This window comes from Phoxinus phoxinus (genome assembly GCF_949152265.1).
Source record: "Phoxinus phoxinus genome assembly, chromosome: 24".
Lineage (NCBI taxonomy): Eukaryota > Metazoa > Chordata > Actinopteri > Cypriniformes > Leuciscidae > Phoxinus > Phoxinus phoxinus.
Genome location: NC_136899.1, coordinates 15,560,406 through 15,704,584, shown reverse-complemented (window position 1 = coordinate 15,704,584; position 144,179 = coordinate 15,560,406). Strand labels below are relative to the sequence as shown.

General features: G+C 37.9%; 4 protein-coding genes across 11 annotated transcripts; 1 reads left to right on the top strand and 3 right to left on the bottom strand.

Annotated features, from left to right (window-relative positions):
* Positions 1-69,599: 69,599 nt before the first annotated feature.
* On the bottom strand, positions 69,600-72,457 carry myca (MYC proto-oncogene, bHLH transcription factor a). Its single transcript, XM_079601340.1, has 3 exons — positions 72,025-72,457; positions 71,046-71,671; positions 69,600-70,625 (listed from the first exon to the last, which is right to left on the bottom strand). The coding sequence occupies exons 2-3, from the start codon at positions 71,662-71,664 to the stop codon at positions 70,033-70,035; spliced, it is 1,212 nt and encodes a 403-aa protein (XP_079457466.1). The 5' UTR covers positions 71,665-71,671; positions 72,025-72,457; the 3' UTR covers positions 69,600-70,032.
* A 5,167-nt stretch (positions 72,458-77,624) lies between these two features.
* Positions 77,625-121,416, top strand: ankha (ANKH inorganic pyrophosphate transport regulator a). Of its 7 annotated transcripts, none has more exons than XM_079600903.1 (14): positions 77,625-77,770; positions 81,632-81,666; positions 93,996-94,212; positions 94,371-94,489; positions 105,731-105,814; positions 107,081-107,251; positions 107,338-107,472; positions 107,552-107,644; positions 108,419-108,511; positions 116,928-117,057; positions 117,160-117,283; positions 118,879-118,978; positions 120,287-120,424; positions 120,563-121,392. In XM_079600903.1, exons 3-13 carry the CDS (start codon positions 94,041-94,043, stop codon positions 120,416-120,418), a joined length of 1,353 nt encoding a protein of 450 aa, XP_079457029.1. In that variant the 5' UTR covers positions 77,625-77,770; positions 81,632-81,666; positions 93,996-94,040; the 3' UTR covers positions 120,419-120,424; positions 120,563-121,392. The 7 variants fall into 7 exon arrangements, with proteins under 7 accessions (XP_079457029.1, XP_079457028.1, XP_079457025.1 ...); XM_079600902.1 differs by having other exon boundaries at positions 77,712-77,770; positions 120,287-120,445; XM_079600899.1 differs by lacking the exons at positions 77,625-77,770; positions 81,632-81,666 and adding an exon at positions 82,477-82,935 and having other exon boundaries at positions 120,287-120,445.
* Positions 121,385-133,151, bottom strand: LOC306992237 (uncharacterized protein). 2 transcript variants are annotated; one of them, XM_079600896.1, is made up of 11 exons: positions 132,873-133,151; positions 130,742-131,158; positions 129,098-130,165; positions 128,310-128,486; positions 126,936-127,232; positions 126,364-126,449; positions 126,032-126,138; positions 125,602-125,745; positions 124,696-124,827; positions 122,689-122,958; positions 121,385-122,589 (listed from the first exon to the last, which is right to left on the bottom strand). In XM_079600896.1, exons 2-11 carry the CDS (start codon positions 130,888-130,890, stop codon positions 122,374-122,376), a joined length of 2,646 nt encoding a protein of 881 aa, XP_079457022.1. In that variant the 5' UTR covers positions 130,891-131,158; positions 132,873-133,151; the 3' UTR covers positions 121,385-122,373. The 2 variants fall into 2 exon arrangements, with proteins under 2 accessions (XP_079457022.1, XP_079457021.1); XM_079600895.1 differs by having other exon boundaries at positions 121,385-122,585; positions 122,685-122,958; positions 132,873-133,022.
* A 596-nt stretch (positions 133,152-133,747) lies between these two features.
* Positions 133,748-137,125, bottom strand: otulina (OTU deubiquitinase with linear linkage specificity a). The gene is made up of 3 exons (XM_079600904.1): positions 136,836-137,125; positions 136,488-136,609; positions 133,748-135,121 (listed from the first exon to the last, which is right to left on the bottom strand). Exons 1-3 carry the CDS (start codon positions 136,944-136,946, stop codon positions 134,710-134,712), a joined length of 645 nt encoding a protein of 214 aa, XP_079457030.1. The 5' UTR covers positions 136,947-137,125; the 3' UTR covers positions 133,748-134,709.
* Positions 137,126-144,179: the final 7,054 nt, after the last annotated feature.

The following is a 144,179-nucleotide window of genomic DNA, read 5'->3' as shown; positions in this document are numbered from 1 at the left end:
GGAGCTCTCGGCATCTCGAAAACGCCACGCTGATATTGAGCATCATTTTAGTTCTCCTTTTTGGTCCCAAAGTCTGCTTGCCATAGTCCATAATGTTTGATCGAAATAGGAACAGCGCGCCGCTAATCGTTACGCACTACGCAGTTTTCCACGTCTGTCGCCATGGTGACGTCATGGCTTTGGCATTATTAGCGGAAACCGAGGATAGCGCGGATATTGCGTTATTGACAGGCAACATTTTTTTTCCAGGACGGGCCATTATTTAAAATTTGAATTTCTCTGAAATAAAAAAATCTTTGGAGACTTTTGGGATATTGTAAATACACAACTGCAGGAAATATATCACACTGTGCAAGTGATTTCTGGATATTTTATTACAAAATTCTTACATATTGTACCTTTAACATGAACTAACAATATTTCTATAGCATTTACTCACATTTTTTAAATCAAAAGATGTATTAACATTAGTTAATCCACTGTCAATTAACATGAACAAAAAATAAGGTATTTGTATATGTATTAAAGTAACTACTAGGTTACTTTTCTTTTTTTTTGCTCTCGGGGTCCCCCTACAGTTGGGAAACAGTATTGTCCTCTACTACTGTCGTAAACTCTGTCATACATGCACGTGCATTTGTTGACAACCATGATAGCCCTGAACACTGTAGGAGGAGTTCACATGCAGGTGTTCTGCTTGCGTCGCGTGTGAAATATCTTCATCCAGGTACAGTGGCATATATTTCAGCATGTCATATGAATATAATTTCATGGGTTTTATTTTTTTTCAAACGACAAATGATCGCGATGCTCACGTTTACAAGCCAGCGTCATTATAGTAGCCTAGTCTATTGGTTACCGTTTTACTGAATCTATATGATACTTCAATGCAATGTTTGAGTGGTAGATATAATAACCATATATCGTCAATATTATAATATCAAGCTACCATAGATGAATCTGCAAATTTTACAAATCGATTTGCATTATAGCTTGAGGCAAGACAAATAAACAAATATCACAGACATGTTGGGTATCCTAAAATATTATTTTGTACATCTTATATATTTACTTGCAAGAATGTAGCCCCTACCAAACACGCCCTTTAGACATTTGAACTTTCATTTGATATTTGAAAGTCTGCATCGGTCGAGCATAGGGTTGCCACCTTTGATTTGTGAAAAACCGGGACACAGATTATTATTATTTTTTGTGGTCTGAGTCTGAGTTGTAGGTTGTAAATAGTATTTTCTTTGACACTGGTGGCTCATCCGACTTTGTTGTGTTATCCTCATAGACAGTGGTTATCCTCCTCGTCCGTCTCTCTCCCCATTTCACACAATAGATGTAAATAGACAGTTTTTAAAAAGCTAGCTAGCAACTAAACTCACACTGTATCATCTTGGATGTGTGTTGATGCGCGCGCGCGACCGACAGCACAGGCAGTTGCTAGGCGATAAGTTGAGCTTCCAATCAAATAAAAGTAAACGCCTGGCATTGGCCAATCCACTGTTTTACCCGTTTTTACCATGGTTTTTACCCGTTTACGGACACAGGATTGGATGTACTGTACACAACTATGAAGAAAACACAGTAACAGTAGACGGAAATGGTTTAATTTGAAACCAGGAAATTCTACTTTAGAAGTACATTTTCACAAAAAAACGGGACAATTCGTGTCCCGGGAAATAATATACATTTTCCGGGACTGTCGCTCAAAAAAGAGAACAATCCCTGGAGAACCGGGACGGGTGGCATCGGGCACCCCTCCTCCTCCTTCAGCTCACGCCAGCGAGGAAACGCTGGCCCAATAGTGATCCTCGTTCTGCCTTTAATGCGATCACTTTCTCGTTCCCTCTTTTTGCTTTCCTCCGACAAAACCTTTGCTTTCTTGCTTTTCTGTCTGCTTCAGCTATGACTATAACATTTGGCAAACAAACGCGCAAGTTTGGCTCGCACGTCCGATTTTAAGGAAGTGGGGGTGGTGGTGGAAGTGACTTATATGCCGTAAAGCAGTCGAATTTTGTAGTTCTCTTTGTTCGCCGGTTACTACATAGACATAAAGGCTAGATGGCTTACCGGCGCTGAGAGCCAATGGGACCCGACGACGTCACACGGCGGCCATCTTAGGACAGCACCGCTCGTCCAGTTATAACATTAAAGTCTATTGTGCATGTAGTGCTGAAATAACTATATTTTGCTCAATTTTCAACCGATTTTCAAACGGCTTGGTGTGTCATAAACGTCAGGGATGCCATGAAACACACAGCTACGCTGCAATGTTAAGCGTTTCTCAAAACGTGAAGCTACAATTTAAACATCGGCATCAGCACAAATCATAGCCACGTTAATAAGGTTTGTAATAAACCAAACCGTTTGTAAATCCGTCAAGAATTCAGCAAGTTACGAGCATTTGTCACTCACCTTCCGTCCACAGCAGCAGGGAGCAGCAGTGCAGTCTCCTGACCTAAGATGGCCGCCAAGTTGACGACACAGCTGACTCCGCCTTGAGCCATCTAGCCTTTATACATGTCTATGGGTTACCACCCGAAACCCAAAGTTTAAAAGTACGATTAAAAACGCTACAGACCCCGTCAGGCTATGGCAGACGTGTCATTCAACCTATTGTAAGTCGATGTACCATCACAAGAGACTTGGAAATATATTATTAAGGTTGAAAACTAACCTAGTGCTGCTTTAACAATATATATTATAAACAATATATTCATAAATATATTCATAAAATATAATACAATTCTCAAAGTTATTTAATGTTAACCCATGCATTATATAAAGTAAACAAATAAGATTTTGTTACAAAGTTAGCTTCTGTCATGACCAAGTAAATCCAGCTACCAATAATTTACAAATAATATGTTCAAAGATAACAAAGGAACTGTTTACATGAATTTATAGAACCAAAAGTTATAACCAGAAGTAACCAGACACAAAACCAGAAGTTCATCCATCTTAAACAGTAGTTCCCCTGATAAAAGGGCGATTTAAACAGTGTTACAGATCAAATAACACATTTTCACGTGCACACACACACACAAAATATATATATACCGGTAAGTGGTTTCACAAACTTTTGAGCAGCACATTTCTGCTTTCAAACCCTCTGTCTTATATGTAGTATTTAATTACAATGAGATTTTTTTTTCACTCTATTCTGTTTGTGAAGTTAACAGGACTCAAATGAACTCATTGACTTCCAACAACAAATCACATTCAAAGACAGAGATACTAGCAGTTGAGAAGAATTTAAGGCTTTTTTTTATGGTCTGGGTTTTTCAGTCTTCTGTGAGGAAAGAATAGGAGGCAGAAGTGCGAACGTCACAGAGCCTCAGAGCTACGTGACTCTGAACCCACAGGTATTCCACAGCACCATAGAGCAGCTCGTGGGCAGCCAGCCCAACACACACAAGCACATACTTCTGGCTTTCCAGACCTCTGTGTTTGTGTGCTCTTTTACCAGTTTGGAAGTGTTTATAGTGATGAATATAAAAAAAGAGTTGCATTAAAAGGACTCCGTCATATTGCTTTTAAGAAGGATAAACATTTAAAAAAAGTAACTCAGTGAAACACTTAAATCACTCTTAAAGGGACATTACACCCAAGAAAGAAAAAAAAATCCTTAAAGGGATAGTTCACCCAAAAATGAAAATTAGCCCATGATTTACTCACCCTCAAACCATAGGTGTATATGACATTCCTCTTTCAGACGAATACAATCGGAGTTATATAACAAAATGTCCTGGGCCGGGTTTCCCGATAACGATGTATCTTAGCTCTTAAGAGCGCTTTCTACGTGTAAGGTTACGAACGATCGCGGCAATTCCACACGCGTTTCCCAAAAATCCACTTAACATGAAGGCGTTCTACGTGCTACTTAAGAGTCGCTGTCCATTTGCGAAGTGCTGAAATATAACCGTATATGGATTCTTATTCTGAACGTTTAACCGAATAATCGTCATCTGTTGTGGATTAGCAATCAAGACATGTCTATATAAAGCACCTACAGGCGGAGGCACTGACAAAATGGCTGAACAAAAAGAAAGAAAAACAAAGATACCTTTCAAAAAGATTCAAGAGTGCCCTTACTTTACATGGAGGAAGATGAAGAGGAGGAGGACGACGAAGATGGCATGGGACCACATAATGGCCAACCGAGAAATGGCCAATACATGGCTGATTTTTGTGCACGTCATTGACCAGCCTCAGCGACAGATTTTTTTTTATTCATCCCTATTTTGCCCAGTCTTTGAAGAATATTTTCCACATTATTTATTTTATAATTTTTTTTGTTAATTAATTTAATTTAGGTGTGTATTTCAATTTTTTTCTTCCCTTTTTTATTATTTCATTTATAAATTCATTTAAACAAAAAACGAGTACACTAAAGTACAATCAAAACCTTATATTATTCTCACGTTGAAGTGTAATCTGTTAAATCTAGATAAAAGTGTAATCTGCCGGTTGTCCTGCAGGTGACCTCATATATCTGTCTTCTTACGATGCACTTGGGGATTCTCGATTACTCCAGAGCACTCGTAGTTCTACGAAGATTTTCAAGTGCTACTTAAGTTACGATGCTTTTGGGAAACTGGCCATAATATTAAGATCAATCGTACGATCGGTTTTACGAACTTCTTACACAACTGTGTCGTGTAAACTGCCCCTAAGGTATCACGTTACTTTTTTTTTTGTTTTTTGTATTGCCAACACACATAATTGAATTAGTTGGCCCAATTTCACAAACCATCCATTCAGTGCTAGAAACAAAGACGCTTCTCAAAACCCATTTGACCCGTTTTCACACACGTTCCAATCTTTTCAATATTTTTTGCAAAACTTTACACAAAAATGTCCTCATTTTGCACAGGTTTAACCATGCCGTCATTCAGAAAACACAAACACATAATATAATTAACTCAAGTGTCATACTGTGAACTCAAATTGCACACATTTATCCATGTGTAAACATTAAGTAGCAATACTGATGACACACCAGTCAGAATCTCAGGATAATATAAATTGGGATTTTCATTATTTTTTCATTATTCATTATTAATTATGTGGTTTGGAAAATTAATGGGAGACAAAGAGAAAGAGGAATAGGAGAATAAAGGAAAACTGAAAGGCATGGGGTAAAAGGACATTTATTCCTGGTGAAATACAAATCACTTTAGTTGACCATGTTCTTGTGCATGGAATGACCATGAGAGAAGTTGGTCTACAGGGTTTTTATACTTCTTGCACATACAGTATAATTTCAGTACACAGTAGCAACTTTAGATAAGAGAACTTTCACTATTCTATGTACAGTAAATACTGTATGTTGAAAACCCTCAAACTCGTGATTGTCAAACTGCTTTGTAGCCAAGTGCTTCTTACATTTTGCATTTTTGCAGAACCGAGAGACGACTGCGTCCTAAAAAAAGTCCTAAAGTCTTTTGTCAGAAGACTAAGAAACTGCTCTACAAGGCAAATATGGTCATCACCAGTTCTGTAATGCAATTTGGCCAAGGGTGCTGCTGAAATTATATATTTTTTTTCTGTTCTGTAATTGAGTATACTGTATTGTATTGCATACCACGTTCATATTCAACTCTTTTGTATTTCAACTTTTCCTTTCTAGTGCTTTTCCTCTATGGTACGATCTCTTTACAGTAGCCTATAGTGTAATGAAAATAAACTTTTCTTAAAGCTTATTGTTGAATTTCACGGTATCTTGCACCCTTCTATGTATGTTGCTCTGTAATAGCGCCCTTTTTATGTTGATGGCTAAATGGCTAAACCGCTATTGATGATGCATTTGAGAAATAAACATGTCTTGACAAAGATGATAGGATGCCGTAACATCTTGACGCTTTTGTCGTTTGAAAGAGAACTAACAGATAATTAGGATAATGACAATATTATCAACATCTTCAATTCAAAACCCAGCTGACTCAGGGTGTATTCACACCAGGAAAGTCCGATAGTTCACTTACTTTGGTCCGGACCAAATATTTTGTTTTGTTTTTTTGTTTGGTACGGTTCGCTTTCACACTGCTCTTTTTGCAAGTGAACCAAAATGTGTAAACAAAACCACACGTGTGCTAAGGTCGTCCATTCATTGGACAAGGATTCTCAAGTAGGGAAATCAGGAAGTGCAACAAAAAAAAGGCTCGGAGATATAAAAAATATAAAAATAAATAAAAAATAAATTTGGAGATATTTCGTAGGCTACTGCAATATTTGTTCTTTTACTGTCTCGTTATTTCGAAATAATATGTGTGCGTGCATCTGTAAATCCGGTGACGCGTGTATTGATTTTTATTAATAAACAAGTGTTTTCTCTAAAAGTGTTGACTCGGCTGCAAAGATGAAGTTGACGATCGCCATCTCCGTGTGAACGCGCTTAGAGAGAAATGCACATAAATAGGCTAAGCCTAATAATGGATTACATAATCAGATAGTAGCCTTTTTCTTTTTTCGTTTTGAATTATTTCGTTTAAAGACATTTCAAGCTTTGTGTATTTGATGTATTTGTCATGTCTGTGTGAGGCATACACTGAGATTCGTTAAGTTAGGATGTGCTCTAGTTTACGTGCAAGTGAGCGCGCGGGCGCCTCCCTCCGTTATATTTGTTTCGTCGGCCTATTCATTAAATACAGGCAATTGGTTGATGAAAAATGTATTAAAATTAAGATACAATTTATACAAAACGAAATTCACTTTAAAGAAAGGCTTTCTATAACAATTTCAACTTCAACGGTCAAAATCATGTCTGACCCGCTCCATGTCTCATATTGCGCATCCTATCTCGGTCGCGCTGTTCACTTTTCATAAATCAACATAAATGAAAAAAAAAAATAACATTATAATATTTTAACAAATATGAAACGCGCTTTTTTAAATGGCTACAACAGTAGCCTATAGTAGGCCTACATATCCTACTCTCTATTTGTACACATTTCTGCACATTCATTTAATTCTGAATTTTGCACACACAAGTTGAAAGGCATTTGTTCAAATCAAGTTCACGGATAATTGTGCGTGCATTTATTAGCCTAATCATTATGATACTAAAATCCTAACAAATAGGCTATGCTATGTACAAAAAATCAGATGAGTTCTCTCGAAAAATCTCTCGTTCACGTTCAAAGTGATTCGTTCAGCGTTCGGGGAAAATATGAACGCGTTCAGTGAACACGTTCATGCACAACACTGCCAATGATGCACACACGACGCGCAGAATGACGCGCAACAGTATCGTGTGGCCAGACAGCGCGCCGGAATGGAATTCTCTTTCGCACTTGAATGAACAATATTGGGTCGATATTGATATTGGGCCGATATTGGGTCGGTTCATGTTCACATCGTAAACGAACCGTACCAGAGTTCGTTTGGAACCGTACCGAGACCACCTCTTCAGCTGGGTCTCGGTTCGATTGTTTGGTCCGCACCAGAGTTCGATTGCTGTATTCACACCTGCCCAAAAGGTCCGCACCAAGGGGGGAAACGAACTAGAGTTCGATTCAATCGAACCAAACAAGGCAGGTGTGAATACACCCTCAGACTTGTTTAGAACAGACATCAGCCACACAAGTTAAGCTATGGGTAGGTTTTTAATCTGGCATGGTTATGCAATATTTGCATGTAATATTTGTGAACAAAGGATTTTTTTCACATTTAAATAAGCCACATTAAGACAATAAAATAGATGGTCCTCACTGGAGAACACGAAATCCAACTCCTCCCACCTTACATATACCTAAACCTACCCATCTCCACCCCCTGATCCCTAAACCCACCCCTAAACCTACCAATCTCCACCCCTTAGATCCAGATCCAACTCCTCCCACCTTACATATACCTAAACCTACCCATCTCCACCCCCTGATCCCTAAACCCACCCCTAAACCTACCAATCTCCACCCCTTAGATCTGGATCCAACTCCGCCCCCTGGATCTCGTGTACTGCAGTGAGGTGCTACTGCAGTAAAAGGTCCAACATATGAGGAATACTTTTAGCTGTGTTGCTATGAGTAAGCAGTTTAGGCAACACCAACGCTATCTCACGACCAATTCGTACGAATTTGTACGAGTAATTAAAAGGTGGCTAGTTCGTATGAATTCATACGACCTCACTTGTACGAATTTGTACGATTTGTCTAAACCCACGTGATGGGGAGGTTTAGGGGCGGGGTCAGGGGTAGGTCATTCGTACGAATTCATACGAATTTGGCAGCTCGTAAAATATGAGTGAGGTCATATGAATTGGTACGAATTAGCCACCTCGAAAAATCCGTACAAATTGCCGTGAGATCGGGTTGGCAACACTTTTTACATGCACACCTTTTGTTTCAATCGTAATGAATTAATTCCGATCGATCCGAACGTAGTGTTTACATGGACGCTAAATAAAGTGAATGGGTTGATGTGCGCACAAGCTTCAAATCAGAATAGATTTTTTGACAGGCTCACACTGCACGTAGTGTTTATCCAGAGTTTCCCGCTGTTTGTACATACTATTCTCCTGCATCGCTTCTTTTCTTTGTTTTATAGAGTAGCCTTAATATTTATCTATTTGGGGTCCTGATTATGAGACGATGAGCACATGACCCATTATGCCGCGCTGCATACAGTAAAAATACAGTCCCTCCCCGCATTATACGTCATTACGCCATTTCTACGTCCAGCGCCGCCTCTCCCACCACGCGCATCACGCGCTGTGCGTAGGGCACCAAGAGCTGAGGGGGCCCCAAAAAATAGCCTAATGAAAAATCAATAATTATAATGCCGATATTATTTCAGTATAGAAATACAGACATCCCAAGGTCCGGGAGTCTCCCGCATTTAGATAGCGGCTCACGGATGCCTGCGAATTAGTTAAAATCTCCCGGAATCTAGAGCGAGCGCGGCAGCGAGACAGAGACTGCTCACGGCAGAGAGGAAGCAAGAGCGCGTGCCTCATGAAGCGCATGTAATATCATCCTTCTCCCCATGCAGTTGAATGCATGAAGTTGTGAGTCGTGAAAATGTAATTTGGTCAATGCGGTTGTCACTCTCGTAATAATGGAACTGTGTGTGAACACTGAGCATAACTGTAGTAAGGACTCAAATACAGAACTGACAAGCGTATTCTGTTTCTGTGTAAAAGTGGCCTTACTCATCCTCATTACAAACCCAGCCTATATAACATCTATACATTTATAAATATCAAGTGCCACTCTGTTTGGTAAGAAATTATACTACTTATTTTCTCAGGACCAACTTTATTTTCAGTGACTTTTAACCAGCTGGTCTGAAGGTAATTTGCAGAGAATGTTTACTAAAATTAGACCTCATGTGTCCTTTAAAGTTTTGCTCAAAGTGTGCTTGTGAATTCTGTCTTTAAAATAAATGTATATATATATATTACTTGTTTGATATTGTATAGGCTATGTAATGCAGTGACCTTCATACATTTTATGTGTGCATGGCTTAATGTTGTAAAGCAGATCCATTTCCATGATCATAACATCGTAATATACATAATACACTGTATTGCTAAATCTACCCAATTTTTAATATCAATAGAAAAAAATATCGGGGTAACCTGGCTTCTCTTGAGACTCCCTTGCTTCTCGGGCATACTAATGATGCTAAACCGTCCCCCTCGTGACGTGATTGGTTGCAAAGTAGTTTGTGACGTCATACACCAGCAATTTCAAACCACCTTTTTGACACTGTCAGTGCAGTTTTAAAGAGAAAATACTCATCAATGGTGTTGACTTATGAATTTGCACATGTTTTGTCTTAAAGTATATTAAAAACACCATATAGACATATAAACAAAATTTTTCATTACAGGGGGACTTTAAGGAAACGAATGAGGTTTTATCAGCAATGTATTCAAATCATTTGCCAGAAGTTTCACTTGAGTGTTTGGGATTTCCCTAAAACATGTATCACATTTCTGTGGTAGTTTCTAACTTTCAACTTCTTAAAAATGATTACAACTCAGTGGGTATCAAAACTATCTAATCAGCTGATCTCACAGGAACACCTTTGAGTTCCTGCCTCTCTGTGGCGCAAGTTTAGCTAATTAACTCCTGTGTTGTTTATGTAAATTAAACCAGCTTGAAGCATCCTTTGATGACCACTTACGCCTGTTTAACTAGTAGGGTAAATCCCCCAAAGATCAGCTCAAACCACAGGTGGTTTCTTCTCAAAGAGTCTCTTGAGAAACTGCCCTGCAAATATTAATTATCATTTTATTTAGATTTTTTGAGTTGATAGCACAGCAAATAACAGCAGGGAGAGTATGCGGCCTGTTCCTTTCCTTGTGTTATCATCCAAAACTCACTCTCATTCACACTTTCTCTCTCTTCCTCACCTCCAAGTGAGCCACATGGGCGTCTGGCTCAGCCAAAAAAAACTGAGGGACAACAGACACGAGAAAACACACCCCCAGGCCCTGCTTACAAAATCATCTCATAGACACGCACACACAAACCGAAGAGCTTCACAGCTTTTCTATTACTCAAAAAGTCTTTGAGATACGCCTTGCAGCTTGAAGCGACGCAAACAAGTTTGCCAAGTGACAAACCTCCCGCTGTGAGACTCGCAAGTACCGCACAGTCTCTCACTCACACCTGCACACCTTTATTCAGCATGACTATTTTCAGCTTTACCTATATGTAACACCATTGTTGCAGTGACTCTTGCATGGGCAAGACCCGCGTTCTTATAAAAAAAAAGCGTACATTTATTGCACAACTCAAATTATGTCACTTGCACAATGTAAAGCAGTGATGTAAAACGAGTCTGAAGTTCTGGCAAAGCTCCAGTGAACTCTATCTCTACATCTTATCTCAGTTCTGATTACTGATCACATACGCTCATGACACAGGCAACCGTGAGCCTCAGCTGACAGCACTGCTGATGTCCTGATGTGTGCACAGTGCTTTCAAAGTCTGTTTTATTGAGGACACTCTGATGTAGACACACAAACGGCAGCGCTATTTTAGGTGAGGCTGTGGTTCGGTCTTTATACCTATAGAGCGCCGGATTCTTAGAAACTGACACAGTTACTCTCACTACACGTGCAAACGTCGTTGCTGAGAGGCACCATGGCTGGTTGTAACCGCTGTTTTGAGACAGTCTGTTGGGTTTACTATAATGAGATAAAAGGTCTGTTGGGTTTATCTTGCTGAGAGAAATGTCTGCAGACAGGTTTAGCACATGGAAGCTGATAGCTTTTTTTGGGTCTAAAGTGAACTTCCTTTACTTTGAGATGTGCTGTACTGACATCTGACATCTGAAAATATAACCACAAGTATTTCTCGACATTTTTGTGAGGCTTCTTCATAACTTTGTATATGAATAGCATTTAAAAAAAAAAAAATGCTGTCTACGTGGAATCAGTCAAACCTCATACTAATATTGTTCAGTGCTGTTTTATTGAGGCACTTGACAAACATACTGCAGTGCGGAGTTTCATAGGGAATTTTTTGAGTCATATTATTTAATTATTTGTGTAGTATCCCTTAACTCATTCATGTAAAACAGTCAAATAGAAAGAAACCATTTAACATATCCTCAAAGATGATTTATCAACAATTACAAACCTTACCAAATAGTTATTGCAATCACAAATTATGCTCATACTTCAGAGTTTGAGAAGAACCATCAGAAAATGTCCCTTAAATTACATTCTCAAAACTCACAATACTCATAAACAAAAACCAAGATGCTTTGTGGGTTGGTTAATGTAGTCAGTTACGCCATTTCCATTTTTAACTCTTAAGTCAGTGGAAATGCAGGCACCATTTCAGTAGAAAGATGGACTCGTTTGGCTTGAACAATTGAGCAATAACGTAGCAACCACGCAGAACATCCTAGCAACCACTTTGCAGAAATCAAGTTTATTAGAATCAATTTTTTTTTTTTTTTTGTAAATTTAAATTGATTTCCATTGAGGTAATACTATTAATTAGCATGTTAAATGTACTTATAAATTAATAATAAAAGTGGCAAGTGCAGTAATAACATGATAAGAACATGGTTACAAGCAAACCATTGAAATGCTTGCCAATTTAAGTTATTCATCAGGTACGAAACTGATCCGGAATGTGAAAATAATCTGTATTATAGGTAAAAAAAAATTATAAAAAAAAGTTTATAAAAGATTCAACACTCTTTATCTGTGTCCAGTTGCCATTTCATCTGAATCAGAAGAGAATGGATGGCTGCTAAAGATTAACACTTGTCATTCAGTGAGAATCCTGGCACTCCTTCCTTTTCCTAAACTAACATTAACACTTTCGCACACTGTTTTTCTGTTTATAATCTCTCCTCCCCTCACACTGTTCTGTCGATTATACCACATAAATGATACCATCTGTGTAAACAGACAGGTTTGTTAGCCCCTCCTGTTGTCTTTAATTATGAAGCACACTTCTAGTCCTAATGAGATAGGCTGAACGGTGGGAAAAACAACGAAAAAGAGAGAAAGTGAGAAAGAAGAGCGTAGAAACCACTACGCCAGGATGTGGGCTGTTTTTCTTTCCTCCCTTTTCATGTGCTTTCTTTTATTGGGCTTGTAAGCTTTCTCTTGTCATCTTGTTCGCTCACTCTTTTTTTCTCCTTTCTATATATGATTAGCCACAGTCTTATCGGTTAGTATTTATGCTGACAGACAAATTTCTTTTGATAGCAGATAAACAGGGGAATCTAGGTGTCTTTGATATGCAAACTGGGACTAAACCTGCTACGCAGAACCCGAGAAAATAGAAAGTCCACACAAAAGTTCCTATCTGCCCACCCATTGTGCTGTAATCTAAAACAAAGTAATGTAAAGCAACATGTTGACAGCGGTTTTCCACCGCTGGTGAAGTGTGGACGTAATGTCAACCTCAAATCAAAACACCATCACCTAAACATACTGTAGAATGTCAACAGATTGTTCAAAACCGCTGAAAATTGTCCTCTGTACCAAATTCACCCTATATATGTGCTTGTTTCTGAAGTTAAAATGCTAGCCATAGGGTTTTTACTTGTCCAGAGGAAGGTAGTTAGAGATAAAAGGTGTTCCCTAACAAGAACAAGTGTGACATTTTCTGTGGTTTGAGCCCACGTGCCAAAAGAGATGTTGAAGTTGTGAACAACAAACACGTCTAACGTTTGACAATGGAGAAGTGAGGGGGATTTTACTGTAAGTAAATGTTTTATCTCTTCCTCTGTATCTCTGCCCACCTTTGTGCCTGGTTAACTGCCTGTTAAATCCAATTTCTAGCCTTTGCTTTGGTTTTCATTTGGAAATTAATCAGAAAAATTGATTATTAGAAGACAAAATAGAACATTTGTCTTTATTTACTAACATTCCACCACATGCTGTTACTTTGTCTGTGACAAAGGAGAATTTTAACTGATATTCAACTGGTTATTGTGACAATAACTCACTATACAATACCAAAACGGTGGCACATACAGTATGAATTGTGCAATTTGGTTTATAATGGTAATGATGCTTGGTCACGGGAAATGCAACTAGTCAAGGACAATAAGCTAAGACAGAGGGTGTGATTTTCTTACAATAATGATTTAAAGTTCATCACACTTTAGATTATAGTGTTTCCTTGTGTTTCTTTTTTCTTTAAAAAGTATTTTTTATTAATGTTCCATATTAAAGATTTAATTAAAGTTTTTAATAAATAAATAAAAATCCCATTACTTGCAAACATGTACACAGATATAATAATACAGGTTACACTGTTATATAGTGTAGTGTCTCATTGAGCTACTAAGTTAACAATGATGAATTTGAAAGGCATCATTATTGATACAGCCAGATGTTTCCAACACCTGTGTTATTAATCTGTGTAATTCAAGTGAAGCATTTAGCTGGCGGTTCTGAGAAGGAAGGAGAGGAAAAGGTGAGCGAAGGTGCATAGAGAGGTAACAGTGCGTGATTCCTGCTGGAGTTCTCACATACGGGTGGATCTGCAGGAACACGAGGAGCAGGTATCTGCCTGTTCAGCTGGCATGGAGATGGGATTCGGGAATCTTGAAACTCTGAGTTTGCCAAGCGGCCTGGCTGGCTCCACGCACAACTTTTTTAGCAGCTGCCGGCTCTATGAGTTGGCGGTCAACCAGTGCAAGACACGGTCAGTGAGGTCAACAACTTCACCTCAGGGTAGCTTTGAGGAGCTGCCGGGACAGAGCCTGTTTCTAACAGCTGTAGGTGAACTATGAAGGCAAAATTCTGTCCAAAAGTTTTTTTTTTTTTTTTTTTTAAGAACAGGAATGTCACATCAAATGAGTCACATTAATGATACACAAAGTAGAGGAGAACACACACACACACACACACACACACACACACACACACACACACACACACACACACACACACACACACACACACACACACACACACACTTTAGATCTGTGTAGCAAGGCATTAGCCTTTCAGATAACAAGATTAAATGAGTGATATCCTGCCCTGCAACAGTAATTGACGATTAGCTGATAACGATATATTAAGGCTTAATGGGCTGGTGCTATTTATACACCATCATTGACGATTAGACAAGTGATTCTGCACTGAAAACTCAAAGACATGTGCTGACATCTCAACATGCTGACTTACCATGTACTTCACTAAGAAACCTTATTGTAAAGTGCTACCATAAATATATATTTATATATTTTATCATGTGCAAAAATAAAACATAGTTCACTCCTTATGCACATTATCACATCCTCAAAAATTCAAAAAAGGATTATATATCTTTAGCGTTATTCCCGCTCATTTGCAGGGTCCGCTGTACACATGTTTTGGGACAGGCTTTATGCCGGATGCCCTTCCTGACACATTCTCACTCACACACTCTACGACAGTTTGGCATATCTAATCCACCTAACCTGCATGTCTTTGAACTGTGGGGGAAAGAGCACCCGGAGGAAAACCACGCTGACACGGGAAGAACATGCAATTGCAAACTCCACACTGAAAGTCTTGGCTCAGCTGGGGATCGAACCAGAACCTTGTTTGCTGTGAAGCGACACTGAGCCACCATGCCACCCACACACACACACATACATACATATATCAATCATCTCTGCCTCTTTACAAGTTACAACTTTAAAAAAAAAAAAAAAAAAAAAAAAAAACATGAATGAATGTCAGTGTTCATGTTGAAAGATGCAGTGCAACTTGCTGAAACTAGCATGTCAATTGAGTCAATACAAAACTTCAAAACTTGTATTGTCCCTTGTAACAAAAATATTTTATCTAAACCCCATTAATATGCAGATCCTGATGTAAATAATAGTGAAAAACTATTTTTTATTGTTGTTGCTACCCCTTAGCAGATTTTGACTGAAATTTTTGCAAATATATTTAAGTTATATATATATATATATATATATGTTGCATATATTTTGACAACCTGATGAATGTCGTAATTATATCATTTTGAACAAATCTTGTCAAAAACTATTTTGATTTGTTGGAATAAAATAAAAAAAGTGGAATCTTCAATATCTCCAAAAACATGTTTTTATGACAGCCGCCATATAATGATTACATCTCGACAACGATTTGTAAACACCATAATTGTATAATTAGACAGAGACTTCCCTTTTTCATTCATTCAGTTCAATAGTTGTGTGTCAAAACGACTCAAAATAATGGAGCAGGTCACATGAATTTCATCAGATCGAATTCTGGGGCATTCTTTCTTTTCTCAGCCCTGAGCACAAATTGTCTTAACATCCACTTTTTTCTACTTTATGTCATCTATCATTTTCTGCACTCCCATTGGATGCTTTATGTGTTGTTTAGTTTCAAATCTGTTCACGATGAGGTAGGTGGCCTCAACTAGTGGCCTCAACTTGCTGCCACATCTTGGTTAAGGATTAGTCAAACCGATACTATTGAAATGTGATGTTGAGGTTTATTTGAGTCGTTACAGCGCCCCAGGAACGTGAACTGTGACACCCACGTCCATTCAAAATGAGAGTGTTGAATGAAACAGAGATGTCCATATATAGCTTCCAGTCCCTGCATGATAAGAGACCTGCATGTACAAAAGTGACTTTATTAAAAGGTTTGATTGGTAAATCTGACATTGAGCTACTCTGCAGGCATTTTTTAAATACATTTTTTAGCTGTATTCTTCTGTACAAGAGATTTGTGAATGATTGTTTCACAAAACATTTGCTAAAAAGGAACTGATCTTTTTGCTGCTAAAATGGGCGTTGAAGGTGACAAATGAGTTGAAGATGAATGTAAGCCAGACTCTCCAAAGATACACATCCAAAGCTTTAGTATGGTTATGAGTGTGCACCAAAATGTGCATGTTCCTGTGCATGAAATCTAGTGGACCCCACTGTGCCACTGTAAACCCTAACGCTCAAAATAATTAATTGGTTTGAGTAGGGCAAACATAAATTAAATAAATTAGTTAAATCAAATGAACTTTTATGAGTTTTTAGAGCTTTCTTTTGCTTTTGAGTTCACAAAACTGACCAATTTTAAGTAAGCTGAATTGTTTTATTGTTTTGAGTTTTATGAGCTTGTTTCTTTTAATTTAGAAACTTACATTTAATTGAAACTGGGCTGGGATTTCCATTTCCCCTGTATGCTTTGCCATGGCACTTAAAAGGAAAAGGAAATGCTCAAATTAACTGGTATATAATGATTTTTGTGCAAGATTATTGTTATATAGGGCCCTATTTTAACGATCTGAAACGCAAGTATCAAACTCGAAACGCAAGTAACTTTGTGGGCGGATCCCGGGCGCTGTTGCTATTATACCGGCGGGATAAATGACTCTTGCGCCCGACGCAAATCTAAAATGGGTTGGTCTGAAGTAGCTTCATTATTCATAGGTGTGGTTTGGGCGTAACGTGAAATAAACCAATCAGAGCGTCTTCTCACATTCCGTTTAAGAGCAGGCGCGCTTGTTCCACGGCGAATTGCAATTATAACGGCGGATTTGCCAGCGCACGCCAGGAGCGGTTTACAGCCGAGGAGATCGGCGTTCTCGTCAGGGCCGTAAAAGACAGAGAAGTGACAATGTATGGGGATGGGAGAAACCCACCCAAATAAGCTTCGGTTAAACAGGCGTATAATAATTTTGGGTAAATGTAAGCTAGATTTATGCCTATTTTTTCACATCTTCATGGACACAACAATGATTTCCCTCGTGTGTTAATATTTTTCACACGCTACATAATGGCCAAGTATGCGCCCTTAAAATAGCATATGACTATCGCGCAATGCGATCTTTAGACTAGGTTTTTCCTGGTCAGTGGCGGAATTGTTTTTTTAAACTCCAAAATAGCACCAGGGAACCAACCCGATCTCACCAAATGTGTCTATATAGCACGCAGTGTGTTTATCGTGTAATATATACGCGAAAATGAGTTTTTACGTGCATAGTATACGCATGGATAGCACATGGTTGGGTTTAGGGTGGGGTAGGGTGCGTGTGTATTATACGCTTGGGTAGGATTAGTGGTGTGGGGTGCGTGTGTATATCACGAAATTAAGTGCGTATCATATGCACGCGCAAAACTGCGTATCATATACACGTAAAAACTCATTTTCGCGTATAAATTGCACGATAAACACACTGCGTGCTATAGAGACGCATTTGGGTGAGAACAGGCTGAGGGAACGTTTGCGCCGGAACACGCCTCCTCTTTTCGCTAAAACGCTAAAGTCCGCTGTGCGCGGGTACAAAATAGTAATGATACATGCAGTGTTTAATTCTTTGCTGTGCTAATTTAGAAGAGTGTCTGTTATGTTTGGGGGGGGGGGGGGGTACCTCAAATATTTTGTTTCACGTATACAGTGTGCCATTGCTAGGCATTAGAATTACAGAATATTAAGATAATGTAATAAAGATTTCAAGACTAAAAGGAAAAAAGTTTCACTTATACTTATACAAAATTCCCCATATCTTTCAGTTTAAGAGCTACAAGAAGAGGTGTGATTTGATTCAGAGACCACTATGAGAATGATTCATCAAGTTTTGTTCCCAGCATTAAATCAATTCTATTAAAGTCCTTGTATTCATCTTCTATTCTTGGTTTTCATTTCTTAAGAAATGTTTTGATGGGGGGTTTTTTATTCATCATATTGTGGTTCACCCTCTAAATATGATTTTTAAATAACTGTTGTGAACTGTGATAAATGAAGCTCAATATGTAAACATGTATCTGCAGATCTACTGTTTACCCAAGAGCAACATTCAATTCATAAACAAATTATCTGCTGATGGATCAAGGACAGGCTGTACTTCATTATGAAGTGTCTGAAGGCTTCACACGATTCATAACCATTCAAAGCCGTGTGGTTTCCCTTCATCATGGACTTAATGCTTTTTGTGTAAGAAATATAAGATGTCTGTATCAACATGTCTGTTAAAAGTCGGAACTTTAATCTAATATAGCCTAATATTAGAAGATATTTCATTAATTTCTTCTAGATGATGGACACCTCCCAAAACAATTATGTTTTTTCTTTCTTTTCTTTTATTGTTATAATTTTTGTAAAAAAAATAAAATAAAAACTGGAGGGAAGTTTTTCACCACTGGCAATAACGTACAAACGGTTTCATTAACCAATCCTCTTTTCAAACACAGGATCAAAACAGTGGATGATATCCGGCTGCTGTATATCAACAGGCTTGTTTAAGACATTGAGAAATACCTGAGTAAACATCAAGTGATCCTGATCTACATCAGAGGATTGTTTTTATGATAAGTCTCCCACGGTCCATCATTACTGTGAGCTTGTCGCTCTCATTGTGTTTGTAGTTTACCGAGGGACAGATTGTAAACTCATTGCCTTTTGCTTGTCATGTAGTTATACATTACTGCAGGTCACACTCCCTCACAAGAACACTGACCTTGACACAGTCATCAAACACACCGCCATAGGCCTCTAATCTGAGAAGAAAAAACAACAATGGAAGAAATGTGGCACAAGTGAAAAATACAAGTTAGAGACACTAGAGATATCATTGTAAAAATGCTTTTAAATATTATTATTAATTTATTTTTTTACAGTGGTAAAACTTTTCAGTGTGGTTTATCTTTAACATCTTTCAGTTTTTTTGAAGAATTTTGAAGAACGTTTATATTATTCTAGTATTAAGCCTATACAATTGATCAGTACTCCTTTTTGGAGTGTGGCAGCTATTTAAATGTATAGAAATATAAATACTGTATATCCACTATATTTTTTACAAATACTTCTGTTATTGTGTTAGAGAACGTAGTTTTACGAGTTTCTCAGGTGAGAATGTAGTTATTTAGACCTCAAATATAGTTTTTGACTCATATATAAACATATAGCGCCTATTTTGCATTTGTTTTGATGCCTTCGTGGATGTGAGCTCCAGACAGTCGTTCAGCGCTCATTTACCACTTATTTTATACGTTTTATAATTGTAACTTGAGATTTGAATCCGTGGCTGATGACACTCCATTGTTGTTTCTTATTTATTGACACACTTGTGCCGTCATATGTATAGAATCAAAACAGGTGTTGTCTCAAGCACATGTTAGAAATATGGTCAAAAGAATGGTCCAAAAAGTTAAGAGAATACAGGAACAGGATGCAAAAAGATAGAGAAGGAACTAAATGTTCCTAGAGACACTGTTGGCAGCATAGTTTGTAAGTTCAAAGTTAAAGTGGTTACAGTACATCGTTGGGGCAGAAAAAAGAAGCTATCAATGGTTGCAACCATATTTCAGGTTCAGAAAAACATTCGAGTGTCTGCAAAAGACCTGCAGCAACACTTGGTAGCAACAGGCACTGAGGTTTCAGCTTGCAAAGTAAGGCACGTTCTAAACACATGCACATGCTCTAAGACGTACACCATACTGACACAAAAGCACAAGAAAAGTCGGTTCCAATTTGCTCAAAATCAAATAAATAAGCCACAGAAGATTTGTGATTTTGTTCTGTGGAGCGATGAAACAAAACTGACTTATGGATCAACGGTATGTCTGGAGGAAGAAGAATGAAGCATATGCTGAAAAGAATACTCTGCCTAAAGTTAAGCATGGTGGTGCTCTGGGGCTGCTTTGCATGGCACTGGAAACCTGCAGCTCACAACAGCAAACGTTTGTTCTAAGTACTAAGTAAGCTTGCCATGAAGAGGCTGAATCATTTTGAGATGTCCTTAAAAGTGCCACTTTCAGTTGAATTTGGGAACATTTGCAAACAGCTGAAAGTCTGTATATTTTGCCAATAAACGTGATTTGCAATGGGGGTTGAATAATTTCGATTACAACTGTATATACAGCCCCATTTCCAGAAAAATTGGAACATTTTGTAAAATGCAATTAAATCAAGAATCTGTGACTTGTTAATACTCTTTAACCCTCATGTGGTCTTCGGGTCATTTTGACCCGGGAAGAACACATGTGTTATAGGGTTTTGAACACCACATGAGGGTTAACCTACTAACTGACAATATTTTCACTGATGACTGTATTTTGTAAATATAGACTTTTTTTTTTTTTTACCACAGTGACATTAGCGTCGATTTCGGTGGGGACGCGTACCAACCAGATTTCGTCATGAGTCATTTTGTACCCACCACTTTATTTGTTGTTGAAAACTTAATTTAGTCGTTCTGCTGCTGCGCTGGCTACACGCTTCTCTGTTCATAACACTGCAACAACTGTGGGATACGTTAGGGTTATGTAACATTGGGATACATTCTAGGTTGGGGGTGGTTGGGCACGCGACATGAGAACCGCGGGGAGTCAACCCACAGCCGCACCGCCTCCGCTGCCCTGGTGAAAATGTGAAGCAGAAATGCTTAATGTCAGATAATGTCCATAATAATTGGACTTTGGGTTAGATTTTTTTACTGTTTTCACTGGTTATGAGGAGTAATATGAGAGAGAAATTTGGTAAGGTACATTAAACCACGTCATGTCATATTGTCAACATGGTACTTATGAAGCAGAATAGTGGGTCATATGTCTAATGCTTTTTGAAAACTTAGGCTTTCTTCTTCATAAAACGAGTCGGACATCATCACATTTTTGTATACACTTTTTTTTATTTACATTAGTAAGCTACAGGACATCGTCTTTCAAAACATGACCTGGGCGAAAGACAAAAAAAAAAAAAATATGCGTCATTGTACCCAGCACTTCTGAAAATGCACTTCCGAATGCGTCTCTGTCCCCAGCACATTTCAAACCATACTCATGCACAGTGACACATCACCTTTCCTTTTAATTACACTTTTTAATCTTTTGGGAATTGAAGATACTTGTTGCAGTTTTGCAAGTGGAAATTTTGCCCAATTTCTCACCTGATACAAAACAGCAGCTCAACAGTCTGTGGTCGTCTCTGTTGGATTCAACTTTTCATGATGGGCCATACATTTTCAATAAGAGACATATCTGAACTGCATGCAGACCTGTCAAGCACATCCACTCTATGGTGTAGTGTTTCTACAAAACCACTCTTTTGTAGCATGTGTAGAATGAGGCCTGGCATTGTCTTGCTTCCCAAGATGTCATCTTGATGGCAGTATATATATCTGTACAATCCCAATATACACCTCCACTTCAATGGTTCCTTCACACATTTGAAAGTCAGAGATTCAAGATTCAAGTTTGTTGCAGCAGCAGACTGTTACGAGACAATGGTTTTTTAAAAAGAAATTCCAAGCCCATGTGGCTATTTTTAACACAGTAGCATCTTGGTTCCTCTTACAATGAGGCTTGAAGGTCAGTCACGCACAGTCAACAAAGTGTTCTTGCCTTCAACAGCCTGAGATTTCTCTGGATTCCCTGAATCTTTTCACAATAGTATGTATAGTAATGGTGAAAGACCTAAATGCTTTGCAATCTTGCCTTGAGAAATGTGATTTTTGAATTGTTTGACAATTCTCTCGTGAAATTTGGCACAAAGTGGTGACCCATGACACATCTTTGCTTTCAAAGTCTGAGACTTTAGTGGATGTTACTTGTATACCTAATCCCGATACCCCCACCTATTACCAATTCACCTGATAATTGTTTCAAAAGGATTAAACTTGGAAATTCTGAATCTTTTCACTTTCATTTTGCCTCTCTCCCAACTTTTTTGGAGTGTGTTGCAGCCATCAAAATCTAAATTTGTTTATATTCACAACATACTAATTTTGTAATTATTGTATAAGAGTATTTTTAGAGCTTGATATTGTATGATAAACAATAGTGTTACTACATTACATATACATTCTAATTAACTTTTTTTTGTTTGTTTAAAGGTGAACTATGCAGGTTTTTTATCTTAACTGAACAGCTTCGGAGTCATTGGAAAGGTTATATTACTTTTCGTGTTGAATGGTGGTCGTCTCGAACACTTCTATCGCCTGTGAGCAACAAAAAAAACACTCTTGCAACTTTGGGTCGGCGGGCCGCGGGCCGCAGCATCAGGAAGTATCGCGTGATATCAGGTCTCGCGATGTAACGAATTGCTTTACGGCAAAAAAATCTGCTAAAATTCTGTCATTATTGCGCTCCCTCACGCTGTTCGAACCCGAATGAAGACGTTTTAAAGAATGTCCCGTCTGCTTTGATGTCGTTGATCTACTAGCCTCTGGTATCTGAGAGTTGCCAACGGGTTTTTCGACAGTGTTGTCAAATATCTATTCCGAAGCTGTAGGGGGAGCTCTATAGAGAAACCTGCGAGCAAAAAGCGAGAATACAGCGAAGAAATTCCCGAAACTGCATAGCCCTGCTTTAATGGAAGATAGACAATCAGGACGATATAATGACAGAACTTTTTGATGAAAACTTTCTTGAATTTTTTTTGCAGTGTGGTTTTGGAGTCTACAGTCATCTCATGGTCACTTTAAATGAAACTAATAAGGTCGTCATAGTGCAATTCACCAACCTGGATAGATTCCTGGAAGAGTGTTTTTTGGGTTCAGTAAGCTGGTAAGCTTTGGCTGAGTGCTAACTTTTTGGCAGAATTCCAGCAAGGCTTCTTCCCTTAATCCTTAAGCTTTTATAAAAGAGTTTGAGGGGGGGGGGAAAGAGCAAGAGGTGTCAAACGTGTAAACCTGCTGTCACTGCAGCACCTGTTTCATGTCACAGCTGTGTGAGTGAAGGCAACAAGGATTGAGAGTGGGGATTTCAGTTTCCCCTGACCCGGATCAGGGTTACTAAGACAAAGAGACTGCTTGCTTGTTTCTCTTTCATGTCTGACTCACTTTCTCTACCAACTGTTTTCAAACAAACCAGGACCTTGAGGGCGATTGACCATTTCTGCTGTTACGCTCCCATTAGCCTGACAGGAGAAACCACTTTTCAGCTTCTGAACAGGATCTGTTTAAGCATGGAGTGGAACAAGTGTTTAATGTAGAGCAATGCTGAGCTTTTGAAGCCCCCTCAGGTGCAATGACCCCTGTGACTGAAACATCTTCTGAACATATACTGGAACAACCATCCCCTTCCTATTATGAATCACATCTTTCCATTCATAATCACTTACCACTCACTGAAAACTGCACAGCATACTGTTTACTGCCAACTATTTTAATACATTACCTACTATTTTGTGAAATAGTCAGCAATATTCTAAAATACACATTTCAAATAGTAATATAGTATACATAAACCCATTTCTGGCGGGATTAGTTTTACAAGGGTAGATGGAGTAGTATAATTTAACCACACAACGGCTGTAATATTAATGACCAATACGCAGGGGATAAGAAATCTCAGTAAAACTACCAGAAGTGAGCTTGATTTACACACAGCGTGTCATCATGTGCATATTACGTTGGTTCCTGATATCACCTGTGCCAGGAAATATGTACAATACTATCCCTGGAGCATATAAACATTAACTATATATAAAACAGTTAGATCCGGTCGAATTAATGATTTAAATTCTGATTGGATTCTGTTTGTAATAGGCACTTACCTAAAGTTAAAAGAAGTTTTGTCTCTAACAAGTGCTTTCGACCTTCTTTTCAATCTGAATTGTATGCGGAAAACACTTGAGTTGAAAACAACCGAATGCTTCTTCAAGCCATGCTTCTCATACTTAAAAAAAAGTGGGAAATACTTTTAAACAGGAAATGACAGAATATTTACGGCAAATACCTGAGGTAATCTGTCCAGACCTTTTTACAGAACGTAAAAGGCGTCATAATCCTTATTGACATTGTCCGTTACTGAGATGGCACATTCAGACGGGACTAACATAACTGGTAATAATTACCCACCTCTCCATGTAAAACTAATCCCGTCAGAATAGGGTATGCTATATGAATTTACCACATTGCATGTTTAATTCAGAGAAAGGGTCCATCATTTTGGAAATACATTTTTTTTTTTTTTTGCATTTTTATTAAATTTTGTGTAATAAATAACTAATAATAAAAAAAGTATCATATCCATCTAAAACAAAACATTTGCATAATTTTCACAGTATGCATACTATATGCACCAATAATAAGAGTAGTATGCTATTCCGCTTTTCTCACTGGAGCATTCAATACACTGAAAATAATTCGATCCAGATTTAGTTTACATAATTTGTTGTTATTTCAAAGTGTAACTGAAGTTTCAAATGTACACCAAAAAGAACGCATTCTCCAGTACACATTCATGGGCCAGTTCGCATTTGACGAACACCTCAGTCACAGATGACGCACAGTTACGTTTCTTGAGTCCTGTGCTTTTACAGAAGTCAGTGTACCGTTGCAAGACGCATACTAACTAACAGTTAATCTGGCATCCTGAAACAGGTCCAACCTGCATGACTCACCCTAAACGGCCTCCGTACATCAACCGCTCACACAGGAAACAGACAACTTCACAGAGGCTCATTTCTTATCTTTCCACTTAAGAAATCCCTCGCCTTGCACTTTTTCCAACAGACCATGTCCAATGTTCTGATGTAATTTTGTATATGTGCACATAAGGGGTATAATATGAGGATTGCATAAGGATAAAACCCTCTTGTACTGTTATAAAGCATTAATAACAAGGCTCATGAGTTGTTATTACACATTTATAACACAAGACCATGACAGCATATGATGTAGAAGTATCACAGAGAGGTCGTAGTTGCAATGAATGTTTTAAATGATATTAAAAATTGTTCATATACATATATGGAAAGAGTAGTAGCTGGTCCGGTATCTGGTCACAGTTTATTTTAATTTTTAAGCTCAGTTAAAACAGTCATGTCAGCTACGACCTCTGTGTGCGTGAACAAGTGTATAATCAGCAATTAACTTTACAATAAGTCTGGAATTTTTTCTTCTTTTTTATCTATTGTGTTCAGTTTCATTTCAGTTTATTGGGATGACATGGGACATCCCCTGAGTGGGCAGTCGTCTGCTTAGATAGACATATACTGAACAGTTTGAGTAATCACCAAGTGAAACAGAGAAGAAGGGGAGAGCCCTGTGCATTACAGATCATGATAAATTGCTGAGAAACCTTACAAGAGCCAAGTGGGAATCTGAATGAGTATTCACTAAGTTTACTGCTCTACTTTCTTTTTAGAGAATAGTTTTACCGTGCACATGTTATAACATTTTCTCACTATGACTGTTGTTTCCTGGCATGCAAACATTTATAATTAAATGTTTCCCTGCGTGGTGCTAGTTACATGGAGTAATTTTTATTTAAAAAATGCTTCTGATCTGATTGATTTTTAAGAAAATAGATACAATTTACATGTCTGTGAGTATGTGCATTCTTACCTGTGTCTGCGGATGAAGCCTTCGGTGGGCTGTACTATACTCTAAAAGGTAGGGATGGTATGCAGTGGCTGGTGGGAAAATCAGTCACCCACTTCCACCCTCACTATCAGGTATACAGGTTGCTGTTGAGTGGCCATCACTCACTTACCCATGTTCTTTACCCCCTGATATTATCTCTCACACACATACACATTCCTCCTGAGCCACACCGTACACACAAACTCCAGCCTGACTCTGTGTGGGAAGGACATTTTTGTATTGGGAATAGACTTTTTTTCCCCTGAGAGCGTGAGAGAGTTGTGAACAGAACAGATAAAAAGCAGACAGAAGTAAACGACGAGCCATGACAGAATGACGTTAGCAGGCGTGAGGTAAATCAAATCAACTTTTATTTATATACCACAATAAAAGCAACAGTAGTTGCTGTACAACAGGATACATATAAAACAAAACAAAAAAAAACAAGATGACCGCAAAACAAATGATAAAGGGAGTTTACATCAAACACACAAATCAGAAAATTCAGCATTAAAAATAATGCTGCAAGCGCAAATCAAAGGGAGTTGTTTTTTAAGATGTTCCTTGACCACAGTGCATTATGGGAAATTAAAATTGGTTCTGCGGTCAAAAACAAGTGATGAACCACATCTAACTAAGATTATTGCACAAGTTTCCTGACTAACTAAGGAGGGCAGTGTCCATCCATGTCATGTTGGTGGTGAAGCTAATGTGATTTGGATGTTGAATTTCTTCCAGAACGTTTTGGATAAACTGGTCCGCTATTGAATAAATCAGACTTTCCAACACAACATATGAGAGTTGACCATTTAGGACAAACCGTTTCACTTGAATCATTGAATCAAACTTTCTGATGCAGCATACAGTGTGAGAATGTTTGGAATGAACTGATTTGCTAGAATGAATCTGGCTTTTCAACAAAATACTTGAGAGATGACTAGAATTAATCAATCAATCAGACTTTTGCAATGCTATAAACAGTATGACATAGACTCTTTAGCACAAACTGATTCAGAATGTATCAAGAGTTTTCAGCACATGTAAGAAATGACCGTTTAGCACAACACGACTGACTAGAATGAACTTACGTTTGTTGTGTGGGAAAGTTTAAAGACTGTTTAGGATTAATCGATTTACTATAATTAATCAATTATTTGAGCTTTCCACCACAGCATATAGTGAGAAAGAGAGGACTGTTTAGCAGAACTTGATTCGATATAATGATTCAGACTTTCCACCACAATAAGAAAAGATAATTTAGCACATATGATTCACTATGAAATGGACTTTCCCCGCAATATTTACTTTTAAGTTTTACTCAATTATTCCCCAACATATAGGTGTGAAATTATATTTGTGACATATATGTGAAAGATAATTCTGGGGATCGAACCTGCTGACAGCAACGGAGACATCTGCAGATTGCACTTGAGAATAAAAAAAGAATAAAAAAAAAGAGAATCAAAACACTTGAGAATTAAAAACACAAAGTGAGGCAGAATAACTTGACATCATTCTCACATAGACACACAAATACTTAAAACAACAAATACACACTCACATAAACTTCCAGTAAACCTGATTTTGCAACTCATGTCCTCTTTTTTACATCCGTGCGTTTCACTAGTAATATGCAGCTTTTAGCATTAACTGGAAAACAAGGGTCTATTTCTCAACTTGAGAGTTGAGAAAGTGTCGGGTTAAATAATAGTTGCTTATATTCTGGTTATGCTTAGTAGAAACAATGGTCACACTTTATATGAAGTGTCTTTAACTATTATGTACTTACATAAAAACAAACTGTTACAACATATTATTGTGTTCATGTTGTATTGCAAAATCTTTGCTGCTATTGAGGTGAGATGGTTAGAGATAGGTTTCATAATTATTTTTAAGGGTGGGTTAAGGTGTAAGGGAAGAGTCAACAGTGTAATTAAAGATGTTATTTATTTTAATTAATATTTCTAATTACATGCAGGTATTTTTTTAATACCTGTACAGTGTAAAAACGTGTATGTACACAATAAGTGCATTGCATCGATAGATTCATTTAAATTTTAGTACATTAAGACAATCGATTCTGAAACACTGAGGCAAGACTTCATGAACCTGTACCAAGTGTATGAACAATATGTTTTCATAACATCACAGTGACTTAATCATGTTCTTGGATTTTCATATCCGTATAACCAGGATCATGGGAAAGTTCAGATAAAATCTAAAAGATGAGTATGAAAGTTACGAGAACATGTTTTGAAATTGCAATGTAGTGTTTCTGCAACGTTGAACATACAAATGGGAATGGGACACTCCTTGGGAAAGTTTTATCCACCGCTAATGCGCTAAACCAACAGGCAAAGCAGTTATTTCTTCAGTACAGACTGCATATGGGTGGAGTGTGTTCCCCTTACACAGAGATTTCAAATTAATTATAACAGGTGAGAGAGTTTCTCAAACGTCTCAATGCTTGAGGCTAAAACTGTTATGCAAAACCTCACATTCCATCTTATTTCAAAAACTGTCTTTCTATATAAAAATAATAATAATAATAATGCTCTTACAGAATATCCTTCAATCATTGATTGGCTTTCTGCAGTCTCAAACCACTGATCATGCTTTCATTAAAGTTAATGTTCCAATTGAACACCTTTAAGACCTCAGGATTTTTGGTAGCAGCATTTTCTCCAAGTGAGAATTTTGATTACAATTGCATTGCTACACATTTTGAAATCACATATCTCAGCGTGCTCAAGGAGAAAGGGAGTGGTTGAGTCATATCCCCATCGTCAGGACAGAAAGGACGGAAAACACAACCAAAGAGGATGTGAAACTCAACTCTGACCTGACATACACATACAAATATCCTTGCAGTGGATTTTTTTCCTTGTCTGGTCCTGTGTTATGCCCGATACAAATAGTACGATTTTGGACTGTCCCAAACGAAAGATGACCAAACCTGGCGATTCATAAATGATGGTCCTACGTCAACCTGAGAGAGGTTCAAAGATGGCCGCTATCACGTTCTTGCGACCAAAGATAGCCTGTGATAATTTTCTGAAAGTGTCAGAAATGTAGCATGATCATCTCACAGTGTGTTTGCTGCTACGACCTACGTCTACTGACTAGCAAACAAAACTGCAACATGAAATGGAGTATTGATCAACGCGACATGGAGCTAAACCTGGCCAACGGACGAACAGTGTATGATTATGATTCGGGCAGAAGTAAGATTGGATCAGAACATTCAGAATATTTATCCAGTTCCATCTGTTTGGAAGTCAGAGTCATCACGCCGGTATAGAGACGAGTTTGTTGAGGATCAGTGCCGGCATTAAGAGCAACTGAAAGCGGTTTATGTGAACAGAATGATACCCTAATATAAGGACCTAAAGATCCCATTCAACCTCATCTTCATATGAAAGACTAAATTATGTTTTATTAACAAAGTTCGGGAGGAGCACGTTCAGATAATTAACACGAGTGGACGGAGTGCATTTAGCAATCAATGATAAGAGGTATATATAGATTCAGCAATCTCACCTCAATCCATTGCAGTTTAGCAGGATCCCTCCACCGCCCGTTCTCCACACTTAGTCTTAACCACTTACATACGGGGGGGGGGGAGTATCTGGGTTCGGGCCGAACTCCGAGCTCGGAGCCCTCCCCCCGGACAGCACGCCAAATACGGATTAAACCTTACCGACTCTAATTGTATTTAGTGTGAACTCGTGAAATAAGGTATTGCTAGAAATCTATTAAAATACACTCCCAAAGCCTTCTTTATGATAGTCAATGAAAAGAAATCTCAATCAAAGCATCATTCTTCAGCTATTGTGCAGGATACTTAATGTCTATCTGTTCATCATCTGAAACATCAAAACATCATCTGTTTTGTCTAAACACAGGTGATGCCATTCATCTCCTGGGAATCAGCTGCTACCGTCTTTCAACATTCTGGCAGCCTTTCACCGTCCACTCACACGTCTAATTGCAGTGAGCGAAAGAGAGAGACACTCAGGGAAAGTTTATCCCAAAAAATTACTGCTCACTTAAACAAGTTCTGTCATGAAAGCACTACAAACCGCTTTAACAGGTTGTAAAAGAGCTTGCTTCTGCAACCCGTGTGCTAGAACCTGTGAGAGATCTCTCAAACAATGAAACTACAGATAGAGTGAGAGAAAGAGCTGTTCTTACTAACAAAGGCAAAGGGAATTTTCACTCAGAATTTCTGTCATCATTTAATTCTTTCTTTCGTACATGGGACAGAAAATGATATTTTGAAGAATGTTCATGCTGATTTTTTTCTAAACCATAAAAGTATATGAGCAACTGCTGTCAAACTCTAAAAAGAACGAACACTAAAGTAGTCCACGAAGTGTTCTGAAGTCACATGACAGCATTGTGTGAGGAAAATACCTACATTTAAGTCATTATTCACTGAAAACTGTAGCTCTAAAATGTCTTTGGGCTTGCAGATATTCAAACTGGGCACATTTTGAAATTAATTGTATTTAAAAAAAAATTAGCCTATATATTTTTTCAAAATATTTACACTGCCCAGCCAAAAAAAAAAGTCGCTGTTTGGATTTAGATATAGGCAAATGCTTATACATGTAAGTCTATGATTGGATTGTTATTGCAGTGATTCTGTGTCTAACATGTTATATGTTTGGCAACAGTTCTTCTAACCCTAATTGATGGAGTTCAGTTTTTCATTTGTTAAACAACCATGTAGGATATACGAGATCTTGACCAAAAATGTACATATGCACCTCTTGATGGAAATAAAGGTGCGTACATTTTTTTAATCAAGATCTTGTATTGGCAATGCAAGAGTCAAGCACTCTGTAAAGTCTATTCCAGCACATCCCAAAGACCTCATAGGTGCCAATTCATGTGCGAAAAAGATTTGTCATGCTCCTCCCAACCATTCTTTCACAAATTGAGCCTGATGAATCTTGACATTGTCATCCTGGAATATGGCCATGATGTGTCTACAGTGTGTCAAAATGTCATGAAGTGCCGGATGGAATCTGTCTTCACCTGATCAAATGGTACCGCCAATCAACAATAAAACCACAGAACCATAAAACTTCAAACTGTTCAATAAAAAAGAGAAGGAAATGGTGTTCATTTTGTTTTATTACTTTACAACCAAATGAATACAATAAGGCTTTTCATCTCTTTCACGTGTAACCGCAGTAACAGGCACCACAACAAAAAAATACTGATAAAGGTTTAACCTATTTTTAGGGTAAAAATATGTCAATATATGAAATATATTTAAACAATATTTGGCCCCATATGTCTACAAAGTGTGTATTATGCTTTGACAGGTCACCCTGTATGGTGTCCTGATGATATATTGCACTTCACATTTGATTTTTCCTCACACATTCATTTATTTTCGCAGGAGTTTACAAACTGTATTTCACCACTCTTTTACATTTATTTGTTATCCCCTGACGTGTGTAAAAATGGCACATTGCAATTTCACAAGTCATACGTGTCAACAATAAGAGCATGCGAGAGGCTGAAGGGTGTGAAAGCATCGCTACCGATGCAGAGATAGTGTTGCAAAGACATGCTGGCTGCGCGATGTTCCTGGGATGGCGATGAGGTTTTGTCAGGAATGCGAATGAAAGGGAGAGGCTGTATAAAAAAGGGACCAGCCTGGCGTTCACACGCACACACATGGACGCACTCAATATCTCTTGCCTCTGCACAGCATGGCTGATTGACAATAAACCTACAGAAGTTGCCGGTGCCATTCAAATATGTATGACTCACAGGAAAGATAGACACTTTCTCTCACTTCACTGCAGCAGAATAACATCTGAAATAACATCGGAAAGCAGAGGCACACAGTTACCAACAGCCTACATTTGCTGTCCATTGATGTGTAGAAGAAACAATTGAAATATTATAGAGATATCATTTGGACCTACAGTATGGGCTGAAATAAAAGCAATATGATACTCAGACATTGCGTGTTAACAAGACCAACAAGAAATACAATATTATAAGCAGAGTGAAATTCCACCCCATTTATTTGCTCCTTTTAGAGCTGTAACATGTTGAGCCTGGGGGCTTATTTGGTTCATAGCAGTTTAACTCTGGCTTGCAACATATCCACTGTTTTTTGTCTTTATACTAATTCTACTTGTACACTGACAAACATATTAAACATTTCTGAAGGATCATGTGGCAGCTGCTGAAAATTAATCTATGCAATGACAGGAATAAATAAAATTTTAACATGCATTAAAATTTAAGTTATTTCATATTTCACAATATTACTGGTTCTACTGTATCTTAGTAGTATCAAATAGCTTCGGTGAACATCTAACTGACCCCAAACTTTTGACTGGTGGTCTATATATAATTATTATGAATTTATATTGTGATTAATAAAGTACACACTCAACCCCTCTTCTGTCACATACTATAAAATCATTCATTTGCTTTCCTGTAGCTCAGTGGTAAGAGCTTTGCATTAACAACACAAGATTGTGGGTTCGATCCCAGGGGATTGCACATACCTATGTATAAAAGGATAATGCAATGTAAGTCGCTTTGGATAAAAGCATCTGCAAAATACATAAATGTAAATGTAACTCTTGCTATCAAAAGCACATTACACAAACTCTCCAATATACATGATCAGTACATTATTACACTGGAATGAAACACAAGTGTTCCTGGATCCTGTTTGCAAATTCCACAAGATAAAAGATCTTGAGATTCTCCTAAGGTAATTTAGACAGCAGGCTAGACTTTTTATCTTAATGGCATGTTTTATCAAAGCAGGTGTATTTTGTTAGGAACATGTAATTTCTGTATATACACTGGAAATATTCTTAAAATCACCATAGCAAATTTGCTATTCCAGCAAGCCTGAACTCAAGCCTCTGGGACCATTTGCATACTTGGAAACTGTTTCCGTGAAGATCTGTTGACTTAGGACTACAAATCTAGAGCAGAACTGCAGTGTAATGATCTTTTCTCTTCTCTGTGGTTCCAGAGGCCAAGACCAGTTCTTTCAGGTCAGCAACGGAGCTGAATAACCCCGACTATTTATGGAACAGCGCTGTAAAGGAAGTAATAAAAAATTACATTCCCCATCCCATGAAACCTTATAGCAGGGGGGTTTGTGAAAGACAAGCAAGGTGACGTATGTGTGTATGCATGCATGCGAGGTGGCCGTTCTGTGAAACAGAAGAGTCAGCCATTCGCAGCAGGCAGTTCATCCACTCATCTTTCATCAAATGACTCCTGGTGAAATGTGATAGGACAGGAATGTGCGCCAGTCAGCCCCGTCCAATCGCAGATAGGCAAGCGTAACAGAGCACCATCAATGATGAGGAAGGTCTCATTCATCGGCTCTCTGCTCATTCACATGGACCTTGCAAAGAGTTACAGAAATGAAGGTCCGACCTCCCAAAAAAGTGACACCCTAAAAGTTAATCTGAAAGCACTTAACTGGATTAATTAATGACAAAAAGCGTGTATATATATATATATATATATATATATATATATATATATATATATATATATATATATATATATTTTACACACATACATATGATAAAATAAAATGAATAGACTATTATTCAATTCAATCAAATTCAATCTACAATTTAATTATAAAAAATGACAAAACAATATTTGAAAACAGAAAAAGTTTATTATTCATTCAGCCAAAGAGGATTGGTTATTGGCAGATGCCAATTACAACAAAACTGGCTTAGTCTATGTATCTATTCAAACTGTATGTTTGTAAAGTCAAAACGCATGTAAATATTCATACAAAAAGCACCCAGTACCAATTTCTCAAATTGCAATCATCATTTCAAGTATTGGAGTGAAAATCTCCAAATTATATTAGAATATAATACGGTAAGTTTAAGGTTGTTGTAATCAGTTTTTATTTGGTTATATATAGATATACAAAACTGTATGTAGAAATGCATTATAAAATATTTGTGAGAAATAAAAATAGTATGGTGCCCTGATATTGATTTCATGCTAACTCCAAATGCCAGAGCTTCCTTACCCTCTTCCTCATCTTTACGCCCATTGTGTAAAACCCAGCTGTCCGCAGGCAACAGCAGATCTCCATCTCTTCACAGCAAAGCGGCATCGTTGACTTTGATGGCAAGGAGCTGTCGGCTCACGGGGGGCAGAATGCGTAGGTCTTTTCCTGAAAAGTTTGGCATTCCCTTGTGGCTCCGGTTTCACGCTTCCAACAAGAGAATGACAGGCTGACTAGCAGCTGTTCTGAAGGTCTGTGAGGAAATGAGGGAGGCAAGTCATCAGTTTATGGGGATGAATGGGCATGACTTAAGTGATACTCAAATTGAAAATGTCCACTAATTAAGTTTCTAGAATTTCTACAGTGCATTAGGAGGCGGAACTAATAGTATCTTTTGTAAAGATCACTCTCGCTTAGGCAGAAGAAATTACCCAAACTGAGGAACTGAAAGGTTTTGTTTCTAAAATTACCCCCCAGCTGTTTCACTGGAGGCCAAGCACTTGCACTCTTAAAAATACAGGTTTTTAATGGCATCTATGTTCCATGAAGAAAATTTTATATCCATGGAACCTTTTCAATGCTCAAAAGGTTCTTTGGAAAAAAGTTTCTTGGATTATATAAAAAAAAATTGTTTTAAGAACTGAAAAGTTCTCTAGAGAATCCAAAATGGTTCTTCTACGGCATTACGGCAAAAACCACCTTTGGAACTTTTATTTGTAAGAGTGTGCATTGCTTTTTATTTCTCCCTTCTAGCCTTTCAACCTTTCCTCAACAGTTTTAGCTAAATTATTCTGTGTTTGCTCCAGCTCTATTTACTGAGGCAGGGCTAATATGAGCTTTCATTTCATCTTTGATCTGTTTTCCTGTAAGAACTCAACGTGACCTGAAGCATTTCCTTCATTCGACTGTACTAAAGCTTGAACAGGTTTGTCAGGACTTATTGATGCTCTTGAAGTGCATTAACACCACATTATCATGCATTTAACTTGTTTTAGATGTCAAGAAAAGCATGTGAATGAGGCCAAGTAGACACGCTGACTCACTAAGCTCCAGCTTACTAATGACAAGAAAAGAGAATATATTATTGGGAACAGCGTGTAATTTACCTTGAGAGCTTTTAAGAGTGAGTTAAACGTCAGTTAAATGTTCAGTGAGTCAGACTGTCATCCTCACCTTGGAATTTCAAAACAGGTCAACACACGCTGTCATTGCATTAACCTTCATTCACTTAGATGTGTAAAACAAAGAGTTTGTGAAGATGTTTAGGAAGATGACTGTTACCAGGTATATATTACTGCTTAGTCACATGCTATGACAGACAAAACAATTGTCTAAATCAATATAATTAAGGTGTAAATCTGTAAACTAAAATTAATCACTGTGAGAACAGTTTCATTATGATAACTCAACAGAAAATGAGTGTCCTAGTTCTAAGTGTGCTGCTCTCGGCTGTGTGCGACCACTGGGACTGCAACTGCAAAGACTGCTCATTTAAAAGATGGGGAGTTAGGCTATATATGCAGCTGCAGCCAATAAATTAGTGGCGTTAAACTTGGACAGGCATTTCACACAACAGGTGCATTGCCTGAATGGAGCTATGCTGCTCGGAGAAGTACTGAGATGTTTCAGGGGATTTTCGCAGCAGCATCAGAGTGAGAAATTCTTAATATATCTGATTATAAACTCTGGTGATTATCTGATCATCACTATAGATTATACTATACAGGCATCTGTGGTTTAGATAATTACTAGAGTGAGTGAAAGTGTGCATGCGTGCGTGCCTGCGTGTGTGTGTGTGGTGTGTGGTGTGTGTGTGTGCGTGTGTGTGTGTGTGTGTGTGTGTGTGTGTGTGTGTGAGAGAGAGAGAGAGAGAGAGAGAGAGAGAGAGAGGGAGAGAGAGAGAGAGAGAGAGAGATATGCATACATACATCCATAGAAATAGTTTGCCAGAAAGTAGACAGAAAGTCAAGTCACCTTTATATTTTTACAATACTGATTGTTTCAAAGCCGCTTTACAGTGCAGCAGGAGAATAATCCAATAAAGTTTGTTTCTAGAAGAAAACAGCTTCACAGTCCAGCTTAAGTAAGTTCAGTGATGGTTAATTTTTGTTGTTCGTTGTTCATTTATGTTTAGTTCATTTATATAGCCGCTCTGGAGAAAACCGTGCAGTCATCATCCAGCTCAGTTCAGTTCTCATATAATGGTGTCAATGCAGGCAGATCAATAATATTGTTGAATATTAAATTGAAAGAAAGTTAAAAGAAAGGAAAATTAAAAAGAAAGTCAGACAAAAAGAAATACAGCAAGATAGAAAATTGACAGTCAAAAGAGCACATAAATATACCTTTCCCCTAGAAAAGTTAGGTGAACAGCACCATTCTAGGTCTGAGTCAGCACCATTACAGTGACAACAGTATCTACACCAGACTAACAACTTCCTGTCAGTCTCAATTCAAGTTAATACTTTTGGGTGAAAGTGTAACACTGACTGTACCAGCAGTAGTTTAGACTATAGTGTAAAAGTACAACAATACTTACAGTAAATTGTGCGGTGACTACAGTATGGAAAGTGTACAGTATGGTCTACTGTACTAAAATTTAACGTATCTGCAGTTAAAGTGTGCTGTACTTTCCTTCCCTTTTTTAAAAAAATCTGCAAGAAACATGCTAAAAATCTAGCTACATATTGCTCAATAGCACTTACACAGGAAGTCGGTCTGACACTAATAGCATGAGCTGCTGGGAGAACATGAAGGACGGCATTCAGAAATGGTTTTGACAAACACGTCCACATCCTCTCTTTAATGAATATAATGTGGATGTTATGACACAGGGGCTTACGATGTAGCCTGGAGGAATGATGTCACAGAATAACCCTGTTGTCTAAGCAAGACTCTCTGAGAGGTGATTCAGAATCCACAGGCCACGCCCCCATCCATCTGTCCTCTAATTAATTGTCTCTTCCGTTCATTACAACTCTTCCTGTCATTTATGTCTGATGCAAACCAACTGAAAAAGGAGACTTTAAACGGGTTGTCATGTGTACTGTACACTATATGGGAAAATAATATGGACACTTAAATACCATAAGCGCATGCTGAACATTTAATTTCAAGATAAATAAGGAGTTGCATGAATATACACTGTATGAGACAATATTAAAGTGTGAAATTACGTTTCATTACATGTTTCAAAACAACATATTTCCAAAGAATACAATAAATATAGATATTCAATTATTATAAATAATGTCAATTGTAATTGCACCAAAGCCAAAAGAAATTAAGAAATTATAAACAGTTATAAAATAAATTATAAAGAGAGAGTTAAATTATAAAGTCAATAATGTTTCCGAAATCAAATAACTATACATTACTTAATTATTATAAATTATTTATATTGTCATTTCAATAAAGTTAAAATAAATAATTAAAATATTATCTGGAGAATATGTACTTAGATAATCTTTTATATACGATTTATAAACCTTTACAATAATAGTAATAAAAAAATCATGTTTATTATTATTAAGTTAAAAAAGTACTACTGTTAATTGATTAAAAGTTGACATTGTTCACGGGCAGCCAATGAAGACCATAGGCGGGCATTATGCTAATGTCTTACACTGTTACATGTAACAGGAAGTGAAATGAAATTAAATCACAATAAAAAAAATTGCCGTGCACTTTGATCTTTAAAACTTAGACCTTTTACAGTCACAAACAGCTATAGTGTACACCACATGAAAGATAGTTTTCGAAAAAGCATAATAGGGACACTTTAATGGTACTGCAAAATGAATTGTTTCAATATTGGCTGGACCGATGACAACGATCAAATATGGACACGTACTGATTTTGCAGAGATGTCTTCCTGGGTCAACATATTTCTGATCTGAAAATGTTGTCCTAACCATATCCCTACCACTAAACCTAAACCATGAGCCATCCTTAAATTATGTCAATAACACTGATGTTAAAGCACTTAACCCTGGTTGTACACCTAAACTTAACATAATCTGTAGACTTGTCCCTCAAATTCGATTGGTTAATTGGAATGTTGCTCCAGGATCAACAAAGATGTTGAACCAAGAACATGTTGCATTTGGTGAAATCAGGTTTTGCCAAATATAGACCCCGATTTGGGGTACATACAAGCACTGTATTAAGCAGTACATATTAAATGAAAAGTGTTTCTGTTGCTTCATGAAAATGCCTGAAATGTCTGTGTGTTTGATAAATATTGAATCCAATTCACTTCTGTGATGAAGTACTCATACACGGCGCACGTGTCACCAGAGGGAAGCAAAAAGTGTCTGACTTCATGTCTCAGTGTTCAACTCCTCCCCGACAGCAAATGACAAATCTCGCCAATTGGTTACATCCAGCCTCAGCGGAAGTTGAACACACCTAGTATATACGACAGAGGAAACACAGAGAACTGAAAATACTCAAAATAAGAGTGAACAGAAACTGTGACAATTACAATAAAATATTTTAGTCTTTGTTTTAAGAGATAAAACATGAATATACAAAAAAAAAACGAACATGCATCAGAAAACAGAACATTAAAATATATAGACAGAAAAAAACATGACAAAATTGCCTAACTTAAAGGACAATTCCGGTGAAAAATTAACCTAGGGGTAATTAACACATGGGTAAAGAGGCGATCGTTCTCGGGGATGCGTTTTCATGATAATCGAATGTAAAGAGTTGTATCTCTAAAAACAGATTAGCTTATAACGCTAGTATATGGGACATATAATAGGTAAAAGTAAATCGCTAGTTAATACCACTAACAAGGCTCATAGCCTCACACAAACACGGTAGCATAATGAGGGTCCCTACATGCAAACCGAAGCATTGAGAACTTTGTAAGTGTACAGACAGTTTAATAAGAAGATACTTTATAAAGACAGTAGGCCTACATTACGCATATACAGGCAGGAGCCATCTTGGAAAACAGTCTCGACTAGTCGAGCCACGAACGCCGTGCTAAGTGAGCTGGTCGATAGGAATTACGTTTGTGAAATCTAACGTAGCACGGCGTTCGTGGCTCGACTACACTTACAAAGTTCTCAATGCTTCGGTTTGTATGTAGGGACCCTCATTTTGCTACCGTGTTAGTGTGAGGCTATTTTGAGCCTTGTTAGAGGTATTATATGCCCCATATACTAGCGTTATAAGCTAATCAGTTTTTAGAGATAAAACTCTTTACATTCGATTATCATGAAAACGCATCCCAGAGAACGATCGACTCGGTAACCATGTGTTAATTACCCCCTAGGTTCATTTTTCACCGGAATTGTCCTTTAATGGATGGAGAGCTGTGACGCCAACTGCTTTAACAACACAGACAGATACACACTAAAGCATTTTCAGAGCAGTGGGGAGAATATGAAACTCAGAGATGATGACACTACGAGACCACAGATGCTATGCTTCACTGTAGGTTTGGGATGGGCTGGGTCTCAGCACTCTATTTTAAGATCGTCCTGACCTCAGAACCTAGTTTAAAAGCGCTGTGCAGAATTACATCAGACCAAAGTCTTTTTTTCAACCAAACATATTTGATTTGTCTAATGTCTAATTCCTAGAGTTAGCTGAAATTGGCCTCACTTTCTCTTTCAGACTTGAACAAACTGATCACTTCCTTCTCCCTATTTTTTTCCCACAATCTCACAGGGAGAGCTGGGTGTCGGAAACAGAGAGGTCAACAGGATCATTGAGGGTTGTGTCAGGGTGTTTTGATCAAGCCAAACAGATGGAAAACATGAACATAGAAATGTCTGCACATCAAAGACATGTTTAATTTAATATTTAATCATAATTTGATCACATATAATGTTAATACATCTGGATGAAATGATCAAAGAAATTCAAGCATCTGGTACTCTCTTGAGCAAATATTCCCTACAGTCATTCATCCAGCACTTCTCTTCACTGAACTATTGTCTAACTGTCCTGTTTAGAGGTGAGTGCAGAGAAAATCCTTCATTCATTTCTCTAGAAGCCTTTGAACGCTCCCACAAGAGCGCTAAATATTTACTCGAGGTGCCTCTGTTTGTTTAAAGTTGGGAGACACACCAGAGAAGCTGAAGGGGCCAATCGGGGGGGAACTTGAGACAAAACACCTCTCTGCCAGACCACCAGGTTGGTCTCGACTGTCTTCCTTTTGAGGGACGTCATCTCTTTGCCTCCTTTTGAGGGCATGAGGAAGTGTAGACAACAGGCCTGCATTAACACATCTCTCTCTTTTGAGGGAATCAGACTGGTCTTAAGATTAAGTAATGAAGAGTAAATATTGCATACAACCAATTATGTTAGTCCTACTGTACATTCAGTAAGCTCTTAAAGTACTTAATTTAGATACATGGATATTTCAAACATTCCTGTCGGTCAAAGAGTAGAACATGACGTTTGCAATTGATTCGATTCAATAGGAGTCTACTCATTAACTAAAATATCAGGACATCAAGTGCCTTGGACAAATTAAGTAAAGGAACTTATTGGAATTAAGCTGTCTAACACCTTTAAACTCAATCTAATTCTAAGTCTAAGTCAACAATCAACAAAATCGATTTCAATTACTTTCTTAATACATATTCCTGGTCTTATAGATCTTTTGGGAGTGGCATGTTTATTTTTGACAAGAATGGAAACAAGACTGTGAGGGATAGAAGTACAGTGTGTTCAATGGATACTGTTGTTTTACAACATGCCAATTGTTCCGCTGAAGAAAAGTCTTTCCAAAAAACGTTCAGTAGACAAAACCTCCTTAACATTACATGTGTTCAAGGAGTTTTAATATGGTGCTTGCCAAAACTGTAAATCTATCCCTTACAGCTTCAATTTAATCAACGTAAAATTCAACATGGTGTTAACACTGACTAAAATCTATTATACATGATTCATCGGTGCATGTGATTCCACAGAAACACATTTTTGGAATCAGTGTCTTAATGAGCCAACACCGGCCCTTATGCAGGATTATCAAGGCGGGCCCCCCTACTACAGCACGTGATGACGTAATGTCCTCGAGTAGGCTACCATGAATAGGACAGGTTAGGATCATAGAGACACAGCATATAAGTGTGCACCATAACAAATTGTTACTCACTGCTATGACTACACACCCTATACTACACATAGGCCTAGGTCCAAATACATAAAAACGATGCTCATGCTTACATTATATCTGCATTTTCCGTACTTTTCTCTGTGCGAAGTTGTCGATTAAATCATTAAGATTAAATCCTGCTATTTTTTTAAAGAAGCTTCCTATTTTTGGTAATTTACTCATTAATTTATCCAATTCCTCTTTTAGGTTTCGCTTTTGAAAGCCACTTTTGTGTTCGTAATTTGACAACAAATCCATATGGATATTGTCTGTCTCAAGTTCAATGTTTTTACTGTTTTGCACGCAATACGCATGTTCACTTACCATATCCGGGATTCAAATTGGGACCCGGGGATTCCCCAGTCTAATTATTTATTCAAATAAATTTGCGATAAAGTAAAATGCGATTAGACTAAAAGTAGTAAAATGCGATAGGGTGCCTGGCTGTCAATCAATATATCCCAGTCACGCGGGCCCCTGATTGGTCCGGGCCCGTATGCAACCGCGTACCCTGCTTACCGATAGTTACACCTGTGTTTGGAATAACCAATCTCTCTTATTTTTCAGCCCTTTTCCAAACTGCTAGTTCCGCTTTGGAATGAAACATCCATTGATTGATCAAAATAAATTCCTCTATTTCATTCAGAAATATGTCAGATAACAGAAGTTTAGCATTACCAAAGAGAATGATGAATGTGAACAATAAAATGTACAAGACATACACTTTATGTCAACAGAAAAAGTCACACTACACAAATCGTATCACATGTCAAGTCAAGTCAAGTCATCTTTATTTATATAGCGCTTTTTACAATACAGATTGTATCAAAGCAGCTTCACAGTGATAACATGAAAATAATACAAAAAAAAACAATTTCATCATCATCCACCTTTAAGGCAGATCTATAATATTGTTGAATATTAAATGTCCCCAACTAAGCAAGCCAGAAGATAAGGCAACAGCGGCAAGGAACCAAAACTCCATCAGGTGACAGAATGGAGAAAAAAACCTTGGGAGAACCCAGGCTCAGTCGGGGGCCAGTTCTCCTCTGGCCAATGAGTGAACAGTGTATGAAGTTCAGAATGAATCAGAGTATTTGTCCAGTTCCGGTTGGTTGAAGTCGGAGTGGAGAGGAGGAGAGACTGGTTGACACTTCAGGTCAGCGGCGGCGTCGTCGTGTCCTGGCGCTGGTCCTTCATCAGATCTGGATACGGCCTGGTTCCGGTGGACAGCAGTAAACCTCGGGATAGACAGAGAGACTAATATTAGCGTAGACGCCATCCTTATTATGATGTACCAAGTACATCAGGATTTACGGGAAGTGTTCCCGGTCCCGGCTGTTCTAAACTATGCAGCCTAATTATATAAGTCTATAATGTGTTATGTGTATGCTAGGCCGAAGAGATGTGTTTTTAGTCTAGATTTGAACTGACAGAGTGTGTCTGCTTCCCGGACAATGGTAGGAAGACTGTTCCAAAGTTTTGGTGCTAAGTAGGAAAAGGATCTACCGCCAGCAGTCGATTTTGATATTCTAGGTATTATTAACTGGCCGGAATTTTGAGATCGCAGTAGACGTGAAGGACTATAATAAGTTAAGAGCTCGCTCAAGTACTGCGGAGCTAAACCATTTAGTGCTTTGTAAGTGATCAGCAATATTTAAAAATTTATACGATGTTTAATAGGCAGCCAATGCAGTGTTGACAGAACGGGGCTAATATGGTCATACTTCCTGGTTCTAGTAAGAACTCGAGCTGCTGCGTTTTGAACTAGCTGTAGTTTGTTTATTAAGCGTGCAGGGCAGCCACCCAGTAGAGCATTACAATAATCTAGCCTTGAGGTCATAAACGCATGAACTAATTGTTCTGCATTATTCATTGAGAGCATATGACGTAATTTAGATATATTTTTAAGATGGAAGAAAGCGGTTTTACAGATACTAGACACATGACTTTCAAATGAAAGATTGGTATCAAAGAGCACACCCAGGTTCCTAACCGACGACGAAGACTTAACAGAGCAGCCATCAAGTGTTAGACAGTACTCTAGGTTATTACGTGTGGAAGTTTTTTGTCCAATAATTAGAATCTCTGTTTTTTCTGAATTTAGTAGTAGGAAATTACTAGTCATCCAATTTTTTATATCAGCTATGCATTCCGTTAATTTTGTGAATTGGTAGGTTTCGTTAGGTTTTGAAGAAATATACAGCTGAGTATCGTCGGCATAACAGTGAAAGCTAATTCCATGTTTCCTAATGATATCTCCTAATGGTAGCATATACAGAGTGAACAGCAGCGGTCCTAGTACTGAGCCTTGTGGTACGCCATACTGAACTTGTGATTGATAAGACATCTCTTCATTTACTGCTACAAACTGATAACGGTCAGATAAGTATGATTTAAACCATGCTAGTGCAATTCCACTAATGCCAACATAATGTTCGAGTCTATTTAAAAGGATGTTGTGGTCAATGGTGTCAAATGCAGCACTAAGATCCAGTAATACTAATAGAGAGATACAACCACGATCGGATGATAAGAGCAAATCATTTGTGACTCTAACGAGAGCTGTCTCGGTACTATGGTACGGTCTAAATCCGGACTGAAAATCCTCGCAGATATCATTTCTTTCAAGAAAGGAACACAGTTGTGAGGATACTGCTTTTTCTAATATCTTTGACAGAAATGGCAGATTAGAGATCGGCCTGTAATTGACTAGTTTTGTAGGATCAAGTTGCTGTTTTTTAACAAGCGGTTTAATCATAGCTAGCTTAAAGGTTTTTGGTACGTATCCTAGAGACAAAGATGAATTAATGATATTAAGAAGAGGATCTATGACATCTGGAAGCATCTCTTTCAGCAGCTTAGTCGGTATAGGGTCTAACATGCACGTTGTGGATTTAGATGATTTGACGAGTTTGCAAAATTCTTCCTCTCCTATAGCAATGAATGAATCAAATTTTCCCTCAGGGAGACTACAATGCACTTCCTGATGCGATACTGTATTAGACGGTTGCATAGTTATAATTTTGTCCCTGATATTATCGATCTTATAAGTGAAGAAGTTCATAAAGTCATTACTGCTGTGTTTCTTGGAAGCTTCTGGGCTTGAAGCTTTCTTTTTCGTTAGTTTAGCCACTGTTTCAAATAAATACCTAGGATTATGTTTATTTTCTTCTAATAGGGTTGAAAAATAAGCAGATCTAGCAGCTTTTAAAGCCTCTCTGTAAGCAATCGAGCTCTCCTTCCATGAAATCCGAAACACCTCTAGTTTTGTTTTCTTCCAGTTGCGCTCCATTTTTCTGGCTGCTCTCTTAAGGGCCTGAGTGTGCTCGTTGTGCCACGGCGTTGGACTATGTTCTTTAATCTTCTTTAAGCGCAGCGGAGCAACTGTGTCTAAAGTGCTGGAAAAGAGAGAGTTAAAAGTTTCTGTTGCAATATCAAGTTCTTCTAAGCTATCCGGGATGCTGAGATGATGAAACTGATTAGGAAGATTATTGATAAAGCATTCTTTAGTAGCAGAAGTAATCGGTCTAACATATTTATAACACGGAGTCGGCTTTGCAGCCTTGGCTAAATGTAATTTACACGAGACTAGATAGTGATCTGAGATGTCATCACTCTGTTGCAGTATTTCAACGGCATCAACATCTATTCCATGTGATAGTATTAGATCTAGAGTATGATTACGACAATGAGTCGGTCCTGACACGTGTTGTCTAACTCCGATTGAGTTTATAATGTCTTTAAATGCCAATCCCAATGCATCTTTTTCATTATCTATGTGTATATTAAAGTCACCAACAATTAGTACTTTATCTGCAGCCAATACTAATTCTGATAGAAAGTCCGCAAATTCTTTGATAAAGTCTGTATGGTGCCCTGGTGGCCTGTATACAGTAGCCAGCAGAATTTTCAAACGTGATTTATCGTTTACACTATATATTTTTACATTAAGCACCAACACTTCAAAAGAATTATATTTACAACTAGATTTCTTAGTGGTTTTGAAAATATTACTATAAATTACAGCAACACCTCCTCCTTTGCGTTTCAGACGAGGTTCATGTTTATAACCGTAATCTTGTGGGGTTGACTCATTTAAAGCAATGTAATCGTTTGGTTTTAGCCAGGTTTCTGTTAAACACAGCACATCTAGGTTATAATCTGTAATCATATCATTAACTATTAGCGCTTTTGAAGTAAGAGATCGAATATTCAGCAACCCAAGCTTTATCATTTGCTCATTTGTATTATATCTATTTTTTATTTGTTGAAGATCAATTAAATTTTTAACCTTAGATGGGTTTGAACGTATTTTTGATTTCCAAGTTCGGGGAACAGACACAGTCTCTATATGATGATATCTAGGTGAAAGAGGCTCTATGTGATGGGATTTATCTGACCTTGGTGACGTGAGGCCGCTAGCAGACGGTCGGTTAAGCCAGTCTGTCTGCTTCCTGACCTGAGGCCCAGATTGTCATGTTTTATCTCTAAGACTATGAGCCAAATTACTAGAGAGAAGAGCAGCACCATCCCAGGAGGGATGAATACCATCTCTTTTCAACAGGTCAGGTTTGCCCCAAAAACTTTTCCAATTGTCTATGAATTCTATATTATTTCGTGGACACCACCCAGACAGCCAGCCATTGAGTGAACACAATCTACTAACTATCTCATCACTCCGCCGAACAGGAAGGGGGCCAGAGCAAATTACAGTGCTTGACATCGTACTTGCAAGTTCACACACCTCTTTAATATTAATTTTGGTGATCTCCGACTGGCGGAGTCGAACATCATTAGTGCCGACGTGAATAATAATCTTAGAGAATTTACGTTTAGCATTAGCCAGCACTTTCAAATTTGCTTTGATGTCAGGCGCTCTGGCTCCCGGCAAACATGTGACTATGGTGGCTGGTGTCTCTATTTTCACGTTCCGTGTAATAGAATCGCCAATAACTAGGGCACAATCAGAATAATTCTCAGTGGGTGTTTCACTGAGCGGGGCAAATCGATTTGTTATCGGAACGGAAAAGTGGTTTTTTGATCCGCGACTAGAGCGATCCCTCACTGTCACCCATCTGCCCTGCTGCACGGGCTCTACTTCAGCCGGAACCGACTCATGTAAAGAGTTCACTAGGCTAGGCGCATCCAAAATAGTATCTAAAGCTCTAGCACTCTTCTTACTATTCTCGATTAAAGTTTGGATGCGTGTCTCTAGTTCTGAAATCTTCTCCGTCAGCCTGACTGTCTCCTTGCATTTATCACATATAAATCCTATATTGCCGACAGAGAAGGCTATGGTAAACATGTGACATGAAGTGCAGGTGACAATAACAGGAGAAGACATTACTCACCGTGTTTGTTGACTGATTCTTACTCACCTGGGCTTTTATGAACTCAAAGGCGCGGGCGCGCGAGAGAAAAATAAATAACTGAGCGCACGGGTGGTGCGTTAAAAGGCTAGCGAGTTAGCGTGTTGTGCTGACAATAACGGAAGCTAGCAATGTCAGGTTAATCTGAGATGTTGAGTAAGCTGTATTTAGTAGTATAAACAACTAGAATTTATAATAAATGATGGTTCAAAACAGAAAGAAATACGAAGCTAATACGAGGCTTAGACGCAGCAAACAAACTCACAGCAGCAGCAGTCACAGCGAGGCAGCCATGTAGACATGTGACCAATAGAAGATCAATAAGCCATGGCTGGTCATCTTGGCTGAATTAAAAGAACACACTTTTTTTGCAGTAAGATTGTATATTTTTACTTTTGGGATGTATTATTATTATTTGTTATATGTTGAATTTATGATTATAGAAAAGTGCCCTTAGAAATGTTGCGTGCTCAACGTCTAGTGACTGACTACAGCCTAAGAATTTAAAAAAAGGAATTAATAATTTTATACAGTAAAGATGCAGTAAATTGATCATAAGTCACAGTTAAGACTTGAATATGGTTATTTTGAACTAGGAAAGAATCCTAAATTAAATTCATTAATATTAAGCGGCACAACTGTTTTCAACATTGATAATAATAATTGTATAATAATAATAAAAACTTGCTGCTTAAAATTCACATTATTGTTTTTGTGAAATAAAAAATATAAGTAAATGCAGCCTTGCTGAGCATAAGACTTGTTTAAAAAAACATTTTAAAAAATCCAAGTGACCACACTCTTTTGAAAGGTAGTGTTCTTAAGCCAGGTATACAACTGTGCTAATCATCTACAGAGTAGCTTCCAGAGCAAAGCGTGCCTAATACGCGGATAGTTCATGACAATCATGTTCCAAGTCCATCCATGCATCAAGGTTTTCTGCCTGTTTTTATCTAGACTCTCAGACCTTACCAGTAACTGCTGAGTTCACCACAATGGGACAGTTAATCAGAGGCCGACACATATAGTGATTCAGCATCAACGGAAAACTGCTCCATCCCTCACTGTTCTCAAATGTTTAACAGTGAGCTAATCAAATATTTAACAGACAACAACAATCTGCCAAATGAGAGAAGATGCTTTACTCAACGGTTTCTTTCAGTACTGTTACAGTAATACACAGTGCTATTTACACAAGGCCCTTTGTAGCACATTACAGTGATGTATGTATCAGATGGTAATAGCAAGCTATTTTGATATATACTGTGGTAATGAATGGCTGCCATATTAATATGTCTGGGTATTTACAAAGAATGCCATGATACACAAACAAAACAAAAAAAACACAACATGGTATAATGTCATTATAATGTTTAAAACAATGTGGTAATAATAGTGTAGTACTTTTAAAGTACTTTCTTTATTGTCCTCATTAGTGAGAACTGCATGCAGAAAAATGAAATTTCACATCGGAACAGTTGAAAGAGTGTTACATTGGAAAAATACCCAACTATAGGGTGATTAAAAACACATGATAGAAAAAGGCTCCTCTGTAGAGATAATTGCTTTTACAGTGTCTGTGAACATGTTGTTTCATGGATCAGCAGTTAATTTGATTTGTTGAGCCATTATTGAGGAATGTCCTGAATTAATGCATTACAGTATTTGGCCTAAAGAGCTGAGAATTACTGACTGACAATGACTTCAATGGGACTGACTTTACTCTGTGGCAAGTCTCCTCAGAGCAGCTGACATGAAGTTATTTGCTAGACTGGGTTGTCAGGGCTCCATCTGTATTTTGTGCAAATGAATAGAACAATTCATGTTGACAAGCCTTAACAAGACAAAAATTCAGATATGAAAGCCATACAGTTCCCGGTCCCTCTCTCCTTTTTTCTGTCCTCCCACTCACCTCCTGTTCACTTGTACCGTAACACAAAAGCACACGGCTCAATTTCTTTATTGTTCCTCACACTTTCGTCCTTGCGTATAATCTCTCACACACTGTCATGCTGAGAAGCTCCAAATGTTTATGTCCCATCAGTCTTTTTCTCCTCTGACCCCGCCGAGCCCCCCGCCGAGTGACTTCTGACCTCCCACCTGTTACTTCCTGTCATTGAGTTTGAGAAATGGGCTTTGGAGGGATCACCCCCCCAAATAATGGATTCAATATTTATATATTTATGTTCTGCTTTCAACATTAGAATGCGGAAGGAATAAGAACTAAAACACAGGAATTCGCTTTTTGGAGCATTTTTATGCACTTATGGTTTCATCTTCCTAAAAATGTCAATGGGATTTATTTATTTTTTCTGCGTTTTATTCTACAAGATAAAAAACATCAGTATACTGTACTAACTTGTGTTTTTTTTTTTTTACAGCTTTTACAGTACCGTATTTTCCGGTACTTTCAGGAAAATACGGTACATGTCTTGAAAAAAGCGGACACTGAAAAGTGGTAAAATGGTACAGAAGTTTTCTGGGATATTAAATGTCATATACCGAACAAGTAAACTCCGCTTTTTCAGTCAAACTATTCTAACTCAAACTTTACAACTTGTGGATTGAGTTGTCAGAAGCTTAGTGATAGTGACATCAAAGTGACCGTGGTGTAGTTCGTCTATCGGCTAACTTTAGCTTTTTACTTCTGACGATTGTATTTTGGCTTCAAAATTCGTAAAAGTTGTGTTCATTTGTGATCATCTTTACGAACAAAACGTGTAAGAATCATAAACCTTTGTTGGTCACAGAGCTAGTAAATGAAAATATCCTATTGCATTTTGTCGAGGAAACAAATCCAAAAATGTGTCATACCGGCAGTACTCGAACTGAACACAAACAGCACAAACATTGAAACGAATACGGAAGATTGTTGATCTGATATGTCATTTAATCTTTTGGTTAAATCTATTTTGAAATTGTATGACTGATTGATTGCCAGAAAAAAATATATTGTTATACCAATTGCAATGTGCATATCAAAAACAGCTGTACACCCAAGAATACATCACATGCTAAGAAACAAAACCAGATAAACACCCTAGTATACATACACCTATGATATGCTTTATGATATATCTGTACTACATATGCATACCTGTATCACTCTTTCTAAAGAGTATTTCATTGTCTTTCCTTGTGATTTGATTTAGATGTTCTTTATATTATTCTTTCATTAGCAAAATCATTGTGTAATGTAAATGAGTAATGTGTTCAAGTTCAAATGCAAAAAGCTATACTGTATATATATATATATTATTTATTGAGAACATAGTACTAGATAAGAAAGCCTAAAGCAAAAGCTTGAAAACCAAAAAGCCAAGACATCTGTGAAACCTATGTTCAGTCTCCAAAACATTTCACTGAGCCATAAGAAACAGAACAAGCAGCTTTAGATATTCATTGATACTATTTTGTCTAAAAGCAAATCAACAGCAACACTAGAACTGAGAAAAAGTGATTTATGGTTTAATTGAATTTGGATTTTATGTTTTCACCCTTAGGTTTCTTTAATTCTTTAGCTACAATAGTTGAGTCGAACTGTCTTTGACACATAAGAAAGCTTTCAGTGCTGACAAATAAGGCTCAGACCCCCAAGATAGTGTATATTAGTACCTACATTATACAAGTGTACTGTCCCACTGACAAGTTCTCATAAGAGAAAAGATATTCATAATGGGAAGTTTAAAGTTGTTTGTTGCCATTGTAAGGACCTTATTGGACATCCAGTAGTCAACAAATTCTGTATACGGAACAGCTTTACAGTTCATTGAATATTTCATATCGACACCGCTAAATAAAAAATCTGATTATCTGCAGCTTTACAGTGACCCGGTACGGTTTAACATAGTCGCCAGCACAGGCCGAAAACTCAATCTGTTTACATTGAGAGTGCAGATGTGGTGGTCATGTAAGGATTCAGTCTGCTCTCTGTGAACTCAATACCAGCAGGTTTTCTCTGACATATTCGGAGGACAGAGAGAGTTTCTTTGAAAAGAATTAACCAGATTCCTCTCTCAGAGGAGTAGAGATAAGACAGACCGCTCTTCTATACAGAGACAAAGAGACAGAGAGAGTTAGACACAGTAAGAAGGAGAAAGACAACACTATGATTCAGCAGAGAACGTCACTTCCTCCATATGGTGGCCGTTCTCCTCAGTGGGACTATGAAAGGGGTAATAAATCCCTCTGTGGAACAGAGAGGAGAGCACTGAAAGAAGCCCTCAGACGGGGCACATCAGAATACGTATCTCCTCTTCAGATGTCGGGCCTCAGGAAGATAGAAAGCACTGAAGTCAATATGGCCCTAGGAGATTAGAGAATAATCACATTGAAGTTTCAGTAAAGCCTAGGTATTCAGTGCTTTGGAGATACACCAAAATTAGTGCTGGTGCTCAGCTGGGATGATCTAAGTACCTCTCAGAACCAGCCCATATTTCTGATTTGAAAAACTAAATCGTGACTATCAAAAATGCACATCCTAAGTAGTTTTATCAGCTTTAAAGGGTAACACTCGCCAAATTGCAACCTAGGCTATTTTGTTAATCTACCCGAGTCAAACATTCGTGTAAAAGCATAATTAGAATGGAAACGCCACTTTTAAGATTGACCGTATCGGTCAAAATGCCTTTGGAATGGGAGTGCTAGATGCACTACAATGATAGCATCAAAATCGCTATTTTTAAAACACTAAGAATGCTCGACACAACATGAAACTGTGCTTGAATTATCACCAGGGGCTGTACACATGAACTTGAGCATTGACTACATTGTTTGTGTACACAAAGTTTACTAAAAAGATGACATTCACATGACAGACACAGCATTCCTGTCTGAAAATGTAGTCCAAACCCTAATCACGTAACGTACATAAAATCAGAGGGAAATGATAGGTGTGTAAGCACCTAAACGTGGTTGTACGCCTAAACTTGACAAACTGCAAACTTGTCTCTCAAATCTGATTGGTTGATTAGAATGTTGTTCCAGGGTCAACAAAGATGTTTGCACTTGGTCAACGTGAACTAGACAACTTGTTAAGGACTCCCGAGGAATCATAATGACTTCAGTGATTCTGGTTCTGATTGTGATTCCATGTAATGGTTCCATCAATGATTCTTTTAGCAGTTGCAGAAGAATCCCCCAATTATTGTTAACTACAGTAAAACTAAAACACTTGTTATCCACAATTGGACAATGAGGCTAAAATACAATATAATATAAATAATAGAGTAAAAAAATGTAACTTAAAAAACTTAAAATGTTACCTTGAAAATAGACATGTTGCTTGTAAAGTTATAAATGAATAAAACTAAAAAACTAAAAAGCTAAATAAAAATATAAAAAATCATACAAAATGTCAAAAGCACAAATTACTAAAAAATTATATTAAAATTACTATAAATATACTAAAATTTAAATTAAAACTAAAACAAATAACAAATATTATAGTATATAAATAATACTAAAATAACACCTTTTCCCAGAAAAAATTAACAACATACCTTGGAAAACATCTAGCTTAAATGAAAGGTTTATAAAAAGTTTGTACATGAAGAAGAAAAAAAGAAAAAAACATTTACAATTCAGTTGTGGAAACAATCGAAAAGCAATTACTTTCAATTTAAATTAACTTGTGGTCCAATATGTCAAGAACTGACCCATTCAGTCAATGCAAAAAACAATTGTGAGTCAATTCATTAAAAAAAACTAGCTCAAAGTCAGTGGTTCGCAAATCTAACTGCACTGGTCCTGTGAGCTTCACTTCCTTTTAGACAGATCCTTATGACTGTCATTGAAGAAGAAAGAAATCGGACGTTCCCTTAATAACGTTTTGTAACTGTCATTTCTGCTCCAGATCAAGTTTCAGTCAAACGACCAAAACAGCTGTTATCAGATAACAACTCTAAACAAACATTTGCTGCTTAATCTTTGTCACCTTCAGTGATGTCATGTCAAGACATTCCTAAGCACACTGAGCACACAAAAAAACAAATTTAAATTTCCTGTTAAAAAAGGAATTCATGTAGTTGTCTGGTTTATTATGGTGACCAGTCAAGTCCTGTGAGTGTGAGTGTGCATTTACTCCAGTGTGAAAGATTTCTCCTTATAGTTCTCACCCAAAAAAAGTTGTTTGATTAAGGGAATTAATAACGGTTATTGTTACAGTCTAATAGTGGATAACCTGAACAGTGTTAGATCAATACCTTGACACCAATTAGCAGGTTGGGTAGTTGTTGTAGTGGTTAAGTTTAGGTATAGGGTAGGTTTAAGGGGTGTAGATTATGGTCATGCAGAATAAGGCATTAATATGTGCTTTCTAATAAACACCCAATATGCTAGTAATAAGCCAGCTAATTCGCTTAATAGTGAAAACTAAAGTGTTGCTAAACTTTTTTAATGCCACAGACCCCCAAATATATGCTCTCCTTCTCTGTGGACAACTTTTCAGATGTGAAGTTATTACTGTGTTATTTCTCCGTTAACACACTAACCTGCATTGAACCACATAGTTTAGAAAGCAGTGGTTAGAAAAAGGAAAGAGGAAAATGAAAATATATAATAAATATATTTTAATAACTGATTCCTCAGTTCCTCTGCCTTTGAAAGTCCATGTGATGTTTTGCCCTCACAGTGAAAAAAGTATTACTATTCAGAAACTATTCCTGGTCTTACCTTTGTTTAAAGGATTAGTTCACTTCCGAATTAAATTTTCCTGATAATTTACTCAACCCCACGTCATATCCAAGATGTTCATGTCTTTCTTTGTTTAGTCGAAAAGAATTAAGGAAATTAGGAAACTATTACAGGATTTTTCTCCATATAGTGGACTTCAATGGGGTACAACCAGGGTACAACGGTTTGATGGTCCAAATTGCAGTTTCAATGCAGTTTCAAAGGGCTCTACACGATCCCAGACGAAAAAATAAGTGTCTTATCTAGCGAAATGATCTGTCATTTTCTAAAAAAATAAATATATATATATATACCTTTTAACCACTAATGCTTGTCATCCACTAGCTCTGCGATGCGCCACGCATTACGTAATCACGTTGAAAGGCCACGTATGTTTTTATATTTTTTAAATGACCGATCGTTTCGCTAGATAAGACACTTATTCCTCGGCTGGGATCGTATAGAGCTCTTTGAAACTGCATTGAAACTGCAATTTGGTCCTTCACCCCGTTGCACCCCATTGAAGTCCACTACATGGAGAAAGATCCTGGAATGTTTTCCTCAAAAACCTTCATTTATTAAGTAAGTGTCACCCCCCCCCCCCCCTCTTTTTTAATAGACATGAAAATGCACATTCCGAACTTAAATGGTTGTAATTCAAGAATGCTTTGGAATATAGACATGAGATTGGTCTTGTTTTAAAAAAAGACACTTTTGTAGAAGTGAAATAAATTAAGAAAGTGAAACAGAAAAAAAGTTATACAAGTTTGAGTTTATGAAAATATACAATGTAAAACATTTAATTATTCATATTTTATATAAAATATATTTTTTCAAAACCTGGGTGACTCTAAAACTGCAAAAAAATCAAAGCCAAAAATCTGAACAAGTTGTGTTTCAAATTTTAGGTTGATATCTCAAAAAATTAGCTTTCAGTGAGATTTTGTTTGTGCGCAGTACCAAACTTTTTCACTAGACTCCATTACTGCCCATATAAGGGCGCCTCCATTTCCATATGTTTTTTCTTTATTTTTAAAGCATTTTCAGACCTTTTTTTCTAAAATAATTGAACAAATGCTATCTTTTGAACTCTTGGCATGAAAACAAACTAAGGTTTCTATCATTCTTTCATGATTTTTCATGTTTATTGCTATTTAAAAATGAAGGACTGAACACCTTAGGAGTATGAAAATATTCTTGTTGCAAATTGATAAATTACAGCTCCTCTGTAATTTATTTTGAAAGTCACCAAATATGAAAACTAGAGATTGTAAGCTTTCAAATGATATATAGTTTGTCAAGATTAGTTTAGGTTTAGTATAGGATATTACTATTTTAAATATGTAATGACTTTGGTCGGTGGGCCGGTGACACTTAAAGAAAGACATGAACATCTTGGATGATGTGGGGGTGGGTAAATTATCAGGAAATTTTAATTCTGAAGTGAACTAATCTTTTAAGGACGAGCTAAAGTAGTCAGCAGGCGGGCATTATGCTAATTTGTTACACAGTAACAAAGCTACATCACGAATGTAATGGCAGGACTACAAATAAAGTCACCCACATACAAGTTAGTCCGGCCGATTTTGGGCCCAATTTCCCAGTTCTACAGATTAACTTTTCAGATTTTAGTGTGGTGTGAGGTATGTTAAGACCAAGGGCTCTATTTTAACGATCTAAGCCGATGGTCTAAATGGTCGCGCGGCCGGCGCATGGTCTAAAAGGGTTGTCCCTATTCTCTTAATGAGTAATGGGTGTGTTTTGGGCGTAACGTGAAATAAACCAACCAGAGTCTCATCTCCCATGAACGGATTGACTGAACGGATCAGCGCGTGCGCGAGCGTGCAAGCAGACCATCTACGGGACAAGCCGGATCTTTATGTACACAATATTAATCTTTTACATTGTAAGCCTTTTATTTTTAATATTTGACATGTTTGTGTGCTTCTGCGTGTGTGTGTGTGTGTGTGGTGTGTGTGTGTGTGTGTGTGTGTGTGTGTGTGTGTGTGTGTGTGTGTGTGTGTGTGTGTGTGTGTGTAATAAGCAGAGTGCCTCTAGGTGTACATTACTAACATGCTCTTTACATAACAAAAAGAATATTGCGGCATTGATTTTAGACCAGGTTTTTGTTGTTCAATGTCAAAGTCTATTTCAGTTGCAAGCAAAACACACCTTGTTTTCAGACCAGCACACCCATTGGCGCACAAATAGGCATAAATGGATTTGCTTTTTAAACAATGTGGCGCAGGACACTACAGCAAAACACACTTGCATCGCGCTTGGCGCTGCATTGCGCAGGGTGTATGATAGGGCCCTAAGCTAGTTTGAATTGGCTCAGAAGAAAGTCGTAGATTATTTACGATCAGAAATCTTGTTGTGTGGGAGGAACCCCGAGGACAAATGTACACGCACTCTGTCACATGAAACGAAACGATACCGAATCAGAAAGCGAGCTGACGGAAGACGGAAAAATAACACAACTTCATCCTAATCTTTTTCTTTTTTCCCCCACAAATTTTCTATATAAAAGCAGTTATTATTATTACACTATTATCCGCCATATTTGTTTACTCTAAAGGCACGATTGACCGTGAGAGATTTTGCAGCGATTTCCAGTGTTCACATTCAGGAATCTGGTTGTTTGTGAATGGAATCTGTTAGTGTGTGGTGTGCTGTCTTGGTGTGCACTCCACACACTTTAGGAACAAAACTCTTAAATCTATAAAAAAAAATTATCATCATGTTTATGGTCTCTCACATTTTGAAATCTGTGAAAGTGTGGGCCAGCCTTAAAATGATTGGGGCATGTGTTTTCAGTTGGAGAAATGAACTCCCTGTGGGGTGGACTTAGTGCTTTGTAACTTTGCAGATTGTTTACATGACCAATAGCTATATTACACACTAAAGGAAAGGTAAAATAAAACAAAACATAATAGGCCCCCTTTAAAATGTCATAACTTGATCTTCCGTTGACTTCTTTCTGGTGATGTATGCCAGACATCTCCAATAATTTTTTCCTCGTAAACGGCGGCACTTTCTTACAATCAACAGCAAGATCGCATTCAGATCTCCCTCCATACAATCAACAACCAGTGGATTGAATAAATTCTGCTTCACTCGTATGTACATCACAATATGGAAGAAAATATTTGTCTCTACTTCAATTACATCACAACTTTAAACTTTTTTTCTTAGCCCCAGACATAAGAGTTCACCTTTAGATCTCAACAATATTCTATCTTCTAGATTTCACCTATTTGTTTTGAAAAGTAATAGAATACCTTTCATAAGTTGCACAATCATTCTTATCCAATTAAATTATCATAAGTTTGATGCTTAATATCAAGTTTATGTTCAAATAAATTAGCAATATTAGTAGTAATAGCAAACATCACAATCTAAAAGCACACAAATCATCTGCTACCATTCCATAGAACATAACAATCAAAACAACGTTCTTAAAAAAATCCACTTGTTTATTACCTGAGCTTTCCAAATGGATAAATGCTCTGGTGTCATGTTCAACCGCCCTTCCTCTTTAGTGCACCATCTATGTAGGTCAGTCGTACAGTTTGGATTTGAATAACTCTTTAGTTTAATATTGCATGTCAGTGTGTAGTTCTTTGTCCATCAGTGTCTGTTGTCCTGGCACGCAGTGTCTTGGCAGGGAAACAAACACACTGTTTGTAGTAGCAATGACTCACAAATTAACAGAAGCTGGAAAATGGACCAGTGAGACCAGCCCATCATCGGTCAATGGCTTTTTCAATCCATCTCTTTTCAACCTACGCAGCTGCTGACTTTCAACTGGTTTGACTCACACTCTCAATCTGAGTCTTAAAGATGTAAGCAGTGTGCCAGTGTGTGCTGAAGGTCTACCTGAATAGAACAGACTATTCAGTGAATTCAAGCCATTCAACATATAACCAATATGTCTCTTAATAGCTCTCTTCTTCTCTTTCATTGTGCCCTTTTTCTCAAACCTAATGCACCTATTTTATGACAATGTTGTGGTTCAGAGTCCCCATTTGACCCACAATGGCTGTTCTTTGTTTTCATCAGAGACTTGCCAGTTGTAATTTTCATTGCAAATGACATCACTATGACACGCCCCCTATGGGAACTGACTGGTCAATGAGAACTAACCTTAAGGCTAAATTCTGTTAACACGCAGGTGAATGAATGGAGAGGGGATTTGGAGATTAGGAGATGAGTTACAACTTGATTTTTTGTGTGTCAAAGGGCGTGAGAAAGGGCGGGTGACTGCCTGTGGCAATGTTATCTCACAATTTTTAAGATCAAATTTAAAGCAAAATTCAATCTGCATTCAGAGGGCGTTTAACAAATGTGGCTCTTGTAAACAAATAAATGTCAATTTGGCTCATAAACTTGAAAAGTGCAGAGGAACTTGTTTCACACCACAAACATAAGCCAACCGTATTTATTTCTGTGGCCATATTAACAGTGTACAGCATTTTTGCTGTGTTTGTGAGGCTATCAGAGTTTTAATGAGCCTTATTTTGCCATTCACAGTGTGCTTAAAAGCCTAACACAATCTCATGAGAAAAGATAAATACTTTACAAGTTGGTAATTTTCCTATGGATTCATATGATTTGCCAGGCCATTAGATGGCGATGAAACGCTATAGATTGAACACGTAATACGCATGTGCGTGACGTCTTCGTCTTCGGAGATTCGTGTTTTTGTTGTTTACACGAACACTGTTTTTAAATGCCGTTGTCGTGTAAATGAATGACCAAAACAAATAAAAAGTTGTACAGTTGTATGTGTTTAGTTGAAAATGGTGTTGTGTAAACAGCTCCTTAGTTTCAATGGGCCCTATTTTAACGATCTGAAACGCAAGTATCAAACGCGAAACGCAAGTAACTTTGTGGGCGGATCCTGGGCGCTGTTATATTATATAACATATAACTGATTATAACATATAACGCTGATTATACCGGTGGGATAAATGACTCTTGCGGCCGACGAAAATCTAAAATGGGTTGGTCTGAAGTAGCTTCATTATTCATAGGTGTGGTTTGGCATTACGTGAAATAAACCAATCAGAGCGTCCTCTTACATTCCCTTTAAGAGCAGGCGCGCTTATTCCATGGCGGATTGCTATTATAACGGCGGATTTGCCAGGAACGGTTCACAGCCGAGGAGACCGACGTTCTCGTCAGGGCCGTAAAAGACAGAGAAATGACATTGTATGGGAATGGGAGAAACCCACCCAAATTAGCTTCGGTTAAACAGGCATATAATAATTTGGGTAAATGTGTAAGCTAGATTTATGCCTATTTTTTTCACATCTACCAGGGAACGTTTGCGCCGGAACACGCCTCCTCTTTACGCTGAACCGCCCCCGGGAGCGCAAGTTCATTCCCTTATTTACCAATGTACGTCTGTGGAGGGAAAAGACCGCTGTGCGCTGGTGCAAAATAGGAATGAAAGGATTGTAATGTCCGCAACACTGCTACTTACTCCCATATTTAATAAAAAGGCAATGTTTCGACCCTACTGGGTCTTCTTCAGGCAAATGATAAAACACATTTGATACAGAGATATATAGGCCTTAAATAGGAATCATACATGCGTCGATGTATAAAGTCAATTGCGCTGGGTGCAAGATAGGACCCAAGGACTCTTAGTTTGTATTTCATTCATTTCTGTTTTTCTAGATTCCTGTCACTCTTTAGTTCCTATGGTGACTGTGATAAGTTGGTTTGGTTCAGCTGTGTTCATCTTGTTTCCTTTAGTATTTAAGTGCATGTATGTTCCTTTGAGTTTGTCCAGTCTCGTTTTAGTTACTTGTGTGAATGTAAATACTGCTACCTGATTGAATCATTATACCTGTTTGGATTATTATATAAAATTTTGTGTCTTTGTCCGTTTTCCTGCACACACGTGTTACAGTTGAGTTTGATGCAAGTACATATAGTACTATAAACTATATGTAGTTTCTACATATAGCGATGAATGCATAACCAGCTGATTCTGTTCAGATGATTTAAGCGGTTTGCGAAGGGTCCGATTTTATTAAGTAAATGTGGGTTTCAGATTGAGACGCCGGTTCATTAAGCTCACATGTGAACAAACACAGTACAACACTAAAATAAACGTTTGTTGGTTTGTTTGAAAATTAAGAAATTAAGAATAAATATTAGTATTGTAGTTTTAAGTTTAATAGTAGTTGTACTATAAAACAAAACAATTTTTATTGTTAGATTAAACCTTACATTTTTTATTATACAGTCCAACAGTATTACAGTATATTTCTTAGTTAGTTAATACTAATGTGTTTTCTCAGTATAGTCCTATGCTGTGACTGACTATAGAACCATAAAATACAGCAAAAACGCAATCATTTTTATAATTTTATTTGTACGCTATAATCCACATCTTTAGAATCCAAATGTTTGCAATGAACAGACCCAAATTAAACAATGAAACAAATCTCCATTCACAGCAGCGACTGCAAACGTCAAATCCTGGGGTGGCAATTTTTTTAAATTTCGAACTACCGCAGGATTTGACGTTTGCAGTCGCTGCTGTGAATGGAGATTTGTTTCATTGTTTAATTTGGGTCTGTTCATTGCAAACATTTGGATTCTAAAGATGTGGATTATAGCGTACAAATAAAATTATAAAAATGATTGCGTTTTTAACTAAACCCTAAAACAACTTTTTTTTAGTTAATGATCTGTAAGACTGGGGCTTTAATAATGCTGTTTATGGGGCTTTAATAATGCTGTTCATTGATTCAAGTAATTTTTTTGCCATTTGGGTGTAAAGTGTTTTAATTCTACAATATATGGTGTAAAAACGTCTGAGTGCTGCCCTCTTCAGGTTGAACGGTGGCTACTGCAGTTGAATTTTCCTATTGGAAGTTGTGGGGCCCTGTGACGTAAGAGGGTACCAGCTAACCACGCCCTTGTCTACAGAGAGACACGTCTCAGGGGCACGCCCCCTAAATTCTTGAATGAGAATTTAATACAAATTCGTACATTTTAATTTGTAAATTCGTAAAGATTCGTAAATATTTTACGTTTTTTTAGCTGTAAATACATAATAATGTTTACGTTTAAAGGTGCTATGTGGAGTTTTTCTACTAAAATTAATCTGTGTGTGAAGGGGTGTAATCTCACAATAAAATGATCCACTTGGCGTGTTTAGCTATTACCTCTCAAAGTATTCCTATTTCTATGTGAAGTCTCCGAAGTCGGATTTGCCGCAAAATCCAGTGACGTGACTGAGACCTGCATGCGCGCTCCCGAGCCTCCCGCCTCGTCTACTGACTTTGTACTCAACAGCGAGCGACGACACTGCAACTTTATGACATGGAGTCTGCAATACTAAGAAACGACTAGCACAACACAGACTCCAACACAAACTCCACATAGTAATAATAAAAAATTTAAAAAAGCACTCGCTTACGTTTACTCGCTTGTAAACGTATTGGTTGCAATCTGAAACATCACCGCTAGATGCCGCTGAAAACTTCACATACCCTCTTTAAATGTTGTCAATACGTCTATATTTCCAAACGAACTAAAATGTAAGTTTTGCACCTGAAAACGTTACGTACATATTACCGATGAGACCAGACTGACAGGAGCCCGCTGTTTCAGTTACGCTGCTGCTTCACTTACACGCTGCTTATGCTTGCAGTGTTAAAACAGTCAGAGCATGTGTGCTGGAGATCAACTCTCTATAAACTAATCCCACAGCGCTCACAGTCAGGTCATCCCAGGTCAGGCATCAGATCCCTGCCTATTCTTCAAACACCAGTTGTTGTTTTTCATTTGGAGAATAATAATGCCAATATATTTCAAAAGAAGCTTTTGTTTACAAGAATTCAAATCCAATCAGAAATGAAATTATTTGTCCAATCACTAGGCTGTTTATTTCCTTACCTGGTTTCTCATACGTGAATATAACAGTGGAAAATGAAATAATTTACTTAAGCTCGAGCACAAATAGTCCTTAGATATTTCCATATTGCTTGGAATTGTTGCGTGTGTGTGTCTGAGTCTGTTTGAGCTGCTTACATACTGTCACAAGCGCTAGTCTATACTAAGTCTTTAGCAGCTTACATTCAACAGTCATCCCTTACACTGAGGTACCTATTGCATATACAAATACCCTTTCATTTAAGCCCGAGACAGACATAAATAGTCTCTACTGCAGAGTACTGACACATCACAGATCACATAGTAGAGTATCAGGGCTTGACAATAAGGACGCACAGAAAGCTGTGTCCAAATACAGAATTGACTTCTCATTCGCATCGTCTTGTGCTTGAACTGACAACACAAATATGTCAAAATTCCTGTTTTGGCGAGGCATAGACCCACATACTGGACCCGTGCATTAGCTCTTAAAGGGACAGCATAATACCTCCAGTTACTGTCTGGGTCCTTGAGGTCACCCAAAAAAATAAAATTCTGTCATTAATTACTCACCCTCATGTCATTCCAAACCCATAAGACTTTTCGTTCATCTTCGAAACACAAATTAAGATATTTGTTATAAAATTAGACAGATTTCTGTCCCTCCATTGACAGCTACGCAACTACAGGTAACACTTTGAGGCCTTAAATTTTTTCATTTTTACTATGGGTTTGTATGTCAACCACTGGCCTGACTGGGCCAGAAGACAAAATCCTTAGTGTTGAGCCCTAAGTACATAAACATAATTCAGTCTATAATTCTGAAAACAAGCTTGTTTTTGGAGTAGAGTCTGACATCACAGACTCTTTCCTCAACATCTTTTTGAGAAGACAGGCGTGTGCTTTCGCGCATGTGTGCGTCTGCATGTTTGTCTTGGGGAGGACTGCTTAAATATTCACAGAGGTGCCTTGCGCTCCCAGACTGTAAATGAGCAGGCTTACAGCGGGAGTCCTGAACTCTGGTGGTCCAAACATGTCTCTTTAAGTGTGTAAATATGGAGGGTTTAATTTGCCAGTGCTGTTTTTATACCTAGAATGCACTCAGCTCTCACATAGCTAAGATGACATAACAAAGCAGAAAGCCGCTTGGCAGGTTGACAGCACGGGGTCAGCAGGGCCAGGCAAAACACAGACGCCGCCACCACCGCCACTGCCGTCTGATGGAAAGAGTGAGAAAAGGGAGAGGGCAACTGATTCAAAGAAAGACAGAGAGAGAGAGAGAGAGAGAGAGAGAGAGAGAGAGAGAGAGAGAGAGAGAGAGAGAGAGAGAGAGAGAGAGAGAGAGAGAGAGAGAGAGAGAGAGAGAGAGAGAGAGAGAGAGAGAGAGAGAGAGAGAGAGCATGCTTGTATCATGATATGTTAAAAAATTATTTGCTGGTGATATAAAGTTATACATTAATGAATTGTGTATTGATTTTAATTAACATAGGGCCAGAGTTACTAACAGCTTGCACCAGCGCAAACCCTCTTTTGGTGTTAGAAAACTACTGTCAGAATTTACTAAAGACAGGCAGTGAAAAATCAGCATTGAAAAGGCGTGGACACAGTTATTTTTGCGGCTGACTGTATTGCATGCATTTGTAGGAGTTTTCCTTTCAGAGGCTAAATTTATGGTTGGAGAGTATTTAAATGATTCATACAAGGTGATTTACTAACGTTTGCGCTAGTCAATTTACTGGTATTTGCACCATTATTTACCGCCTAATTTGCACTGCTGTTGGTAGATCTGGCTGTGTCTGTGTTCTTTAATTTGTGCGTCGTCAGTAGATTATGTGCAGAACTTTCCACCATTCCCATGTTTAGTAATAGGTCTAAACATGGACTATAAATTAGAAATTTGTAACTATAGTTTTTCAATCATTCCTTTTGCTTGGGTATCACGTTTTATCATTGTCACTGTGATTAACTTCAGTAACAAAAACAACGATCGTGTCTGCTCAGAAAATTTGGACTAAACCGCTCAATTCATAAGGATGAATTTGTCGATCTCTTTTTTAACTTTTTGAAGCAACAAAGTAGATGCATGGACTGTCAATGCAGGGACAGAAATCTCTCCGTTTTCTTGAAAATATCTACATTTGTGTTTCGAAAATGAAAAGTCTTATGGGTTTGGAAAGACATGAGAGAGTGAATGATGACAGAATGTTCAGTTTTTGGGCAAAGTAGTAACCCTTTAAGCTGGAAGTACACAGTTCATTTATGTGATTCAGTTAAATAATTAGTATTACGTTAGTATTGTGAAAACACGCTTTAAAACTTTGAGTTTAAAAGCCTTGAGGATAAACTGTGAAAAGTTTTGCGAAAACACCAAAAACTATTGATATAAATTGTTTTACTATATCATCCAGCCTTAGCATAAAAGCAGTAGAAAGAAGTTAGAGGAAGAGACAAGTATGTGAGCAGATGACAACAAACATGGCTATTAGGCAGAGAGAAGAGTGATGTCAGCAGGAAGTGATGTAATTTGCAGGGGCCAGAGTTAGGGGGGGAAGAGGTTAAAAAAAGAGACGGCAAAGACAAAGACACAGTTCTGCAGTGTGCTCAGATCTTGCCGCAGTCTCCATTCCAAACTGGGGGGAGGGATTACATAACACATGGAAAATCATCCAAAGAACGAAAACATCTCTGTGTTGCCAAAGGAGCCTGTTCCACCCTCTCCCACAGCCTATAACACAGCTGATGGGTCCAATTTATCTACACTGCAGTTCAACAGAGTTCTTGGAGTCCACTTTCATACGTCACATAGCTAAAGTTATACACAGAACTATGTTTAATAGACTTTGTTCCCCAAAACAGATGCACTAATAAAGTTCAGATGAGGGTTTTTAAAAAGGGTGCAATACAAAGTTAAATGTGAGCGGTTACCCATGTGAACTGAGCCTATTCTAGGCTTTCTATATTCTATATTGTGTAATCAACACAATGCTAGGGTGTTGTGAGTTTTTTACATCAAAGGCGGCGAAGACCCAGAGCACACCTACCTAATGCATCATCGCTACAGACCAAAGGTACTTCACAATCTAGAGCAAACTTTTCCAGAAAGTTCGCTTCGGCAAGCAGTTTCGAACTCCAAACGAACTTTGTTTAGGCCTGATTTTGTTTGGAATGACGTCACACCAGTTCGTTCTTTGATTTTCCCTGAAGTGCATCTGAGATTTTTTTACCCATTTTATGGTCCACTGGATGAAAACCATACGTCTGGTCAAATAGAATAGTAATAGTACACCTTTCCTCAACAAGCTGCAAGATTCATGTCATCATTCTCATACAAAGCCCCAAAGTTTATTACATGAAGTTCCAAACATAGGTTTGGGAGGAGCCTAAACATTCAGTCCTGTCCATCATCATTACAAGTGTACTATATAAGCAGCAGACACCACGTCATACCATTGACAAATTCCTCCGGCAGCCCTCCTCCTCCCCTTCTCCTCCAGTAAACTATCTCTATCCTCTTATGCGCAATTCCATCATTGGGGGTTTTAACTCGGAGCTCAAGCCGAGCCTCGGGTTCGAGCCTCTTCCAAGGACAGCAAGCCAAGTTAGTTTACTATTAACCTTTAAGGCTGAATGGGCAGGCGAACTAGTGAATTCAAGTTAGGGGTTCGTTCAAAATTTGGCAGTACATTTAATCTGCATGCATAAACTTAGGGAGTCCAACAAGACAAGAAGGTATTCAAATGACGCACCAATGTGCTCTTAATGTGCCAAGCTCAGCAGGTCACTTGATAAAAAGTGTCTGTCAAGAGAATGTCTATTAGCACTTATTGGTTGCATTTGTGGGTCACGATTAATATATACTAGCTTATTATTTCACTCCTATCTGAGGCGCCCTGTATTTACATTTATATTCCTAGCAAAAACAACTGACATGTGGTCTTCACTCCAGGATTTGCCTCTGTCTCAGACTAACCCTGAGGCCAGGACAGACCTTGACTGTGTTAGTGTGTGGTCTACCTCCCTCAGTCAGACGTGTGCTGCCATTGCCAAGGGGAACCATGTGACTCTGGAGAGGGATGGGTCAGGGGTACCCATTTCTTTCTGCTTACAAGCAACTTACTTTTTTTGAATTAGCCTAAATGTATTAGACATGGTGTTCCTCTTTGCACACAACTGTTTTAATGTACACTCTGGGTGTTTAATATTGCAGAATAAAACGTATAGAAATAGTCTAAGGTGTACTGTACAAATCTGTGCCAACCTTTGCCCCACACCTTAACAACATACACCTGTTAGTCAACTTTGCAATGTCTCTCTGCATACATGTATCAGCTGACAAAACAGATAGCGAAAAAGATGGTCTATTCTGATCTATGAAAAGATTTGAAGCACACCTGAAATGCACAGACTATTCATGCTAAAACTCCAACGTAAACAATCAATGCATTCTATATTATCTACAAAACTATTATGCCTTGTGCTGAAGACAAAACATGCTTTGTTAATACCTTCTATGAAAACTGAAATTTGTTTATTAATGCAAAATGCTTACAAGCATTTCTCAGAATATATAATATGGTAAATTAAGGTTTATGTTAGGACGGTAAATAGATTAATCAGCACATCCTATTGAGATGCTATGAAGAATATTTTAATGCAGGGGGAATCCTTTTATACAGTATAAAACAATGAAAGCGTGGTGCAATATGGCTGCACACAACCTCTTTGTCAAATGACATATAGACAAAAGGAACTCGATCAAACAGATTGCAGCTGTTGGCAGACAAAAATTATATATTTTTGGTATCAAAGTTTAAGCAATCTGTAATACAGACGAAATGACAGATAATGGATAATACATTTAACTCATGATCAAACATAAATCAAATAGGATAAATAAAATCTCAGATTAACAGCAGACATAATATAACTTAAAATTTAAAAGAAAATAACACTGGATTGGAAAAAAATCATTTTTGTTACAAGAATAATAGCCTTTCTTTTACATTTGGCAGGTGAGAATATAAAATTGCTCTTTATTTCTATACAAGGAGACTGACATACATTAGACTTATTAGCTTATAAACAATGTATTTCTAGTTGCTTGGTATGAATAGGTATTATAAAACCCTTAAGCCCGAATATATCTAATATTTCTAATACCATAAACATATACCCTATTGTCAAAGAATCAATGTTATGCATCAATAATAAGATGAACACGTGCTTCTAAAAAAAATAATATCGCAGTGCAATTGAAAATAATGCAAAACCTACCCCTTTTGCTCCAGATTTGATTAAGTTGTAACTGATATTCCATTTCGGTTGTGTGGTTATTCTTTGGGTACTTTGTCTCGAGCCCTTTTCCATGTGCTCAGAGCACGCGCTCCGCGGCACGCGCTGGATACGGTCACATACAGTCGATGACGTCACATTGCCCCAATACAGCTGCGTCGGGAAAAATCACAGCTTTGTTAGTCAGCGTGGAAATAGATTCGTGCAAAAGACAGTTATTGCATTTAATAGAGCTCAGCTCTGAGCATTTTGACAAAGGAGAAAGAGTGCAAAGATTTGCTGTGACAAGCATTCCTTGATGCAGGAATTGTCTGAACTGGCTAATCATAGCCTACAGCTAAATCATATCATCATCATATTTATAATCAGACGTTTATATTAACATATGACAAGAATTTGCTATGAAAAACACTTTATAGTATTTCTAATGTCTTATATGTTTCCAAATAAGGAGTCAATTATGGGGCATCATAATAGTTTAAATTAGAGTTTCAAACATCTTAGTATAGGCTAAATACAAAAAATGGGTTATTTAGTCAGTTCGCCTATTTATATTTTCAGTAAATATTTGCCAACTGAAATCGCATTCCCTTGAAGTAACCAGATCAAACAGATATGGAACATTGTTAAAACATAAACACTGTCATTATTTAACAGTGTATTGTTGATTTATAAAAAATAAAAAATGTTATTGTCAGCAAAATAAATGTTAAGTTGGCTCGGGGTGAACTTTCGAATGTCCTTTTTTTTTAAAAAAGTTACTCTTAAAAATAAAACAAACGAACATCTTAAAGACGTCTATCAGATGTTAGCAAACAGATGCTTTCCAGTTGAGTTGATCTTTACCAGACATTTTGCAGACGTAAGTGTGCTATCTAGTTTTCGCTTGAAGTCACAATTTAGGAACACCCAATTTGAGGGCAAACTAGATTTGCCCACCAGTTATTTTTTACTAGGGTTGCACAATCAATGTAAGACAAATTCATCTTTACACTTCCTTTTTGCGGTAGCTGTTTTAGCCTATTCTGTGTCCTCAGTAATTATGGTGAGGTGGATTTAGAGTTAGTCAGTAGACCTAAGATTTTAAACCGAGCGATTTATTCAAAAATCTGTGAGATTCATGCTCTGGAAATATAAACCGGAAGAGGTCTAGGTATGGTGCATAATATTTTTTTTAAATAGTACAATTTTAAAGTGAGTGGACCTTGGTGAAATAGGAACAATGCCTCTCAAACTACAGCATTTTACAATTAAGACAATTAAGATTAGTTAAGTGTGATTTATTGTCAGCCAACAGTTTCACAAAAAAAACATGAATTCATAAATAATATATAAAATAAACAGAATAAGAACAAATAACAAAGATAAATAATCATAGACAGATATGATGTGCTCCATAATAATAGCGATTTGACAAACACCGATAACAAATATCTATTTACAACATCTTTTTGCAGTGTAGAGCAATGTAGCCGATCGCAGACATGTCAGTGTAAAATTCATTTCCACTCAAAGGTGGAGTTTTTGTCCAGTGCTGAGTTCTGCACGCTCATAAATCCTCTCATTATTCCGAGTGTATTGATATGTAATTATGTAATTAAGAGATTCACTGTGCAGTAGACACCTTCATTGATTATATTTCGCCACCGCGGATCGCTTTTTTTTCGCACATGCGACAGTGCAAACTTTCACGAGTGACATTGTCTAAATTCATATGAGCGATTATTATTGTCATGTATGCATACTTTTTTCTCCTCTCCCACAAAAAAATTATTTTATGTCTCAATTGATTTGGTGGACCAGTCGTCAATCTGAGTGGGCCCTTAGCCTCGCCACTGCTACTGCTAGGCCAGCTGATGAACCCAGAATAGAAACGCAATAACCAATTCAGTATGTTGCATTCATATAGGCCTACTGGGCTCATCTGTTCACCTGTAGGCTATATAGTTTGCATCATCAGTAAGGTGTATACTGAAATTGATATTTAAATAGGCTATAGCCTAGCTGTTTAGTCTACTTTAAGTGTTTTTTTTTATGTCCTGCTTTGTTTTGTTTACTTCAGCAGGTGCTGTATGTGGATCACAGTTCACATATTTTTGTTCTTTTGATATTAAAATATCCATGGCTTGAAACCGATGTCAAATTGACACGCCATTGCTGCATGTTTTTTTTTTTTTTTTTTTTTTTTGCATGTTTTGCCCAACAGGTCTCCGCCCCAGTCACGTGACTGAAAATATATGTTTACCATAGATTGTAAAAAAAAAATTAGGTTTACGAAAAAAGAAATCGCGTTCGCCTGAGGTAGATCCAGAGCCGTGCATGCCAGGTCGCTCGAGCTGAATCGTATGGAACATTAACTCTAAACGCTGACATTATTTAACACTTTATCGTTAATTTATAACTATTTAAAATATTACTGTCGGCAAAAATTATACGATTAAATATTACAAATAGCATATTAAACTTCAACATTGCGACCTTAAATTAATAGTTCACTAAAATTCTGTCATCATTTAGCCTACTCTGTCAAGTTGTTTCAAACCTGTCTCTTTCTTCTACTGAACACAAAGGAAGATATTTTAAAGAATATCAGCAACCAGTTAATGCTACTCAATTGACTAGGAAAAATATATATATATATAAGTCAATGGGGTCCATCAACTGTTTGGTACCAATTTATTAAAAATATCATCTTTTGTGTTCAGCAGAAGAAAGAAGTTCATACAGGTTTGAAACAACTTGAGGGTGAGTAAATTATGACACTTTTCATTTTTAAGTTAACTAGCCTACTCCTTTAAATGCCCTTTTAAAACTCAATTATAATTGCACAATTATACCTGCAGTGTTGCTGCACTGATTTCTGAGTGGTTGCAGCTCAAGTAAACAGCTCAGACTGCATTAGCAGAGCTTTGCCACATCCATGACAGATGCTCTATGAGCCACATGAGCCCTGCTTCTAAACTATTGAGGGCTGTGGCATGTGAGTCATCATCACCTCTAAAATCTGATGTGAATCATCTGAAAGTGGCTTCTTTTTCTGTCAAAATTCCCTTTGCTGGGTTTCCGGGCAGCGGTCCTCACAATAACTTTGCATTGCCTTTCATTTTTAGGCACTGTTGCTTATTGAATGCCAAATATGAAAGAGCTCAACTTTAGCTGAAATCTAGCTGGGTGGGGATGCAATTGAATATTTTTGTTTTGTGTGCGCTTTTCTATGTTGATTTCATGCAAGAAAGTGCAATTATACATTTCAATTTAGACGGGTAAAACTTACTGACCTTTATAACTTGGAAAATCCCTCAAATGATTAACAATTTGTGATGTAAAACAAAGTTACAGTATCATACTTGGTGAACTAACAAGCAAAGATCAAAATTATCTGAATGAATACGCTCCGAACAGTATCTGAACTCTGTGAATGAGGAGATCAGCGCAAAGAGACCAAAAGAGTCAAGTTCAGAAAGAAATTCATTTATGATTACCGGTAAGTGAAAACATGGAAAAACCATATAGTGAAACAGAATATGGTTTATGAGAACACAGTAGCTGATACAGATCCAAAAATACCTTTCTTAGGAAATATTAATTCATTATATACAAAAACATACAAAAGATTTTTACTTTAGGGTTGTGCAGCCCTATTTTTTCGTATTTTCTTAATAAAAATAAATGACTTAAATACAAATTATTTTAACCACCATTTTAAACTTCGGCAGTATCGAACATGGAAAGAACTGACAATATTCAAAAGAAAAAGAATGCATTGGTCATGCAACATCATCACAACTATACACAGCAACAGTCTTTAACTTGCATAAAAAAGCTGGGGGGGGGGGGGGGGGGGGTCTTTAAAAGTCTTTTCGGTTTAACTCTTGTGACACAGATTCATTAATGTGAACTCCGCAGCTGCTGCAGCCTGTGTTTTAACTGTTCGCTCTTTCGCCTCAGCTGTTCCTTGATGGACAGCAGCCTCTGCTCATCCATCTGCATGCTGTGGATGCACTCTGTCGCCTTCTTTAGGATAACCACTTTAGCGGCTTTCTCGTTATTCGCAACCTCGGGAATCTCATCCCGTAGTGCAAAAAAGCTGAGTTTGAGTTCGTTTCTGCGCTGGCGCTCCAGCACATTGTGAGTCTTGCGTTTGTCGTTGTCCTCAGAATCCGAGGTTCGGGGACTCGAGCACTTGCGTTGCTTCACGTGCCTGTTGCTGCTGCTGCTGCTGCTGGTTTCCAGTCGTAGCCTCTTGACAGCCGGCTGGTCGTGCCGCGTGGAGGGGTGGGCGGCGTAGTTGTGCTGGTGGGTGGAGACGTGACAGCGCTTCAACACCAGGGGACTGGGGTGCCTTGAATCCGACACCTCCGTCTCACTCCTTTTCTGTCGCTTTTCGACTGTCACCACATCAATTTCTTCCTCTTCCTCTTCTTCTTCCTCCTCCTCCTCCTCTTCTTCCTCCTCCTCCTCCTCCTCTTCTTCATCATCTTCTGGAATTGTATAAAAACAAGAGAATTGTTAACTTTAAACATCGGTTCATTTAAATAAATAAACCCCCATACTACAGCAGAATGGGAATATAAAGGAATTTGGCAAGTGGCTTTCCACAAAGGGTGGGGTTGGGGGGGGGGGGGGGGGTGCTCTGCATTCCAGTCCCCTCCCACTTTCCCTGTCAGCAGATATTTGAACATTGCAGACTTTCCTACAGATCTGACTCGGGGTTGAGCAGGGGGGAGGTGGAGACTGAGAGATCTTATGCAACTACAACTTGCATCAAGGGTACGAGGATAAAGCCCCATGACCAACACCGGTGACAAGTAAAGGTCACTTAAATGAAAGTACTCGCACATGCGGATACCAGCTAGACCATGCGTGACATAGATGTCTAAATGATATAATGCATAACATACCTGAATCGCTGCCACTGCTGCTGGAGCTGTTAGGTGGAGTGTCCAGGACCAGCATGGGCTGCGATGGTGCAACCTTGCTGGTTTTGCAGGACTCAGTGAGGGGATAAGGGAAGACCACAGAGGGATCGATGCATTCTGATGCAGAGGTGCTCAAATCCTGCAAATAACTTGCATTGAGTCGATTCGAGCTGCTGTCAGAAATCAGTTCCTTCCTCGCAGCATGCAGGGACTTCAGTCTCTCGGAAACCACTTTCTCCAACTTGGCAGCGGCGGAAAAGCCGCTCCACATGCAGTCCTGGATGATGATGGACTTGATGAAGGACTGGGAGTAGTCCGCGTCGCAGATGAAGCTCTGGTTGACCACGTCGTCTCCCAGGAACTCGCTGACCATCTCCAGCTGCTCGGCGGTGGAGAGCGACTGTCTCCGGCTGGGAGAGAGGGGTGGTGTGGGCAGAAGCTCAAATTTCTTCCAAATGTCCTCGCTGGGAGCTGGAGGTTGAGTCTGTCCTTGCTGATGGTGATAGAAATCCTCATCCTCGTTGTCGAAGTAGAAATAGGGCTGGATAGAGTCGTAGTCGTAATCGTAGTTTTTATACGCCAAACTCGCACTCACCGGCATTTTGACACTTGTGGGGAAAAATACAATTTGAAATTATTATAGTGCATATGCAACGTTCACCTAAAGTGCACATATTTAGACTACGCATAACATGCATGGGGTGGAAAATTAGGTAAATAATGCAACTAAAAGACAACATGTGTAAAAAGGGAGCGAATGAATCCCAAAGCGGAGTAAATACCAAAACATTTTAAAGCATCATTGATTCTAGTGTTGTTGTTTTTTGAGCGTGCAACATGCAAAATTCCAAATGAAAAGATAATCTCACAAAAGAAAAATATTTGCATACATATCATCACAAACGCATGCTGCTCTTTAAGTCTAAAAAGATGCATGCAATATCAGATACCGGATACCTACCCCGTGTATTTAACAACGCAGCTTCAGAATGGCTTCTTTCGAGACGCAATGCAATGAAAAGACAATAAAAAATAAGGAGCAAGAATTAAAATCCAACAGATTACTCCGGTCGCTTGACGCATAAGTGGAATCAGAGTCGCGGTCAAACGGAAAGTGATGTGAAATGTAATGAAGGCTGCGAGCTTGTGCACCTCTCAGATGCTGGACAGACTGATCGCTTGTGTGACAGTGGCAGGATGAATAAATTCTGGAGCTCCAGCGAGCTCAAGCTGCGCCCACTGACGTATGACTGCGTTAGTAAGATTTCCCGCCAAACGAAAACACAGTTTTTTGCGCGTTAAATGATACTCAAACATCAAATGTAAAACCCATTGACTTCTTTGAAACCATAATAAGTCTTTATTGGCTTAGGATATATGCTGCATTTATCGCTGAATTGTGGGACTATTTTTCGCGGAAGGAGACGGTGTGAAAGAGCTTGACGTCATTGGAGTGGCGGAGCGTCTATAGACAAGCATTGACAGCTCACTTGAAAAAGGGTTATTTTTATTTATTTATTTTTACTGTAGTAGACAAGGATCAAAATCAGATCTTTTTAAAAGATTTATGTGTTATTGTGTTTTTAATACCACAACAGAGAGGCAAAATGGGTGAAAGAAAACACCTTTTTCTTATATTAAAGAATTAAATTGCTGTGCAGTGGCACAGCAATAAAGCACAGAGCAGTATAGGCTATAGGCTACCTATATTTGATTTATTTGATTTATTATATTTTAATTCAGGTTTATTTAACAGGGACAATGCACACTAATAATACATAAATAAATGTACAGTGTGCCAAAATTAGCCAAAAGGCTATTTTACATCTGCTGTCCCTGGACAGATCTCAATAATGTCAAATTTATAAAAAGGATTGAAATAGTAGGCTACATACATGTTAATAAGAATAAAAAAATTTACTGTACCAACATATTAAATAGAGCAATTGGTCAACAACAACAACGAAACACACATGCAAAACTGTCAGTCCATTTAACAAACATTTTTTGGACATGCACAAAAAACAATATAACTGGGACAATAACCAACAATAGAGGTTTCACATATCGAAACACAAATGAGTCAGACAACCTCATCGGCACAGCACAAGAAGCACAAACAAACAGGCAGGACAGAGAAGACAGGGTAGCAAGATTTCATGTCAACTGTAACGTTGACAGTCCTGACTACCTGTTAGCCAAGCATTCATTTAAAAGAAGCGTACGTTTTAAAATTCCTAATGTGAATTGGAATGAGGAATGAATTTATGAATTTATAGGTGTTTTTAAATGTATTTCTTTATTTTCTTTCATCATATATTTTGCGTGCTGACAAAAAAGTGTTTCTTTTTATGACTGTGACAAAGCATAGCCTATGGATTATTTATGTTGCTGCAACATAACAATAAAGAAATGTAACCATTATCATACAATTATGTCAAAGTCATCTCGAGCAGTGGTTCTGAACCAGGGTCCCGGGGTCCACTAGGGGCCCTCAGTAAATGTCCTGGGATGTTGCGAAATGCCTTAAATTGTTAGTTTTTTTAAAAATAATAATATAGAATATAATCCAGTATTGTCTTTGTCAGTATGTGGATTTGGAGACAAAAAGTTCAGAGCCATTGCACTAAATGCAATGTTGGTGTATGAAAATTTGTTTTCAATAAATTAAACAACACATCCTTCAGACATACAGTATGAAGGGTGAAATAATTATAGAAATTATAATTTTCTAATAGTGCTGTTAAGTCATGGGAATTTAGGAAAAAATATCATGAAATGGTTCTACTTATAACATAAGTGAAGCAAATATAGCCAATATACTAACTTATAGTTCAGTGTTACAGAGTTATTTAAACATTTACTTAGTTTATCCTTGGAGTTATATTGGGGTAGACACATGTTTCATTGAATGTGGATGTTTCATGTCATGCAGTGTGTAAATAAAAAGTATAGAGCACAGATGCCTTTTTAAATAAAATCAATATCATATTCTAAATATCGTAGTACTTAAGGATCTTTGAATACAATTAACAGAAGACTTTTCTCCTTAAGCAATGAGCAGACTAGACTAGGCTACTTTACTGTAAAGACCCGACAACAGAGTGGTTTATAATACGTTGGTATGTGGCGCCCTCTGCTGGTAACTGCCATGATCACGGTGATCAACTGCCTTCCATTGAAAATAATCTATATAAAATTATACATAAAAGTGTAAAGCTCATAGTGTGAAGTCAGCAAAAAGGGGACGCTTTTTGTTGTAGTGTTTTTATGTTTTAAATTACAAGAATGTTGGGTGGTCTTGAAATTTTGTAATATAGGCTGAATATCAACATTTGATTGGTCAAATATAAACCATGGGCGTGGTTACTCAATCAAGTGCTGGAATGAATGAGTGAGAAAGCACATCTAATAAAATCGTATATATATAATTTTACTATACCAATTTTTACCTTTAAAAGCTAAAGTGGGACATCCTATTAAATAAAAGATAATGTGAGAAATTGTAAACCCTAACGCTCAAAATAATTAATTGGTTTAAGTAGGACAAACTTAAATTAAACTAATTTGTTTAGTCAAATTAACTTTTATGAGTATTTAGCACTTTCTTTTTCTTTCAAGTTCACAGAACTGATATATTTTAAGTAAAATGAACTGTTTCATTGTTTTGAGTTGTATGAAATTATTTCAAATTTAGACAAACTTAAGTTTAACTTTGCCGATGGCACTCGAAAGGGAGAGTAAATGCTAAAATTACGTGTAGTATAATGTGTTTTTTTTTGTGCCAGACTAATGTTAAGTGGGAGATTTAGTAGTGATTAATGTTTTGTGCTAATTTTGAATAATTTCTGTTGGTTTTAGGATAGTCATGGTGACAAATGGTGCATGTATCTTGATTTGAGAGCAAATAATACCTTTATATTGATGCGCTCATACTTCTGTATAACATACTATTGCTAATATGATAGCAAATTACTATATTAGCGGATTAGCTTGTTAAAGCTAAGTTTATAAGAGTGTTCACAATATGACACATGAAAGTTTTAAGTCAATTGTATGAATTAGTGTATACTCATACATTTTAATTGTTCTTAACTTGATATTGTTTGAGTACAAAATAAAAATATGTTAGTTCTGCTTACTTAAACTTTGAATTTCAGAACTTACAAAATTTGAGGCAATTGATTGCCTTAAATGTTTTGAGTTCTGCCAACTTATTCGGGTTTACAGAGTTAGGCAGAAAGGAAAAAAGGAAAACATGTAAGCCAAACAGAAGAGATAGGTATAGGCTAAGATGTAAAAAAAAAGTATGAAAGTGGCTATCAATGAGGGTAAAAGTGGAGGCAGGACAGGAAATGACTTAGTTTTTTGGCCAAAGCTTGGTTTGTTCCAAAATTCACCCTTGAAAAAAGAGTGAAAGGTGTTGTGAGTGGCTCATGCCTCTGGCAGAAAACCATTCTTGTCAGAGTCATCTAAGGAACTGGCAAACATGTTAAAGTTTATTTCCCCTGAAAAAAAAAAAAAAAAAATCTATATTATAGGCTACAGCTTTTGAATATGGTCACCTTCCTAAAATAAATGCCCAAATCATTTTCAATTTCAGATGACTTAGGCAATTATTTTAGGAAGGTGATGAAAGCCAATGGAATTAAATGGTTTTCTGAAACCAAAAACAAAGCAGGCTATTACTGGCATTACTTACCCCCCCCCCCCCCCCCCCCCCCCCCCAAAAAAAAAAGAATTATTATGAATATATTTAAATTGATTTGAAATGGTTAGTTCACCCACAAATGAAAGTTCTGTCAGTAATTTTCCAACCCCCTAATACTTTTTTTTATTATCTTCAGAACACATATTAAAGCGGCACTCGATAACTCTAGCCACCGCTTTGCTGATTTTCTCAACGAGCTCCCCCTACAGCTGCGGTGCGTATATTTTTCACATCACTAGCCGCGTTTCCATTACAGATTTGCGCAAATGTTTTGCGCTTTTATCTAAATATCGATACAAAACTATTGCGAAATGACGGCGTTTCCATTAACCGATGTTATGCGACTAAAACGTCCTTTTTTCTCTCGCGATAAAGTCATTCCAAAAATCACGGCAGCGGACGTTGGTTTATATAATCTCACAGCCACCGCATTAGACATTATTATTATTAATGGAGGGAGACGTACGTGTTATCCAAGCATTAATGGCAGGGAAAGACCCTTATATTCCAAACGAAATATAAGGAGTTTCTGGGTGTTTCACCCTCATTTCTGCGCTGAGGTTTTGATTGTGGCATTTCTTTGAAGTTTAGAATCCAGTATTCCTGTAGGCTAATTATTGTTTCTTTTATGAATTTAATAAAGAACTCTGTCTCCTATTCCAAACGATCCATGTAGGCTACTTTTGTGTCCATTCGTTTTTTCCTTTTTAAACCCGTAATTGAAAAACGAAAAATAAACGGTTGTCTTTTTAAAACGCAAAGTTGAACACCACAATTTTAATTTGAACTGGCTACACCAACTGCTGCGCTAAAAAGTAAATATCGACGAATTTTCAGATGTTTGTTTAATGACTTTTTTCCCCTTTATTAAACATGTAAAATATCCACAAATTAATATTGATTTTACTGGTTTTCTAAGGCCAAATTAGAACCTGGAATTGACATTTTCCCGCAGTGCTGAATAAGAAGAGCCATTAATATTATTAAACTATTGTTTTCTAACTCGGCTAAAAACATCTCCATCTCCGCTGTTAAGCAGATGCGCTTTAGAGAGAAATGCACCTTTCATACGGATTACTTAATCAGAACAAAATCTATTAGCTTTCGATTCGAATTTGTTCGTTTTAAAGTGGACATTTCAAGCTTTAGCTTAGCTATATAGGCTATATTTTGTTTCAGTTCTCGCGCTCCAGTTCAGGGAGATCATGAAAACGCGCCTGATTGTTTTATTTTATTTTACAAAAGCACAACATTTTCTTGTTATTGTTTACACACATAAAAGTAGTTACAAATAATGTATTATTATTTTCTGTATGACCAGAAATTATAGAGTAGGCTATATTAAGTTGTTTCACTGTTAATAGGAAAATGCAAGTGTTCACGCCCGCGCCTCCGTGCCATAGTGCGCGCTCCACACTCCACACATACCCTTAGATATGCGTCAAAATATTGTGTTTATTTGTGATAATCTCAGCTCTGTATTATTATTGTCTAACCCGTATTATGAATGACATTTGACGAATTGCTTTGTTCCTTTTTTGGATAAAAGCGTCATCTAAATATAGCCTAGTAAATGTTATAATAATGATGATAATTATTATTATTTGCGTACACGGACCCCAAACACACCGCGTCTTCTAAGTCAGGTGATTGTAAATGCGCAAAAACTGTTTCCATTGCAGTTTTGCGAAATATTCCTTTTTCGAATTGGCTGAAAAACCTCCTCATGCGAGCGTAAAAACTTTTTTGCGATAAACGAGAGTTTTTGCGAAATTGACGTGTTTCCATTGAGCGTATTTTCAATTCGCAATTTCAATTTGCGCAATTTGAAGGGTAATGGAAACGCGGCTACTGTCGTAAAGTCACTTGCGGCGCGCCGGCGCACTCCTCCCCCTTTCTACCGCTGCTCATGTGCTTTTGTTATGGTCGGAGCCGGTGTGGTGAACAAATGAGTCCCAGACGCACCAACTTTATCGTGTGGAGCATGTCTACCGAGGTGGGTAATACACAGTATCATTTAACATTGACATGTACATTTTGTATTCCGTAAAGCAGTTCGTGTTTCTCGCTCTTTCTCGCTTCTCACGAGACTTCCTATTTTCAACTTACCGGGACGTTAGTCCCAATCTTGCAAGGCTGGTTTTCCGCCTGGGAACGCTGGGGGGAGCGGGGAAAGTAACCATTCTCACCAGAACAGATTATTTAACCATCCAAATGATTTCTAAACGGATTTATTAAGTTGAAAATGTTACCAAGTGCACCTTTAAGACCTTTTAGATTAAATCATAGGCTTCTGTGTAATTTTAAGCTGCAGTCCGTCGTTTTTCCTCTTTGTCGCCATCTCTGTTAGAAATCTGCAATTGCAGTTATTCGCGGAATTATTAACTGTGCGTGGGTAGTAAATCGGCATGAAACAGCGCGGATGAACACAATGTATTGAGGCTGCCGCGTCGCTGTGGATACTGTAGCCGTCATCATCAGCAATCTCAGAGTATACTTTTTGAAAGTGTCAACATTAGAATTTTCATCGGAAAATGTCAACATTCACTTTTGTTCTGACCAAATTCGGGGGGTGGGGGAAAGCATTGCAGTAGGCTATATCATGCTGATTAAATCTAACGATTGCTTATATCACGTCAAAACGTGAAAAATATATTTTTTCTGTAGCCACTCTGAAGTCTGAAGTCTTTGTGTTTTACAACTGGTGAATCTCCAGTTGTCACTGGTGATTGTCGCTTTAAACTTTCGGGATCCGCCATACCAAGTGTTAAGCTAAATCTCCACCTCCATCATCCACACATCGTCCCAAAAAAAAACGCTGAAAAAGATGCATTCCAACAGGTTTTATCGTAGTGTTTGTCCAACTCCATTGATTGTATTGAATGTGCTGTGTGAGGTACGATATTCCTCCGCCGCTTCTTCTTCTGCTTCTGTGTATTAAAGGATAATTCCGGTATTTAACACCTTGAGTCTATATTGTAGTTTGTTTTGGATGAACAAGAGTGGTGGACAACATTTTTTTGACAATGGTTCCTCTCTCGAGTTTTTGACTATAATAGAATTGGCCATGGACCCATTTAACATTGGAGTCAATGTGCATGTCCGAAAATGTCATTAAAACAGCCAATAATGTTCGTTTACAAAACTGTTAAACTCACCGAGTGATTAGTGGTGTTAGTTGATGTTCCAGAAACAAAAAGTGTTGCGAAATACAGTTTCTGTCGTGTTTTATTCGTCATTTTCGAGCACTCAGTCCTTCAACAGAATTCAATGGGATTTTACAAAATGACGAATAAAACACGACAGAAACTGAATTTCGCAACACTTTTTGTTTCTGGAACATCAACTAACATCACTAATCACTCGGTGAGTTGCACAGTTTTGAAAACTAATGTTAAAGGTTGTTTTAATGACATTTTCGGACATGCCCATTGACTCCAATGTTAAATGGGTCCATGGCCAATTCTTTTATAGTCAAAAACTCGAGAGAGGAACCATTGTCAAAAAAATGTTGTCCACCACTCTTGTTCATCCAAAACAAACTACAATATAGACTCAAGGTGTTAAATACCGGAATTATCCTTTAAAGGTGCCATGTGTCATTGTCTGGCAAAAAAAATCAAGTCATATTTCACATTCCATACCAGATGGGGGCAGTATACCTCACATATCAAAATATGTGATGTAGGATATGGTATTTTATAAATCACACACTATAAATATGATAAAGAAGCAGAAACAGATAGTTGCAGTAAAGTAAGATATTTTAATAAGTTAAAGAAACAATAATGATTTGTGACACACACACACACACGATTTGCGCATTGCCATCATGTGTGTATTACAGGTAACGTTACATTGCTTCCTGATATCACGTGCGCAAACACAAATAACTATTTATATATATATACTACAGGGCCGTTAAATGCTTGTATCTGATAACCGTGAAGCTCTTGTAATTATTACTTTACCCAACCTCTCCATGTCGAGTGATGCAGTAAACATCAGACAGCGCACGTGAACCGATCATCTCTACTATAGTAAAAAAAACACGAACACTGTTGAAAGATACAATAGGCTACAAATGACCTGTTCGCGCCACAAATTGTTCTCCGTCCTTAGCGACCGAGTCATTGAATGTGAAACAGCGGCTGCTGTCGTCAGCGAGCAGCACTCTTCAGACAACGAGGGCGCGCGCGCCGTGTTGATACCTCCGTTTCAGTTTCTCGAACCCGCGCAGTGCGGCGGTCAGAACACGGAGACCATTCTGCCTCTAGCTATGCGTGCGAAAGCATGGGGAGCGATCCCGGGCGTGTCAGAATGGGTGCTGAACGTTGTAAAACAGGGCTATGCGCTGCAGTTCGCCCGCCGTCCCCCGCGCTTTCGAGCCCGGACCGTGACGAGCGGTCCTTTTCTTATCTGATCTGATTTGTGCTTCAGAGCGCGGTGGTTGTAGGGGTCTCTTGCCAAAGGCTTCAGTCATCCTTCCGCTCTCTTCCCTGAATTGAAATGAAGTAGTGGGCTCTGTACTTTCCACACGATAGACATCAGGTTCAAGTACGCCCACAAGCCGTGCGAGTTATTCGTGTCGTGTATTGCAGGTTGGCTGGTGGTTATGTGGCCCGCATACCGCCACCCATGGCCGAAACTGGTATTACAACACCTGTCGGGCCGTGGCTAGAAATGCTAATGCTAATTAAGGTTGATATCTCTGCAGCACTATAACTTGACATTTTTTTAATGACATCATTGCCCTTATTTCTTCTCATTCTTTTGATGCGTGTAGCTCATTTTTTGGATAATTTTACCTCAATTTTTACACATGGCACCTTTAAATGAAATGCCAGCGGTTTGCTTGCAATCGGCAAAGGTGCATTATCGCCACCAACTGGTGTCTATTATTCAAGCTCTCAACGGAAGAATCTGGGTGTGACGCGTTTGGCAAAATAGGTCCACAAACGCTAAATAAAACTAAAATTCTCGGGACAGGAGCATGTGTCCAAATTTTAATCTTAACCGTTCTATTTCATCAGATACGATCTGTAAACAGGGCTTTAAGTGTAAAATACCGAACTTGTCCTTTAAAATGTCAATGACGTCATACACATCGTACGACCAGACATACTGCTTTACGGCAATCCTTCAGTCACTGTGGTGCTTTCGGGCTCTGCACTTTCTCTTCTCTCGAGGCATCAACAACACAGCGCACACAGGTAAATACACGTGCTAGAAGAGTTTTTGTGAGAAGACATTCTGGTCCCGCTTCGGATCCCACGATGCCATCAAGTGGTATCTCTGGTCGTAATCATTCCTTCACTGACCAATCAGCGTTCATTAGCAGAATGCTAGCGTGTTATGGGCAACAACAACTCAACCTGTAAGAAATCGAAAGGACATAAGTACTCGTTCGACCTATAACCCATGTTGAACTTGCAAAACCTACAATCAAATCTGAGATTTCTCAACGGCAATCGGGTGAAAGAGACAAATTTAGCCATACTATATAAACTTGTGTATTGGCCGACTCTGGTCATGTGTGTGATGCTGGCCAATAGTGAGCCTACGTTCTGACGTACAACCCGGAAGCACTGCGCTGTTACACGACGTGAACTCACTCAGAGGCCCACACAGAAGAAAATTAATAGTTTAATAAAGTTGTTATTTTTGTTTGTTTTTTTGCGCGCAAAACGTTTTCCTGTCGCTTGATAAACTTAAGGTTGAGCCACTGTAGTCACTTGGACTATTTTAACGATGTCTTTACTAACTTTTTGGGCCGGCAAGTTTCAATTACAATAGAAGCCAATGGAGGAGTGAGACAGCTCTCAGATTTAATCAAATGTATCTTTGTGTTCCGAAGATGAACGAAAGTCTTTCCGGGTTGGAACAACATGGGTGAGTAGCCTAATTACCTCTTATATACTGTCTATGTTCAAATGGGCTTCATTTTTCTCCGTTGAAATCAATGGGGTCGCTGTGTCCATCTTATATACTGTCTATGCTAATTACTGACAGAATTTTCATTTGTGGGTGAACTAACCCTTTAAGTTATCTTGCTTTCCCCCTGGAAGAACACTGAGGACCCCTAGTTGGTTTACCAAAAAGTGTCATAATCAAGACTTCACCCTATGTATGATCATGGATTTACAGAAAAAAATATAGGAGATGCTGCAATTGAGATGCTTATTTATATAGTAAAAATAATTTTAACCCGTTAAAACCCCTTTTGCTAAAAAATAATCTAGAAACTATATATCGTAAAATTAACGATTTCATTATGTGGCCTGCTCTTATTTGGGGGAAAGTGGCCTAATACCAAGTGTTACAATTGCCATCAATGGTCATTCCAATTGCCCCTGTAAGAACACTGTATAGGCTACTAATTGACTAATCAAAGTGTTATTCAGTCTTTTCTATAATTATCTAATCTTTCTCAATGCTAATATTGATTAGGTGTGGGGGGTGGTGCACCTTTAACGAAGGAGGGGGTAATAAGCAGTGAGTCCCTCCATATAACATCCAGCAGAGGGCAGCAGAGATTAAAAACAGTATAAAGGTAACTCCATTGTTTCTTATTAAACCATGTCCGTTAACATTTTATTCTAATTGCATCCTTCTAACACACAGACAAACTCATATAGCCTACTATAAAAATAAAAATAAATAAATAATGAAACAAATAATAGTGAATCAATCCTCACCATCCCCGACCCACAGACTGACGGGAACAGCTGGAGAAGGGCTTGGTTTTGTGACGCGTCCCACGTGTGTTCTACACGAAAATAAATAACACGCGCGAGCGCGGACAGTTGACATTCCTTTAGCCTGTGAGTCAGACGCCAAAATGCTGCATTTCATCGGTCTCCTACATCTGCACTTTAATTCGCGGATGAATGTCATTGTGATATAATGCGCAATGTTTGGATGACCTTCTCATCGGAAGCGCTGGGAATGTGTCTTCAGTTTTTCCAGTTTGATTTTAGGCACCTGGAAGCCGCAAACCATAAAGCAACTCTTCAATGCAGCCCGACACGGACGAATCCTTAAATATTATTATCATCATTCATCATAATGGACTGTCTATCACGCACTGCGTACTGGCCTCTTATTCGCTTTCTGCTGCCACTAGCCATTACTAATATAGCCATAGACTTCGGAGAACAGGTGAGATATTATGACATTATAGATTTGAACTTGTAGACCCTGCTATTTTGACATTTAACTGTATTCGTTTGTTACTTATTGACGCGTGAGCTTCCCCTTTAAATGATGCGACGGTTTGGGCGCTGATAGAAATGAATGAAAAATGGGTTTAATGTAAATACGTTGAACTTTTGTGAAGAAGCATGAAGGGCAGGTTGGGTCCAATAATAGTGGGCTAGGCGAGTATTTTTCATGAATTTCATTTAGGGTGGTGGTGTGGCGTTGTTGTCAAAGTCAGCTCGAAATCTTAAAGGTTTTAGGTTCAAATACCACAAGAGTTGAGCCGTACTCAAGGTTACAAGGCACAAATAAACAAACGATGAGTAGATTTTAGAATTGTTCGTTGTTTTTATTATCATACAACCAAAACAATGGTTTGGTGTTTTTGCACACTAACTATTTATTTGTCTAGTTTAATAAAATGCATTTATTTACACTAACAGCGAAATATTTTATAGCTGAGTGTTTTTGTAGATTTCAAGCTATGATTTAACTTTAATAAGTAAAAAAATATATAATAATCCCAGTCTCTTTGAATAACTAAATTATAACACATTTTTGTCCAGATGCCTTTTCTCACACACACACGCACGCACGCACGCACGCACGCACGCACGCACACACACTGTAACCGTTCAGTCTAATACTGACAGCTACTGGGGTGGTTTAGCCCAGTAATGCCCTGGCTGACGCGTTGTTTCTTTGTTATTCTGTTACCATTGGTCTCGGTCTTAAAGGTCCCATGACATGAAATTTTCACTTTTTGAGGTTTTTTAACATTAATATGAGTTCCCCCTAGCCTGTATATGGTCCCCAAGTTTCTAGAAATTTCAATCGGTGTAAATCGAGCTTTTGCTATCTTTCTCTGCCTTTGAAAAAGTGGAAGCTCAATCGGGCTGATCTTGAATCTCCTCCTTATGACGTCATAAGGAGGGAATGTTACCTCCCCTTTCTCTGCTTTGCCCGCCCAGAGAATATTTCCCGTCCATGAGAAAATGAGCTAGGAAGTAGGAACGCGTGCGCACGATTTTAGTTTGTCCACGGGAGATATCATGGCTTTTGAGCGAGCGAAGCATAATAAATAATTGCTCAATAATTGGATGCACAAATGAACACCGAAGCCTTTTTTTAGTTCCTTCATCCAAGCCCCAGAAGAACCAGTGGATTCATTTAATTTTCTCTGGAAATGCGCCGACACAACTCCCCAAAGTTTTGCATGTCTGCGGCAAACATTTCACCGACGACTGTTTCCTCAACTTGGGTCAATACAGAGCTGGCCTCAACGAACGTCTGAAAATACATTGATCGAGCCGAGCAACAATTTCTGATGTGTAATTGTTCAAGTTCAGACAGGTAATCTTTCTCTCAAATCGTTCAATACTGTTTATGCCTCAGTAAGTCAAGCCAGTGACTAAAATATCAACTTCACATCGTTTCTTTTAGTAGGATGAAAATAATAGTTTATAATAGAAAATAATAAAATAACAGAAAGCGATCAAAGAACAATCTTTGTAGGAATCGTGCGCACGCGTTCCTACTTTCTAGCTCATTTTGTCATGGACACAGCGCGATCGAGTTTATGAAATCAATGACGCACGTTACTGTAAGGTTGGAAATAATTTACGATTATTTCCAACCAACAAAGACATTTGCTTTTCTCTCAGACATTTGCAGCACAGCAGTGCTAAGACTGATGTGGGCCTATAGGCCAAAGCTTTTGGACAATGGGGGAAATTGTGATGGTCTGATTGGTCAGTTTGAATATTTCACACCTAGGTGTGAGTCACATGGTCGAGGGGAAATGACAAAACAAGATTGTAACTGTTCTTCTCTCTCTTTTCTCTGGATGCTAAGGTGGTCTTGAGAGAGGCTCTCTGCCTCTCTCTCTCTCTCTCTCTCTGTTTGCATTGGTGAAAGCAGAGAGAGTGCAGAAACTGCGTTGCAATGATAAGATCTTCATTCTCGCGATCAACAACAGACTGTCATCTGCTTGCGCAATGCTCATCACGGCAACATTTTATGTGATGGGAATAGATCTAAATACTTTAAAAACTTCTGACGATTTGTTAATCTCGATAGCTGTAATAGTAAAAACGTATAATAACTGTAGTAAAAGTATTCGAGAGAGTTTCACATGTAATAAGTAGCTATTTCATATGCAAGCATGTCAGCCAATCACAGCAGTGGCCGGTTACACCGAAGTCTCACACAGACACGCCCCTTCAAACAGAGCGTTCAAATCAAAGGCTAAAACTGGGGCTTGGAAAAATGCCTTTTGTTTCTAAATTATGACTATTTTTTATCTAAAAAACATACTAACATTATAAGGGCAACCCAGGAAACATTATAAAATAATATAATAACCCCATGTCATGGGACCTTTAAGAATCTCCAGGCGTTTGTATTGCTGATTATTGCGTTTATTAGTTTTTACCGTGCAGAGGTAAATGTCCATTTATCCAGTTTCACAAGCAAACCATATTCGCATACAATTCACCTTTGGCTAAGCCCCGCCCCCCTTAGTTACTGTTGCTACCTCCGACAACTTCATCTGGGGTCTGGTTTGGTATCAACATGGCTTATGCTGTGACGGCTCTTCCTGCTGAAATTTTATCAAACTTTTATAAAGCAGCAAATAAAGTGTCCGATAGAAGTAGGCAAAAGGGGCTGCAGTGTGCGTTCGAAGGCTATATTCAAGTCATACCGGAGAAACGCAAACAACAACAAGGCATCCAAATAGAGGCAAAAGCATAACGTTCACAGTCAAAAAATGAACCACCGCATATCCTACTAATCGAGACGGAGGCTGGGACTAACGTTAACTATATCAAGGAGCAACACTGTTCATGCAAACCTGGGTAGGTCTCTTCACTTCTATAATCGTTATTACAAAGCAAACGGACTACGCGAGTATAAAGTTGTATTTATTAGCAGCGTGTGCTAGCGTATCAACAATTAGAGAGAACCGAAATCATAATCTAAAATGGCATAAAACTGTCTAACTAGTATAACTTCACAGTAGCCTAAGGTTAAAAGCAAAAATAGAGCACACAAAAGTGTGCTTGTTGATCCTTGAGGGGTTTCGCTGACTGAGGACGTCCACACAGTTTAATCCAAAGACAACACCTGTCAGTATTTGACTTCGGTTTTGGGAAGGGAACAAACGGACACCCCCTCCAACCTCTCTGGGAAACGTGTATCTGTGTTGCAAATGCCCCAGGAACAACGTTTAACCACATTTTTGATAAAACTACGACGGTAATAGCCTGCCGAGACCAAAAATATGAGACGCCTGTGTTAAAGTCAATGGAGCGCTGTGAAAAAGTGTCGGACCTCTGTAGGAGCTCGTTCTTGGCTGCGCTGTGATTGGTCAATCTACGTTCTAGGGCGTGGCTTAGCCAAAGGCAAATTACATTGTCAACACTCAGTTTTCAGCCTATGCGCCACAGCGGTCAAAAACCGGTTGCCCTTCCGGCTCAAACCCCCCTTCCTGTTGGCAGTTTGGATGCTTCTTTTATGAATTTTACCTCAGGTAACATTAGAGCGACACCCACTGTACAAACAAGAAACAACATCCAATATATAAATACACAAACACCACATTTGGCTCCCACACACACACACACACACACACAGGGCGCTTAAAAAGCTTTAAAACATTTCCTTAGTAAATCACCTGCTTTGGCTGTAAATGGTCTTTTCCATCTATGATCTAGGACTAGGTGGTTACAGACTTGCTAAATAAAACATAATCTTTTTACACATGTGCTTAAAGGCCTTAAATCAAACCAAACCAAAAACCTCCACCGCTCCACGTCCACAACAGCAACATAGTGTCGGCCCAGATCCAGCCCACATCTGGTACACGATTCCACACGCCCCAGATGTGGGCCAGATCTGGGCCGACACTATTATGCTGTCTGGACTCGGACTAGTTTGCAAAAGTAGGTTTTTGATATAATCTCCAATATTTAACGAACGATTAAATTGAGGCGGTCCTAGAGGGAAAGTTGCTCAGAATGGGGAGAATGAGGAGTTTCTTTCGATTTGGCCTCTAGGCCATCTAGGGCCCAGCATTTTTCTTTCCAATCGGCCTCCGTTAACCTTGTCTGAGAGCCGCTCGAAATTCATTGGCCGATGGCGGCCGTGTTTTTTGAGATACGCAAATGTCCTTGTAGACAATCGCGGCACCTTGGACAAAAACACCGCATGCCAGTTGCGGACTCAATTGGACTGACTGTTGCGTAGCTAGCCGTTTTTGAATTATTTTATTTTATAGCGCCACCAGATGGCCAGTTGCCACATCTTTTTACCCGCGACCACAGACCGAGCCCATACATGGGTGTACCGAGTTTGGTGAAATTAGGTGTATTTCGAAATCGGCTGCGGCTGGATGTAACCGATCGGCGAGAGTTGCCGCATGCAGGCGTGGCGGAGCTGAAAACGTAGATGTGAAATCGGACACTTTCTGCTTCCGTATTGATGCTTGCGCTGTGTTTGCATACTTTACCACAGATGAAGTGAAATAAATGCAACATTTGTCAAATACACAGATGTTTCAGAGACTTTTTCATTCAATACTTTAAATTACACTGCTTAATACAGCATCTGTTTGTACAAGAATCTGTTTGTAGCTGAGTCCTCGGTCTGCTCTCGAATCGCTCTCGTGGTACTTTGATGCCTATACGTCCCAGCGACTTGGTATCGACAAGTCAGATAAAATTTCTAACCGGCAGGCACTGCTTCAAGTCAGCCGCCGATCGGTCAGCACAGCGCTGCATGAAGTCGGAGATGCCTATTATCTCATTTCATTCAAGAGGGAGACTAGTCAGTGTAGTGAAAGTGGCCATGCCCACTTCAAACTTTTAGGCGTCCCGTCGTGGACATGAATCGAAACTTAAACTTGATAACTATTGACAATCGGACTCAAGAGATTCTTTCTGTACTGGTTTTGTTCCGAGCGTAAGAAAACTTAGCCAGGGTGGCTATCAAATCGAAGATGATTCCAATGCTATAAGACACTTTGGCCTGCGATGAGCGGTTTAGGAGTTATGAGCCATTACGTACCTTTGATCGCTGTAGCGCCACCATCAGGCCGATTGGGGCGAGCCGTGGGGCAACTTTGTAGACGGGTTGGGTACTACCAGCCCTCTGAAGTTTCAAGTCTCTACAACTTACGGTTTGGTCTGCCCGATCACTTTTAGAGGAGAATGCTGATCCTTGGAAATTGTGTCATGGATGTTTTTAATTATTGATTGAATTTCCCAGAATGCAGTAGGTTTTAAGTCAGTTCTTGAGGATGTGGTCTCTGTGTGCATGAATAGACTACTCTTTTTACATAACATGCTACTATGACTGCCACTCTTTTTAAAGTAAAACAAAGATCTGGTTATTGAGTCAGGGAACTTCAAAACACATCTGCTTCAAATAAAAAACAGTTACAGTAGATGTCCTCGGTGAAATCTGGGATAAAGACCTATTTTTAAGATTACTGTGTTTTACATGTATTGGGTCCAGAGAAGAAATTCAGATGGAAACAAAAGCAGTGCACACAAATCTTTACCCTTTTCATACTACAGTAGTACCTCTGATAACCTCCTTTGAACCTGCAGTCATGTCCATAAATTGCTTCCACTGTCATTGTCCAGTGTCATTACTGTTAAACTAGGCTACTTGAGAAATATGTAGAAGGGCATGTTAGAAGCTCTGATTATATCTTTGTTTGAATACATATGGCACAAATAGATGCCTTTTCATTTGTCACACAGTAATAACTCATGATGGATTTAACTGAAATGTTGACTGTGAAGATAATCTTTGAAATTTGTTAGAATGACTTGGGCATATAGTATTAGATTTTTTTTTTATACTATCATATATTCACTGAATGATTAGTAATCATAGGACGGTTCATCAAGTTCATCTGGGTGCAAAACTCAACCAAGTTGGGTTTGATAAATAGTTTCTGCCCATGTCTTAATATTGTTACTTTAGTCTCTGGCACACTGATCTGTTAATGCATGTGTTTCACATTGAAGTTTAACATGTGCCTTGGTTTTTGTCCTGTAGTGTTAGGACAGTGGCCTTCTTATCTAGTACCAGTGTGTGTGCGTTAGAGCGGGGAGTAGACGGGGTAAGGATTAGTCTTATGTAACCATCGTGTGAGTGTATTTATAGCAGCACTCTTATTGTCCCTCTGTCTGTCTTGTTCTTACTCTGCTGTTGACAGCTGCATAAATAGGGTACGAAATGCGAGTATATATTATGTAAAAAAAATCATCTTTTATTGCAAAATTAAACAACATTGTATCAAACTTTGATAGTTGCCTTAATCTTTTAAACAACTGAGAAGATCAAACGACTTAAAAAAAACACCTTTAAAGTTTATAATATAAATTACATCAGCATATGAGAGTCAAATATGACGACTAGGGACTCATTTCAAGATCACTCATTTAACAGTTCATCTATGAAAAAAGATCAGTCAAGAATTGAAAATCATTGAAAACATTGAAATCGAGAATGTCAGAATCAGAATGCGTAGTTGTGCATAAAAAATGCCAGTCAAAACCAACACGTTGAACAATGTTCACTAACCCAGCAAAGTTTTCCATTTGGATTTGCACTTGCTCTCTTTAGCATGCGTTGTGAAGTTATTTCACTTGACCATTCTGACGTTATCGTCTCTAAAAGACAGCATGTTGAAGCTGCTCAGGCAATCTGTTTATATATATATATATATATATATCAGTGTTGTAGTCGAGTCACCAACTGTCGAGTCCGAGTCGAGTCTCGAGTCCCAGTGTTCGAGTCCGAGTCCAAGTCCGAGTCACCAAAGAAGAGTCCGAGTCGAGTCCAAGTCGAGTCACCATTACCTGAGTTCGAGTCCGAGTCGAGTCTCGAGTCCTGTGTTCGAGTCCGAGTCAAGTACACTGTATTTACTTTTGTAAAAAAATTAATAAGTTTAGAGATTTTCATTGTAAAGGGATTAAACAATGTTGCGGTGTCCAACTGAGTATGTGTGGCTGTGAGGAAAAATCAAGAGAAAAAAGATTGACGATGTAAAGTAATTTAACAGTTAACAATAAAACGACAAGCTTCTTCAAGGCTTGGTTTCTTCCTGAATTAATCCGTTTCTCCCGAAATAAATGAAAGTAAGAGGTCGGTGAACTGGGAGAAGAATAAACTTTATGGTTGACTTACTTACACTGTGTATATCTGATATGAATTAAATATGTCGGCAAATATATTTGAAAGGATTGTTTATTGCTACTTCCATAGACACCATTGTATTTTACAAACTATAAATGTATTGTTTTGCTATAAATTGTATGTATTTAAATATCTGAAATCTAAAATAAACATAATTGTGTTATGGTATGATAAGCGGGATTAAAAGAGAATTAAAAAAAAAATGAGCTCAATGTTAAAATTGACCGGAGTTCTCCTTTAAGCGCTGAGCGCGTCCGTCTTTGGCTCAGCGCCAGCCATAGCACGAAAGCACAGTTTGAATTTGGCAGTTATGTCACGTCACTGTACATTCGCTCCTTAGTGGTCAGCTCAGCTGCTGCAAAGCGTGCCAAAATCGAAATTGCTGATGAGATGTAGAGGGACTTATCTACTGTTAAATGAATAATGCTCGAGAATGAAGCGTAAAGTGAGTGACGTCAGTGAGTGTGTTGTCAAGCAAGGAGAGCGAGCGGTAGCAGTGTCTGTGAGGGAAAAAATAGATCACGGCCGGTCTTGGAGCCCGAAACAGATAAAGTTTAACATCTTATATCAAATTTTTATAACCTATTTATTCAGAAACAACGTCATTCATTTGATGAATGCTCAAGCCCGATTTTATATATCCTCGGCTCGAGTCCGAGTCCAAGTACGAGTCATCAGTCCGCGAGTCCAAGTCGAGTCACGAGTCCAGAGAATGGAGTCTCGAGTCGGACTCGAGTCCAGAGAATAAGGACTCGAGTCGGACTCGAGTCCAGGACTCGAGTACTCCATCACTGATATATATATATATATATATATATATATACACAGATACATACAGATACATATGATACAGATACAGTCAATGAGATTGCTTGCTCAACATTTAAATAGTCTAGTCTTGCAGGTAAGCTGGTCCTGCATTATCAGAGTTCCTCTGAAACCCTCCCCCAGCTTCACCTGCCTAGATGTGCTACGGGAAATATTTATGTATATTTATGCAACAGCAGCATATCTTACATGCTCACAACAGTGTGTCTGTCTATCTATTAACAGTAACAAGTCCATCTGCAGCAGCAGCAACTACAATCAGCAGCAGCATAGCATATCAAGCTCACCTAGACCAAATACATTAACATTGCCATGTTCAATAACATGCTAAAACTATTTAGAGTTGTCATGACTCATGACTCTACCCCTTTCTCTTGTTGGGAGAGTGGAGACCATTAAAATGAATGTTTTGCCGCGACTTTTATTTCTCTTCCAGTCTCTCCTTATTTTTTTTACCAAAATCTTTTTTTAAATGTCTAGATAAAATCATCTCCTCATTTATTTGGGCTGGTAAAATTCCTAAAGTGAATAAAACTATCCTGCAACGAAATAAACGTGATGGATGTCTAGCTCTGCCAAATTTTCTTTTTTATTACTGGTCCGCCAATATTTCTAAGATTTTCTTGTGGTGTAATGCGGAGGTCAATTGGTGTACTCTAGAAGCTGCTACTTGTCTTTCTTCTTCTCTTCCTGCACTTGTCTTTGCTCCTTTGTCTCTGCGTCCCTCTAATTATACTAGAAATCCTATTGTGCTATCAACTTTAAAAATCTGGAAACAATTTCGACAACATTTTAACCAGCAGCCATATCACCCTGTAGCCCAAGACTGGTTGCCCACTGAGGCTAAGCGGGGCTGAGCCTGGTTAGTACCTGGATGGGAGACCTCCTGAGAAAACCAGGTTGCTGCTGGAAGAGGTGTTAGTGAGGCCAGCAGGGGGCGCTCACCCTGTGGTCTGTGCGGGTCCTAACACCCCAGTGTAGTGACAGGGACACTATACTGTCAAAAGAGCGCCGTCCTTCGGATGAGACGTTAAACCGAGGTCCTGACTCTCTGTGGTCATAAAAATCCCAGGATGTCCTTCGAGAAAGAGTAGGGGTGTAACCCTGGCATCCTGGCCAAATTTGCCCCTTGGCCTCTGTCCATCATGGCCTCCTAATCATCCCCATATACTGATTGGCTTCATCACTGTCTCCTCTCCACCAGTAAGCTGGTGTGTGGTGGGCGTTCTGGCGCAATATGGCTGCCGTCGCATCATCCAAGTGGATGCTGCACATTGGTGGTGGTTGAGGAGATTCCCCCCTTCTATGTGAAGCGATTTGAGTGTTGAGAAAAGCGCTATATAAATGTAACAAATTATTATTATTATTATTATTATTAACATTTTCGGTTGGAGTCACTATCTGTCTTAAGTCCTATTTGCAACAATCACTTGTTTTTACCACCAGCTATTGATCACACTTTTAAAAGATGGAAAGATAAGGGGATGGCCTGTTTTTCAGATCTTTTTATTGATCATTTTTTTGGCTACATTCACCAATCTTATGTCCAAATTTAACCTGCATACTACAGGCTTATTCAGGTATTTTTCAACCTAGTTTCCCTCAATTACCAGAAAAATCTCTGGTTGAGAACTTATTGTCAGCCCCTACAGGTGGTAGTCGTATATCCTCTGTCTACACCATGTTACTTTCATCTAGTACGTCCTCTCTCTCCTACCTAAAGATGACTTGGGAAAATGAGCTGCAAATCAAGTTATCAGAAGAGCTATGGTCTGAGGCCCTTGCTAGAGTTAATTCTACTTCTGTATGTGCTCGGCTAAGTCTCATTCAGCTAAAAGTCTTTAATCTAATTCATTTTACCAATGCTAAACTGTCCAGAAACAGAGGACTCATGTATCAGATGCTCCTTTTCTCCCACCGATCACACCCATACATTCTTTAGCTGCCCAAAACTGGTCTCATATTGGACTTCTTTTTTTTGACTTCATGTCTAGGGCTCTGCAGGTTTCTCTCTCTCCATGTCCTCTAGTCGCCATTTTTGGTGTGTCTCACTCGTCATCCATCACGAGACCGAAAGCAGTGGTCATTGCTTTTGCTTCTCTCATTGCTAGAAGGTGTATTTTGTTGCATTGGAAGTGTCCAAGTGTACTCTGTTGTTGCTGTGGTTCTTTTTCTTTTTTTTTCTTTCCTCATTTAGTTATATGTTGGAAAGGAATGTGTAAAAGACAAAAGTGCAGACAATGTTTTCTCTTTTATGCTTGTCTCTTTAATGATTTAATGTGTACACTTCTTGTGTCTGTATAATAAAAATTGTAAAAAAAAAAAAAAAAAGTTGTCATGACTGATATGACCCCAGTAATTTTAGAAACATTCATATTTTTATTCAGTAAGGATGCATTCAATTGATCAAAAGTGACAGTAAAGACTTTTACAAGATTTAGCTATATTCCAAATACATGGTGTTTTTTAAACTCTCTGTTCATCATAGAATCCTGAAAAGAAAAATGGATCATATGACACTGAAGAATGGAATGGCACATTTATAATGTGTAATGACATTTATGATATATAAAGTAAAAAATATTTTCTACTCTATGTTCCTCAAAAAATCCTGAAGAAAAAATGTATCATGGTTTACACAAAAATATTAAGAACCACGAGTGATTTCAACATAGATAATAATAAGAAATGTTTCTTGAGCATCAAATCAGCATAGTAGATTTCTGAAGGATCATGTGACACTGAAGACTGGAGTAATGATGCTGAAAATTCATTGCATGAATTACCGTAATAACTTTCTTAAGTAGAGAAGCGGTATTATAAAATGTTATTATATTTCACAATACCACCATGTTTTGATTAAAAAAATGCAGGCACCAGAAGAGACTTATTTCAAAAACATTCAAAATTCTTATGACCCCAAAGTTTTGAACGGTACTGTGTACTATAAAACTATGTCCTCTCTCTCATGTCTTCTTCAGGCTCTGAACAGGGGCATCGCTTCTGTAAAAGAGGACAAGGTTGAGATGTTGGCCAGCTATGGTCTGGCATACTCGCTTATGAAGTTCTTCACTGGACCAATGAGTGACTTCAAAAATGTGGGACTCGTGTTTGTCAACAGTAAGAGGGAGAAAACCAAGGCGATCCTCTGCATGGCTGTGGCGGGGGTCATCGCCATCATTCTCCACATCCTCATTGGTGCGTGTCTCTTGTGGATACAATATATCAAAGATCTCAGCAAAATAACCACTGTAGCTATAAAGTTTCATGTTGGCGACAAAGCAGCTGCTAATTTGCATAGTTTACTAGATTTCCTCAATTCAAAACCTGTTTTGAAAACTCTCATCTTTTTCCAGCTTACACAGATTTGGGCTACTATATCATAAATAAGCTCCACCATGTGGATGATTCAGTTGGAAACAAGACGAGGAAGGCCTTTCTGTACCTCGCAGTATTTCCAATATTAGATGCAATGGTAAGTGTGAAGCATATTATTATAAACTTAATAAGTAATTCCAGATACAGCACCATCTAAAGCCATATTTCAGACTTCTGGTGTAGTACAGGAAATACCAAATCATGTATTGGTTTGGGATGATAGATATTTATAGCTCTATTTCTTGCTGCATGCTTAAAGGAGAACTCCGGTCAATTTTAACATTGAGCTCAATTTTTAGTAAATTTGGAGTGCTGTCAATACAGAGAACAACGACAAAAATCGGTGTTGCCTACACTGTGTTAATCCTATTTTTAAAATTTGCACCCTATTGACTTGAATGGGGCAAGTTTTAAACCTGCTTTTATCCTCTTAACATATTTGATGTGTCATACAAGTGCCCAGCCATGTTGAGTGAAACCTTAAGAGTGAACACGAGTGAATCTGACTGCAGTAGATGTGAAAAATATGAATAAAAATGATGTTATTTCAGCCAGCGCAAATACCTGTATTTAGTTCCTGTTTTCGGTGGAAGTCCAAAGTAGTCGATTGTCGAGTTCACGCGCGTGATCATAGTAACTAAACCTATGCGCGTGAACTCGACAATCGACTACTTTGGACTTCCACCGAAAACAGGATGTAAATACAGGTATTTGCGCTGGCTGATATAACATAATTTTTATTCATATTTTTCACATCTACTGAAGTCAGATTCACTCGTGTTCACTCTTAAGGAATCACTCAACATGGCTGGGCACTTGTAATGACACATCAAGGATGATAAGACTAAGAACTGGTTAAGTTTAAAACTTGCCCCATTCAAGTCAATAGGGTGTAAATTTTAAAAAGAGGATAACACGGTGTAGGCAACACCGATTTTTGTCGTTGTTCTCTGTATTGACAGCACTCCAAATTTACTAAAAATTGAGCTCAATGTTAAAATTGACCGGAGTTCTCCTTTAAAGGTGCAGTAAGCGGTTTTTGAGAAACGCTGTTGAACGTACAGATCGGACCGAGCACCAAAACATACATATAGCCAATCAGCGGTAGGGGGTGTAACACACATGATGGGGGAGGAGAGAGAGTGAGAAGAGGGAGATTGAAGAAAGACTGTAAGAAAGAGAGATGCCTTAGAGAAAATACTTAAGAGAAATGGTCGGAGGAATATCACTGGCAAAAGAAGGGCTATCATCAGGCAAGAGCTTTAGGACCCGTGTTAATATTAGACAAGCTTTCCAGTCCTGGAGAGACCCAAGCGGAAAGGCCTGAAAACAGACGCAGAGGTTGCGTTGTTTCTGCTCCATCCATAAATGGGTAACATTAGTTTTGTTATGTTTCACAGAACCAATATGCTGTTGTTGCAATGTTAGCTATGTTAGGACAGTTTGAGGATCATTGTTTGTCTGGAGCTGGTGTGCTACTGGCAACTAACAACCAACTGTTGCTTTTATATGCTCTTGTGTACTGGATGTAAATTTGTTGTTCTTCCTTGTCATTCGTTTGTCATCTCCGCTAAATTACATACGCATACATACACCCCATTTTGGGGTGGAACAATGAAGGGAGGGATTCAACAGCATTTCTCAGAAATAGCTTACTGCACCTTTAAAGGGCAATGTAAGGGATGTTAGGAATTAAGTAGGAATGCCTGGCTTGATCCCAGCAGGGGTGTCTATTAAAACACATAGTCCAGTTCCATTTGTTCACTTTATTTACCCATTGAAGCAGGTATAACAGAGCAATTGAGAAGGGAATACAGGTGCGAGTGTGGTTTCTAGACAAAAACAGAAATACAAACTTCAATAAATCATATTCAAATTACACAAGGAAAAGATACACAATATAAACAAAGAAACAATGGAAAAGAAACTTTCTTTTCTCATGAACACACACTACAAAGATCAAGCAGCTCCAAAGTCTCTGTCTATTGTCAATGCAGGCTTTTATATATCAGGACCCATTAGCACACAGATGCAGTGATTGGTTAATTAGAGGGCATGTACAAATCAATAAACAGCTAAATAAAGAGAAATTAGGACTAGGCAAATTAAATTGGGGCCTCTTACTGAGGCAAACCAGGGAAAGGATTGTAAACAATGACAAAGAGAAAATAAAATAATAATCTTTAATACAGGTAAGTATGATATCATAGTATAGTACAGTGTTTAAAAAAAAAAAAAAAATTACTCACCCTCATGTCGATCCAAACCTATAAGACTTTCGTTGATCTTCGAAAGATGAGAGTTGAGAGATTTCTGATCCTCCATTGACAGTCCATGCAACTACCACTTTGTCACTTCTACTACGTAAAACTACGGTAATCCAGATGAATCGAGAGGTTTAGTCCAAGTTTCCTTTCTAAAGGGAACTCGCACTGCATCGATGACGCTCCGCATGAATCGGCGTCTGAAACACTTATCTAATCACGACATTCCTATTGGCCGGCGACAACCTATGACATCACAACTAGTCAAGTCAAGTCAAGTCAAGTCATCTTTATTTATATAGCGCTTTTTACAATACAGATTGTATCAAAGCAGCTTCACAGTGATAACATGAAAATAATACAAAAAAAACAATTTCATCATCATCCACCTTTAAGGCAGATCTATAATATTGTTGAATATTAAATGTCCCCAACTAAGCAAGCCAGAAGGTAAGGCAACAGCGGCAAGGAACCAAAACTCCACCAGGCGACAGAATGGAGAAAAAAACCTTGGGAGAACCCAGGCTCAGTCGGGGGCCAGTTCTCCTCTGGCTAATGAGTGAACAGTGTATGAAGTTCAGAATGAATCAGAGTAATTGTCCAGTTCCGGTTGGTTGAAGTCGGAGTGGAGAGGAGGAGAGACTGGTTGACACTTCAGGTCAGCGGCGTCGTCGTCGTGTCCTGGCGCTGGTCCTTCATCAGATCTGGATACGGCCTGGTTCCGGTGGACAGCAGTAAACCTCGGGATAGACAGAGAGACTAATATTAGCGTAGACGCCATCCTTATTATGATGTACCAAGTACATCAGGATTTACGGGAAGTGTTCCCGGTCCCGGCTGTTCTAAACTATGCAGCCTAATTATATAAGTCTATAATGTGTTATGTGTATGCTAGGCCGAAGAGATGTGTTTTTAGTCTAGATTTGAACTGACAGAGTGTGTCTGCTTCCCGGACAATGGTAGGAAGACTGTTCCAAAGTTTTGGTGCTAAGTAGGAAAAGGATCTACCGCCAGCAGTCGATTTTGATATTCTAGGTATTATTAACTGGCCGGAATTTTGAGATCGCAGTAGACGTGAAGGACTATAATAAGTTAAGAGCTCGCTCAAGTACTGCGGAGCTAAACCATTTAGTGCTTTGTAAGTGATCAGCAATATTTTAAAATTTATACGATGTTTAATAGGCAGCCAATGCAGTGTTGACAGAACGGGGCTAATATGGTCATACTTCCTGGTTCTAGTAAGAACTCGAGCTGCTGCGTTTTGAACTAGCTGTAGTTTGTTTATTAAGCGTGCAGGGCAGCCACCCAGTAGAGCATTACAATAATCTAGCCTTGAGGTCATAAACGCATGAACTAATTGTTCTGCATTATTCATTGAGAGCATATGACGTAATTTAGATATATTTTTAAGATGGAAGAAAGCGGTTTTACAGATACTAGACACATGACTTTCAAATGAAAGATTGGTATCAAAGAGCACACCCAGGTTCCTAACCGACGACGAAGACTTAACAGAGCAGCCATCAAGTGTTAGACAGTACTCTAGGTTATTACGTGTGGAAGTTTTTTGTCCAATAATTAGAATCTCTGTTTTTTCTGAATTTAGTAGTAGGAAATTACTAGTCATCCAATTTTTTATATCAGCTATGCATTCCGTTAATTTTGTGAATTGGTAGGTTTCGTTAGGTTTTGAAGAAATATACAGCTGAGTATCGTCGGCATAACAGTGAAAGCTAATTCCATGTTTCCTAATGATATCTCCTAATGGTAGCATATACAGAGTGAACAGGAGCGGTCCTAGTACTGAGCCTTGTGGTACGCCATACTGAACTTGTGATTGATAAGACATCTCTTCATTTACTGCTACAAACTGATAACGGTCAGATAAGTATGATTTAAACCATGCTAGTGCAATTCCACTAATGCCAACATAATGTTCGAGTCTATTTAAAAGGATGTTGTGGTCAATGGTGTCAAATGCAGCACTAAGATCCAGTAATACTAATAGAGAGATACAACCACGATCGGATGATAAGAGCAAATCATTTGTGACTCTAACGAGAGCTGTCTCGGTACTATGGTACGGTCTAAATCCGGACTGAAAATCCTCGCAGATATCATTTCTTTCAAGAAAGGAACACAGTTGTGAGGATACTGCTTTTTCTAATATCTTTGACAGAAATGGCAGATTAGAGATCGGCCTGTAATTGACTAGTTTTGTAGGATCAAGTTGCTGTTTTTTAACAAGCGGTTTAATCATAGCTAGCTTAAAGGTTTTTGGTACGTATCCTAGAGACAAAGATGAATTAATGATATTAAGAAGAGGATCTATGACATCTGGAAGCATCTCTTTCAGCAGCTTAGTCGGTATAGGGTCTAACATGCACGTTGTGGATTTAGATGATTTGACGAGTTTGCAAAATTCTTCCTCTCCTATAGCAATGAATGAATCAAATTTTCCCTCAGGGAGACTACAATGCACTTCCTGATGCGATACTGTATTAGAAGGTTGCATAGTTATAATTTTGTCCCTGATATTATCGATCTTATAAGTGAAGAAGTTCATAAAGTCATTACTGCTGTGTTTCTTGGAAGCTTCTGGGCTTGAAGCTTTCTTTTTCGTTAGTTTAGCCACTGTTTCAAATAAATACCTAGGATTATGTTTATTTTCTTCTAATAGGGTTGAAAAATAAGCAGATCTAGCAGCTTTTAAAGCCTCTCTGTAAGCAATCGAGCTCTCCTTCCATGAAATCCGAAACACCTCTAGTTTTGTTTTCTTCCAGTTGCGCTCCATTTTTCTGGCTGCTCTCTTAAGGGCCTGAGTGTGCTCGTTGTGCCACGGCGTTGGACTATGTTGTTTAATCTTCTTTAAGCGCAGCGGAGCAACTGTGTCTAAAGTGCTGGAAAAGAGAGAGTTAAAAGTTTCTGTTGCAATATCAAGTTCTTCTAAGCTATCCGGGATGCTGAGATGATGAAACTGATTAGGAAGATTATTGATAAAGCAATCTTTAGTAGCAGAAGTAATCGGTCTAACATATTTATAACACGGAGTCGGCTTTGCAGCCTTGGCTAAATGTAATTTACACGAGACTAGATAGTGATCTGAGATGTCATCACTCTGTTGCAGTATTTCAACGGCATCAACATCTATTCCATGTGATAGTATTAGATCTAGAGTATGATTACGACAATGAGTCGGTCCTGACACGTGTTGTCTAACTCCAATTGAGTTTATAATGTCTTTAAATGCCAATCCCAATGCATCTTTTTCATTATCTATGTGTATATTAAAGTCACCAACAATTAGTACTTTATCTGCAGCCAATACTAATTCTGATAGAAAGTCCGCAAATTCTTTGATAAAGTCTGTATGGTGCCCTGGTGGCCTGTATACAGTAGCCAGCAGAATTTTCAAACGTGATTTATCGTTTACACTATATATTTTTACATTAAGCACCAACACTTCAAAATAATTATATTTACAACTAGATTTCTTAGTGGTTTTGAAAATATTACTATAAATTACAGCAACACCTCCTCCTTTGCGTTTCAGACGAGGTTCATGTTTATAACCGTAATCTTGTGGGGTTGACTCATTTAAAGCAATGTAATCGTTTGGTTTTAGCCAGGTTTCTGTTAAACACAGCACATCTAGGTTATAATCTGTAATCATATCATTAACTATTAGCGCTTTTGAAGTAAGAGATCGAATATTCAGCAACCCAAGCTTTATCATTTGCTCATTTGTATTATATCTATTTTTTATTTGTTGAAGATCAATTAAATTTTTAACCTTAGATGGGTTTGAACGTATTTTTGATTTCCAAGTTCGGGGAACAGACACAGTCTCTATATGATGATATCTAGGTGAAAGAGGCTCTATGTGATGGGATTTATCTGACCTTGGTGACGTGAGGCCGCTAGCAGACGGTCGGTTAAGCCAGTCTGTCTGCTTCCTGACCTGAGGCCCAGATTGTCATGTTTTATCTCTAAGACTATGAGCCAAATTACTAGAGAGAAGAGCAGCACCATCCCAGGAGGGATGAATACCATCTCTTTTCAACAGGTCAGGTTTGCCCCAAAAACTTTTCCAATTGTCTATGAATTCTATATTATTTCGTGGACACCACCCAGACAGCCAGCCATGAGTGAACACAATCTACTAACTATCTCATCACTCCGGCGAACAGGAAGGGGGCCAGAGCAAATTACAGTGCTTGACATCGTACTTGCAAGTTCACACACCTCTTTAATATTAATTTTGGTGATCTCCGACTGGCGGAGTCGAACATCATTAGTGCCGACGTGAATAATAATCTTAGAGAATTTACGTTTAGCATTAGCCAGCACTTTCAAATTTGCTTTGATGTCAGGCGCTCTGGCTCCCGGCAAACATGTGACTATGGTGGCTGGTGTCTCTATTTTCACGTTCCGTGTAATAGAATCGCCAATAACTAGGGCACAATCAGAATAATTCTCAGTGGGTGTTTCACTGAGCGGGGCAAATCGATTTGTTATCGGAACGGAAAAGTGGTTTTTTGATCCGCGACTAGAGCGATCCCTCACTGTCACCCATCTGCCCTGCTGCACGGGCTCTACTTCAGCCGGAACCGACTCATGTAAAGAGTTCACTAGGCTAGGCGCATCCAAAATAGTATCTAAAGCTCTAGCACTCTTCTTACTATTCTCGATTAAAGTTTGGATGCGTGTCTCTAGTTCTGAAATCTTCTCCGTCAGCCTGACTGTCTCCTTGCATTTATCACATATAAATCCTATATTGCCGACAGAGAAGGCTATGGTAAACATGTGACATGAAGTGCAGGTGACAATAACAGGAGAAGACATTACTCACCGTGTTTGTTGACTGATTCTTACTCACCTGGGCTTTTATGAACTCAAAGGCGCGGGCGCGCGAGAGAAAAATAAATAACTGAGCGCACGGGTGGTGCGTTAAAAGGCTAGCGAGTTAGCGTGTTGTGCTGACAATAACGGAAGCTAGCAATGTCAGGTTAATCTGAGATGTTGAGTAAGCTGTATTTAGTAGTATAAACAACTAGAATTTATAATAAATGATGGTTCAAAACAGAAAGAAATACGAAGCTAATACGAGGCTTAGACGCAGCAAACAAACTCACAGCAGCAGCAATCACAGCGAGGCAGACAGGAGCAATCGATCTCCGAGCTAGGTAACCAATACCTGTATCTATCTATACTATCTAACTATGGTGAAGGATGATGAAATTAGGGCCCTGAAGTTCCCATATATAGGAAGGCTATGCATACCCTTCCCAATGGCATCCTCTTATGTTAGTCGGCAGGTTTATGTAGTGGGTAGTGCCAACCTGTAGTAGTGAACAGGTTGGCTTTATTATATGGAAAATGATCTAGTGAGAATTCTCTCTCGTTCATCTGAGCATCAAACAGACATTCTGTTTGTGAGATGGCTTCCTCCCTAGCGGGAGTTATTCGACTGAGGCCACCGCTCTGTCAAGCTCCAGATAGGACTACAGAGTCAAGCATTTGGCCCTCGTTGGGCCACCTTGTTAGCCACCTTATACTAGAGCAGCAGGTCTCCTCTCACTTTGAGATTCATTTTGAGATTATAGCTCTGAACTTCAGTCATATAATATTTGTGTATATCTGGCTTAGGCTTAGTAACTAGAGCCTCTCAGTATCTGAGAGTAGGTTCCTAGAGCTAGAGCCCATCAGATTTTATTCCTGTAAATCTAGTTTTTCCTAGTACGGGCCTCCTCTTACTACAAGTCGTCTAGCCAAGGCCTGCCTTTTGCACTAGGTTCGTTCATTCATTCATTCATTCATTCATTCATTCATTCATTCATTCATTCATTCATTCATTCATTCATTGTAGATAGCAGCATAGGTAGCAGGCTATCTTCAAAAAGCCTCCCATACAGATATCTCATGGGCGTTGTCAGGCCTTTCTCTCTAGAAAGTAAGGAGTATGCTCGGGTCTCTGCCCTTTAGAGCTGAGTATAGTAGTTAGTGTATCCAGCTAGGCCTTAAAAATGAAAAAGGATTTTTTTTCCGCTGAGCCCTTTGAATAAAATAAATCAAGTCATAAGGTTGAATGTCGTTGGCCACTTACTGTGGCCTCCATTTCCTTGTGTTTAGTAGAGAATGTAAAATCTGTCTTGTAAAAAATATAATAGGTAATAAAGATAATAGGCCTCAACCCTAATACATTGCTCAGGGTCATACTAATAGCTGTTGGCAATGTAAACCTTAGAGCTGGAGGGTCGGTATTATCCATGGTATTATAGCTGTATTTTTTTTTTTTAAACAGCGCGGTGGTGTGTTGTGTAATACACTGCTGTTCTAACAACAGCAAGAAGTTAGTTTTTATGCGATACCGACTGTCAGAAAACGTGAAGGGAAGGAGACAGGAGTTGAGCCAGCGCAGGAGAGACTTGTGGCTTGATTTAATATTGACTCATTTGGATAAATATTAGGTAGGCTACACAAGATAGGCATTCATTTTTCTCAAGAAAAAAACAACTCACCTAATGCTGTAAACATACAGAGAGAGATATGCGTTTTTTTTATTTATTATAATAACTTTAATGATATAAGTAAAAATATAATATGTAATAAAGTACACATATTTAGCAAAATACTCTCTATAGCTCTTTTTTTCTAGCCAAATTATGGTCATCAAATGGCTTTCCTGAGGTAGGCTAAATGTTATGTGACATAATTGTTCTCCAGCTGTTTTATTGACCCCTTTGTTTGTTTGATTGATTGGTCGATATTATGTATGAGGAATATACATTTCGGTAAGTTGTACTGTATATTTCAACATTGTTCATTTGTGTTTATTTACTAGCTAACGTTAGAGATGATCGGTTCACGTGCCGCTAGGGATCTGTCGCGTCACATTTACAAGCGCCAAAGCGGTATTTATTGTTTGAATTTCATAATAAAAGTGACAGAACCTGGGAGCTGAGATTTTTTAGATCAAAAGTAACTGCTCTGTCTAGTCTGTCGGTCTCCGTGTCCTCTTTGCGTCGCGATTTTTCTGTGTGTGAGAAAATGGATGTGTGGCGTGAGCGCGTGTGAAAAGTGTGCTTCACGGTGAATGCGTGAGAGTTAGCAGCTCTGAATAAATATCCGGATAAGTTGCGGCTGGCAATAAGGATGAATCTTTACTTAAAGGACAAGTTCGGTATTTTACACTTAAAGCCCTGTTTACAGATCGTATCTGATGAAATAGAACGGTTAAGATTAAAATGTGGACACATGCTGCTGTCGCGAGAATTTTAGGTTTATTTAGCTTTTGTGGACCTATTTTGCCAAACGTGTCACACCCGTGATTCTTCCGTTGAGAGCTTGAATAATAGACACTCCAGCGGCGGAGTAATACCGCACCTCACACAGCACATTCAATACAAGTCATGGAGTTGGACAAAAACTACGATAAAACCTGTTGGAATGCATCTTTTTCAGCGATTCTTTTTGGAACCGTATCAGTGAACACCCCTGACCACTCGGTGAGTTTCACGTCTTTGTAAACGAAAATTTATTGTGTTTTAGGAAGGAATCTTCCAGTGCACATATACAACCATTGTGGGGGTGAGGGGGGAAAGCGATATAAACCTAAAATTCTCGCGACAGCAGCATGTGTCCAAAGTTTAATCTTAACCGTTCTATTTCATCAGATACGATCTGTAAACAGGGCTTTAAGTGTAAAATACCGAACTTGTCCTTTAAGGCTATTGGGTCTATTTGATATGGGTCCATGCCAATCAAGCTTATCTTCTCTTGATACCGACGAGATGAAGCCATTAGGCTACGGCTCCCCTCAACTAAAATCTGCGTGCGGCTACGGGCAGGACAGATGTCATGTCAACAATATGGCCGCGGTTAGCTACTTCCGGTGTTTGCGAATAAGGCCTATACCTTGGGCAGTGGCCGTATAAAATACTGTAATGGGTATGTGACCTAAAGGTTTTGGCATTTCAGTGAAACTGACGTGTTTTTTTGTTTGTTTTTTTTGTCACAGCCATAATTTGGTATGCACTCCCCTCAGTATGGTTGCGTTGGTATATCGTTCCCCATTGCGTCAATGAAGGTCATTGACGCAGTGTGAGTTCCCTTTCGAAAGGGAACGTCTAGGTTAGAGAACAGATACTGCATCTTTCGCCATGCCTCGGTGATGCCTGCTAAACAGTCCCTTCAGATAATAAGTGTTTGACATGTTCTCCAGGCTCCCCTTATATTCTTCCGGGTCGCACTAGTAGTGATGGCGGAGGTGTTCCCCATAGCGTCATTGATGCAGTGTCTCATTCCCTGTTCTCAGGGAACAGAGGTTACAGTCGTAACGTAGACGTTTTCTGAAGAGACTTGATCACTTTATATGTTATTATTTACATATAAACATTGAACAGCAAAAATAAACAGAAGCTCAATTATACTTGCTTGATGTGTAAGAACAAACCTTATTGGTTCTTGGCGGAAGCTAAAGAGTGCTGCGTGTAACACACGAGGATGAACCTCATTGGTTTTTGCGGAAGCTCAAGCGTGCTGCGTAACACATGCATATGAACCTCATTGGTTCTTGGGGAAACTCAAGAATGCTGCGTAACACACAGGGATGAACCTCATTGGTTCTCAAACGTCAGGCAAGCCTGAGCTTCTGTTTATCACAACTGATGTGTGCGTTGATGAATGTTTAAATGTGAATAAAAGCCTAAATTCAATCAGTTTATCATTTAAGCGACCCAGTCTCTTCAGAAAACTTGGACTCGATTCATATGGAATAGTTTTACGATCTCTTTGTGAACTTTTTGAAGCATCAAAGTGGTAGTTGTGTGTACTGTCAATGGAGGGACAGAAATATCTAAGATTTTATTTTAAATATCTTCATTTGTGTTTCGAAGATGAACGAAAGTTAACGAAAGTTAGGGGTTTGGAACTACATGAGGCAGAATAATGTAATGATCGTAAATGATGACAGAATTTTAACTTTTGGGTGAACTAACCCTTTAATGCTTTTAATTGAATATATACATGTTACATATTCTTTTAATTTGTTCTGTTTTGATTTTGCTGAAAAGGCGTGGATTCATGCTGGCATCCTCCTGAAGCATAAGTACAGTCTGCTAGTAGGATCTGCCTCCATATCTGATGTTGTTACGCAGGTAACAATACCACCCTGTTACTCAAATGAAAAAAGTGTTGTAGTGACCTTTGAAATGTCATATTTAGGCCTGATATTCAAAAGTTAGACACTTGTTAACTTTTCTAATAGCAAAGAGACAGAAAAAAAGCAAGGAGCAGGAGATAAAGTTATGGTAAAAACGAGCAGTTTATTTAAAAAAATCGTAGTTGTGTCTTTCTCAACCTTCTGACTAGCACAAACAAAGCGTTATTATAACAAGCAAAGGCAAGGGAAAATGACTACTTCACAACATTGTCTTTGTCTGACTTTAAATAGAGACAGTATTACCAGAATAATGTAAAATGACAAGTGAATATACAATCATGTTAAAAAGTTTCGGGTTGGTAAGATATTTTGCTCACAGTAATATTGTGAGATGTTATTACAATATAAATAACCGTTTTTCTATTTTAATATAGTTTAAAATATAATGTATTCCTGTGATAGCAAAGCTGAATTTTCGGCATCATTACCCTAGTCTTTAGTGTCACATGATCCTTCAGAAATCATTCTAAATGCTGAATCTCATTATTATCAATGCTGTGGAGCTTTATATTTTCTGTAGAAACTTTGGTAAAAAAAAAATCATGATTCTTTAATGAATAAAAAGTTCAAAAGAACAGCATTTATTTGAAATAAAAAACATTATAAATATACAAAGATTTATAAACGTCTTTACTGTCACTTTTGGTCAATTTAGTGCATTGCCTTGCTGAATAAAAATATTAGTTTATTTCAAGAAATAAAAATGTACAGTCCAAGTTTTTGAACGGTAGTGTGTATAAGTAAAAAATATTATTCAACATAAGTAAAAAAAAAAATTTGTCATAAAAAAAATCATACATCATAAAGTACAAGTAAATGTTTATGCTTTTTGTGTTGTTTTATTGTACTTGTTGTAATAATAATCTTATAAAATATCAGTTTAAAATATTATTAAAATAATATGATTTGATTAAACGAATATTAAATATTTTAACATTTCATCTATATATTCACTTTTTTTGTCACATCATTTATATGCAAATCTTGTAATTTGTTTTTATTTAAGACAGATGTTCTAGCTGCTGAAGAGCTATTTTGAGATATTGCATTGCAGATTTGCATAAGCAAGCTAGCTACACCACATTCCCTTTTTAACTATTGAATGTATAAATAATTTTGCAGGTTTATCATGCGTTTAAACAACATGTACTTAAACTTGCCTAATATTTAATTGATTCTTACTTTTCCTATTCGCCTGCAGATAATATTTGTGGCGATCCTTCTCCAGAGTAACCTGGCATGTTTAGAGCCTCTTCTTATTCCCATTCTCTCTCTGTACATGGGAGCTCTGGTGCGATTCACTATCGTAGGACTGGGCTACTACTGTAACGTCCACGACAACATCCCTGAATCAAACAGTCTCGATCAGGGGGTACGTTTGTCAAAGCAGATTTTTTCCGGAAAATTGGAAAATTGCATATTATTTTTATTTAGTACTGTACTTATGGTCACTTTCAGGGGGATGTCACCATAAGGAAGATGCTTAATTTCTGGTGGCCGCTCGCCCTCATTTTAGCCACTCAACGCATCAGCCGACCCATCGTCAATCTGTTTGTCTCTCGGGACCTCAAGGGCAGGGCTGAATCAACTGAAGTGAGTACTGATGGGCGCTAGTATGTACTCAGCTAACAGTAAAACAGCAGTCTGTAACTGAATTGTGTGCATTTGCTAGGCAGTAGCAGTCCTCACAGCTACATATCCGGTTGGTCACATGCCCTACGGCTGGTTAACAGAACTACGTGCAGTCTATCCAGCTTTTGATCAGGTAAGTGGTGATTTTTACTATCAATTGCACAGCAATGCCCTCAAGTTTTTCACAGGCAAAAAAAAATTATTCAGGAAATATACACATGTAGGTCTTAAATAACTTGTCTTTGATAGTTTGGTTTTTATATAAGACTTTTGAACTAAGAACTTTTGTTTGTTTGCTTTGTCCTGAGACTTTGAAAAGTGTTTTTCACCCGATGACTAGTTCACCATAAATTGCCTCGCCCTGAAGACCTGTAATTACATACCATTGAAAGACCTGCAACGGCAGACATGCCGGATGTGGTCTCTGAATCAACTTATTTGGGTTTTGCCCCTTTCTAATTAAAGACATAACCAGTATCAGCTCTCTGTGGCTTTTAGGGCCAATAGGTTTGTTGTGTTGGTGAGTTTGAATTGGTTTAGGTTGGGGAGAACTTGTTTTGTAACTTTTAAATGCTGTTTTTGCCATCACTAGCACTCAATGTTCTTCTGGTTGGCGATAAAGACAACAACCTTTTTTTTTTTTCATGGTTGATGCACATTGTCGTGTTTTGGGTGTGAAAACACTTTTTGCTTTTAGATGGTTTGATAGATGATGTCAAATTAGAATGTTTTCAAGCATGGATTTAAAATATTACATTGCTTTGTCGTTCTTTGTTAAATCTTTCCAAAACTAATTTTTCCATGCATAGTGGTTTAGCTTTATACTATAACCTGTATCATTTTGAGGATAATAAACATTTATCTGTACTCCTTTTCTTTTCCTTTCTTTTCTTTTCTTTTTTTACAGAATAACCCTACCAATAAGTTTGCCAGTGGTCTGACAGTCACCACATCACACATCAAGAGGTTCACTCTCTGCTGTTTTATTCTCTCCTTAATGGTAAGATCTCTTTATCAAATATCTCAATGTGTGGGTGGGGTCACTATTTTTTCCCCCAAATAAACTAATACTTTTATTCAGCAAGGATGTATTAAATTGATCAAAATGGATTTATAATGTTACAAAATTTTCCTATTTTAAATAAATGCTACACTTTTGAATTTTTAATTCATCAAAGAATCTTGAAAAAAATGCATCTCGGTTTCCCAAAAATATTAAGCAGCTCAACTGTTTTTAGCTTTGATATTAATAAGAAATGTTTCTTGAGCATGAGCTTTAGATCAGCATTTTAGATGAGTTCTGAAGGATTATGTGATACTGAAAAATGCTAAATAAGTTCCATTTTTAAATTATCTTAAATAGAAATATTCTCAATATAATATAATTCACAATATTACTGTTTTTACTCTATTTTTTATTAAATAAATGCAGCCTTGGTAAGCATAAAGCCTAATTCAGACAGGACTAGTTTTCTAAACGATTGATGTTTGAGTTACAATTCTTATCACTTGACGTCTGTGATTTTCATGTACCCATTCGGACGGGACTAACTTTATTACAGAGATGGATCATCTGCTGTGGTTATGTGCATCATGTATGACTTATATGTCTTTTAATGTTGATTTAATTTGTATTTATTATAGAACATTTCAGGAAACTTCACAAGTTTGTAGCAGTAGCTGTTTATAATAAACTTGCATATATGAGCATCTTACTCTTACCTGACACTGATATTAAAATTGGCAGTCGTGGGGGGGACACGTGATGGCGGCATAGGAGACAGACGTGTTTTCGGGAGTTCCGCGGGCGCCCAAACATTTTGCAATATTCCATTAGACATTTCTTTCTTTTGGCAAATGCTGACGCTGTATTATGACTTTGGAACACTTTTGGATTAAACAACACGAAACAATGCCCTCCAATAAGCGAAAGAACGTCAAATTGGATCAACAGGCTACGGACACCTCGGCTACAGTTTTAGCTCAACACCGCGAACAAGACGTCGAGGATAGCAGCAACCCGTCTGAACCTGAACTGGAGCCCGGGCTCGCTAAAGCATTTGAGGAAATGACAAAAAAGATCATGCTGCAAATCAGCGAAAAGCTGGATCCTTTGGCGAAGACAGTCGCGTCGCACACAACCGAGCTAACAAGAGCTAATGTGCGCCTGGACGAAGCAGAAGCCAGAGTACTACAGCTAGAAACGGCTACCGAGCCTCTCGCGGCTAAAACACAGGCCCTAGAGGAGAAAGTCAAAGTCCTCGCAGACCATATTGACGACCTGGAAAACAGGGGACGGCGAAAGAATGTATGTATCTTTAATATCCCTGAAAACACAGAGGGCGAGAATGCTGTAGTTTTTTTTGAAAACTGGCTGCCAACTTTCCTCGGCGTTGATATGAAGGGTGGGCGTGTCAAGCTTGAACGTGCACACCGCTCCCTTGCACCCAAACCCAGGGACGGCCAGCGGCCGCGTCCGGTCATTGTCAGATTCCACTCGTTCCCAGATAAGCAGAGAGTGATGGCGGCGGCGCGGCAGAAGGCAACTGAGGGCGACATTACTATGGGCGGCAAGAGGATTTCTTTCTACAATGACCTCTCTGCTGCAGTGCTGCGGAGGCGAAAGGAGTTCGTGGAGGCTAAAAAACGTCTCAGAGATATAGGAGCACAATACTCCATGCTCTACCCAGCGAAGCTACAGGTGTCGTTCAGCGGGATAAAGAAAATCTTCCTTTCGCCGACCGATGTTTTTTCTTTTGTGTCCAGTGTTGCAAAGCAGGATTGAGGAGCATTTATCTGACGCGGTGGGTTATGTGTGCTTTCACATATGAAGACTGGAAGTCAGTCCCTGTTGTGTTTTAGACCTCATTTATGCTCGTAACCCGCTTGCATGTGTTTATATTACTAATATAGATTAAGAAAGTGATCTGCAGCAAGATTTTACCACATATTTACTCGTGGGCGCTTGCTTTGACCCCTACCACGTTTTGTATCAGTTCTGGTAAATGTATGCACCTTTTTCGGGCGCATTTTAAGAAGTTGGCCCCCATAAAACCTGGGGGAGGTCTCCCCTCAAAAGAACTTTTATGTTATAGTTTGCTATTGTACTTTACAATTCTACATTTTTCTTTCTCTTCTTTTTATTTTTTATTTTATTATTACCATTGTCTTTTACCGTTTTTTTTTTCATGTTTAGTGAGGTTTAATTGGGTGTTACGCTCAGCACTGATCTGGTTGTTTTTTGTATTTTATGACGCATACTCAGGTTGTCGAAATTGCTTTATCGTTCAAGGTTTAATTGCATGTTATATCAATAATCTTGATTATGTCAAATAACAACGTCAAATTTTGTTCATGGAACGTGAGGGGTTTGCGAGGCAAGGTTAAACAAAGAAAAGTATTTGCTTTACTAAAAAAGGAGAAAGTTGATGTGGCCCTGCTTCAGGAATCACATCTTAATGATAGTGAACATCTTAGATTGAAATATGGTTGGGTTAGTCAGGTTTACTTTTCCTCTTTTACCACCAGCAGTAGGGGTGTTGTAATACTTATAAGTAAGAGAGTACCATTTCATTTAAAGACGTGTGTCAAGGACACATATGGAAGATATGTCATTATTAAGGGTATCTTGCAGGGAGAAGAAACTACTTTGATGAATCTCTACTGCCCACCTAATTACTCTCCTGACGACTTAGCAAAAGCATTTTTAGGATTCACAGAAATATCGTCATCTGTAGCTTTAGTAGGGGGTGACTTTAACTGCTTGCTCAACCCCGTAATCGATAGGCATCCCTCGCGTAGCTCTGCTTTAACGAGCCAGGCCAGTGCCCTATCCGCGATATGTGATGAGATGAGCTTTTTTGATGTGTGGCGAACTTTACACCCAACCGACAAACAATTTACATTTTACTCCCCCCCTCATAAATGCCACACTCGTATAGATTATTTATTTGTCCCGAAATCCCTCATACAATATGTCTCATCTTGTGAGATTGGGAACATTGTTGTTAGTGACCATGCTATGGTATGTCTGAAATTGACTACTGTTGGACATTTTGCAGGAAGTAGGCGATGGAGATTTGATTCGCGCCTTCTAAGAGATGAGAAATTTGTGTCCTATATGACCAGTGAATTTAAAATCTTTATGGATATAAATTTGCAGTCCACTGAAGACTCCTCTCTACTTTGGGAGACTTCTAAAACATATATCAGAGGTTTAGTAATTGGCTATTCTGCCTCTAAGAAACGTAGGCAATTGGAGCACCAGTCAAAGCTTGAGAAAGAATTAAAGGATATTAAAAGAACGTTAACTTCATCATCTGACCCATTATTATTACAAAATAAATGCGATTTACAAGCCGCATTAGACGCTTTGTTAACTCAACAGGCTAAGAGCGCTATTCTCTTTTCTAGACAACGACTATATGAATTTGGTAATAAACCCAGCAAGTATTTATCTTACTTGACTAAAGTCGAGTCAGATCCTCAAATAATCACTGCCGGTATTTGTTATTTTGATAATAAAAACATAAATAATATTTTCAGAGAGTTTTACTCGCAACTTTATAAATCAGATCACCCTCCTGGGGCCTCTGTGGAAATGGAAGCTTTTCTGTCTCAAATAATTCTCCCTACTATTTCCGAAGCTCAGAAGGCTGAATTAAATGCACCTATTACTAAAAATGAGGCCTTGTTAGCACTTAAAACATTACAGTCAGGGAAGGCTCCCGGGCCAGATGGCTTGACTGGAAAAACACAGGCTTGGCAGATTCTGACGGGGTTAGTACGTCTCTAACGACCCCCGGAAAACTAGTCATGTCCGAACAGGGCTTAAGAATGGTAGTTTTTTTTTTTTATTACCTCAAGATCAAGAAAATGCTATTTAGCTTTAGTTGGAATATAGCATGTCACACCCCAGGACACGCTATTTTATGTTTAATGTTTACAACAACTACCCATTTACATTTAATAATTTGGTGTTTGCATGTATAATTATACAAGAAATTTAAAAAAGTAAAAAAGTAGGGTTGATGAAGCATTCTGTCATGGTACAGAGAGAAACAGATGTTCAATAAACATCAGTTTCTACTATTTACCTGAGGCACGGAGTGGAACAGCAGATGAGACTGGTGATTCAATGGAGAATCAGAACAGGATGATGATCTTAGCTGGATGATAATATTGATCCGTTTACAGATGGCGGGACAGGATACGGTAAGCTGGTGATACAGTAATACGGTAAGATATGGTAAGTAATACTGTATGACTGGAGATAGAAGACGGGAATCGGAGATTCGAGGGCGATTCCTTAGGTAAGGAATCTTCAGGTGAGTGGACGATGTGGAATGGGAAGAGGTACCAGCTTTCCTTCAGGGAGTTTCCGAGGAGTGTTGGTAACGGCACAGACTGAGCAACCCTTGATGTACCGGGAGATATCCTGAGGCATAGTTGGCCACCAGTTGCGATGACGAAGGAGCGAGAGGGTGAGAGGTTATGTTGGTTACCTGGGTGTCCAGAGCCCGGAGATGTGTGAGCTGAGTCCAGAAGGGGCAGACGAAAGCTGGGTGGAACGTAGAGGAGCCTTTCTGGACCTCCTGGCGGAGCAGGTTTGGAGCAATTTGCTCTGGAAATTTGCTCATCGATGGCCCATCTTATGGGACTGACGATCATGGCTGAAGGGCGGATGGGTTCGGGAGCAGAGTCATCAGGAGCAGGTTGGTGAAGACGTGATAAGGCATCTGCCTTACAGTTCTTATCCCCAGGTCGATACGAGACGGTGAAATTGAACCTGATGAAGAATAAAGCCCATCGGGCTTGGCGAGGATTGAGTCTCTTAGCTTTTCTCAGGTTGCAATGATCAATGATGTCTTCAATTTGAGAATAACTGAGAAGACTGTAGTTGTGAATGAATCACCTGTAGAAGTTAGCAAATCCGAGAAAGCGTTGGAGTTCATTGATTGTTGTGGGTTGAGGCCAGTTTTGGATGGTATCCACCTTCCTCTGGTCCATCTGGATGCCGTGTTGGTCAATAACGTACCCTAGGAAGTGGACGGAGGTTGAATGGAACTCGAATTTCTATTTCTCCAGCTTGAGGTAGAGAGGTGATGGCGGAGTTTCTCAAGTACCTGCGTTACGTGGAGGCAATGTTCGGCCAGGTTCCGGGAGTAGATGAGGATATCATCAATGTAGACCACTACGAATCGGTGAAGGAATTCCTGGAACACCTCATTCATATAGCCTTGGAAGACCGCAGGTGAGTTGGACATGCCGTGCGGCATGACCCGATATTAGTGGTGACCTGAAGGAGTAACAAAGACAGTCTTCCACTCATCACCTAGGTGTATGCGAATGAGGTTGTAAGCGCTCCGCAGGTCCAGCTTGGAGAAAATGCGAGCTCCTCTGAGTTATCCAGAGCCGTCGGGACCGGAGGAAGTGGATAGCTGTATTTGACTGTCTATTTGTATTGTAGTGTATTTGAGAGTTGAGGTGTCAGTAGTCGATGCATGGCGTTTGATTCGAGCGCAAATCAGCTAAGGAATCTTCAGGTAAGTAGAGGAGTCTTTACGTTCAGGTAAGGACGAGACCAGACAATGAAGTGAAGGGGAAGTGTCTTTTTATGGTGTTAGTTGATGATGATGTGCAGGTGCGGTGAATCAGAATTCCGAGGAGAGTGAATGAGTGGGCAGAGCGTGCTGATCTGGTGACTCTGTGACACATGCAGTATCACAGCACAGTTTGCTTAAAGGGATAGTTCACCCAAAAATTATTAATTTTTCCTACCTATGAAGTCAATGGCTACCATAGCATATACCGTAAACTGTCTGGTTACCAACATTCTTCAAAATATCTTCTTTTGTGTTCAGAAGAAGAAAGAAACTCATACAGGTTTAGAACAACTTGAGGGTGAGTAATTTATGACGGAATTTTAATTTTCATGATAAATGTGCACAACATTCTTTCTGTTAAAAGAAACTCATGTTTGGAACAACTTGAGGTTGAGTAAGTGTTGACTAAATTTTTGGGTGAACTACCTCTTTAATGTCACCAACAGTAAAAAAACAAAAACGCTTAAAACTGTGCGTTTTTTACATGCCATAAAATCAATAAACACTGACTTCAGTTCCCAGCTAGGTCGTAAACCCCTTTTCATCTGTTTACTTGTTTTGCTTTTACCTCAGGGCCTGAAGACAAAAAAACAACTAGCTGAAATGAGTCACAATTTATATAATGCAAGTCCAACAGCGCTGTTGGAAAGCAGATGTTTGTTTTTTACAATATGCTGTCAGGATAACAGGACAGGACAACAATGTACCCGTTTTGTGAAAAAGCAAAAGACAGAACAAACTATAGAGCTTGGATGGACGTCACAGTCCATTTGGGCGTTTGTTTTTGTTTTCCGTGACATGACTTGTAGGTGTGTGTTGTGTAATTATGGATTAGAGGATTGGATCAAATTTAAATTAAAAGCACAAATTAACAACTTTCAATGCACACCCTTTTTTCTGAATGGAGATGCAACACCTTTGCCACCAGTCGAGACGTCTCAAAACAGCCTGAGGATCTTTGGCAGCTTTCCTGCTTCTTGTTTCATAATGTTAGCAGAGATAACAACAGGTCAAATAATCTTGCAGAGAATTGTTGTAACGAACCAACCAGCAATTTTTATTTAATTTTATGTCATTTCTTTTAATTTGTTTTATTTTTATTATTTTTTATTTAGGGGAGAAATGTTGCTGCACCAATTGCACAGGTCTGCAGGAGTTCTTGGAGGATTTTTAAGTTAGCATTCACATTTCCTATACAATAGCTACAGAAATAGTCCTTAATGTTAATGTTGCAATCTCATAAACTTGATATGTTTGTCTTTATAGCCCAGGTTGAACATGCATTGATCTACTGGTCTGTTTACTGTATTGTTTTTGACAGTGCAAAATCGTTACGCTTGGTTTGGTTTTCAGAGTATGAAAGGCTGAGGAAAAACTAAAATTACTACGGGGGTTTGTGGTTAACTGTGGTGAGGCGTGAGCAGTGAGGGTCAAAGCCAAGTGAACATTATATGACTCAAGCCCATCGCTATTAACTTGGTTAGATGTGGAGGATCTTTCACTGTAAACAGGCACGCCAGGCCTTTGTCTGACTCGATTGTGCCAGAAGAGAGGAATGCCCGTAGGCAGGGCGTCGAGCAGGCCTCGCGTGAGACAATTGTAATCTGGTCTTGCTGGAATGAGAAGAGTCTCATAACAAAGACACAGTCAAAACTAACTGGCACATTCAAGATTAAGGGTGATGAAGGAGGGACACAAAAATGTATACTAGACAAAATTCATATGATGGTGCACGTTTTTATTTCATTGTCGCACAATAACGTTCAATTCGTTAACATTTAGATGGACACTACCGTTCAAAGGTTTGGGTCATTTAAAAAAAAAAGAAATAAATACTTTTATTTAGCAAGGACACATTAAATTGATCAAACGTGACAGGAAAGTGTATAAGTGTACATGTATAATGTTATAGAAGATTTCTGATCACACTTTAGTTTAGGGTCCAGTTTTCACTATTAACTCACTTTTTGCCTCAATAATCTTAATTATTTACTGATTTTTAATAGTTAGCAAGGTAGTTGTTAAGTGTAGGTATTAGGTAGGATTAAAGGATGTAGAATATGGCCATGCAGAATAAGTATTAGTATGTGCTTTATATATAAGTATATCATAGTAATATGCATGCTAATAAGCAAGTAGTTAATAGTGAGAATTGGACCCTAAACGAAAGTGTTACCATATTTATATTTCAAATACAGTAAATGGTGTTCTTTGAAACTTTTTTTTTTTTTTATCAGATGTTGAAAAAAGTGAATCATGGTCCACAAAAATATTAAGCTGCACAGCTGTTGGAGAAACAAACATGTTTCATGAGCACCAAATCAGCATTTTAGACTGATTTCTGAAGGAACACGTGTCACTGAAGAAGACTGAAGTAATGCATTAGGTAGCATGAACGAAGAAGACTGGCGGATTAAAATGAATTACATTTTAAAATATCTTAAAATACAAACCGTTATTTTAAATTGCAATACTATATTATTGCATACAGTATGTATATCAGTGATATAACTATAACATATAAATATAACATATTTCAGGTTATTTATAATTTTTAGAATAAATTGAATCATTCATTTTAGTTCATTCTATTCCTCATTTGTAGGTCACTTTGGATAAAAAGTAAATGTCATGTTGTGAACAAATATGAATGAACAATTAAATATTTATAAATGAACTTGAAAACTGTTAGTTCATGCTACCCAATGCATGCAACCACAAAATGCCAAATTACAACAGTTACCACTGGACACAAAAAGTGAGTCATTTTGCTCTGTCTCCTGTTCATTTCTCTATGTCTGTGTTTGCCAGATGTGTTTCATTATATTCTGGACCCCTAATGTTTCTGAGCGCATCCTGGTAGATGTCATTGCGGTGGACACGGACTTCGCTCAGCTCTGCATCATTCCACTGAGAGTCTTTTCCTTCTTCCCTCTACCTGGTACCATTAAGTCTCTTATTTGATATTTTAACTTTACATACAACCTTCTATCATTTGCAGTGCCTCACATCTATGTGATCTTGTGTGTGTGTGTGTGTACAGTCACGGTTCGAGCTCATCTAACAGGCTGGTTAATGACGTTGAAGAAAACTTTCGTCCTGGCACCTAGTTCAGTTCTGCGCATCATTGTGCTCATCTCCAGTCTTCTGGTGCTGCCGTACATGGGGTTGGTATACAGTAGGAATATGCAAATATGCTAAATTATCCTCATTGAAATATCTTGGGAATGTGCTACTGCTCAGTATGGGATCTGTGAAGTAATTAGCTGTCATGCTGCCTCTGAATTTTTAGTGGGTCTAAAAATAAACCAATTCAAATCCCTGTCTGCATTTTGTGAATTAATTATGACTGGAGCTTATGCAGACTGCTGCAGCAACATTTCAAATTAACTCAGAAAATTGTTCTTTAAAGACCACCTGTAGTGAAAATCAAGTTTTTATGTCTATGTGGGTTTTTTAATGTGTTTTAAGACAATCTATGTGCAAATTCATAAGTCAACACCATTTTCTCATTACAACTGCTGTGAAAATAATGGTTTGAAAACACTGGTGTTCTTTGCGTCACAAACTACCTTGTAACCAATCATGTCACGAGGGGGCGGGGTTTAGCATATGCTGCGAAGCAGGGGCGACTCGAGAGAAACTAGGTTATTCCAGTATATTTTTCTGTTGATATGAAAAATCAGGTGCATTTAGCAATATAGCGGGTGAATTATATATATATATATGATGTATATTACGATGTTATGATGAACTAAATGCCTTTCTCCACTGACGTTCTATTATGTTCAAAGCGTTTCTAAGGATACTGATTTTTAGAAGGCAGCTGTCTGACTCTGAGATGGCGAATGGGAACATGGTTTGTGTCACTCACAATATATACTATTATGACTTTTGTAAATTATCGTTATTAAAGTCGGCATGAAATCAAAATTGACCCTATTTACTTTGTTAGCGGATAGTATTAGTCTTGTGGTGAACAATTAATCCGTGCAAGTTAATACACAGAAAAAAATTGTTTGCCGAAGTTATCTTTAATCAAAGTCTGAAACGTTACTTCCGGTCTGGAATGGTTCTTTTTCTGATGACGTAGGCTTGACGGCTTGGGTTGCTTAAACGCTTAACCACTCCCCTCAAACCGTTACTCTGCTATGGGCGAGAGATGGAGAGGAGAAGCGCTAAAGTAAAACCCTGCCCTCTGTTCAATATTCCGTTTCACTCGGAAATGCGTCACAACACTTGAGAAAAGTCGTTTGCAACTTCCGGTTCACGCAGACTTTAAACTCATTACATTCTGATACATCGGCTTGTATACAATACTGTATGATTCACTCTTCCACTTCTTCTGAATCAGTTTCTGGTTCAAACCTATGGCTGAATTAAACCAGTATTTCCACTTGCCATTGTGCAGCGTTTACCACAGTAAATGTGACCGGGTGGATTATGTAAGTGTGAGTGAGTGGAGGCGGGGGTAATTTGCTTATTCATGGTTACACATGTACTACATAAAGCAAGGGTGTAGAGTTACATTCAAGCTATTTTAAGACATGAATTAAAAAAAATTCAAAGGAAAAATCATTTAAATATGTCATTTTGGTGATCAAAGATTAGCTTTAAGGGATAAAATGATTGACTACAGGGGGACTTTATGGTTTGTTGATTAGAGCAACATTGTGTTGCAACTGTACAGCATTAAATTGTACATTTTTCTGCTGGTACTGTATTGAAACCACATTTGTCATGTTAATGTTGTTTGTTGCAGGGTACATGGTGCCACACTGGGAGTTGGGTCTTTATTAGCAGGATTTGTGGGAGAATCCACCATGGTTGCAGTGGCTGCCTGTTATGTATACCGAAAACAGGTGAGGAGCCATCAGACCGTGAAAGTCAACAGTCTGCAGGAATATTAAAGCTGGTGTACTACCTTATTTTCAATGCAGAAGTGATACAATACAGATCGTTTCAAAGCAGTATCACAGTAATAAACAGGAAAATAACTTCAAATATTCAGCTCAAATCAGTTCAGTGTTGATTAAGTTCAGGTCAATAACTGTGTATCAATTTTAAAATTAATTCGATTTAGCTATGAAGGAGCTCTATAGAAGACAATAGTGCCATTATCCAGCTCAGTTGTGTGAGACTTACAAATGATTAGGCACTATAGATAAATAACTACAAGAATAACAAAGTGCAGTAAACGGCAAAACTATTTGCACTAAAAATATGTGTTTATGATGATACTTTTTCTTTTTTAAATAAATTTTTTTTTGTTTGTTTGCAACATCGAGCAGCATAATGGACTGGTTTTGTACAGCTAAAATAACTTGAAGCAACTGACACCGGAAGCCTTGCACATTCAGATTACAATTGGTCAACCTGCTCTACGCTAAAAATAAGGTGGATATGTGAAGATACAATAACTGGTTAAAAGGGAACTGTATAATTTCTGTGCGATTGAGTCATAAACATGCAGAAAATAATGATTATTTTCAAACAGGTTTCAGTCAGAACACTTCCTCTTCTGTCATTGGTTGCTGTTGCTGTGAAAAAAAGAAATGTTTTGAAAGTATCACAGTGTTTACGCTGGGGGATTCAATTTAATTTGAATTAAATTTGTCTGTAATTTAATTAGTTTCTTCTGATGTAGTTGCATTAAATACTGTATAAACTATAGAACATTTCGATAAAACAATAGTGGATTTATCTTTTTTTGTTTAAGTAATGTTAAAATGTGTGTTTTTAATGTAAGCTTCTACCTTTAAATACTTTGGTCAGTTCAATAATTATTTATGTGAAAGAAATAAAAGAGCAGTCTCATGTCTATCCTCGGCTGGGCAAAGGGATTTAGAAAGTAATGCAATACTTTTTAGAGAGTAATTAGTACAGTAATCTAATTATGCGATTGGCAATGCAATTAGTACCCATATTAATTACTTTAGTAAAGTAACTTAACATTGCGCATCATTTTATAATATATTTGTATATATAATGTATATTTTAATTTTAAAAAAAGCTTAATTTTTCATACACGAAACCTGAACGCAGTTGCGCATGGAGTCCATTTAATACGAATCAGGAGTATTATCGTTTCAATGGTCTTTTAACTTTTAACATACTCGTGTTCAGTATCTATTCTGCAATATTTATTATTTGTCAATTTGTGTTGTCAGAAGAAAACCCCAGAAGCAGAAATGGTCGTGGATGAGAATAACTCTTCCCCGATGACTGAAATCACTTCCAGGACGGAGTTAGACGTCATTGAGGAGGCTGAAAATGAGCTGACGGAAAGAGAAGATGAGTGAATCCAAGCATGGAAAGAGAAAGCAAGGGTAGAATACTGTATACATGTTTTTTTCTTTCATTTGGAGATGGGGAAGAGGTGGATCTTTGATTTTTTGACAATAACTATAGAATAAAGTCCTAGTTAACACTTAATGTTTCTACAGGTCTACAATCTCTGCATTGCCCCAGGGGAACGGGGTAGAATGAGCAGATTTGCATGTCTACATCAAATGCACTCCTGCACTTTTTAAACTGAGGCATTTTTACAGACGTCTTCCAGAGTTCCTGTTCTGCAGCCTGTGAACGTTTTCGGGAAAATAAAAAAAATGGAGAACGAGTGCATAATTTTAATGACAGAACTGTTATCCGCTGAACTTTGACCCTGAGACATACCGTTTTCCTCTTGCATTGAGACGCACAATGAATAGTGTATTATGAGTGTATTGTAAATTGCTTAGAAGGAATATCTTTTACTGACTTGTGGCACAGACTAGATTTGATAGTATATTTCAATTGATTTATTTTTGTATTCACTGCACAAATGTATACTTTTCAAATGTCACTATGGAGTTATAGTACAGTACTGAAGTACAGTAGCCTATTTATTTGAGTTTTTATGAACGCATGAACATCATTTCTGATCAATTCATCTGATCCAGTATTTTGTGCTGGGACCACATTATAAAATCCATTTTATTTCATTTCATATCTTAGCAATTTACTATACGCTTTACTTTCAATACCTCTTTTGTTAAAATACTAAATGGAATGTAATTTTGTGAGTTTTTAGGCCTGCTTTACTTGCCTCTTGTTACTCTGTGCTTGTGGCCTAACTGAATGACAGATCATATGTCGGCTCACACAAATAAACTAAGCACCTTATGAATGCATTAATGTGTTTATTAAGCAAATGTTGTGCTAAAGCTGTCCTTTTTTGCATTTCTGTTTTGCATCTGTTTTGTGCATATTAAAGTGAGAGGCTGACGTGAGTCATAGAATATTTTATTCATATTTCCTCAAATGATCTTGCCTTCCAGTTCTTGAAAAAATTAGCATTTTACAACCAATACTGTATAACTTTTTGTATGTTTGGCAATTAAGTTATTCAGTGTTAATCTTCAGTGATGAATACAAAAATTCAGATGAACAGGGGAACAAAAAGAAATAAAAGTGCAATTAGTTTTTTCTCAACTCCACAATAAGCCAAATATTAAGTTATCTTGAACTCTGCTTGGCATCTGTTTCACCAGCTGCCTGTTAACGTGATTTATGCACGTTATTGTTGCTTTCAGTGTCTGTTAAGAACATGTAAACATAACAAAACATGATGGCAACCTAAGTTATTCTGACTTTCTTAAGAGTCAAACTGCTCTAATTTGAAAACTGGCAATATTTTGTGTAGAACCTTTTTAAAGAGTTCAAAAAACAGTCATGGCAGTAAAAATCAAAACCAGTATGGGAAACTACTTCGGTCACAATGAGTCCATATTTACGTAACAATGCTTTTAAAAATGACAATATAAATATAACAATATAAATTAAGAACTTACATTAAGACCATTACCTCATTTCCCTTACTATACCCACAATACATTCTTTTGAATTAAAATTCTCTAAAATTATTGTTGTAAACTCTTTAGTATTTTTTTTTTTTTAAACATTGACAATGTAAATCAACGCCATTTCCAACAGTGCATAATACAAACAAATATCACGCTTAAAGTAAAAAGGCAGTAAGGTTTTTCTTTTCCTTTCTGAATCAGTGTAAGTCATCACAGCTTTTCCTGACAGACAGATGTTCGTTCTGTGATTCATTTTTTTGGGGAAAAACCTGAGCACTTCTGCTTGCAATTTGATCTCGGTAGATTGCTGTAAATTCCCTTCATCTTCTCATTCGTCGGATGACCAACAGATCATATCAGGAACAAAACATCATGTCACTTTGTAGATCAGATTTGTTCTGTGAAGTCTGTTGTTAGGTCATCGTGATATCTTCTCCGTGCTGGTGTTGAACGATCCTCCTGACAGGGACGTTGTAATGGCGATCGTCCTCTGTGACGATACACACGCAGGGCCACTCCTGCTTGTGGTCATCTGGGTAATGTGACACAAACTCCTCTGTGTCCGTCATGTACAGACGGAAGGCTTGAATGGTGTGTTTTAAGGCATAGCCCAATAGAAACATCTCTACCTACAACACACAAAGCAAACACATTTAACTTGTACTTTTTTTTGCCAGATTAAAAACAGACAGAGCTGTAAGTAAGTTTGTCAGTGTCACCGTACTTGCCTGTTCTACCCCTCCGCTGAAGCCGATCTGGCTCAGGTGATTGGCCAGGAGGGTTTTTGGGTTTTCTGATGTGTCGCGGGCAAAAAGAAGCCAGCAGAACACAGGCACTTCTTGATCTGCCACCATGTTGTGATGAAGCTCGATGGCTTTGGCCAGCATCAGAAACTTGAGTGCTTCTAGAAGACCATACTCCTCTTCTCCACCCTGAAACACACGCTCACACAGATTCTGCTTCTCCTCTGGGCTCTCGCAGGCCGCTGCTGTCTGCCACTGAACAAACAACAAAGACAGACACGAATACATGAAAACACAAGTTATGATGATGTTTTTATATGATTAACTACAGAAGGTGTTATAGAAACAATTTCTAACGGCTGCGAGAATCAAGTACTCAATGATGCTGAAAATTCAGCTTTGCCATCACAGGGATAAATAGCATTTTAAAAAATATATTCAAATAGAAAAAAGTACAGTAGACAGTAAAATGCAGTTCTGTAGTCTGGCACGCATTTGTGAATCTCCTGTCTGTGACACACACATGACTCGTGCGCACAGAAAGCCACTTCAGACAGCGCTTGAACAGACAAAAACACACAAGATTATGCCAAAATGCCTGTTTCGTCTAGTATCCTCACAAGCGCAGTCTTAAAAGAGTTAATTAAGTCTTAAATGAATGTTGAAGTTGTGATTGGGCTGAAATTGAGCCCTGATATATTAAAGGACATTTATTATAATGGGTTATATGAAGATTGTTTTAAGTACACTTAAATTAAAAGTTGTTATATTTTTTAAAGCATAATAAATGTTAAAATAGCCAACTTTCAATTGTACTGTCATGCTGAATGACTATAATTAACGGCTAAAATTGAGAAAAAAAAATGTCATAAAGATATCAGTATTAGTATTGATATCGTGATACTGGCCTTCTTTCATAAAAAGACAATATTTAAAATATAGGCTACTGTCTTCATGTTGTTTCAACATTAATTTGGAGACTAAATGTGAAATTACTCATTTAAATATAATACAAACTTTAATGTTCGGTGCAATTAATCAGTTAATCAGCAATTAATCAGAGGCTTTCATCCGGCAACCCTTCCAAACAATCCATACTTGTCCAGTCGGTTTCTAACTGTACTGCCATAAACTTTAACATTTAACATGTTAACTGAGGCCTGTAGAGTCTGAGATGTAGGGTATTTTGCAGTTTCTCTAAGCACTGCACCTTGGGGTGAATTTGCGGGACGTCCATTCCTGGGAAGACTGGTAACTGTCTTGAATGTTTTTTGAAAAATTTTCCTCACTGTAGAATATTGCTATTTTCTTCTGGAAACAAACTTTGTTGCATTATTTTCGTTATCTCTGTAAAGCTGCTTTGAAAAAATCTGTATTGTAAAGAGCGCTATATAAATAAATGTGACTTGGCTTGACTAGAATGAAGGACTACAAATTGTTTGGAAATGGCCTTGCAACGCTTTCTAGATTGATGGCAATAACAATTCTTTAATATCATTGCTGATGTCTTTCCTGCTTGGCATTGTTAACACACACCTGAATGCTCTAGACCAGCAAACTGACAAAACTTCAGCTTTTTTAGAGTTGGTCACAATTGCTAATAATCAGTTAATCAAAGGCTGCGTTTACACTTGGCATTAGCATGCGACCTGTATCCGGATGTGGTCCACATACACATTGAAAAGACAAGGGGAAAAGCGTTTCTGATCGGAATGTTAATCAATCAGCATGTCCTAGTCCAGAGATAGTCGAGGACGCATGTGATAGGATCTCAGTGTAATGTAAACACAATCCAGCCATTGTTTCTACATTCAGAGGGCGACGTCATATAAATCCCTGCATGGCTGTCAGAAAATAATGGCCAGACACAGTTTAGACAATAAATTAAACTTATTTGAACCTTACAATAAACATCCATCTTTAAAACAGTTTATTTAGACTTACATGATACTGTGTGTCATATTATGCTACATATATTGTATAGAGATTCACCTTTTTCTTAAGGAGATCCAAATAGTATTTCAGTCTCTCCACAGAGTCCTCCTCCTCACTTGCCCACTTGCATTCTGGGGGAAACACCCATCCACCAATCAAATGCTCCCGAGCTTCAATCATCTCTGGCAACTGTGAGAATAACCAGCAGCTGTTAATCTGAGCTAGAAAGCATCGCATACAGTGTTATATGTATGAGACCGTTTGTAATCTGAAACAAATGGAAATGTAAAGCATGCTTTTAGTTAAAAGGAAAGTTTGCTGATTTTCAAACAAATCATGTTAGTAGTAAATATACAGGTGAAACTCGAAAAATTAGAATATCGTGCAAAAGTTAATTTATTTCAGTAATTCAACTTAAAAGGTGAAACTAATATATTATATAGACTCATTACATGCAAAGTGAGATATGTCAAGCCTTTATTATGGCTTACAGCAATGAAAACCTGCAAAGATTTTGAATTTGGGTTTTTCAAAACTGTAGGCCATAATCATCAAAATTATAACAAATAAAGGCTTGAAATATCTCACTTTGCATGTAATGAGTCTATATAATATATTAGTTTCACCTTTTAAGTTCTCCATGTTTACCTGCACCCACATGTCCCGGTTTATTTGTCAGCAAATGTCAGCCAGATGATGCGTTTTGACATATTTGACAGCTCTAGGGCTTTTGTTTGTTTTAAAATACAGATTGTACTTTTGCATTTTTGTATTCCTGCCAAAAGACAGTCAGATCAAGCCCAGACCCATAGTCATGTCGCAAAGATTTAAAGAAGAAAAAGATCATCTTCTACTGCATAGATGGCCAAGGTTTACAAAAAGCCCATCTTGCTAGCAATGAATTTACCCTTTAATGAAAAATTGATTATGGCAGCTGACTGAGGTCTAGAGGGGTCTCCTCACCAATAGAAAGCCTTCATCCTGTATCCAGGTGGGCATGTCTGTGCTGGTCGCCAGCACCTGGAACAGCGCGGCACGGAGAGCACAGTAATTATCTCCTCTGACTCTCCTCAGACCGCTGAAGCTACGGGACATCTCACTGTACCCCTGAAACAAACACGGATGCAAGTCAGACTTCTACAACAAGCACAGACAGGTCAAACTAGAGTACAGTGGCCCCAAAAAGCATACTTTAAACTTAACCCTTTCATGCATGAATTATGACAACTTCAGTCAGGTGTTTTTATTGATACTAGGGCATAAACAAAGATTTTAACTTGTTTTTACAGATATTTCAGCAAAATATCAAACCAAATTGCATTTATTTAAAAAATAGTATACTTTACGCACAACATTTTACACACACACACGAAAATAAATTGAGTTAGGTCACCTTTCTGATGAGAGTGCTTTTGGCCGTGTTCCCCTTCCATTCTTGCTCACTGTAGGCCAGTATGTCCACAGCTGGTGCTAAGCTACATCTGCTCTCTACACCAGGAACTAGACAGGAAGAAAAACACATAAATACCCAATGAGATGAATGCAGAAAAACCTTCGGACCAGTATCTTAAAAAACAAAACAACAGGGCCCAATCACATTTTCATTGATTTGATCGTCCCTAATACTTTTCCTTAACTGCAATGTTAATGGCTGGTGGATTACATATAATCACTGATATTGCTATAGTAGAGATATAACGTGACAAACAAACGAATCTTTAATACTTGTGAGCTCTAGTAGTGGTTTGGATGGCTTGTTATTGCAGGCTCCCATTTCAATGTCCTCTGCTCCCAGATACAGGTTTGCACTCCTACAACAAAAAGAGGAACTATCACGCATATGATATTCACAATGATAAGCAGTCATGAGGAGTCTAGCTGGAAGAGCTTATTAAAGTACAACATGTACAACTCACATCCAAAACACAATGATTCATCATGAAGAGCAAATTTAACTGTCTGGATCTAAAGAAGCTTTGTCCTGATTTTTTAAAGTTCTTCTACATCAGTTCTTCACACTTTTATATATATATATAAGTTAGGTCAAGTGTAACTATATTCATATATATATATATATATATTCATATTTGTGTGAAAATATAAATAAAAAACATTATTGTAAACATACAGTAGTTCCGGTTCAAGGAGTTGCAAGACTATACTCACAATACTGCATTCTCTAGTGTTCATTCATTTGTCTAAATCACAACTGATTCTGATGTCCAAATGCTTTCTGACCATCTGCTTTCCAAACTAAAGGTATTGATGGAAAGACTGAATTCAAGAATGACACATACTCATCCAGTGGCTCTTGCACTTCCTCCACGCTCTCTTCTGTCTCTTTTACAGGTATCAGCTTTATCTCTACAGTGCTACTTCTAAAAATGATATCTTCTTTTTGGGTGTCGGAAGCGTCTTCTTTTCCTTCATTTTCCTGGGCAACACTAGCTTCCTCTTCCCGTTTTTCCTTTTCCTCTTCTGTTCGTTGAGGTCCAGTCTCTGAAACACCTTTTACAACTTCCTCCAGTAATTTTGCATCGCTCGCCACAGTAACCTCACCTTTGGCCTCAGTGTTTTCTACAGCAACAGAATCACTGTAAATGGGAAAATGTTGACTGGTTATTAGGCAATTCTGACAAAGATGACACAATTTGGTGTCTCAATACTTTTAAAAAAACATTAGAGGCATGTTTTATACGTATATTTTAAATTGCATTTTCTTTTTGCTGTTATTTTATTGCCATAAACTACATTAAGACTCAAAATATTGCAAATAGATCAGTTCAAAAGTTTGGGGTCTAAGATTTGTGTTTTTTTAATGTTTGTGAAAGGAGTCTCATATGTTTACCAAGGCTGCATTTATTTGATACAGTAAAACCGTAATACTCTGAAATATTATTGTTAGACTATAAAACAGCTGTTTTCTTTTTAATATATTTTAAAACTTAATTTATTCCTGTGATAGCGAGAATGAATTTTCAGCAGCCATTACTCCACTTTTCAGAGTCTGACAATTCTTCAGAAATTATTAGAATATGTGCTTATATATATATTTTTTAACCTATATATATTCCTATATATATATATATATATATACCTAAGTGAGCAAAATCAGTGAGCAAAAAACAGGAACTATTCAAACTTTCTAAATGCGGCCATTTCGTAGCCTTAAACTGAGTCAAAGGTCACTATAATCTTCAATCACGAAAAACATGTTCTCAAAATAAGAAGGAAAGGAATGCGGGTCAGACAGCAACTGTCTTGAGGAATTGTAAAAACACCTGATAAACACTACTTAGACCTGATACATCAGTAGCCTATTAACACATTAAAACATTATATACACATTATTACCCACAAGAAGAAGACAAAACCATACATATAACAAAAGTATGGTGTTAAAACAAACAGTGACTCATTTAAGAAAACAAAAAACTGATTTCTGCAAGTAATGTTGACACAATATCGCTACACTGATCCTAGTGACTGTACTAAATTGTCAGTTGTTTGGCTTGGTGTGACATATCAACTTTGTCAATTCATCATTGCTATTATGATTGGTGTGAATATACTCCAAACTAATAACTACACTTAATCACAGAACACTTTTATGAACTCATGAGAGTTTAGCGCCACCTAATGGTAATAACTGAACAACAGGACGTACTAACCTCATTGTGTCAGTGTCTCTGGTTTTCTCAATGGGGCTTGATGGCACTGAGGCACATGTGGAGTCCAGGCCATTCTCAGTGGGTTCTGTAGCCTCACGCTCTTGCTCTGCAACCTTTTCACTCTTTTCTAGATCTGTCATAACATCTGTGACTTCAGGTTTGTTCACCTCAATAGTGCTGTAATAGAATAGAGAGACTGGTTAGAATCCACACACACCAGGGTTTTTACAGTTAACTAAAACTAAAACCATACAAAACTTTATATGAAATAAACATTAACTGACATAAAATAAAATATAGAAAACAAAGTGTTTATTAGTGTTTATTCAAGTGTTTTAGTGTTTATTCAAGCTAATAAAATTAAATTAATCACAAAATAGTAATTTTTAATGAAAATAAGGTTAAGATGCCAAAATTTTAGACGACAGGAATTTGAAAATTCTCGATAATAATTTCAATATCACACTAGTCTAACTAATGTAAGAAAAATGTTCTTAGGCTTAATTAAACATTAAATAATAAAAGAGAAACAAATATTTCAAGCAAGAACCAATTCAGTTCTCTTTCACATCTTACAACGGTTTTAAATTTTAAAATGCAATTAAAACGCTTGCAAAAGATCAACTTTCATGATGATGCATAACTGCATTGTCATTTCAAATGTCAAATTTCTGCAGTTTATCATGTCGACCAGTATATCGCCCGCCCCGAACATGGACAATTCAATTCCAGATGCGTAGGAATTTCTTCCCAATTTTATTTTATTACATTTTTAGTGAATTCATTACCTGTCAGTTTGTGTAGACGGCTTAGATGGCAGTTGCTCTTGACTCTCAGTTTCCAAGGCTTCCTCACTTGGTTTCTGGACTATGCCTTCTTCTTGAGGCAGCTTTTCCACAACTATGACATCAGCATTTCTTTCATTCTCAGAGTCCTTCGCGAGACCATTTTCAATGCCAGGAGAGAGTGCATTGTTACTATCCACACCTGGAGAAGAAACTTCCAGTGAAAGTTCCTGAGTTTGAGAAGCTTCAGATGTTTCATGCTTCTGTCCTTCCATCTCAGAACGGGTCTCTGGACGTTTCTCCTCCACTTCAGCTGCAGGCTCAGTGACGGGTTCCTCGGCAGTCACCTCAGCTATGCTTTCCTCAATAACACTGGACTCGTTACACTGACCTAAAACACCTGAGTCAGGTTCTGTGCTGCTGTTGTCCATCAGTGAATGATCCCCAGTGTCATTAAGACCAGCCTTTTCATGCGTCACTTCATAGGTGTCATTCAGAGGCAGTTCCTCAGTTTGGATCATTTCCTTCTCATCTGCAATCATTTCCACATGTGTTTCTGGCTCTGGTTCGGAGAAGTTCTTCTCAGCTTCTACCTGAGTAAGCGAAGTTACCTCCTGAACAGGTGCTTCCTTAACAGGTGTCTCCTCAGCAGGTGCGACTGTTGAGTCTGAACTTGTTGCGGTGGCATCATCTGTCATCTGAGCAGCTGCGACGTCTACCTTTTCAATTGATCCATGCTGAGCCTCTATCTCCTCTTTCACTGAGGCAACGATCTCGGCAGGTGCTTCGACTGTGTCTTGAGGTGCTTCTGAGACTTCAGCTGCAATGTTTTGGATTTCTTCAGTAAATTCAGTCTTTGTTTTTGGCGTTTCTTTACCTAAGATTATAGCTTGTGTTGGAGCAGTTTCAGGTGAAACACTGTCATTAAGTTCAGGAACAAGAGAGACTTCGGTGTGTAACATTGATATAGTTGTAGAGTAAGAGCTCTGTGCTTCAGGAATTTGAGCCTCTGCATTTGGCTGCTTGGTTACAATCAATTCATCCAGTTGTGGTTTTGTTTCTTCTTTATGCCTGTTGATTTGAAATGCCTTTAAGTCAAATGTGGATGTTATGTACATGAAAAACAGGATTCACAAGTTTGATGTACCATTCAATCATAAACATAAAGCTCTCTCCAGACCATGTATGAAAAATAAGGTTACAAAAAAAAGCGAGCCGCAAAAGTAAATAATTCAGAAATTGTCGCAATACTGACATCAATATTATGAGGACATAACCATTAAACTGTATGCATTTGACATAGAAATGTCGTCTTTTCATTCGTTTTGGCTATAATTTAAATAATTTAAAACAATTGCTCATACTACATGTGTGTAGCATCTTTGTTTGGATTGTGATTCAAATGCAGTGGTTGCCTCTAATTTTAAACGGGTACAGATATCTGTTTGTTAAAGGCCAGTTTGGCCAGTAAAGAGCGCAAAAAAAAGGCCAATCCATATCGGAAAAGGCCCATTTGCAGAAATAGGTCACAATAGGGAAGAAAAGATCATTGCTATTTCCGTTTCATGGCAACTTTTGTGAAAGGGAGATTGTTACGCTGAAAAAATGTATAAATAAGAGAAATTTAACAAGTTAAAAGTAATTTACCTGTGCTCCTCATCTGATATTGGACTGCCGACATCTGTTCCTGCTCTAGTTGATGTCTTTGATTCAGAGCTGTTCAGCAAACCTTTAGTCTCATCCTCTGTATGGTCACATGGGTTTTTTTTCCCACAACAGTCCCAACTGTTCCCCATGTTGGCACAGGATACAGGGATAGTTTTCAATAAATCCACTTTTCTGGGTTTAAGTTCTGACTGAAGGATGTGCAGTTATCAAGTGCAAGCAGCTTCCACTTCCAGAGGGCTAGCCATATACAAATATTATTTCTCCAGACAAGATCTTACATGTCTCGTACCAATACATTTGAGCAGTGTCTGTAAATAAAGTATTTCTGTAAGACTAGTCCAGCTACTGGAGCTGACCGTAAACTGCACTTCTAAGTATCTGGTCATCTGTTCAAACCTGCAGATTAAAAACAAACACAAAGTCCCACATGAGTATTAAACATGCCATTTCTTCAAGTAAAAATACAGGTTAGCGTGAAAATTCAGAAGATTTTGGTTTGCACATATACCATGGTAACCTATTTTTCTGCAAAAAATGCCATAATAGTTATTGTTATTACTGTAAAAATGCTGTAACATGGTTAAGCAACCATCCCAGTCATAAAAAATTCAACTAAGTCAAATTCATAAGACTCTGAAAGCATCTTACATTAATGCAATATTATTTATAAATTGTAATATTGTATAATAACTATACAGTGACTTTTTTGTAATGAAAGATCAAAAGGATAAACAATGCAGATTTATTTTCACTGGCTTCTTTGATCATATTTACCAAGGGTGCCAATAGTTCTGACCATGACTGTAGCTCTTTAACGATTTTTTTTTTAAATCCCTATGAATAAAAATTATTTCCATAACCAAAACTGCTGAAAAAGTGGACAGGCGCTGTTGACACTCCACTTGTTTGCTTTGACTCTGGCTGTGTCCGAAATCACTCCCTTTGGTGCACTATTTGAGGTGAGAAAACCACATGAATTTCACATGTGCAAAAACACATCTGGTCACATGTTAAACACATACTGAACTTTGCACACAGAAAATGTAGTTTTGGAAACAGTTCCAATGAGAAATCAATGTGATCACATGTAAAACATGCTAAGTTAATGTGTTTTTTTCTAGCTATTTACAGTAATGTCTGAAACCATATAGTGGACACTACTGAGTGTACTCAATCCAATAATGCATCTAAATAACAATTGTACAACCATGTCTGAGCAGCAAGCCGCTAGAAAATACCCATGTACTGTGAGCGTCCAATTAATTCCTCAGTTTCTCGCTAAAAAAAAAAAATAGTAGTCTACTTTGCGCTTTTAAACAAATCGACTGAGTGAATGATTCAAAGCACAAAGACATAAAGATTGAGTCACTTAACAAAACAGTAAATTAGTCTAAACAAATCGTTTGGCTGAAGAGATTCAAGTCAGCGGAATGAATTAAAACCCCTAGTAATTAAGGTACATTTTGGGGAGTTTCCATTCTTTGCTTAATATCTTTGACTAATAATACACTAAAATAGCCCATGCATGAGCAAAATCAAACTTAAAGCTAAAATACACAATATCATAAAATATTTCATAATAAGTTACTCCTTGTACCACAATGACACAAAAATATAAATAGAAGATTCATAGTTTTCTAACTAATTACTGTGCATCTATTTTCAGAAGTCCAGCTAAAATACACAAGGTTAACACTCAGTTTCGTATTATATGTTCAGTTTCACAATAATACATATGTTAATATAATTTGAGTTTTAGTCTGTTTGTAGGCCTACATTATACATGGTGAGTGAGAGTGTTTTGCGGCGCATGGCACAAGCGTCAGCACTCTGAATGTTGACATTGTTTACCAGAGATAATATTGCAACACTCTGTCCTACAAGTAAATTTAAAGTAACGTTACGTCGACAAACAGAGGCTAAAATATTATTTAAGCAAGCCGAATGTTTATAACGGAGATTTCCAAGCCCAGTGTTATTTAATAGCCTAAGAGCCACCATAACAACTGCCAACATCATCGCGTGGCTGTTCGGGATAATTAATCGATACTTTATATCGACAGAATCTTTATCCATGAATATTAAAATACACAAATGTCATAATTCCTACCTAAATGCGAAGAGTTCTCCCTTTACTTGCCAAGACGACAATTTTTGCGTCCAGGAAGACCCGACGTGTATTATGACTGTAGTTTCACTTTCCGTCTATATATACTGCCACAGGAAACCCTGTGTACTTAAGGTTTCTCGAGCTGATAATATCGTTTAACAGAGTAACTTTTTAACCGTAACCCTAAACAAAAGAGGAAAAAGTCAAGCCAGCGAGTTGCTTAACTTAAATTAAGCCATCTTAATTCATTTTATTTCGCTCTTATTCTTCATTTAAAGCACTTGAAGGGGGCAGAGCATGGTCTCAGATTAAAGGAATGTAGTGACATCTGATTCCAAAGGTCTCCACATCCATTAGACACACATCTACAGTACACAACTATCTTGAACCTATTAACTCAGTCTGTCTAAACTAGGAAAGTTAAGATGACAGCTGCTTTATCCACCCTTGTGAAAAGAAGTACACTTTAGCATACCTTTAAAATAGTGCTTTTATAGACTTAAGTGCAACCCGAATTCAATGTTTTCATACACATACAAAATTGCATTTTATTTGAAAATGAATGAAATAAATTTTTATTTTTATTTAAATGCAATTAGTTTAACCAAAAAGTTTATTTTTGGACCCACTTAAGACTGAAACATCTTTATTCCCCAATTTCACAGACAAGGTTTAAGCCTATAGTCATAGACTAAAAGTCAACTTTAAGCATCTTGCACTGGCATATCTTAAAATGTCTGGTACATATTTACCAGAAAATATGTACCAGAAAATATGAAAATACAACCAGGCCTATATGTAATTTCATAATTACGTCTTTTGTCTTTTAGATATGGTTAAATTCTACTGAATAAACAAGCGGTAAACAAAAATGTAATGTAATTTCACATTTATAATGATTAAGTAATTTAACAAAAATTTTTTTAAATGACCTTAAATGTAATATAGAGTAACACACTACAGTCTGAAGTAAAATCAAGTACTTTACCAGTACTTCAGGTCATATAACACATCAAAATAGCTGTAGTACTTTAAAGAAAAATACAAAAAGATTATTAAAAAATGTTTTAAAATTTACTTTAAAGTAAACCTTAATTTGACATTATTACAAGTGCACTTTTCAAACGTGTACTTATGAAACACTCAAGTGCACATTCAATAAAATTAAGCACACTTCTTTTTCAAAAAGGCAGTCCACTTTCTGATTGATTAAAATCCCTAAAGTTGCATCACAAAAAAGTAGTGTTGGTTTATTCATAATTCTGCTGATATTTCCAGAGATAAAACACTAAAAAAACACCACACATTAGAAACTGTGTGCTTACTTGGTTACATAATATCCAACCCATGCTCCAAGCTTAAGTTACACAGCTCAGTTATGATTACATAAATAGATAATATTTAACTAAATGGCACATATTAACTTCAGATAAATAAATTACATAAACACTTGATTAGATAAATATATTTTATTTGGTGGTAAATGTGCAACTCACTAAATTAGGTTGCAGCTCACTATGTACAGTGTTACTCACACAAATCAATATACAGTAAAAGGTAATGTATATCATAAAATGTGTTAGCCATATTATGCGTGAAAATTGTCATGCCATATATAGAACCATGGGTAATAATGTAGTGTTTTGCTACTAATCCAGCAAAAATGCAGTTTAACAGAATCACAGCACTTCTCAACTCCCTCAAGTACACTATTAATTTGAGTCAAATAATGTACAGGCTATTTTCTTTCCAGAATTGAGCTTGTTGTTTCCTGCCCACACAGGATGTTATTCAGACGGTCTGCTGCAGTGTTCACCACAAACACCCTGAATCCACTTCAAGTGTCTATGAGCTGCTGAATGTGAAGTTTTAGTTCTTCAGGAAGCCCCAGTTCTATTACTAGGTCCAAGCAGCACTTCAGAAGCTGTCTTGTAGAGAAAGAACCATGGGAAAGACTTCTTTGTGAATCTTCACTCGCGCCTCTGGCGTTCCCACAGCAGTCATTGTTCGTTCCATCTCTCCCACAACGGTCTGCATTGTTTGAGCATCCAGATTCTTCATCCTGGTCCACATTTAGGTCCTCCATGTCATCCACCACTTCGGTCACACTAGGCAGAGGCTTCTGCTGGGCTTTTCTCATGGCCTCCACCAGCCCGTCCTCATGCGTCTCCAGTCTCTGGAGCAGATCGGTGACAGACGCTAAAGCTGGGCTTCCAGCGAGCTGAACCTGACACCAGCACCGCACAGCACTGTGAAAAAAGACATGGTCAAAACCCACAGAAGATTGGACAGAATAGATTTAGGATTTTGATTCAGGTATAGAGGCCTAAAAAGATATATTTTTTTATATATAGTTAATTTGCTGCATGTTCTCTTTAATATGAGTGATGAAATAGCTTCACGAACAGCTTCAAGAACATCGTATTATCATAATTTCTGTTACAATTATCCAAGTTATCCGATATATTCCAGATATAAACATTGATGTCTATGATAGCGATCAAAATGGAGTAAAAAAAAAAAAAGTCTTTGGGAGTAACTTGATGCTTCAAATAAAGACCTTATCAATTACATTGTTACACCAGTAGGTGGCGTTTTTGTAATTTAATCATTCAAGAAATGTATTAAAAAACGCTGATTCATCAAGTAAGGAAACAAGTGAAGTATTTAGGAGTGAATCATTCAGTCGAACCAATTCTTTTTTTTAAATAATTAAATATTTAAATAAACTAGAACAATTAACAATTTGTCCTCTAGAACCTCTAGTAAATTATGTTTTTTAGTTGTTTATTCAGAATTGTGTAAAAATCGTGATCTCTATTTAAAAAAAAAGATAATTGTGATTCTCAATTTACCCAGAATCTCTATTATTACAGTATTTAGCGTTTTTATATTTTTTATATTTCTTTTTTAAAAGTTTCAGTCTTTTTTTTACTGAAAGAGTTTTTAGCGGTTTACATATTGTATTTCAATATGGATCTTTTTGTATTTAAGTTAGTTGATAAGGGAACATTTTCAACTACTTTTTCATGCGATATTTCTATTTTATTTCAAATAAAGAACATTTTAAATAGTTTTAGTTAATAACAACAAAACTACTTGACAAGTTGACAACCAATAAGGACCCAAATTATTGTCTAGCTGTGATTGAGCTATTTTTGTTAAAACAAATTCACTTCATTTGATGTTTTGCTGTCTAATGCAATGGTATCCATACTTTTGATTGACATCCTGAGAACTTTAGTTTATAGTTATAAGGCATAACCTAAAACAACCCTAGCTTCCTAAAACACTGCCAAACAGGGACAACTCACTAACATTAGAGGAACCTTCTGTTTGCTAGTACTGTAGTTTAATAGTATGCTCGCCTCACAACATTTTAAATACAGAGCAGTCACTCAACTCTGTACATTAATTGTAAAGCATAAACATGAAGATTTTTTTAAAATATAATAAGTGGTGTTAACTTACACCCACAAAATACCTCTAAAATGCTGACAACAACTATATAAGAATCATTTATTTTCATACTTTCCATAGGAGGGTGTATTTTGCGTGCATTTCTACTAAAAATGCCCTAAAATAATGTCAAATAAGATAAATGCACCGGCTTACCTCATGATTCCTTTGAGTTGACTGATGACAGTCATTTTAGTGGCTCCTTCTCTGTATCCCATGTTGAAACCAGCCTGTAGTGATGCTTCTTTCCCTGCATCAACACCATCTCTGAAACCATCCTGACAGAAAACCACACGGCAGTCGTTTCTAGACTGCGCTGCTTTCACTATAGCTACACATCGTGAATGTTGCTTTTGTGTGTCACCTCACCGGTGTTTTTAAAAAAAACTCTTACATTGCATGAACGAGAACATTCATTTAGGTTAGGGACAAAAAAAACGATACAATATTTCAGTACAAGCATGTTGTGAAGGGTTCGTCGTTGATAAATGACTGTTGACGTACCTTTGCGCGTTTTTCCATGTTGTATTTCCACTCTTTGTTCTGCAGACTGATATCATCCACATCCTCGTCGAACACATCCTCGCTGGACCCCACTGATTTCACCCACGACATGTTTGCTATCTACGACTCGCGACAGTTAATCTCACTGAGTGTGAACTCAACGTTAAAGGTGTCCAATCAGTAAAAGATGCTCGTTTCGGCCTCTCTGACAGGATTCATAAACCATTTTCACATCCACGTGGTCATGTGACTGACGTCATCAGAATGCATATGAAGCTGTTTTCTTCTTCTGGTCGCTTCTGGGTGTATTCACACATCATATCGCCTCCTGCTGGTCTGCCTGTGTAGCACACGCTTTTATTTAACTTTTTTTTTTTTTTTTTTTTTTCAGTCTATGATATATTTTATATATAATTTACATGAGATTCAAAAATGAAATAGTTACAGTTAAAAATAGTAATAGTTATGAGGAAGGTATTTCTCTGACAAAAACTACAGCTAGGCAAGTTACTAGGCAAGTTATCCGTTATTAATATTTCATTGGATCTCTCTTGTTTTTGCATGTGTACATAATTTCAAAATTCATCATTTGTATGTCAGACTGGCTAAAAATTATGTTCACAAAGCATGTTTCATTGTGTTATCACAAATAAAACAAAAGACTTCAAGGGCAACTAAGCAACATACTTGCAAATCTTTAACAAAATGTGTCACTACAGTATATCAATAACAAAGCTGTAGTTAAACAGTGTGCATATTTCCATTTTAATACCTGCAAACATTTTGGATTTTGTTTTATATTATGAATAGTAGCCTACCCAATAAAAAGGAGCCTGTGATGTAATTTTTGTTTTTATTTTAATTAATTCAATTAAATGTAATACAATTTTATGTCAAACTAGTTTAATTATCTGTATTATTATACTTATTATTATTACCACTGCTATGTTACTATTTTAGTAAAATCAATGCAGTGTTGCAATCTAAGAAATTGTTTAAAATATTAATTATAAAATGAAACATTAATATGAATAATATTACCAAAAATAAATATTAATAGTGCACACAAAAAGTTTAAAAAGTAAATAAAAAAGTGTTATATTGAGCCCAGTAAAAGTATGTGTCCTGCATGACCGCTAGATGGCGCTAGATTCATAATAAACGGTGTCTGCTTCGACAGACTGCTTTGAGTTGATCACCGGACGGTCCGTTTTGCAATGAATGAATCGAAAGTGAAAACATATTTAGTGTGGCTAATGTCATAACACAACGACACAAAAACATTTTTTAACTCTTATTTGAAATGAAACTCTTATTTACCTACCCGTATACTCTGACATGGGACAATTAGACAAATTAAAAGAGGAAAGCCTTATAAGATACATTGACTTAAAATGTCAATACACTTAAGAAACAAGTCTTTATCTCTCAAAAAGTGCCATGTTTAATGATGAGTCTAATTAATTTGGCTAGTCTAACTCCTTGAATTATTATGTTACATATGCTAAATAGAGCAGTACTGTAATGTGAAGAGGATTAATCTACCTCAACAGAACTGTGACCTTTACAATTATGCTAATTAAAACACCTCATTTATCTTTATGGTTATTTCAGGACAGGGCTAATTTTCAGGTATGCAACTTTTAAAATAAGCTCTACACGAGACATCTGTCATCCTCAAAGGTGCCTTGTGTAACTGTGAATAGTGCTTGGTCCTGGTTATAAATTATGTCTCATAATGGGCCCGATTCTTACAAGCTCGTGTGATGGTTCAGACAGTGAAGTGGCGCAGCAGGCGAGGGTTTTATGAGAAGAGAATCATCCTCTGTTGCCCAGTGGGTAGAAATGTATCCATTTAGGGTTCTTTTCCTCACCGTTAGCATTTTGTTCAGTGCCGATATCAGAGTGGAAAATCCAAATTTATCACAGGTGCTGGGAACCCTCAGGAATCCATGGTGAAATTTAATTGAAAAAACTACCATACAGTGATGTTACTGCTTAGACTCAATGGAAAAGTTAAACAGCTAAGCCAGTTTCAGCTTACAGTAGACTTTCAGAACTGAAAGTGCACTCACTCATCGCTGTTAGCATCTAGCGAAATTATAAAAATAACTATTTTATGTAGGTTGATTTGAATGCAGTCAACTAGGCCTATAGTTACAGTAATTATGAATTTAAAATATCGCATTTATACATAAGACATTTTTTATTTTAAAAATTATATTTTTAGCTCACTGTAGACTTTCAGAACTGAAAGCATGTTCACTCATATAAGCTACCTGTAAGTATCTAGTGAAATTATGACATTAGCATATTTTATTTAGGTCATTTTGAATGCTGTGTACCATTTAGGTATAGGCTACAGTAATTGTTTTAAGATTACACTATGTAACTTTTGGCCCTCTAGCGGTTAAAAACAAAACTGCATGCATTTTGCGGAAGAACATTACTTTGGTTGCGCCTCGGCTCTGCGTGGCTATGCGGATGAATATGGTTCTTTCACAACAACAACAAAAAAAGAGAGATTTCCTGCTGTTCATATTCCTGCTTATGAACAGTTTATGAAAAGGATTTCAAGGTGACAAGCTGAAGATGTTACTGTAGCTTTTAATAAACACTGTAGGCTACTTCCTTGAAAATAAATTACAGCTACCACAATTAAATGACCCTTCACAATAGATAATGCTTTGCAACGAACTCTTAAATAGCTAAATATGGCAATTTATCTGTTGAGTAATAAAAACGCCCTCTGCGCGTTGCTTTTACAACATTTCAAATCCGTGATAGGCAGGAGTGAGTGATGTGCAATAACGCAATTTCCCGCAAAAACCATCCCGGTCTAAAATATAAACACTTATAATAGGCTTACCATAGTTAATCTGGGTAAGACAAAAATATGTTTCATCAACAAGAAGTATGATGAAGACAATTGCTTATTTTAATGTTGTTAATTTAGAACCAAAAAAAAAAAAAAAAGAGAGATTAGCCTATATATGTACAAATAATTTCTGAATAAAACTTTTAATTATATATATATACATATTTATTTATTTTTAGCTAGTAGAATTGCAGAACTGAAAGTGTACTCACTTGTACAGTATAGCCTATATCTGTATTTGAGGTGAAATAAATAGGAAATTAGTATAGAGTGCATTAGAAGGCACTAGATGCAGTTCTTATAAGCATTAATATGTTTTAAAACATGTATACATCATTTAAAATTAAAATAATTATAGATTATAAAAAAAAACATTAAAATACATACAAATAAATATAAACTGAATTTATATTGATTACTTTTCATTTTAACACCAGTTCTAACACTTTATAATGCTTTTAAACCACATTATAACGGGCAGGGTATTTTTTTTTTTGTTACGCTACAAGTGATGACAAACACATTACTCTCATCAATATTGCATTTTCCCTTTCTTTCCTCCGCACCACAGAGACAAAGAAAAGAGGTCCCTGCTTTATTTTAAGATGGGCTATTCTTCATCTTGCGCTTTAAGGGAACACACAGGAGAGATGCAGCCAGTGGACAAATGCATTTCACCTTGCACAGAGTGCATTTGCAGGAGCCGGACAACAATGGCCCAGAGAATACTCCGGAGGGCCGCGTCGAAGGCCTGAAAATGGATTCCGAGGGGCCTGCGGATCCGAGGCTTTCTGCCGCCACACCTTCCTCCAGCGCCGCACTTTTCCCCCTCGCACGCTCTCCCTTCCTCTCTCGCTCTCCAGGAGAGCAAAACAAGCAGCCGGGGCAATCACCTGACACATTTCCATCCAATTTCCACTGCCGAATGTGTTCATTTTCGGCCCTAATGGCATGTCATTTCAGCGGAGCCTTTGGTCAAGAATTAATCCTGGAATCAAAACAGATTTTCCGGGGAGCAATCTTCCATCAAGTATTGATTTTTTTACACTCACAGAGCCTGTACTCCCTAATTTAACCTGACAGCACACTGCACAATGGACTAGAGAGCACCTTGGCGACTCGCAGAGGGAACTCTCTTGCGTTTTCTCTTTCTCTCTTGCTCCCACTTTTCACCCTCTCACTCCCTCCCCCCACCTCCTTTTGAGCAGCTTTTCAAAAAGTCAGGGAGAAAAGGAGAATTTTGAGGAGAGAGGTTTAAAAAACAAAGGACTTTGCGATGGTTACGTGTAAGGATGATGGAGATACAGTCACTGTTTTACCTCTAATTATGCTTTCAAGTGCATCGCATCCGAGGCGTGTAGGACCGAGAAGGGCTCTAGGAAACGGAAAAGAGGGAAATTAAAAGAAAGAAGGAACGAGGGAAAGAGAGAGGAGTGTTTTCCAGGGGCTATCAGGTATCATTATGGGCCTGTTGACATCCAGGACTCTCTGTGCAATGCACCTCTAAGATGTTCTCCTCCTCCTGCAGCCATTTTCTTTCCCTGAGTGGGTGAAAAGGGTTTCATCAGGGGCTGGAGAAGAGGAGAGGAGGGGACAGGAGAGTCCGAATTCTCAATGTGCAGCTGACCACTAATGAGTGGACCCTCCTGAACGGGCTTCATAAAGCCTCTATCCTCAACCTGTCTCCTGCGGCAGAGGGTTTCCAGCTCATTTTGACACTCACTTGTATCTTGTAGAACAGAAAAAGACAAGTTGACAGTGAATCTTTAACGATTAAACATGAAAAGTACATTTTGAAAACATGGGGAATTTACATAAAGTAGTATTTAAAGTCAGCAAAATCACTTTAGAGAAATGCATCTCATTATTGTTAATCAAACATCACAACTCTTTACTTTCTGGTGATCTATGTATGTTTGACTTAAATTATTTAGTCCAATCAACTCAGTTCACATTCAGATCTGCTTCCATCCAATCAACAACCAGTGGATGAAACCAAGTCCCCGCTCCATGTGTTTTTCTTTTTCAATAATCTGTTTCACTGGGAAGTTCTGTACGTCACGATACGGAAGAAACAACATTCGAAACACAGTGACTTTAATTAGCATAAACAAAGTGATGGAAATCATGATAATCGTTGAGTCAGTGGTCAACTACATTGTCCTTGACCGTAGGAAAAAAGTCCTCTATTTCAGTGATTCCTATAGCCTGCGATATGTAGTTAAGCATAGGGTAATCTAAAAAGTTTTAGATTTTGCTGTGGTAAACCACCCAGTAAGCAATTTTGTATTTAAAAGACGTCTAATAGCCGTCCAAACCAACGCTATCTCACGACCAATTCGTACGAATTTGTCGAAGAGTGATTAAAAGGTGGATAATTCGTACGAATTCGTACCATACAATTTGTCTGAACTCACGTGATGGGTAGGTTGAGGGGCAGGGTCAGGGGTTGGTCATTCGTACGAATTCATATGAATTTGGCAACTCGTAAAAAAATTACGATTTAGCAAAAATCTTACAAATTCATACATGAGTGAGGTCGTATGAATTGGTATGAATTAGCCACCTTTTAAAATTCGAACGAATCGCCGTGAGATCGGGTTGGTCCAAACACAGCCCCGACGTCTAGGCTTAAACCAGGCAAAATTTGGACTGTCAGTGAAAATTCAATAGATGTCTAACCGTAGCCCAATAATACACACACAGGATACGCATAGAACATGTCAAAGAAATGAAAACCAAACACCTTGTAATCACTGCAGACTTTGCTTACATGATCGAATATCGTACGTCTCGCAAGTTATTTTGGCAGAAACAACTTGTAACCAAATTCAAGATTATTTTGGCTAGAAGTGGGTTACTCATAGCCGGACTATATCGGGTCTATACTAGTTAACATAGACGTGAAATGACGGCTATAGCTTGCTGGGCAATAAATCGCTTGAAATAAATATTAGGACTGTTAGAAGGTTAAGAAAATTGCAAATGTATGTATTTAGTTTAACTGTATTACTTTGTTTATTTAAATTTTTTACCTTATCACAATTATTTTAGGGGAAAAAAGTAATAGATTTTCATGTATGTTTCATTCATGTAATTTTAGTGACTGCTTAATAGTGTACTTGAGATTTATTCATTAATGACATGAATGAGACTCAAAAACCAAAAAAAAAAATTGTGACATGAATGAGAATGAACTGAATTGAATCACTGTGCACATTAAATCACAAGAGCAAGCATGTATTTCCAGAAAAATGTACAGGTAACAATTACATTATGTATAGTAGCATTGCATCCCTGAGCCAGGTTTGTTGTTGGTCTCACCTCCAACTTACTGAACGCTAAAACGCCGCTTTAGCTGCTAAAGATAAATGGAGCGGAGGGCAATTGGATCTGTTGTCCCAGTCACATCTCCATCAGCATCAGAGGCAGGGGGATTATTTACCCGGCTGATAATGGAGAGGAGAGATGGACAGAGGGAGAGGATTGGGATGGGAGCCCATCCACTGACACCTCAGACAGGCTGTGAGCATCGGTAATTGCCCCTCCGGAGGCAACAAGGTGTGCACAAACAGCAGAGATGCCTGAGTGGCCATATATTTGTGTATGTGCCTCGGAGTGTGCGAGGCAGACGCGCGTTCAAGGGATACGGCGACAGTTCATTTTCCTAGAACATCGTCCCGCCACACGTCCACTGCTGAGGAGATAAGCCAAGAGAGCACCTCTCCGCTGATGGAAAAACAAAAAGAACAATTTAAAAAGCATCGGCATCAAGCAAACATGCGCGCACATTCACCCACGGCCGAATATTCTCTCTCACTTTCCTTTTCAGAGTGTCTTGACTGATATTGAACAGTAATCCATTTGAGCTGCTGACATTTCATAATGTTTTCTCCCCTCTTGTCTTCCTTCTCTCTTTCTCTCTCAGGGCAATTTCTGACACTTGGAAGTTGAGCAGAAACGTGTTCCATTGAAGCAAGCCGTAAATACGAGAGGATTCTGCTTTTGAAAAGCAGCGTGAAGTCTAGCGTGAGGATAATTATTGCTTTCACTGCCCTGAACAAATCGATCCAGATACGCTGCATTATGCAGACTTGTGCTTTTAAGAGAAGTTGGTCCACAAGACACACTTCTGTTTTTCATAATAGATAAGACAACATTAAGGAAAGCAGAGTAGAAAACAAGCATCTAGCTCATCTTGTGCTGATGTTTTTACAAATCATAGCCAGAAAATAGACCTTGCAGTCACAGATTTGCTTCATAAAATGTTTTGGCAAAATTAGACTACTGTACATAGAAGTTATTTGTATTTAGTTGGTATCTATTGCTTTAGTCAGGATTTATTTCCATTCAGCTTTTTTATTTTTCAATTTTTTTTTTAAATTAATATTTAATTAATTGAATTAACAACAGTAATGTGCCTGGGACAAAGTATTGTTGTCATTATGCAACTATTTCATAGAATA

Bases quoted from the DNA above. Each gene is read 5' to 3' on its own strand.
- myca (XM_079601340.1), bottom strand. From the start codon at position 71,664: ATGCCGGTGAGTGCGAGTTTGGCGTATAAAAACTACGATTACGACTAC. The intron at 70,626-71,045 runs GTATGTTATGCA...ATACAATTCCAG, and splicing joins CAGCAGTGGCAGCGATTCAG to AAGATGATGAAGAAGAGGAG.
- ankha (XM_079600897.1), top strand. From the start codon at position 82,843: ATGGACTGTCTATCACGCACTGCGTACTGGCCTCTTATTCGCTTTCTG. The intron at 82,936-93,995 runs GTGAGATATTAT...TGTCTTCTTCAG, and splicing joins CCATAGACTTCGGAGAACAG to GCTCTGAACAGGGGCATCGC. The intron at 117,284-118,878 runs GTTGGTATACAG...TGTTTGTTGCAG, and splicing joins CTGGTGCTGCCGTACATGGG to GGTACATGGTGCCACACTGG.
- LOC306992237 (XM_079600896.1), bottom strand. From the start codon at position 130,890: ATGGGGAACAGTTGGGACTGTTGTGGGAAAAAAAACCCATGTGACCAT. The intron at 130,166-130,741 runs GTAAATTACTTT...TCAAATCAACAG, and splicing joins ATATCAGATGAGGAGCACAG to GCATAAAGAAGAAACAAAAC. The intron at 127,233-128,309 runs GTTAGTACGTCC...TCCCATTTACAG, and splicing joins AGAGACACTGACACAATGAG to TGATTCTGTTGCTGTAGAAA.
- otulina (XM_079600904.1), bottom strand. From the start codon at position 136,946: ATGTCGTGGGTGAAATCAGTGGGGTCCAGCGAGGATGTGTTCGACGAG. The intron at 136,610-136,835 runs GTACGTCAACAG...GTTTTCTGTCAG, and splicing joins ACATGGAAAAACGCGCAAAG to GATGGTTTCAGAGATGGTGT. The intron at 135,122-136,487 runs GTAAGCCGGTGC...CTTTTTTCACAG, and splicing joins CAACTCAAAGGAATCATGAG to TGCTGTGCGGTGCTGGTGTC.